Source organism: Lithobates pipiens, unplaced genomic scaffold, assembly GCF_037356315.1.
Source record: "Lithobates pipiens isolate NorthernLeopardFrog02 unplaced genomic scaffold, aLitPip1_a1.2 Scaffold_8, whole genome shotgun sequence".
NCBI lineage: Eukaryota > Metazoa > Chordata > Amphibia > Anura > Ranidae > Lithobates > Lithobates pipiens.
The window spans coordinates 637,823,848-637,968,026 of record NW_027507903.1 but is presented as its reverse complement, the minus strand read 5'-3'; the positions used below and the strand labels follow the sequence as shown (position 1 = coordinate 637,968,026).

General features: G+C 44.8%; 1 protein-coding gene across 1 annotated transcript; it reads right to left on the bottom strand.

Moving 5' to 3' along the window:
* Positions 1-54,589: 54,589 nt before the first annotated feature.
* Positions 54,590-137,863, bottom strand: LOC143961578 (uncharacterized). Its single transcript, XM_077470887.1, has 10 exons — positions 137,610-137,863; positions 130,176-130,286; positions 97,838-97,895; positions 97,469-97,636; positions 95,456-95,640; positions 91,407-91,517; positions 82,943-83,000; positions 70,841-71,008; positions 64,198-64,230; positions 54,590-57,767 (listed from the first exon to the last, which is right to left on the bottom strand). Exons 1-10 carry the CDS (start codon positions 137,823-137,825, stop codon positions 56,785-56,787), a joined length of 2,091 nt encoding a protein of 696 aa, XP_077327013.1. The 5' UTR covers positions 137,826-137,863; the 3' UTR covers positions 54,590-56,784.
* Positions 137,864-144,179: the final 6,316 nt, after the last annotated feature.

Genomic DNA, 144,179 nt, shown 5'->3' with positions numbered 1-144,179 from the left:
GGGTGCCTGGAAGGAGGGAGGAGGAGGAGGAGGAGGAGGAGGCACATGTCCAACGAGGCAGGATGCCCTCCGGGGGCCAGCTTAGGGGCAGCACACCGACTGAATCACACCGCAGAGCTCCGCCTGCGCAGAGCGCTTCCTCTGCGCAGAGCGCTTCCTCTGCGCGTTATTCTAAAAGTTCTTTGGTGTGGGCCTTTTTTGAGACGAGTGCATCAGATCGCACCGCTGCTATTTGCAACATATGTCTCAAGCGTATCTCACGTGGCCAAAACATCAGCCGCTTGGGCACCACATGCTTGACCAGACATATGTTGACCTGCCATGCAGCTCGTTGGCAAGCATACCTCAAAGACCCACACCAAAGAACAAAGCGGACCTCTCCTTGCTCCTCATCAGCTGGCATCTCCAACCCCACTAGACCTTCAGTCCTCTCTGAAACCTGCTCTGAGAGGAATGAAGGTGTAGAATTAGGTGTGTCACAGCCAAGTGCTTCCGGGAACTCTGCTAGTGGTACATCCACGTCCGATTATAGCAGACAAATGTCCCTGCCCCAGCTGCTGGACCGGCAGAAGAAATTTACTCCCAGCCATCCACATGCCCAGCGGTTGAATGCTAGCTTGGCTAAATTGCTAGCACTTCAACTGCTGCCTTTTCAGTTGGTAGACTCGGCCCCCTTCCGTGAGTTTGTACAATGTGCGGTTCCTCAGTGGCAGGTCCCCAAACGCCACTTTTTCTCACGGAAGGCGATTCCGGCTCTCTACCGGCATGTGGAAGGCAATGTCCTTGCCTCGCTGGACAGGGCGGTCAGCGGTAAGGTGCATATTACCGCTGACTCATGGTCCAGCAGGCATGGACAGGGACGTTACCTGTCTTTCACGGCCCATTGGGTCACTCTCCTGGCTGCTGGGAAGGATGCAGGACAAGGTGCAGTAGTGTTGGAGGTTGTTCCGCCACCACGCCTCCAAAATGCTACTATTGGTTGTGACACACCTCTCTCCTCCACCCCCTCCTCTTCTTCTTCCTCCATGGCCTCTTCCAGTGCTCTGTCCTCAGAACCAGCGGTGCTCCGTAGGCGTTGCAGGGGCTACGCAAGTACGCAGGCAAAACGATGCCATGCCGTGCTTGCGCTGGTTTGTTTGGGGGACAGGAGCCACACTGGGGCGGATGTTTTGTCAGCTCTGCAGGGGCAGGCCGAGAGGTGGTTGACGCCACGCCAGCTTAAGCCAGGAATGGTGGTTTGCGACAATGGCACCAACCTCCTCTCCGCCCTCCGACAGGGACAACTGACCCATGTGCCCTGTGTAGCTCACGTCCTTAACCTGGTGGTGCAGCGGTTCTTGGGCAGGTACCCCGGCTTACAGGATGTCCTGAAACAGGCCAGGAGAGTCTGTGTGCATTTCCGCCGATCATTTAATGCCTGTGCTCGGCTGGCTGAGCTCCAAAAGGAGTTGAACCTGCCCAAGAACCGCCTTATATGTGACATGCCCACCAGATGGAACTCAACATTGGCCATGCTGCAGCGGCTGCACACGCAGCAGAGGGCCATCAATGAGTACCTGTGCGACTACGGCACCAGGACAGGGTCAGGGGAGCTTGGTTTTTTCTCACCACGCCAGTGGGGCATGATCAGGGATGCATGCACTGTCCTGTCACCGTTTGAGGAGGCCACAAGGATGGTGAGCAGTGACAGTGCATGCATCAGTGACACTATACCTCTTGTCCACCTCTTGGAGCATACGCTGCGTGGAATAATGGACAGGGCACTTGAGGCAGAACAGAGGCAGGAAGAGGAGGACTTCCTTGCCTCTCAAGGCCCCCTTTATCCAGACAGTGTTCCTGCTGTGCCACCCATCACACAGGAAGAGGGTGAGGAGGAGGAAGAGGAGGAGGAGGATGATTGTGTCAGCATGGAGGTGGAGGCTGGCACTCAGCATCAGCAGCAGCAGTCTTATAGGGATGATTTACAGTCCCAAGAAACACGTGGACTTGTACGTGGCTGGGAGGAGGTAGCTGCGGATCATGTTGTCCTTAGTGACCCAGAGGACTCTGGACCGAATGCCTCAGCTAACCTACGCTGCATGGCCTCCCTGATCCTGCAAAGCCTGCGGAAGGATCCTCGTATTCTTCGGATCAAGGAGAGGGACCATTACTGGCTGGCCACTCTCCTTGATCCACGGTACAAGGGTAAGGTTGCCGACCTTATCTTGCCATCGCAGACGGAGCAGAGGATGAGACATCTCCGGGAGGCCTTGCAGAAAGCTCTGTGCAACGCGTTCCCAGAGACTGGGAGGTCACAAACTCCTGGTCCTGGACAACGTGTTGCTGAGGCATCAGTCAGAAGGAGCGGTGGAGAAGGTGGCCGTCTGACTGATGCTTTCAGACAATTTTTTAGTCCGCAGCCCCAAGGTATGATTGGTTCCAGCACCCATCGCCAGCGTCTAATTTACATGGTGCAGGAATACCTAGGGGCAAGGTCAGACTTGGACACCTTTCCCACTGAAAATCCTCTGGCTTACTGGGTCTTGAGGATGGATCACTGGCCAGAGCTTGCACAGTATGCAATTGAGCTACTGGCCTGTCCTGCATCCAGCGTTCTTTCGGAACGCACCTTCAGTGCTGCTGGTGGCTTCGTTACCGATCACAGGGTGCGCCTGTCCACCGAATCAGTTGATCGACTGACCTTCATCAAGATGAATCAGTCTTGGATCACCCACAGCTACCAAGCACCTGAAGCTGATGTAACCGAATAATTTTTTTTGAAATACCACATCCCTTCAAGACTGCCTATGCTGATGCTGAGTGACTGTCCTGTTATGTTGATTGTCTATCCTCTTCCTCCTCCGCTGATATGTTGGAAGAACATTTTTGGTTCTGGGTGATGCCAGCAGCCTAATTTTTCTGCCCCTGTTTAACAGGGGCGTTTAAGTACAATTTTTGATGCAATGCTTTGCAGCAGGGCTAATTCCTGCAATAAAACTAGAGTATATGGCAGAGGTTGCAGTGTGATGGCACCAGTGCCTAAGGCCCAATTTTTCTGCCCCTGTTTAACAGGGGCGTTTAAGTACAATTTTTGATGCAATGCTTTGCAGCAGGGCTAATTCCTGCAATAAAACTAGAGTATATGGCAGAGGTTGCAGTGTGATGGCACCAGTGCCTAAGGCCCAATTTTTCTGCACCTGTTTAACAGGGGCGTTTAAGTACAATTTTTGATGCAATGCTTTGCAGCAGGGCTAATTCCTGCAATAAAACTAGAGTGTATGGCAGAGGTTGCAGTGTGATGGCACCAGTGCCTAAGGCCCAATTTTTCTGCCCCTGTTTAACAGGGGCGTTTAAGTACAATTTTTGATGCAATGCTTTGCAGCAGGGCTAATTCCTGCAATAAAACTAGAGTATATGGCAGAGGTTGCAGTGGGATGGCACCAGTGCCTAAGGCCCAATTTTTCTGCCCCTGTTTAACAGGGGCGTTTAAGTACAATTTTTGATGCAATGCTTTGCAGCAGGGCTAATTCCTGCAATAAAACTAGAGTGTATGGCAGAGGTTGCAGTGTGATGGCACCAGTGCCTAAGGCCCAATTTTTCTGCCCCTGTTTAACAGGGGCGTTTAAGTACAATTTTTGATGCAATGCTTTGCAGCAGGGCTAATTCCTGCAATAAAACTAGAGTGTATGGCAGAGGTTGCAGTGTGATGGCACCAGTGCCTAAGGCCCACTTTTTCTGCCCCTGTTTAACAGGGGCGTTTAAGTACAATTTTTGATGCAATGCTTTGCAGCAGGGCTAATTCCTGCAATAAAACTAGAGTGTATGGCAGAGGTTGCAGTGTGATGGCACCAGTGCCTAAGGCCCAATTTTTCTGCCCCTGTTTAACAGGGACATGTAATTACAATTCTTGATATAATATTTCACAGGAGGGCCCCTTCCTGTGCCCACCCAGAGTAACTGTGAGGACTTATAGTGTTGTGGCACCAGCACCACAACCACCAAAGGTCAATTTTTCTACCACTGTTCAACAATGGCATGTAATTACAATTCTTGATATAATCGTTCACAGCAGGGCGCTCCAGCGCCCACCAAGAGTCACTTTGAGGGCTTACAATGTTGTTGCAAAACCAACACCTTGTTCCGCCATTTCTGCAGAGCATATAGGGCAGGCCCCTACTTTCAAACATCCAATTTACAAACATCTCCTACTTGCAAACGGAAGGAGACAACAGCAAGTGAGATGAAAAAAGATGGACGACAAAACAAATTATACAGGGGTGATAACCCTTCCCTATGTTTTCCAAAAAGCTTAAAAATATTTTTTTTGACTGGAGCTACACTTTAAAAATGTACCAGTTGAAAATGACAAACAGATTCAACTTAACACAACAAACCTACACAGTCCCTGTCTTGTTTGCACCGCCTGTATACTTCTGTTCTGAGTATATAGGGCCTGGGGGCCACACGCATTTCCTTTTTTTAATATATGTACAGGGTTCCCCTTAATATGCGTACAAGACCCAAATAGGCTGATAATGGGCAGGGAGGGCTACCCATGCCATTTTTCTGAATGATTTTCAACCATATTGCAGGAACCGGATATAACATTAAAACCGCAAGCAGTTTTAAATGGTGTTATTTCCGCTTAATGTCATTTTGTGCAGGGACTGTTCTAAACACGGGAAACACGTGGCACTTCACAGGCATACTACAGACACCCACCAGGCACCATATTTAAAGGAATATTTCACTTTTTTTTTTCACTTTAATCGTCATTAAAATCAGTGCTCCCACCAAAACGGTAGTTTTTAAAACTTTTTTTTGCAGTGACCCATGTCCCCTGAGGCAGGAGGCAGGTCGCCAAACCCTTTTTAGGACACTATCTTGCATATTAGCCGTTAAAATTAGCACTTTCCAATTCGAACGTTCGAGTCCCATAGACTTCAATGGGGTTCTAACGTTCGTACCGAACGCGGGGGTCGTTCGCAAGTTCTGGTGCGAACCGAACCGGGGGGTGTTCGGCTCATCCCTACTGGGGAAGCAACTGTCAGCACTGAGAGGCCCCTCCACCCTAAATGAGAACCAGGTACGTACACGGCAGGTGCCCGCAGGGGCCAGCACAGAGGTGGGTGGAGACAAGGAGGTGCAGGCAGTAGCAGAGAGTAGATGGGTGACAGTCAGGAAGGGTAGAGGGGCAAGTGCCAGGGAGGCCGATCCAGGGCTGGAGCATCCCAATAAGTACGCTCCATTGAGTGACATTGGTGATCCCAGTCAGGGACCAGCACTGCTGGAGCTGAGGGATTCTCCTAGCTGCCAGGAGAAGAACTCCTCCAGTGAGAGTGGGGGGGGGAGTGAAGGGAAAGGAAAGACAGATTCTGGTGGTAGGGGACTCAATTCTTAGGAGGACAGAGAGGCCAATCTGTAACAACAACCTGAAGTGCCAAACTGTATGTTGTCTGCCGGGCGCTTGGGTTTGGCACATCACGGATCTGGTGGACAGATTACTGGGAGGGGCTGGGGAAGACCCAGCTGTCATGGTGCACGTTGGCACCAATGACAAAGTCAGAGGCAGATGGAGTGTCCTAAAGAATGATTTTAGGGAATTGGGAGCTAAGTTGAGGAAAAGGACCTCCAAGGTAGTATTCTCAGGAATACTACCAGTACATCGAGCCACACCAGAAAGGAAGAGGGAGATTAGGGAAGTAAACAAGTGGCTCAAAAGCTGGTGTAGTAAGGAGGGGTTTGGGTTCCTGGAGGACTGGAACGACTTCTTAGTCGATAACCGGTACTATAGAAGGGACGGACTGCACCTAAATGAGGAGGGTGCAGATCAGCTGGGATTAAGGATGGCCAAAAAGTTAGAGGGTTTTTTAAACTAGGTGATGGGGGGGTGGGTTCAGAGATAGAGATAGTCAGCGTGGAGCATATTCCAGAGGGTAATATTAGGGGCATTAGTGGTAGGGTAACCGAAGCACATAAACCCAAGGTAAATATAGTAGCGAGTCCTAGGTGTAATCTTGGAACACCCAAGAGGATAGTATGTGACCGGTCAAAATATATTAATACATTAAAATGTTTGTTCGCCAATGCCAGAAGTCTGCCAAGCAAAATAGGCGAGTTGGAAGCTCTGGTGTATCAGGAGAGCTATGATGTAATCGGTATTGCTGAGACTTGGCTTCATTCCTCACATGACTGGGCTATTAATATTCCTGGCTATGTGCTCTTTCGGAAAGACAGAGTTAAAAGGAAAGGTGGAGGGGTCTGTCTGTATGTGAGAAATAATCTCAAAGCGAGTGAGAAAGAGGACCTGGTGGGCGGAGAGTGTGATGAGTCTGTGGCATTATGGGTAGAACTGCATACAGATGCGCGTAGTTCAAAGTTAATCATTGGAGTTTGTTATAGACCACCCAATGTTAATGAGGAGGTGGAGACTCAGCTCCTTGCTCAGATAGAAAGGGCTGCAAGGGCTGGGACAGTGATAATAATGGGGGATTTTAACTACCCAGAAATTGACTGGGGTAATGGCACTGCTAGAACAGTTAAAGGGCAAAAATTTGTAAACCTATTACAGGACAATTTTATGGTACAGTTTATTGAGGCCCCAACTAGGAATGATGCTCTGTTGGACCTGGTAATCTCAAACCATGCAGAACGTATTACTAATGTTCAGATAAAGGAACATCTGGGTAGCAGTGACCATAACATGATTTCATTTGATGTTAGCTGTAAGCAAAAATCACATACGGGAAAGATAAAAACACTTAATTTCAAGAGAGCAAATTTTCCAAGGATGAGGGCCGCTCTCCAGGACTTAGACTGGGAGAGAATATTGGCACCAATGGGCACAGAACAGAAATGGGAATTCTTCAAAAAGCTTGTTTGTGATCTCACGGCAAAGTATATTCCCATGGGCAATAAGTTTAAAAGGTTAAAAATAAAGCCGATGTGGCTCACGGCCAAAGTTAAAAAAGCTATAAACTATAAAAAAAGAGCTTTCAAAAAATATAAAAATGAAGGAACGCTAGTGTCATTTAAATGTTACAAGGAATATAACAGATTATGTAAAAAGGAAATCAAGGATGCAAAAATTCAGAATGAAAGACAGATTGCAAAAGACAGTAGGACAAACCCCAAAAAATTCTTCAAATATATTAATAGTAAAAAGGTTAAGTCTGAGCATGTAGGCCCATTGCAAAATAATCTGGAGTGGGTGACTGGGGACAAAGAGAAGGCTAACTTATTAAATAATTTCTTCAGCTCTGTGTATACAAAGGAGCATGGGGGAGCTCATGTCCATAATGGGGGTGGTAGTGACACAGCCCCAAATCCACAATGGCTCAAAAGTGATATGGTCCAGAAATATTTGGACAGAATAAAGGTGGATAAAGCACCTGGACCTGATGGCATCCACCCACGGATCCTAAAAGAATTGAGCTCTGTAATTTCAAAGCCATTGTATCTAATTTTTAGGGACTCATTAATGACAGGAATAGTACCACTGGATTGGCGCAGGGCCAATGTGGTGCCTATATTTAAAAAGGGAACAAAGTCTTTACCAAGTAATTATAGACCCGTTAGTTTAACTTCTATAGTTGGGAAGATACTGGAGGGATTAATAAAAGACCACATAGACGAGTTCTTGCAGGAAAAAAATATTTTGAGCAACAGACAGCATGGATTCATGAAAGACAGGAGTTGTCAGACAAACCTGATTTCTTTTTATGAGGTGGTAAGTAAAACCTTGGACAGAGGGGTGGCGGTGGACGTGATATATTTGGATTTTGCAAAAGCGTTCGATACAGTTCCGCACACACGGCTCATGTGTAAGGTAAAGTCTACTGGTTTGGAAACATCAGTTTGTAGATGGATAGAAAACTGGCTTAATGACAGAATTCAGAGAGTCGTGGTTAATGATTCTTACTCTGAATGGTCTGAGGTTATCAGTGGTGTACCCCAAGGTTCAGTGCTGGGACCCTTGCTTTTTAATATCTTTATAAATGATATTGGGTCTGGGATCAAGAGTAACATTTCCGTCTTTGCAGATGACACCAAGCTATGCAGTGCAATAACGTCCTTACAGGATGTCGCCAATTTACAAGCCGACCTGGATGCTCTGTCTAATTGGGCGACTATGTGGCAGATGAGGTTTAATGTTGAGAAATGTAAGGTTATGCACTTGGGGGCTAAGAATATGCATGCATCATACACACTAGGGGGAGTACAACTGGGGGAATCCATAGTGGAGAAGGATCTGGGGGTTTTGGTAGATCATAAGCTCAATAATAGCATGCAATGCCAAGCTGCGGTTTCCAAAGCGAGCAAAGTCCTCTCCTGTATTAAGAGAGGTATGTACTCCAGAGAGAGAGACATAATTTTGCCCCTGTTCAAATCATTAGTAAGGCCGCGTACACACGCGCGGACTGTTCGCCCAACTTTGTCCGTCAAACAGTTTCGGCAAACAGTCCGCTCAAAATTAGCATGGACGGACATGGCCACACACGACGGACGAACAGTTTGCTGAAACCGTGCGCGATGACGTGAACGGCACGTACGACGGGACGAAAAATACGACGTCCTATACACTGCATTATAACTTTCGGCGTGTAAATCCTTTCTGAGCATGCGCGGAACTTAGTTTGACAAACAAGCCTACACACGAGCGGACTGTTCGCTGAAACAAGGTTTCAGCGGACAGTTTTTCGGAAATTCCGTAAAACCTTGTTCGTCAAACTGTCCGCTGAAAGCCCACACACGAGCGGACTGTCCGCCCAAACACTGTTCAGCGGACAAAGTTGGACGAACAGTCCGCCCGTGTGTACGCGGCCTAAGACCTCATCTGGAATATGCCGTTCAGTTTTGGGCACCAGTTCTCAAAAAGGATATCGGGGAACTGGAGAAAGTGCAGAGAAGGGCAACCAAACTGATAAGAGGCATGGAGGAACTCAGCTATGAGGAAAGATTGGAGGAACTGAATTTATTCTCTCTTGATAAGAGGAGATTAAGGGGGGATTTGATAAACATGTACAAGTATATAAGGGGTCCATATAGGGAACTTGGTGTCGAGTTGTTCACTTTACAGTCAACAATGAGGACAAGGGGGCACTCTTTACATCTAGAGGAGAAGAGATTTCATCTCCAAATACGGAAAGGTTTCTTCACAGTAAGAGCTGTGAAAATGTGGAATAGACTCCCTGCAGAGGTGGTTATGGCCAGCTCAGTAGATTGCTTTAAGAAAGGCCTGGATTATTTCCTAAGTGTACGTAATATAACTGGGTACTAAAATTTATAGGTAAAGTTGATCCGGGGAAAATCCGATTGCCTCTCGGGGGATCAGGAAGGAATTTTTTCCCCTGCTTTAGCAAATTGGATCATGCTCTGCTGGGGTTTTTTGCCTTCCTCTGGATCAACTGTGGGTATAGAATTGGGTATATGGGCTGGTATATTTATTATATATATATATATATTTTTTTTTTGGTTGAACTGGATGGACTTGTGTCTTTTTTCAACCTGACTAACTATGTAACTATGTAACTATGTATGTAACTATGTTTTTAAGTTGGATGTTTGAAAGTAGGGGCCTGCCCTATATGCTCTGCAGAAATGTGCGCCTAAGGTGTTGGTGTTGCCACAACACTAAGCCTTCAAAGTGACTCTTGGTAGGCGCTGGAGAGCCCTGCTCTGAACAATTATACCAAGAATTGTAATTACATGCCATTGTTGAACAGTGGTAGAAAAATAGGGCCTTTGGTGGTTGTGGTGGGGGTGGTAGTGGTGCTGGTGCCACAACACTGTAAGTCCTCACAGTTACTCTCGGTGGGCGCAGGAACGGGCCCTGCTGTGAAATATTATATCAATAATTGTAATTACATGCCCCTGTTAAACAGGGGCTGAAAAATTGGGCCTTAGGCACTGCTTGCTGGTGCCACAACACTGCAATCTCTCCCAGATACTCTAGTTGGAGTGCAGAAATGAGCCCTGCTGCAAAGCATTGCATCAAAAATTGTAATTACACGCCCCTGTTAAACAGGGGCTGTAAAATTAGGCCTTAGGCACTGGTGCTGGTGCCACGACACTGCAACCTCTACCATATACATTAGTTGGAGTGCAGGAATGAGCCCTGCTGCAAAGCATTGCATCAAAATTTTTAATTACACGCCCCTGTTAAACAGGGGCTGAAAAATTGGACTGGTGGCACTGGAGCTGGTGCTGGTGCCACGACACTGCAACCTCTCCCATATACTCTATTTGTAGTGCAGGAATGAGCCCTGCTGCAAAGCATTGCATCAAAAATTGTAATTACACACCCCTGTTAAACGGGCTGAAAAATTGGGCCTTAGGCACTGGTGCTGGTGCCACAACACTGCAACCTTTCCCATATACTCTAGTTGGGGTGCAGGAATGAGCCCTGCTGCAAAGCATTGCATCAAAAAATGTAATTACATGCCCCTGTTAAACAGGGGCTGAAAAGTTGGGCTGGCTGGTGGCATCACCCAGAACCAAAAATGTTCTTCCAAGATATCAGCGGAGGAGGAAGAGGATAGACAGTGAACATAACAGGACAGTCACTCAGCATCAGCATAGGCAGTCTTGAAGGGATGTGATATTTAAAAAAAAAAAATTATTCAGTTACATCAGCTTCAGGTGCTTGGTAGCTGGTGGTGATCCAAGACTGATTCATCTTTATGAAGGTAAGTCGATCAACCGAGTCGGTGGACAGGCGCACCCTGTGATCAGTTACAAAGCCACCAGCAGCACTGAAGGTGCGTTCCAAAAGAACGCTGGATGCAGGACAGGCCAGTAGCTCAATTGCATACTGTGCAAGCTCTGGCCAGTGATCCATCCTCAAGACCCAGTAAGCCAGAGGATTTTCAGGAGGGAAAGGTTTCCAAGTGTGACCTTGCCCCTAGGTATTCCTGCACCATGTAAATCAGACGCTGGCGATGGATGCTGGAACCGATCATACCTTGGGGCTGCGGACTAAAAAACTGTCTAAACGCATCATTCAGACAGCCACCTTCTCCACCGCTGACCGATGTCTCAGCAACACGTTGTCCAGGACCAGGAGTTTGTAACCTCCTAGTCTCTGGGAACGTGTTGCACAGGCAAGAGATGTCTTGTCCTCTGTTCCCTCTGCGACAGCAAGATAAGGTCGGCAACCTTACCCTTTTACCGTGGATCAAGGAGAGTGGCCAGCCAGTAATGGTCCCTCTCCTTGATCCGAAGAATACGAGGATCCTTCCGCAGGCTTTGCAGGATCGGGGAGGCCATGCAGCGTAGGTTAGCTGAGGCATTCGGTCCAGAGTCCTCTGGGTCACTAAGGACAACATGATCCGCAGCTACCTCCTCCCAGCCACGTACAAGTCCACAGGTTTCTTGGGACTGTAAATCATCCCTACAAGACTGCTGCTGCTGATGCTGAGTGCCAGGCTCCACCTCCATGCTGACACAATCATCCTCCTCCTCCTCATTCTCTTCCTGTGTGATGGGTGGGACAGCAGGAACACTGTCTGCTTAAAGGGGGCCTTGAGAGGCAAGGAAGTCCTCCTCTTCCTGCCTCTGTTCTGCCTCAAGTGCCCTGTCCATTATTCCACACAGCGCATGCACTGTCACTGCTCACCATCCTTGTGACCTCCTCAAATGGTGACAGGACAGTGCATGCATCCCTGATCATGCCCCACTGGCGAGGTGAGAAAAAAACAAGCTCCCCTGACCCTGTCCTGGTGCCGTATTTGCACAGGTACTCATTAATGGCCCTCTTCTGTGTGTGCAGCCGCTACAGCATGGTCAACGTTGAGTTCCACCTGGTGGGCATGTCACATATAAGGCATTTCTTGGGCAGGTTCAACTCCTTTTGGAGCTCAGCCAGCCGAGCACAGGCATTAAATGATTGGTGGAAATGTGCGCAGACTTTCCTGGCCTGCTTCAGGACATCCTGTAAGCCCAGGTACCTGCCCAAGAACCACTGCACCACCAGGTTAAGGACATGAGCCACACAGGGCACATGGGTCAGTTGTCCCTGTCGGAGGGCGGAGAGGAGGTTGGTGCCATTGACGCAAACCACCAATCCTGGCTTAACTAGTTGCTGACCACCGGCTGTCAAATGACGGGCAGGCGGCGCACCTATTGTGGCGGGAGGCTGTCATATAATGGCCTCCTGTTTAAACAGGAATGCGCACGATCGTGCGTGCGCATCCCTGTTTCTTCGGTGGCGGCGTGTCACGGAGACACCGCTCGCCACCAAAGGGGGTGAACAGCCATTGGTTATGGCTGTTTACCACGTGATCGGCCGTGATGAAGTCACAGCTGATCACAGATGGTCACACCCCGACTGTGCACGGTACATACGCGTGATCGTGAGCGCGCTGCACGTGCATGTCGGTGGCAGGGTGTTCCCCTGGGAAAACTGCTCGTCACCGACGCTGGTAAACAGCCATTGGCTGGCTGTTTACCCATGTGATCGGCTGTGATCCTTTCACAGCCGATCACTAAAATGTAAGCAAACCACGGTAACGAGATGTTACCGGGTTCTCCTCCTCACACACCGATCGTGTGTGAGGAGGAGATTGCAGTAACATCTCGTTACCGCCTACAGTACACATAAAGCACACTGATTACCCCCCCCAATAAAGAGGACCTGTCACCACCCCTCATAGTACCCATCGATCACAGTCCATCAGAGTACCCGTCACAGTCCATCAGAGTAATTGAGTACCTGTCACAGCCCATCAGAGTACCCGAGTACCTGTCACAGTTCATCTGAGTACCCGAGTACCTGTCCTAGCCCATCTGAGTACCCGAGTACCTGTCCCAGCCCATCTGAGTACCCGAGTACCCGTCACAGTTCATCTGAGTACCCGAGTACCTGTCCCAGCCCATCAGAATACCCAATTACCTGTCACGGCACATCAGAGTACCCGAGTACCTGTCGCGGCCCATCAGAGTACCCGAGTACCTGTCACGGCCCATCAGAGTACCCGAGCACCTTTCACGGCCCATCTGAGTACCCGAGTACCTGTCACGGCCCATCAGAGTACCTGACTACTTGTCACGGTCCATCAGAGTACCCGAGTACCTATTTGCAGCCCATATCTCATAGAATATACGTTGGGGTGTTTGCTTTCCAAAATGGGGTCATTTTGTGGGTAATTTCACTGTCCTGGTGGTCCAGGACCTTCAAAAGTGTGATAGGTAGGAATGAAATGAGATGTGTCATTTATGCTCCTAGAATGCCTGAACGTACTACTTCAATGTTCGGCCTCTCTATGTGGCCAGGCTGTGTAAAAGTCCTACACATGTGGTATTGGCATACTCGGGAAGAGTAGCAGAATGTATTTTGGGGTGTAATTTTTTCTATACACATGCTATGTGTTAGAAATATCTTATAAATTGACAATTTTGTGTAAAAAAAATGCGTTTTAATTTTTTCCCACATATTCCAAAAACTTCTGGAAAAAAATTAACAATTCAAAAGACTCATTATGCCTCACAAATTATACGTTGGGGTGTTTGCTTTCCAAAATGGGGTAATTTTATGGGAAATTCCATTGTCCTTGTACTCCAGGGTCTTCAAAAGTGTAATAGGTGGTTGAGAAATGAGATGCGTCATTTTTGCCCGTAGAACGTCTGAAGGTACTACATCAATGTTGGTGCTCTGTATGTGGCCAAGCTACGTAAAAGTCTCACACATGTGGTATCGGCGTACTCGGGAAGAGTAGCAGAATGTATTTTGGGGTGTAATTTGTTGTATGCATATGCTGTGTGTGAGAAATAACCTGATAATAAGACCATTTTGTAAAAAAAAAATCTTCATTTTGCAAAGAATCGTGGGAAAAAATGACAACTTAAAAAAACTTGCCATGCTACTTACTTAATACCTTGGAAAGTCTACTTTGTAAAAAGGGGTCATTTGGGGGATATTTGTACTTTCCTGACTTGTTAGTGTCTCAAGAAATGAGGTACACCTGATGTACTGAAGGCCTGATCAGAAGTGATCCATTTTCAGTGATTGGCACCATAGTTTGTAGACTCTATAACTTTCACAAAGACCAAATAATATATACAAATGTGGGTTATTTTTACCAAAGATAGGTAGCAGTATAATTTTTTGCCAAAATTTATGAATAAAAATTACTAATTAGCAAAAATTTATGACAGAAACAAAGAAAAAGGCATTTTTTTCACAAAATTTACATTTTATTTTATTTATAGCACAAAAATAAAAAACCCACTAATGATTAAATACCACTAAAATAAAGCTCTATTTGTGTGAAAAAAAGGGCGTAAGTTTCATATGGATACAGTGTTGGATGACTGAGTAATTGTCATTCAAACTGTGAGAGCGCTGAAATCTTAAAATTGGTCTGGTCAGGAAGGGGGTGTAAGTGCACTGTATTAAGGTGTTTAAGCTGGTGTGGCATCAACCACCTCTTGGCCTGCCCCTGCAGAGCTGACAAAATATCTGCCCCAGTGGGGCTTTTGTCCCCCCAAAAAAACAGCGCAAGCGCGGCATGGCATTGTTTTGCCTGCGTACCAACTGAAAAGGCAGCAGTTGAAGTGCTAGCAATTTAGCCAAGCTAGCATTCAACCGCTGGGCATGTGGATGGCTGGGAGTGAACTTCTTTCTATGGTCCAGCAGCTGGGACAGGGAAATTTGCCTGCTACAATCGGACATGGGTGTACTGCTAGCAGAGTGCCCACAAGCACTTGGCTGTGACACACCTAATTCTACACCTTCATTCCTCTCAGCACAGGTTTCAGAGAGGGCTGAAGGTCTAGTGGGGTGGAGATCCCAGCTGATGAGGAGCAAAGAGAGGTCCACTTTGTTCTTTGGTGTGGGTCTTCGAGGTACGCTTGACAACGAGCTGCATGGCAGGTCAACATATGTCTGGTCAAGCATGTGGTGCCCAAGCGGCTGATGTTTTGGCCATGCAAGATACGCTTGAGACATATGTTGCAAATAGCAGCGGTGCGATCTGATGCATTCATCTCAAGAAAGACCCACACCAAAGAACTTTTAGAATAACCCACAGAGGCAGCGCCCTGCACAGGCGACCTCTGCGGTGTGATTCAGTGTGCTGCCCCTAAGCTGGCCCCCAGCCGGCATCCTGCCTCGTTGGAGATGTGCCTCCTCCTCCTCCTCTCTCCTACCAGGCACCCACGTGGAGTCAGTGCCCTCATCATCCCCTACCTCTTCATCACTGGAGCAAACCTGGCAGTATGCTGCAGCTTGCGGAACATGACTGCTAGATAGCTGTCCTTCTTGAGCATCCCCTCTCTCTGCGCTCACGCTACTGCCTCCTCTAGCTGGGTATCATCATCAGAGCCTTCAAAACACTGGGCATCCTCCTGGAGCATGTACCCAACACTGTGCTCAAACAGTTCGGAGTACTCCTCAGGAGGACGTGGTGGGTCTAGGGAAGGAGGAGTGACTGTTGATGACATTGAGACAAGGGAAGAGGATGCGTTGGCAGCTGCTTTGCTAGTACCCTGAGCCTGGGTGAGAGAGGATGAGGAGGATGAAGAGGGCTTGGTCATCCACTCTACCAAGTCTTCGGCATGATGCGGCTCAACACGTCCAGCTGCCGAAAATAAGGACAAGCGCGTTGCAGATGGCAGATGGCTCAATTAGAGAACTGCAACAAAGGGTAGATACAGGTGTATTCTGCGGTGCAGGCACACAGACAGCACCCAGTCGCCCACTAACTCTTGCAGATGGTAGATGGCTCAATTAAAGAACAGCAACAATGGGTAGATACACAGCCAGAGCTATAATTGGCCACAGGCATCCTGCCTGTAGCCAATCATGGCTCTCCTCGCTGCCGGAGCTGTGATTGGCAAAGCATGTGGGGTCACAATGCATGCTTGGCCACTCATGAGCCAGCAATGCACTGCGCCGTGAGCGCCACGCGAATTTGGCACAAACGCCCCACAGAGTTCTGGCTTCATTGAACGGGCAAACAGCCGGTGTTCGAGTCGAACATGCGTTCGACTCAAACACCAAGCTCATCCCTACTTTCCATAGATTATAGCCAGGGCTCCTGGGGCACTAAAATACTTTATTTATTGATTGACCACTTGCCTACTGTGCACTGTAGTTTTAATGCTGTAGTGCAGGCCAGCTGCGCAGAATTGTGCATGCTCACCCCCTAGTCTGGCTCTTCTGTCACTGGCTTCAGCACTTGCCGATCAGTGGTTCCTTACAAATGATTTATGGTCGGGGCCCGCCAATCAGCAGAGCAGATGACAAGAAACAGATCTGTGTTGGTAAACAACACAGATCTCTACTGACAGCGGAATGTGTGGGTTTTGGCCTCCCTGCAAAGCAGGAAAGAAAAACCGTCACACCCCTTAGTAAAAGCACCACATAATAAACATTTTACACATTAGCTAGGCACACAGTTAACACTTTGATTGCCCCTGATGTCAACCCTTCCCTACACAGTGTCTTTAATATAGTGACAGTGCATATTATTAGCAATAATCGTTGCATTAGTATCACCGGAGATGTCAGTGGCAGTTAGTCAGCTCCCATCCAGTGTCAGTTAGTGTTATGCTGAATAAACACGATCAGACTATCCGGCGGACATAGTCTGGTGGACAAACCGCCATACTGTCCACCAGACTGTCCGAACGAGCGTACCTGCCCACACATGGTACTTTTGTGGCAGACTAGGTCCGGTGCACCTAGTCCGCCGGACTATCCGCCGTACTTTTGAAATGAATGGACTTGCCAACACACACGGAGGAAAGTCCGTTCATTTTGAGCGTGGCTCCAGGTAGCTCCCAGCATCCTCTGGGACTGTGACATCATAATGGGCGGGGACATTGCCCGGCGATGTCCCTATATAAGTCACTGCACGCCGCGTCCCTGTCATTTTGGCCAGAGACAGCGACGAGTCAACAGCTCAAGAAGAGAAGAAGAGAAGAACAGAAGGCGGCAAAGACAGCAAAGACAGCGGCGACAGCGGCCATAGATTACCAGGCCACCACTTGTAAAAGAGCTCGAAGAAGGCCCAGAGGCCCGGCATGAAGAACCGAAGAGAGGGACAAGACCCTCAAGTCGGAAGAAGACCCTGGGTGGCGACAAAGAAGAAAGCCGGGCTCCTCTGCTAGTAAAAAAGCTAGTAAAAGAGCAGAAGATAGCGGAGGAGTCTGGCGAGAAGACCCCACAAGATGGAAGAAGACCCCCGGAGATGTGCAATAAATTATTTTTAACCCTTGTGAGTTTTGTTTTTTTTTACATTTTTTTTCACAGGTGGATGGGTAGGGGTACATTGTACCCCATACTCATTCACATAGGGTGGGGGGCCGGGATCCGGGGGCCCCCTTATTAAAGGGGGCTCATGGATTCCAATAAGACCCTGACAACCAACGGCCAGGGTTGTCGGAAAGAGGCCCTTGTATTCATCAACATGGGGACAAGGTGCTTTGGAGTGGCCTGGTACGGCTCAGGGGGGGCACTTGCTCGTCCCCACCCCCTTTCCTGACCGGCCGGGTAGCGTGCTCGGATAAGGGTCTGATATGGACCTGGGGGGACCCCCACGCCGTTTTTTCGTTTAACTCCATACCAGGTGACGGGGCCAACGACGTTTCCTACCAGGGAGCCGCGCTCAAAATGAACAGACTTTTCTCCATGCGGGAAAAGTCTGTTCATTTCAAAAGTATGGCGGACTAGCACACACACGGCCGTATTGTCCACCGGAATGCGAGTCTGGCGGACATATTTTGGTGCAAAACGACTTTCTAAGTCAGCCGGATTTTTGGGTAAAAAAAGTCAGCCCACACACGGGCGGACTTTTCCACCGGATTGTTTGATCGAGTGTACGTGGCATTAGATTGCCCACCGCATTATCACAGTCCCACTATAGGTTGCCAATCGCCGCCATACGTTGTAGACTCTATAACTGTCACGCAAACCAATCAATCTACATTTATTGGGATCTTTTTTTTTACCAAAGAGAAGTAGCAGAATACATTTTGGATGAAAATTTATGAAGACTTTTTTTTATTCTTACTGGATATGTTTCATAGCAGAAAGTACAAAATATTGTTCTTTTTTTCAAAATTTCCAGTCTATTATTATTTTTTAGCAGAAAAAATAAAAAATCTAGTGGTGATCAAATACCACCAAAAGAAAGCTCTATTTTTTGAAAAATTATAGAAATTTTATTTGTGTACAGTGTTGCATGGCTGCACAGTTTACAGTTAAATAACACAATGCCAAATAGCAAAAAATGGCCTGGTCATGATGGGGGGTGAAAACTTCTGGAGGTCAACTGGTTATTGAGAGCACATTTTGCTATACAAATGTTCTCAGTATTACAAAAAAGTCTTGATGTGCATAATGGGTCTTTAAGGGTGCCTGTAGTAAAAACAAAACAAAACAAAACAAAAAAAAAGTAAAATATACTTTATTGTAATATGTACCATTCATTAAAATCTGTCATCTTAAAATCATTGGGTAATAATTACTCATTATTTAGATCATATTATTATTATTATTATTCTTGGTTTATTTGTAATTAACAAATGTGATACTAGCTGCTGATTTATAGCCCCGGTGTACTGTTAGCCCTTGTACACACGGTCGGAGATTCAGACAACCAAATCCGTCGGCTTTTGTCCGATGGATTTTGTCCGAAACTTTTGCATACAAACGGTCGGACGAAGTTGTCGGAAAATCTGAACGTTCATAACGTGATGACGTTATTTCGTTACGATGGGACTACGTTCAGGCTAGTAGCCAATAGCTTTGGTGTAGGAATTTGATCTGAGCATGCGTGGCACTTTGTCCAATCGGAATTCTCTACACATGATCGGAGTATGTCCGATCGGAGCATTTTGTCTGAAAATATTTCCGGCAAGTTGGAAAATTGGTCCAAAGGATATTCCGATGGAAACAGTCCGATGCAGACCACACACAGTCGGAATATTTGACAAAACGCTCCGATCGGACACATTCCGTCTGAATCTCCGATCGTGTGTACAAGGGCTTAGTGCGGATAGTTTCTACATTTTAAATAATCACAACACATCAGATACAGGCACCTTTTGCAGTACGGCCTGTAACACTGAACATGCCAATTCAATACAGATTGCCCATAACAGTAAATAATTGTTTGTAGATGTTGGTAAGTAGTTGATTCAACACGTTTCACAATTAGCTTAATCAGGGAGATGTACTACTTAATATAGATCTATATATAGAGAATATATTAGAGAAAGAAAACTTTACCATTATTTTCATTGATTAGCAGCTCCTGTTTCCAGTATACACCAAATATATTTTAAGAATTCTTACAAATTTTATTTGGAACAAGAATATTGTTTGGTTGTCTCTTGATGTGACATAAATATATATACATCAATAACATGTGAACTAGGTCTTATCAATTCAATATTTTCTTATACACAATTCCTTACTAAATGATAGACAGGCATAATTCATTTAGAGTGTAATGTATATTTTGGCTCTAGTAGACTCTAATAGGCTTCAAAAAAGGTGGACTCGTGGCGCAGAGCATTGTGCTATTAGCCCATCAAGGAGTATATTCATATAGGAATATTCATTTGCTTTTCTAACACTGAACCGCCTCTCAGCCAATCAGGAGGTGCATATCTAACACCCATCACCTGATTGCCTGAAGGCACCAGAGCTGTGATTGGATGCCTAGCAGAAGGAAGACGAGACAAATGGAGGACACAGGAGCTGCCACCGTCACCGGCTCATCCCACAGCTCGCATTAAGGGCCGGGCAGTCAGCGGGTGAATGGGCCAGCGGGCCAGTGGGCAGAGGGGACATTTGATGGGCACAGTGGCTGCATTTGATGGGTTTGATGTTTTTTTTTCATTGTTTTTCTGAATTTTGCACCCCCCCCCCAAAAAAAAATTTTGAGCACCAGTCGCCACTGCTGAGGATTATATATCATGGTTTGAAAAACCTAAAAAAAGATTGTTGTGGGTGGTAAATACAAATTATAATAGAAATATTGGAATAAGAAGTAGAGAAAAGTTAACCGTTCATGATATTCCTTTTTTTAACAAAGTGTAACACCAGATATAAGTCAACTGATGATTTAAAAAAAAACATTTTTGGTATTTTTGATAACTGACTCCAAACAGAAAGAAATATTATCCCCTAAAACAGCCATTATCTTTAGAAAATCAAGATGTGTACAAAATCGCCCGGCCTCTAGTTTCATAAAATGAACAAGCGAGACACTAAATTACCTTTATCTGCGCTAGACAGACCTAACCCCTAATATCCCACAGCTGTGTTTACTAAAAGACTATAAATGTCAAAACGTAAAGAATCAAAATGTGTGACTACGCTCTAATTAGGACCAATATGTGCAAAACCTAGTCATCAATAAGTCACCATGCATAAAAAATAAATAAAAAGCAGAAATCATGTGTACAGTATGCAAATTCACCCAAACACTATCAATAACATTCACAGAGCCTGATTTTCACCACACAGAGTGCTGGGAGGAGGAGTTTCAGGGGGCGGAGTCAGTAGAGGACTCACTGCATGCAGATAGCAAGGTACCATGGGATATGTAGTCTTTAGAAATGGAAAGTAAACAGCAGTTTACTTTCAATCCAGGAAGTTGTGAAAACAGATGGCCAGCAGACTATTAGAATTTACCACATTAAAAGAGATTTTCAACTCAACTTAAATTGTCAAAAATAACTATTGTTTGTATTGCTATTACATTAGTGATGTTATGAGATGACAGTTTGTGCTGTGACCATAGATTTCCTTTAAATAATTTAAAAAAACGATTGCTGAATAAACAGGCCCATGGTGTAAATGAAAAAAATAATGCTCTGGTCTACAAGGTACGGGAGTTGAAACGGTTAATAAACACTTATTCTGTGTAAACTATTTTTATACTGTAAGATACCGAGATAAAATAAAATCTGATAATAGCGTGCTTTCATACATCATATGACTGTTATAGTCGCTTCTAGTTGTTATCCTGATAAACCAAAAATATGATTTCTGTTGCCTCATACTAAATAATTCTTTGTGCTCAGACATCTTTGTGGAACCATCTTCCCCTCACATTCTGTATCTTGCTAAGAACATTCTCCTTGTCCACAGACCAAACTACCATACCACCAGACATATAACAGGGGAATCCTCCTTATATGAATATCAGATAATTAAAAGCACATTAGTTGTGACTGTTTAAAGCAGCGCTAAACTTAAACAAGAAAAATAGTCACATTTTTGTAGGCACCGCTTTGTATATTTGTTCCACCAAAAAGATTTTTCCCATCTTACTAAGGATTTTTTAAGGTGTATGCACCATGCAGTGTACCTTTAAGGGACCCCATCACCCCTGGGGACAGGGACCACATCTCCAGACTATGCTGGCTGGCAGGGCTGTCGTCAGCTACCCTTGGGTGCCAGGATGGGGGAGGGGGCAGTAAAATCCGAATCCACAGCCACATGCTCCCTCACGTTGAACTGGCTTTGTATTGGTGAAGCACCTTAACGTGAGGTAATCCTGTACTGTTATTACTATGTTAGGATTATTATTATCTTCATTTATTAGCAGGTGAATGGGGCCCTCCATGCATTCACATACATTGAATCTGGCCTTTAAGTGGAAAATGTGTAAATGCAGTCCAAAAAATTACCGTGACAGTCTGAGTGTTAAGATGAGTAATATATCCTTCCTCCTTGAATATAAAAAATGGCCGATGTCAGGGTGATCCTCTGCTAATAACACCTGAATGTGTGCAAGCACCTCACCTTACTGCTGTAAAGTTACAGCATAAATAGTTCAGATGCAGCAATCTTCAGGGGGTCCCTCTTTGGTATTTACCAAAATGGATCGTGCATTCTCCTCTAGTAAACTCAGTATAGGCTCAGTAATAGGCCTGTATTACAGAAACAGAACACCAGCAATAAGGGGTATCTTCAGGTGTATACTGTGCATGAGTCACACAACACCCACTCTAACTTCTGCACTGCAGATGCCTGTATTACAGAAACAGAACACCAGCAATAAGGGGTATCTTCAGGTGTATACTGTGCTGGAGGCACACAACACCCACTTTAACTGCTGCAGATGCCTGTATTACAGAAACAGAACACTGGAAATAAAGGGTAGTTTTAGGTGTATACTGTCCCGGAGGCACACAACACCCACTTTAACTGCTGCAGATGCCTGTATTACAGAAACAGAACACCAGCAATAAAGGGTAGCTTCAGGTGTATACTGTGCTGGAGGCACACAACACCCACTTTAACTGCTGCAGATGCCTGTATTACAGAACACCAGTAATAAAGAGTAGCTTTAGGTGTATACAGTTCTTCAGACACACAAAACTCACTTTAACTGCTGTAGATGCCTGTATTACAGAACACCAGTTATAAAGAGTAGCTTCAGGTGTATACTGTGCAGGAGGCACACAACACCCACTTTAACTGCTGCAGATGCCTGTATTACAGAAACAGAACACCAGCAATAAAGGGTAGCTTCAGGTGTATACTGTGCTGGAGGCACACAACACCCACTTTAACTGCTGCAGATGCCTGTATTACAGAAACAGAACACCAGCAATAAGGGGTATCTTCAGGTGTATACTGTGCTGGAGGCACACAGCACCCACTTTAACTGCTGCAGATGCCTGTATTACAGAAATAGAACACCAGCAATAAGGAGTATCTTCAGGTGTATACTGTGCTGGAGGCACACAACGCCCACTTTAACTGCTGCAGGTGCCTGTATTACAGAAACAGAACACCAGCAATAAGGGGTATCTTCAGGTGTATACTGTGCTGGAGGCACACAACGCCCACTTTAACTACTACAGATGCCTGTATTACAGAAACAGAATACCAGCAATAAAGGGTAGTTTCAGGTGTATATTGTGCTGGAGGCGCACAACACCCACTTTAACTGCTGCAGATGCCTGTATTACAGAAACAGAGCACCAGCAATAAAGGGTAGCTTCAGGTGTATACTGTGCAGGAGGCACACAAAACCCACTTTAACTGCTGTAGATGCCTGTATTACAGAACATCAGTTATAAAGGGTAGCTTCAGGTGTATACTGTGCTGGAGGTACACAACACCCACTTTAACTGCTGTAGATGCCTGTATTACAGAACACCAGTAATAAAGAGTAGCTTCGGGTGTATACTGTGCTGGAGGCACACAAAACCCATTTTAACTACTACAGATGCCTGTATTACAGAAACAGAACACCAGCAATAAAGGGTAGCTTCAGGTGTATACTGTGCAGGAGGCACACAACACCCACTTTAACTGCTGCAGGTGCCTGCATTACAGAAACAGAACACCAGTAATAAAGGGCAGCTTCAGGTGTATACTGTACTGGAGGCACACAACACCCACTTTAACTGCTGCAGATGCCTGTACTACAGAACACCAGTTATAAAGGGTAGCTTCAGGTGTATACTGTGAACGAGGCACACAACACCCACTTTAACTGCTGCAGATCCCTGTATTACAGAACACCAGTTATAAAGGGTAGCTTCAGCTGTATACTGTGCAGGAGGCACACAACACCCACTTTAACTGCTGCAGATGCCTGTATTACAGAAACAGAACACCAGCAATAAGGGGTATATTCAGGTGTATACTGTGCTCGAGGCACACAACGCCCACTTTAACTGCTGCAGATGCCTGTATTACAGAAACAGAACACCAGCAATAAAGGGTAGCTTCAGGTGTATACTGTGCTGGAGGCACACAACACTCACTGAACAAGTGCTAGGTTCCCAAGCAGTAAAGACACTGTCCCTGCCTATCCTGCTCTTTCCCCGACCGCCACAAAACCGAGCTCATCCCTACTTACAAGCAATTGTAAAAATAATATATAGAAAGGAAAAACAGTGCATGTAAGGTTTTAAAATACATGATTTGTTTCATGCTTTAACTTGCAACTTTTTAAAATGGTAACTATCTCTCTATCTAATAAAAATGTATTAAAGTGACACTGACACTTCTGTAAAAACAAGCAAACAGATTTACCCTCTAATAGAACAGGATGCATGCTTACACCCTGGTGGGTGAAAAGTAAATTCTTCATAGCACTGTTACTATATAGATGTGTTGGGTACTGTGTCTTCTACTGGGCACCATGGATTCTCCTGGGTTCTCCTGTCATTTCTTTAGTAACATAGTATCCAGAGTGAGGAACCATGGCACCCTGTGGGGGGCAGCGGGGCGCATGGTATTGAAAACACCCGGAAGTGTCAGATAGCAGTAGTTCTCCTAGACCTGAAACAAAGCAAAGAATGGACTCCCTGCCTGCCAGAGAGGCATGAATGCACCATCTCCTAGTTCAGGGTTATGCTTCTAGCATTTCTTTTGGTAACCAAAAATGCCATTTTATGCATGCAGCATTTTTGGTTTATTTTTCAAATTTTTCATATTTAAAGGAAACATAGGCAGCATCAATAGGATCTGGGGCACCAGATCATTCTTGGACAAAAAAGTCAATTGAGAGAGTGGCTGCCATTGAATTTCTAAAATTCTGGTTTCCCGGTCATTGTGCTAATCCTTTTTTTTTTAATTATACTTTCTGCTCAAAAGTATGTGGACCCTCCCTCTTGCAAATGATCAAGTTTAAGGCTGTGTTCACATTTGCTGAGACCATGGTTCACAGCATGGGGTCTGGTGAATCCCTGTTCACCGGTTCAGGTGCAAATCAGGTTCAAATTTTTTGCCTGAATTTGCACCTGAATAAGAACCAAAGATGCACAGCCCCGGAGCTGTGTGAACCAGTCACACTCTTCTGTCATGCAAATTTACATATGTGTAAACTCGGCCTAACTGCTTTCCGTGACAAGTACTCTTAATGCTACAGCAGACAGGTTGTACTTCCAACCTTGTGGTAACAGATTAAGGAAGGACCTTCTATATGCCCCTGTGTACAAAACCACATCCATAAAGATACAGTTTGACCAGTTTGGTGAGCATAGCTCCCAACTGTCCCTGATTTTGAGGGACTGTCCCTGATTTGGAGCAATGTCCCTCTTTCCCCGTTGTGTGTCCCTCATTTTGTTCTGATCTATATAGATGTATATAAAATGCACTTTTTATCTTTCAAAATTTGTTTCCCAGTGCTAAACCTTTCATCCAATTTCTAACTTACTGCATTTGTATATTTTAAAAACCAATATAAAGGAATAGTAGTGGTAAAAGTCCTTGTGGATTTAATTAACTTTTTTTTGGTTAATTCTCCTTTAAGGGGGTATGTCAGGGGGCATGTCCTATGCCTACATACATTTGTTAGTAGGTGTCCCTCATTCCCATCTCAAAATGTTGGGAGGTATGTGTGTGGAGGAACTCAAGTGTCCTGCACAGAGCCCTGAACTCAAACCCTACTGAACATGGTCGGGATAAATTGTGAGCCAGGTATTCTCATCCAAAGTCAGTAGCTGAAATTCTGTAAAACGCACTCCAATATTTTATGGCAAGTCCTTCCAGGAGTGGAACCTGTTCTAGTTGCAAAGTGGGACCAAGACCATAATATTGACCATGTTTTTTGAATAGGATGGCCGGATGGCTGATAAAGGGGTAATGGTCAGGTGTCTTCAAATATTTAACTATTTTGTGTACCTACCTATAGCTAATGACTAGGAACAACCTTATAAAAATGCAACAAACAGAGCCAAGGCACTCTACCATAGAATTGGATAGCAGTGTAGCACTAATCCCCGAAGGAGCTGCTGGTTATTTTTGGCTTATCGTTACCTTTCGTTCTCCTTGTTTCACGTCAAGGGGATGTCCCGTGGAAGATGGCCCAGTAACTTGAGACTGACAATTGATCTACTTGAATGGATTTTATTTGCAAAAACTCAAACCATTGAACAGTCTTTCAACTTGGGATCAGAGGGTTGGAAAGGAAAGTTCAGATACTCTCAATGTCAAAGTCCAAAAATGTTAAAGAACTTGCTTACTTTGACTGCATACAGAGAATAGCCATTCGCAGCTGGATGAACACTCAGATTGGACAGTCCCTCTCTCACAAGGCCTAACAGCCAAGCAGGTGTTTACTCAGGGACAAAGTCTTTATCACCGACAACGTTGCAGAACACGTAGGGAAACAAAGCTGTTGAACACTTGTAGGATACCTAGATCTTTCCGCCTGCTTGGCGATATCCACAAGACCGGATTCTCTCGGTTACTTCAGCCCTTCCAGGCTCTTGTTAAGAAAACCAACCCATACGTGGTGTTCTTCTTAAGAGTCCTCCACTGGAATTCTTGAAGTACACTGGGTCTCTCCCGAACCAGATACAGCCCCCAATGACCTTGGAATCCTTCCTTAGTTTCCTTGCCTTGGGCTAGCCAGCCCACGAGGCATTAAAGTCGGGTGGATCCAAACCCCAAGCCATAGACTTCCTGGGGGCTGGTCAGGAGCACCAGGACCATGTAATCAGCACATCATACTGGACCAGAACCCCGAACCACGTGACGTCCGCATCTTAAATACCCTCTCCCAGAGGGCACAGCGAGAGGGCCATTCCCACTGACCTGACTCAGAGAGAGAGTAAATTAAACGCCGAACCAGACAATAGTTCCATGCCTGCCACCAGAGGCAGCGCCCCCCTGTGGCCAGGCTGAACATCTCACAGCCCAGTCAGACTGACAGAGAAGTCAAATTTAGGCAAATAGACCCAAACCAAACTGTAGTTTGGTTAAAGTTAAATTTTGAAAAACAAATCCTCTTCAGGAGCCGCCGCTACAGCAGTTATACAGTATGTGGCAGTAACATGCATCCTATTGACCCAGTCACTTGCCGCATGCAATCCACTGGAGGAATGGAGACATACAGAAACTGAAACACAAAGGCTATATGCTGCGCACTGATAAAGTCAGGGTAGAAAAAAGTAAATTCAACGTGTTTCAAAAGTCCTGGCTTCTTTGTCAGGAGTAAGGATGAGCTGAACACCCCCCAGTTAGGTTCACACTAGAACCTGCGAACAGACCTAAACTTCGTGTGAACTTTAGAACCCTATTAAAGTCTATGGGACTCGAACGTTCAAAATCTAAAGTGCTAATTTTAAAGGCTAATATGCAAGTTATTGTCCTAAAAAGTGTTTGGGGACCTGGGTCCTGCCCCAGGGGACATATATTAATGCAAAAAAAGTTTTAAAAACTTCTGTTTTTTCGGGAGCACTGATTTTAATAATGCTTAAAGTGAAACAATAAAAGTGTAATATTCCTTTAAATTTCATACCTGGGGGTGTGTATAGTATGCCTGTAAAGGGGCTCAGGTTTCCTGTACTTAGAATTGTCCCTGCACAAAGTGTAATTTCTGCAGGAAAAAAAGTCATTTAAAATCACTGGCGGCTATAATGAATTGTCAGCTCCCCATAATACAGAGAAGTAATTGAAAGTCATTGATAAAAAAAACAAAGCGTGGGGTTCCCCCAAATTCAATTACCAGGCCCTTCAGGTCTGATATAGATTTTAAGGGGAACTCCATGCCAAATAAAAAAAAAGGCATGGAGTTCCCCCTAAAAATCCATAACAGACCCTTTATCTGAGCACGCAACCTGGCAGGCCGCAGGAAAAGAGGGGGGATGAGAGAGCGCCCCCCCTGAACCATACCAGGCCACATGCCCTCAACATTGGGAGGATACTTTGGGGGTCTGTAACCCCTCAAAGCACCTTGTCACCATGTTGATGAGGACAAGGGTCTCATCCCCACAACCCTGGCCGGTGGTGGTGGGGGTCTGCAGGCGGGGGGCTTATCAGAATCTGGAAGCCCCCTTTAACAAGGGGACCCCCAGATTCCCGCCCCCCCATTTGAAATGGTAAGGGGGTACAAAAATACCCCTGCCATTTTAACAAATAAAGTGTAAAAGAATGTTAAAAAAGACAAACACACTTTTGAAAAAGTCCTTTATTTAAAATAAAAAAAATGTAAAAAAGCGGTGGTAATCCACTCTTGCTATCCAGCGACGGATGATCATCTCTCCTGGGTCCAGCGATGGCTGATCTGATCCAGTGATGGGTGATCTCTCCCTCAAGTCCAGTGCAGCGCAGTCCATCCATCTGTCTCCACTGGTGGAGACACTGCAGGAATCCGGCAGTCTTACATTTCTTATATGAGGAGGGCGGGGCCACCCGTCACCTGACCCCACCCCCTCTGATACGGGGGGAAATTCGGGCTTCCCCAATGACATGAGGGTGACCCAGCCCCCCTCTGATGTAACGAAAACCTTTTACAATCACAGACCCCCAAAGCATCCTCCCAATGTTGATGGCATGTGGCCTGGTACGGTTCAGGAGGCGGGGCACTCTCTCGTCCCCCCTCTTTTCCTGCAGCCTGCCAGGTTGTGTGCTTGGATAAAGGGTCTGGTATTGATTTGTAGGGAGAACTCTACGCCATTTTTTTTTTTAACTTTGCCGTGGAGTTCCCCTTAAACTCCATACCAGACCCTTCAGTCTCGACTCACCGATGGAAACGGTGAGTCGGTAGAAGCACCGGAGGGCGGCGGGAGGGGGGGCGTCCCCTCCCGCTGCCCGTAAGAACGATCAAGCGGCGGAACAGCCGCTATGATCGTTTTTATGGTGTAGGGAATCGCCGGCTGAAAACGGCAATATCTGAATGATGTCTGTGGACTCAGGCATCATTTAGATATAACCACCGGAACCCCATGACGTCAATAGACGTAATACGGGTCTCGAGTGGTTAAAACTTTTTTTGCATTGATACATGTCCCCTGGGGCAGGACCCAGGTCCCCAAAGACTTTTTGGGACAATAACTTGCATATTAGCCTTTAAAATTAGCACTTTAGATTTCTCCCATAGACTTGTACAGGGTGTTCTGCGGCTTTTCGAATTTGCAGCGAACACCCCAAATTGTTCACTGTTCGCCGAACAGGCAAACAGGCAATGTTAACTCGAAGCTCATCCCTAGTCAGGAGCTTTGAAATGTGTTATCTGACTGGAGAGGGAGCCCACCTGGTCCCTCCCCTTCCTCTGACATGGGCCACCAAGGTGGCCACATCATCTCCCTTGGCCCATCACGTCATTGTCTCCATCCTGCAAGCAGCCATCTTTCTGGTGGGCTCCAGCCTGACTATACACTACGCTGAAAGTGGTTGTAAACCCTTTACAACCACTTTTTAGTACAGGCAAGCCTATAATTAGGCTTACCTGTAGCTGCACTGGATATCTACTAAACCTGCATGGTTTAGGAGATATCCCTGTATTTGCATGTGCCAACATCATTGGCACAGGCGCAGTTAAGAAAACTGAAGCAATGGCTCAGGCACAGGAGTGACATAATCGCAGCTCCTGCCAATCGCAGCGCCGGAGCTGTGATACCCGGAAGTCATCCCCGGGAGAGATGTTGGCCGCCGAATCGGTGAACGAGGCTTTGATCTCAGGTAAGTAATTCATAATGAGCTAGTATGCTATGCATACTAGCTCATTATGCCTTTGACTTAAAGTTTTTTTAAATTTAAAAAATGTTTTTGTGGGTTTACAACCACTTGAAGTGTGCCTTTCCCACAGGACACCAACAGCTGCTCCCAGTGAGCCTTTATGTGCCTTTCCAGCTGGTATGTGAACCTTGAGCCCTTTTTCCATCACAAGTGCTGGGCCCTCCATTTAGTGTTTGAGGCTGCAGGATATTGCCTTTGTGTTTCTGTTTAGGAACAACCTTATGCAGCCTAATGCTGTTAAAATGAAACTGTTCACCTTGCAAAATTATATTTGCAAACAGCCAAGTGTCATTGCGTAATAGAGTGTAACAATGTATTACTCGTTGAGACTATCTACTATTTAACCACATCAATATAGAGCATTTTCACCCCCTTCCTGCCCAGGCAAATTTTCAGCTTTCAGCACTGTAACATTTTGAATGATAATTGCGCAGTCATGCAACACTGTACCCAAATTACATTTTTATAATTTTTTTCCCCACAAATAAAGCTTTCTTTTGGTGGTAGTTGATCACCTCTGCAGTTTTTATTTTTTGTGCTATAAACAAAAAACAGCAACAATTTTGAAAAAAAATTATTTTATTTTATTATTTTATTTTATTTTATTTAATTATATTTTACTTTTTGCTATAATAAATATCCAATTTTTTTTAAAAAAAAGGGAAACATTTTTTGCTCAGTTTAGGCTGATTTTTCTACATATTTGTGGTAAAAAAAAACAAAAAAACATGCAATAAGCGTATATTGAGTGGTTTGTGCAAAAGTTATAGCGCATACAATATAGGTTATTGATTTATGGCATTTTTATCATTATATTTTCTTACTAGTAATGGTGACAATCTGTGATTTTTATCGTGGCTGTGATAGCGAACAGATGAGACAGACACTTCTGACACTATTTTGGGAACATTTATACAGCGATCTGTGCTGTAAAAATGCACTGATTACTGTATAAATGTCACTGGCAGGGAAGGAGGTAACACTAGGGGGCGATCAAGGGGTCAATGTGTTACCTAGGGAGTAGGGATGAGTAAAACACCCTCCTGTTCGGTTCGCAGCAGAACATGCGAACAGGCAAAAAATTAGTTTGAACACGTGAACATCGTTAAAGTCTATGGGACACGAACATGAATAATCAAAAGTGCTCATTTTAAAGGCTTATACGCATGGTATTGTCATAAAAAGTGTTTGGGAACAGTGATTTTAATAATGCTTAAAGTGAAACAATAAAAGTGAAATATTCCTTTAACCACTTCAGCCTCGGAAGGATTTACCCCCTTCCTGACCAGAGCACTTTTTGCGATTCGGCACTGCGTCGCTTTAACTGACAATTGCATGGTCATGCGACGTGGCTCCCAAAAAAGATAGACGTCCTTTTTTTCCCACAAATAGAGCTTTCTTTTGGTGGTATTTGATCATCCCTGTGGTTTTTAATTTTGCGGTATAAACAAAAAAAGCGTCAATTTTGAAAGAAACACATTATTTTTTACATTTTGCTATAATAAATATCCCCCAAAAATATATAAAAAAACTATTTTTTTCCACAGTTTAGGCTGATACCTATTCCTCTACATATTCTTGGTAAAAAAAAAGGCAATAAGCGAGTATTGATTGGTTTGCGTAAAAGTTATAGCATTTACAAAATAGGGGATAGTTTTATAAAAAAAATGTTTTACTTGTAATGGCGGCAATCAGCGATTTTTATTGTGACTGCGACATTATGGCAGACACATCAGACATTTTTTACACATTTTGTGACCGTTGTCATTTATCCAGCAATCAGTGCTATACAAATGCACTGATTCCTGTGTAAATTGAACTGGCAGTGAAGGGGTTAACCACTAGGGGGCAATGTAGGGGTTAAGTGTGTCCTCTGGAGTGTTTCTAACTGTGGGGGGGTGTGGCTATGTGTAACACGATCATATGGAGCAGAGATCAGTGACACTGTCACTAGGCAGAATTCTTCCTCTCCGTGAGACAATCGCGGGTACCCCTGCAGCGATCAAGTCCACCGGACCCGCGACCCGACTCATGGAGCTCTTAAAGGGCCACGTACAGGTATGTTAGGTTGCCTGTATGAGCCCTTCTGCCGACGTATATCGGTGTAAGGCAGTCGGCAAGCGGTTACATTTCATACCTGGGGGGTGTCTATAGTGTGCCTGTAAAGTGGCACATGTTTCCTGTCTTTAGAACAGTCTGACAGCAAAATGGCATTTCTAAAGGAAAAAAAGTCATTTAAAACTTCTACGGCTATAATGAATTGTCAGTCCCGGCAATACAGATAAAAGAAGTCATTGAAAAAAACAGCATGGGATCCAAAAAATTGCATGTGGGTCCCTCCAAATTCCATACCAGGCCCTTCAGATCTGGTATTGATTTTAAGGGGAAACATACACCAAAATGTAAAAAAAAAATGGTGTGGGGTCCCCTCAAAAATCCATACCAGACCCTTATCCGAGCATGCAACCTGGCGGGCCGCAGGAAAAGAGGGGGGGAGAGAGAGCGCCCCCTCCTGAACCGTAACAGGCCACATGCCCTCAACATGGAGACAAGGGCCTCATCCCCACAACCCTTGCCCAGTGGTTATGGGGTCTGCGGGTGGGGGGCTTATCAGAATTTGGAAGTCCCCTTTAACAAGGGGACCCTCAAATCCCAGCCTCCCCCGTGGGAAATGGTAACGGGGTACAAATGTACCCCTACCATTTCACAAAAAAGTGTCAAAATGGTAAAAATCACATAACACCCAGTTACATAAACGGGTGACCCGCTCCCCTCTGATGCCCCCCAAGAAAGCCATAGGGAAGTCGCTGTGCGTCAGAGGGGGGCTACCCCAAAGCACCCTCCCAATGTTGAGGGCATGTGGCCTGGTATGGTTCAGGAGGGGGAGCTGCTCTCTTGTCTCCGCCTCTTTTCCTGCAGCCTGCCAGGTTGCGTGATCGCATAAGGGTCTGGTATGGAATTTGGGGCGACCCCCACGCAATTTAAAAAATAATTGGGTTTAGGGCATCCCTTAATTTTTCACACCAGACCCAATGGGCCTGGTAATGGACTGGGGGGATCCCATGCCATTTTTTTCAATGATTCTTTTATCGGGACCGACAATTCATTATCGAGTACTTATGAATTACTTTTTTCCTTTAGAAATGTCATTTTGTGCAGGGACTGCTCTAAACACGGGAAACATGCACCACTTTACAGGCATACTATACACACCCCCAGGTACGATATTTAAAGGAATATTTCCCTTTTATTGTTTCACTTTAAGCATTATTAAAATTTTTAAAACTTTTTTTGCATTGATACATGTCCCCTGGGGCAGAACCCGGGTCCCCAAACACTTTGTATGACAACACCATGCATATAAGCCTTTAAAATTAGCAATTTTTATTTCTCCCATAGATTTTTAAAGAATTTCAAATTTGCCATGAACACCCCAAATTTGTTTGCTATTTGCCAAACAAGCAGACACTCAATGTTCGAATTGAAATTACATCAAGCTCATCCTTACTAGGGAGTGATTCTACCTGTTGGGGTGGGACGGACTAGGGGAGGAGACCAATCGGTGTTCCTATATACTAGGAACACACGATCAGTCTCCTCTCCCCTGACAGGAAGTGTATCTGTGTGTTTACACACACAGATCCACGTTCCTGCTCTGTCATAAGCAATTGCAGGTGCCTGGCAGACATTGCCGCCACCTGGCGCGTGCATTGGCTTTTCAGTGATGTGGCACACACGCGTGTGCTCCCTATACCGGCGGGAAGCCAAGGATGTCATATGACGCTCTCCCAGGATGGGAGATCCCATCTGAAGACGTCATATGACTATGGGTGGGTAGTGAAGTGGTTAAAGGTGTGACCATTGATCTGCATCAGTTAAACAAATTCTTACATTTAAAAAATAAATAAAGTATATTCCTTCTTTAACCCTCATAAACCTTTAGTTAACTTTAATAACCCATCATAACTCCCTACACCCCTTCTCTTATTAGCTATTATTTATCTGCTAAGTTTTTATTTCTATTTTGTATCCATTAACCACTTGACCACTGGGCACTTAAACACCCTTAATAACCAGACCAATTTTCAGCTTTCGGTGCTCTCGCATTTTGAATGACAATTACTCAGTCATGCAACACTGGACCTATATGAAATTTTTGTCCTTTTTTTCACACAAATAGAGCTTTCTTTTGGTGGTATTTAATCACCGCTGGGTTTTTTATTTTTTGTGCTATAAAGGAAAAAATACCGAAAATTCTGTAAAAAAATGAATTTTTCTTTGTTTCTGTTAGAAAATTTAGCAGATTAGTAATTTTTTCTTCATAAATTTTGGCCAAAATTTATACTACTACATATCTTTGGTAAAAATAAGTACAAATTGGTGGATATTATTTGGTCTTTGTGAAAGTTATAGAGTCCACAAGCTGTGGTGCCAATATCTGAAAATTGATCATATCTGAAGTACTGACGGCCTATTTCAATTCTTGAGACCCTAACATGCTAGAAAAGTACAAATACCCCCCAAATGACCCCTTTTTGGAAAGAAGACATTCCAAGGTATTTAGTAAGAGGCATGATGAGTTTTTTGAAGTTGTCATTTTTTCCCACAATTCTTTGCAAAATCAAGATTTTTTTTACTTTTTTTTTTTTTTCACAAAATTGTCATATTATCAGGTTATTTCTCACACACAGCATATGCATACCACAAATTACACCCCAAAACACATTCTGCTATTACTCCCGAGTATGGCGATACCACATGTGTGAGACTTTTACACAGCGTGGCCACATACAGAGGCCCAACATGCAGGGAGCGCCATCAGGTGTTCTGGAGCACCCAGGACAATTCTGACATTTCTCTCCTACATGTAAAAATCATCATTTATTTGCTAGAAAATTACATAGAACTCCAAAACATTATATATGTTTTTTTAGCAAACACCCTGGAGAATACAATGGTGGTCTTTGCAACTTTTTATCTCGCACGGTATTTGCGCAGTAATTTTTCGAATGCTTTTTTTTGGAAAAAAAAACAGTTTTGGGCTTAAAAAAAAAAAAAAAACAGTAAAGTTAGCCCAATTTTTCCATAATGTGAAAGATGAAGTTACGCTGAGTAAATAGATACCTAATATGTCACTCTTCAAAATTGCACACGCTCGTGGAATGGGGCCAAACGTCGCTACTTAAAAATCCCCATAGGCGACGATTAAATTTTTTTTTTACTGGTTATATGTTTTGAGTTACAGAGGAGTTCTAGGGCTAGAATTATTGCTCTCGCTCTAACGTTCGCAGCGATACCTCACATGTGTGGTTTGAACACCGTTTTCATATGTGGGCGGGACTTACGTATGCGTTCGCTTCTGCATGCGAGCACATGGGGACAGGGGCGCTTTAAAAAAAAAACATTTTTTTTATTGTTCATTTTACTTCATTTATTTTAGTTTGACATTTTTTTCCCCAAAAATAATTTTTTTGATCACTTTTATTCCTATTACAAGGAATGTAAACATCCCTTGTAATAGGAATATGGCATGACAGGTCCTCTTTACAGTGAGATGTGGGGTCAATAAGACCCCACATCTCACCTCTAAGCTGGGAAGCCTGAAAAAAAAAAAAAAAAAAAAAAAAAAAAGATTCTGTCTTTGATCGTATTAGCGATTCGGTAGAAGCACCGGAGGGCGGCGGGAGGGGGGGGATGTCTATGGCTGGGTATTGCAGGGTATCACCGACTATGGCTGGGTATCTCAGAGTATGGCGTTGCAGAGTATTGCATTGCAGGGTATTGGCGGGTGTTGCAGAACATTGCAGAGTGTTGCAGGGTATTGGCGGGTGTTGCAGAGCATTGCAGAGTGTTGCAGGGTATTGGCGGGTGTTGCAGAGTGTTGCAGGGTATTGCAAAGCGTTGCAGAGTGTTGCAGAGTATTGCAGAGTGTTGCAGGGTATTGCAGAGTGTTGCAAGGTGTTGCGGAGTGTTGCAGGGCATTGCAGAGTGTTGCAGGGCATTGCAGAGTGTTGCAGGGCATTGCGGAGTGTTGCAGGGCGTTGCGGAGAGTTGCAGGGCGTTGCGGAGTGTTGCAGGGCGTTGCGGAGTGTTGCAGGGTGTTGCGGAGTGTTGCAGGGCGTTGCGGAGTGTTGCAAGGTGTTGCAGGGTATTGCAGAGTGTTGCAAGGTGTTGCGGAGTGTTGCAGGGTATTGCGGAGTGTTGCAAGGTGTTGCGGAGCGTTGCAGGGCATTGCGGAGCGTTGCAGGGCATTGCGGAGCGTTGCAGGGCAATGCAGAGTGCTGCAGGGTATTGCAGAGTAATGGGAGTATTGCAGAGTAATGGGGGTATTGCAGAGTAATGGGGTATTGCAGAGTAATGGGGGTATTGCAGAGTAATGCAGAGTAATGGCAGGGTATTGCAGAGTGTTGGCAGGGAATTGAGGGGTTAATTTTCGGTGAGCAGCGATGTGGGCACTGCAGATGCAGCCCACATCGCTGCTGACACCGATCTCTTCCCCCTCCGCTGTACCGATCGGTACACAGAGGGGGAGGGAGGAACCGGCGTCATAACATGACGCCGGTTTGTTTACAAGTGATCACTCCGTCATTTGACGGAGCGATCACGTGGTAAACGGCCGCGCTGAGCGGCCGTTTACCGTGATTCGTGATGCGCCGGGTCCTGTGGACCCGGCGGTCACGGATGCTCTCGAGTGCGCGCCCCAGGGGGCGCGCGAGAGCAGAATTCTGGGAGGCCGTTAATTAACGGCCTCTCAAAGTTAAACAACCGCCCTGAAGCCGTTAATCGGCAATGGGCGGTTGTTAAGTGGTTAATATTTCATTTACATTCATTTGGCTTGATATTTTTTTATATAATATAAAAATGTACAAAATGAAATAAAATTAAAAAAAAAACTTTATTAATTTGCAAATTACATTGCTGTGCTTTGCACCAGAATCCTTTATTTTAGTATTATTTTATATAGAACACAATTTATATTTTTGTAATTACAGTAAAAAATAATATTCTTAAAACTAACACTATAAAAAAAAGGATGTATTACGTTTATCCTAAATCATACATAGCTTATCAAAATGTACAATTATATATTAATCTCCATATTGTGTTTCAAATATTTCTAGCCTAATCCTAGTAATCTAAATGATCTTGAAGTATGTAAATGTACTTTGTGAAGACCCCCCACACATTTACTTACATGTATTTACTATTCCTTGTGTATAAGTACTGCTGTACCACGCATTTCAAAGAGCCTGCCTTCTGAACGACAGAGGAGCAGAGAGGAGGAGTCTTGGGAGGTGGAGTCAGTACAGAAATCATTGCTTGCAGGTTGTAAGCTACCATGGGATATGTAATCCTTAGAAATTGAAAGTAACAAGGAGAGGGGAAATTGAAAAGCATGCTGGGAGTCCAGGAAGTTGTGAAAAGTGACAGCCAGCAGACAGGCAGAACTAAAAAATAGGATTTTTAAAACAGCTTACCTGTAAAAGACCTTTTCTTTAATGTACATCAGGGGACACAGAGCCACAGTACTTACTACGTGGGTTATATCGGTGTATCGGGTGCTGGACACTGACACGCCCCTTAAGGCGTGAACTTCCCCCATATAACCCCTCCCACTACTGGGAGTCCTCAGTTTTGTAGCCAAGCAATCAAAGTGTATAAGGAGAAGAAGGGAGGGACCTCTGTGTCCCCTGATGTACATCAAAGAAAATGATTTTACAGATAAGCTGTTTTAAAAATCCTATTTTCTTTTCTTACATCAGGGGACACAGAGCCACATTACTTACTATGTGGGATGTCCCATAGCAATGGCAACTGAAGGGGGAGACACAACAAAAAAGGCAGAATCCTCCTGACCCTTAACATCGATTTGATAAAATCTGGTGGATGTATGAACTGAAGACCATGCCGTGGCTTTACAGATCTGAGCCGCGGAGGCCTGATGATGCACCGCCCAGGAGGTACTAATCACCCTGGAGAGTGTGCCTTATTATGAAAAGGAGGAATCTTCCTCTTTAAACCATAAGCCTGTACAGTGACCTGGCGAATCCACTTAGCAATAGGGGATCTAGATGCTGCCTGTCCTCTCCTTGGACCATCCGGCAGAACAAACAAAATATCTGTCTTACGAATATGAGCGGTCGCTCTTAAATACACTCTGACAACCCTAACCACATCAAGGGAATGTAGCAACCTCTCTTCCCTAGATTGAGGCTCTGAGAAGAATGAAGGAAGAACAATATCTTGGTTTAAGTGAAAACCGGTCACTGCCTTTTGTCAGGAATTCAGGATGAGGGCGTAAAACCACCTTATCCTTATGCATAATCAGATATGGCTCCTTACAAGCTAGTTCTGGCAGAAGAAATGACAACCAGAAAGACTATCTTTCTGGTCAACAGAACCAAGGGAATTTCCCATAAAGGTTCAAAAGGCTGCCTTTGTAAAGCTGACAGGACGAAGTTCAAAACCCAAGGATTTAGGGGTATCTAGATCGAGGACAGATCCGTGTTACCCCCTGCACAAAGCTACGCACTAAAGAGTGAGAAGCTAAAGACCGCTCAAAGAACACTGACAAGGCCGAGATCTGTCCCTTGATGGTATTCAAGGTCAGATTTACCGTATATACTCGAGTATAAGCCGAGATTTTCAGCCTCTTTTTTGAGGCTGAAAGTGCCCCCTCGGCTTATACTCGAGTCACCGCTGTCTGACTGCTCAATCAGCGTATCGAGCAGACAGACGGCGGACATTAAAATTTAAAAGCCGCGCCTCCTTCTCCGCCTCCGCCTGTGATAGGCGGAACACTGAATTTCCCAGCAGTCAGTGTTCCACCTATCACGGACATCCGCTCATTCTCATACTACGGACGAGTATGAGAGGATGTCCGTGATAGGCGGAACACAGGCTGCTGGGAAATTGAGTGTTCCGCCTATCACAGGCGGAGGCGGAATTTTGAATTGTAGAATGGCCGCCGAGAAGAGCGGCGATCCATCGGCACGGCACGGGACGGAGGAGGCACGGCACGGGACGGAGGAGGCACGGGAAGGAGGAGGCACGGCACGGGACGGAGGAGGCACGGGACGGAGGAGGCACGGCACGGGTCGGAGGAGGCTCGGGACGACGGCGGCTCGGGACGGAGGCTTGGGACACAGGTAGGCTGGACACACACACAAGGCTGCACGGACACACACACACACACACACACACACACACACACACACACACACACACACACACACACACACACACACACACACACACACGGCTGCACGGACACACACACACACACACACACACACAGGGATGGATGGATGGATGGATACACACACACACACACAGGGATGGATGGATGGATGGATACACACACACACACACACACACACACACAGGGATGGATGGATGGATGGATACACACACACACACACACACACACACACAGGGATGGATGGATGGATGAATACACACACACACACACACACACACAGGGATGGATGGATGGATGGATGGATACACACACAGGGATGGATGGACACACAGGGATGGACGGACACACACACAGGGATGGACAGCCATGTCTCACCCTCGGCTTATACACGAGTCAATACGTTTTCCAGTTTTTTGGGGGTAAATTGGGGGCCTCGGCTTATATTCGGGTCGGCCTATACTCGAGTATATACGGTATCTCTAATCCCATCTGTAGGAATTCAAGGATTCTACCTATAACATATTTCCTGGGGTGCCAACCCCTGGATCCGCACCAGGCAACATATGCCTTCCAGACTCTATCGTAGATGATCCTGGAAGCTGGCTTCCTGGCATTAATCAAGGTAAATATGACTGAAGGACCATCAAATTTAGCATATGTAAGGTAGAATGGAATACCAGACCCTGCGAAAGAAGGTCAGGCCGTAATGGCAGAGTCCAGGGAACGCCTACTGCCATCCTTATGATCTCGGCAAACCAAGGCCTTCTGGGCCACGCTGGGGCCATGAGAATCACCTCCCTTTGTTCCTGCCTGATCCTGCGAAGAAGATGCGGAAGTAGCAGAACTGGAGGAAATGCATAGATCAGAGAAAACTTATCCCATGGGAAGACTAATGCTTCTGTTCTGCAAGCTAGCGGATCCCTTGTCCTTGACACAAGGTTGTCGACCTTGTTGTTGAATCTGCACGCGAACAGGTCCATGTCCGGAGTACTCCATCTCAGACATATCGCAAGAAAGATGTCGGGCTGAAGAGACCACTCTCCTGGAAACAGTTGTTGGCGGCTCAAGTAGTCCTCCTGCCAATTCTCTATCCCGGGAATGACCACTGCCGATAGGCAAGGGACGTTGTGTTCTGCCCAAGACAAAATGTAATTCACCTCTCTCTGGGCTGCATGACTCCTCGTGCCCCCTAGTGATTGATGTAAGCCATAGCCGTGGCGTTGTCGGACTGAATCCTGACAGGAAAGCCCTTCAGTCTGACCGTCCAGAATCTTAAAGCCAGACAGATTGCCCGAATTTCCAAAATATTGATAGGCAAGGTCCTTTCCAACCTGGACCACTTTCCCTGGACAGAATCCTCTTCCAGGACCGCTACCCAGCCTAAAAGACTGGCATCCGTGGTTACTACCTTCCAGGTGGAAGGTAGAAATGTTCTTCCCTTTTGAAGGTTGCTGGATATAAGCCACCAATTCACTCTCTGACGTACTTCGGGAACAAGCTGAATCGGAAAATCTAAGACCTTAACCTTTTTGTTCCAGGCTGATAGGATTGCACTTTGTAGCAATCTTGACTAAAACTGTGTGCAAGGGACGACCTCAAAGGAGGCCACCATCTTCCCCAATAATCTTATGCACAACCGAATGGAAGGCGTTTTCTTTGCCCTGATGTGATGAATTTGTTCTACAACGGAACTGATTCTCTTTGGAGATAGAAATACCTTTCCCTGCCTGGTATCTATGATTAGTCCCAGGCACTGTACTTTCCTTGATGGCCTCAAGGAGGATTTTTCCTAGAGATTCCAGGTAGTTTACCGTTGTCACCAGACCATGGTCTAACCCAAAAACCGAATGATCTACCAAGAGTAGGTCGTCCAAATAGGCTAGGAGCTTTATGCCTGGAGCCCTTAATCTGGCTAAAGCAGGAGCCAGAATCTTTGAGAATACTGGAGGAGCTGTGGCTAGACCGAATGTCAGGGTCACAAACTGAAAGTGACGGTTTTCTACTTCGAAGCGTAGAAACCTCTGGTGAGCGGGAAATATTGGCACATGAAGATAGGCATCCTTGATATCGATTCAAGCCAAAAATTCTCCTCCTTGGAGGATGGCTACTACCGACCGAATTGATTCCATGTGGAAGGATCGGTGCTGTCCCTGGGGTTTCCCCCTTGAACCTGATGGCTGAGGCTGTCAAGACTGCCTAGGGGTTGATGTCCCTCTAGGCAGTCTCGAGAAGAGGCCCGCTTAAATGAGAAATATCAAAATTTCTTCTTTACTGGCAACAGAGAGCTTTTGCCATTGGAAATCTTTTGTAAGTATTTATCCAAATCTTCTTGAATAGCCGTTCACCATGAAAAGGGAAACTGGCTAGGAGCTTCTTACACGGTGCTTCGGCTGACCAACTCTTAAGCCAAAGTGCGAGAATGCACTATTCCCAACATCAGATGTGAAATCTGAATGGAGGCATCTCTCATAGCATCCACTGTGAAACACAGTGTGTCTGCTAAATCAGCGTACTGCTGAACCTGTTCAACAGGTAAAAAATTAAGCATCTGCTCAAACTGTTCCTTAATGGCCTGGGATACACTCATTGCAGACAAAACCAGCTGCACTGCTGAACCTGCTAAAGCCATCTGGTTCTTAGAAAGGTGCTCCAACTTCTTATCCGCTGAGTCCTTCAACATGAGTGCATTATCCACCGGACATGTGAGGTTCTTATATACAGAGGTAATAACAGCATCCACTGCTGGAATCCCCCATTTCTTATAGAAATCCTCTTCCATAGGATACAGTTTGCCAAATCTCCAAGGAGGATAAAACTGCTTATCCGGATGCTCCCACTGTGTACATAAGTCTTAGCCACACATGGATAGGAAAGGCATTCCCAGCCGGAGGAGGTATTAACGATCCCAACTTAGAAATGGGATCATCAGAAGCCTGCTCTGCAGCTAGCAAAAAAGTTAAACGAACCAATTTAGTGAGAGTGTGCACAAGCAAGCTCTCTTGCAGTGATACGCCTTCTGTGTTAGGATCCTCGGAAGAGGACAAGCCAGTATACTCCATATCTCTAGGAAGATCTGCCTGATCCCCAGCATCCTGAACCTCCAGAGGAGGATCTTGAGCACTTGAAGGGGATCTACTGCATTTAACCCCACTCTGAAGGGATAAAATTGCATCAAGCTTTTTCTCTAAGCCAGCGGTGGTAGAGGACAACACTTCACGTGTAACATACTCAGGGGCTAAAGTGTCTTGAGCGACTGCAATAACAGCTTCCCCTGATGGCTCAATCTGACTGGCTGCAACACTCTCAGAGGAGGATGACATTGTTTTTGACAGGGTCTTAATTTGTTGTGACCCCCTGGAACCCTTAGAGGAGTTCCTGGCCCCCTTGCCACTCATAGCTTAGAGTACAAAGCAGAGGCACTACCAGCAAAAGAATGTAACACTTGCTAGACTATAGTACAGTACAACAACTGATATTAGTCCTAGCTATACAGTACAATGTTGTCAACAAAAAGGAGATGCCTGTGTCACTAAACCTGACCAGCAACCACTCTGCTCTGTCCCTCCACTGCCAGACTGCAGCTCTGCCTGTGTAGCCTAAATTACTTCCTCCACATGTGGCTGGCATCTGACGCCATTTAGCCATGTCCCCCCATGTGAAAACGGCCCCCCTTTGTCTTTCAACAGGGAAGTGTGTGAGAGCCGGCATCATGGCGTCCGGAGGCAGGGTGGTAAAACGGCCGCGATTTGCCCAAAAATGTTTTATTTTTTTCAAGTAAAAAGAGGCAGCTGGCTGGCATTCAATGAGTTAAAAACCACCAATCTGGGGGCCCAGGAAGTGATAAGTCCCCCCTTCATACCTAAGGGTCTGAGCTGGCTTGAACGGAGAGGAGAGTGAAGGCTTCTGCTGTTTCCAGCGTCTGAATGATGAGTGCTCAATACAGCCTCCAATGGTAACACAGACATGACATGACATGACAACACAATACATGGAAGGCGAGATTCCTCGCAGAAAATCTCCCCTACCTTTCCTGGCTGCAGGGTTTTATCAAAGATAAAAAACCCAATCTTCTCCCTTCACGGTAGGCTCCGAAACCTTGAAAGGAAATCTTCAGGAACAAGGGTACACTCAGGTAATCCCGCAATCCTGGACCTGCGAGAAGACTCTGCCAATAAACTTTTATTGGCCTCACTACCAAAAAGTACTGGAACCACTTGAAGACCACCCACTGCCTTTTACTGAGGCTGGCATTGGTATTCAGCAGGGTGAGCATTTTGTTACATTACAGCCTTTAGTTTAATGTTTTTTTTAATCTAAATTATATGTGATGGATCAGAACACAATAGTCTAAGACTGGCCATACATGGTCGAATTCTGAACTAATTTTAAAACCAGAAAGTTATTTTTTGTGATCCGATGGCGCCACCATTGATTTTCAAAATTCGGCCGACCAAGCCTTCAATTTCACCTCATGTTGCTACAGAAAATAATTTGTGGCTGAGAATCTTCTTTTCTCTCCGTAAATTTTCTTTTCTTGCACATGCGCATTTTTTTTCTTATTACATTTCTCCCATCATTCGTTTTTAAAAAAATTTCCAACAAGTCAAATTCCTCAAATTTGATTGCCGCACGAAAATGAGCAGCCCACTAATGGTGCGAAATTCCTAAGAAAATTCTTAGATATGATTTTCTAAATAAAATTCTTTCGAAATTCGAACAGTGTATGGCTGGCATAAGTTGGGGAAGTAAAATTAGAAAAATATATACATAAAACAATTTTTCAGAAATAAAAAACTGATAATTGGCATGTGCGTATGTATTCACCCCCTTTCTTATGAAGCCCATAAAAAGCTCTGGTTCAACCAATTACCTTCAGAAGTCACATAATTAGTGAAATGATGTCCACCTGTGTGCAATAATAAGGCCCGTACACACGGTCGGACTTTTTGACAACAAACATGCAAATTAGCTGTTTTGGAGCAACATCCGACCGTGTGTACGCTCCATCGGACAAACTTTTTCTGTTTTCATCGGACTTTTGTTGGCTGTGCGAACGGACAAACTTTCTGGCAACAAAAGTCCGATGGAGCAAAGTCCGATCGTGTGTACAGAAAACCATCGGACTTTTGTACAAGGTACAAATACGCATGCTCAGAACCAATGCAAAAGATCAGACTACAATACAGAAGTTGACCAAAGGTGGCATTGGAGTAATTGAACGTCCTCTTTTGAAGTGTCATCAGTACGTTGTGACGTCACTACGTTCGTGTTTGTTGTCAAAAAGTCCGATCGTGTATATGCGATACAAACTTGTGGACTACACCCTTTGTACAAAAGTCCACGGGAAAGTTTGTACAAAGTCCGATCGTGTGTATGAGGCTTAAGTGTCAAATGAGCCGTCATTACGTATACACACCTTTTTGAAAGGCCCCAGAGGCTGTAACACCTAAGCAAGAGGCACCACTAACCAAACACTGCCATGAAGACCAAGGAACTCTCCATACAAGTAAGGGACAATGTTGTTGAGAAGTACAAGTCAGGGTTAGGTTATAAAAAAATAAATATCTAAAGCTTTGATGTTCCCTAGGAGCACCATCAAATCTACCACAACCAAATGGAAAGAACATGGCACAACAGCAAATCTGCCAAAAAATGGCTGCACACCAAAACTCGTGGATCGGGCAAGGAGGGCATTAATCAGAAAGGCAGCACAGAGACCTAAGGTAACCCTGGAAGAGCTGCAGAGTTCCACAGCAGAGACTGGAGTATCTGTACATAAGACAACAATAAGCTGTACGCTCCATGGAATTGGGCTTTTGGGCAGAGTGGCCAGAAGAAAGCCATTACTTTCAGCAAAAAAACAAAATGGCACATTTTGAGTTTGTGAAAAGGCTCCCAAAATGTACGGAGGAAGGTGCTCTCATCTGATGAGACTAAAATGTAACTGTTTGGCCATCAAAGAAAACACTATGTATGGCACAAACCCAACACATCACATCAAAGAACACCATCCCCACAGTGAAACATGGAGGTGGCAACATCATGCTGTGGGAATGTTTTTCATCAGTCGGGACTGGGAAACTGGTCAGAGTTGAGGGAAAGATGGATGGTACTAAATACAGGGATATTCTTGAGTAAAACTTGTACCACTCTGTGTGTGATTTGAGGCTAAGAAGGAGGTTCACCTTCCAGCAGGACAATGACATAGAGACTTAGCCAAAGCAACTTAGAGCTGTGATAGCTGAAAATGGTGGCTCTACAAAGTATTGACTTTAGGGGGGTGAATAGTTATGCACATTGAAGTTTTCTGTTATTTTGTCCTATTTGTTGTTTGCTTCACGATGAAAAAAAAAAAAAAACATCTTCAAAGTTGTGGACATGTTCTGTAAATTAAATGATGCAAATCCTCAAATGGAGGATGCTGGGACTGTGACATTAAAAGGGGCGTGGTCACCAATGTGACATTACTCGGTGACCCCGTCCCTTATACCTATATAAGTCGCCGCACAACGCATCCCTACCATTGAGGCCGGAGAGAGCGTTGTGTCAACATCGGAAGGAAGAAGAAGAAGAAAAAGAGAAGAAGGAGAAGAAGAAGAAGGCGGCAGCGACAAGACCGGGCCAACACTAATAGTAAGAGCTCTAAGAAGATAGTGGAGGCCCGGCAAGAAGAACCGAAGAGTGAGACAAGACCCCAAAGTCGAAAGAAGACCCCTGAAGTCCAAGAAGAAAGCCGGGCTCCTCCGCTAAAAAAGGAGCTAGCAAAAGAGTAGAAGATAACGGAGGAGCCTGGCGAGAAGACCCCCGAAGATGTAAGAAGACCCTTGGAGCTGTCTAATAAAGTACTTTAAAAACCTGTGTTGTGTTTTTTTTTATTTACACTTTTTTCCCCAGGTGAATGGGTAAGGGTGCATCGTACCCAATACTCATTCACATAGGGTGTGGGGCCAGAATCTGGGGGCCCCCTTATTAAAAGGGACTCCCGGATTCCGATAAGCCCCGATAAGCCCCCCGCCCGCAGACCTGACAACCAATGGCCAGGGCTGTCTGGAAGAGGCCCTTGTCCTCATCAACATGGGGACAAGGTGCTTTGGGGTGGGGGGGCCGCAGGGCCCCTTTCCTCAAAGCACCTCCCATGTTGAGGGCATGCGGCCTGGTATGGCTCAGGGGGCGCTCATCCCACCCCCTTTCCTGACCAGCCGGGCTGCGTGCTCAGATAATGGTCTGGTATGGACTTTGGGGGGAACCCCAAACTCTGTTTCTTCGGCGTAGGGGTTCCCCTTTAAATCCATACCAGGTGACGGGGCTAGCGAGGTGTCAATCTCATTGATGGAGGCAGCGACATTGACTTCCTTCGCTGGTTCCGTCTACCTGGAGCCAAGTTCAAAATGAAGTGCTTTACTCCGTGTGTGGGCAAGTCCATTCATTTCAAAAGTCAGGCGGACCCCCGTCATAGTCCGGTGGATTGTAGAAAAGTCCAGTCGTGTGCGGGCATGTATGGGCAGGTCCGCTCATTCGGAAAGTCTGGTGGACCTCCGCTGCAAAGTCCGGTGGGTTGTCCAGTTGGACTAAGTCCGCCGCATAGTCTGATCGTGTGGCATTAGTGATTCACAGTACAGAGCTCTATGTTTACTAACAACACAGGGGTCTGTACAGAGAGCAGCGATGTGGCCGTGTTTTCTCCCTAAAAGGTCAGGGAGATAATTAAATTACTAATGGCCACATCCATTAGTAAAAGCAGCACAGATTACATGTTGTTGGGCACACAGTTAACCCTTTGATTGCCCCTAGATTTTAACCCCTTCCCAGCCATTATCATTAGCAGCGTGGCAGCGTATAATACTATCACTGATCACTGTATTAGTGTCACTGGTGATGTCAGTTACTCAGTTCCCACTGAATGTCATTTAGTGACAGTTTGCCCACGGCACTATCACAGTCCCACTATAAGTCACTGATCACTTCCATTAGTAGTATATAAAAAAGAAATTACAGTATATATATCGTAGTTGAGTTTTTTTTTTTTTTTTTATGATAGACATATAGCAGAATATATTTTGGCCTAAATTTATAAAGAAACTTGATTTTTTTTTATTATTATTATTATTGGATATGTTTTATAGCAGAAAGTAAAAAATATAATTTTTTCAAAATGTATGGTCTTTGTTTATATAATAATAATAATAATAATAATAATAATAATAATGATGATGAAAAATTTTATATACATTTTCCATTTTCTTGACAGACTCCATGGCAGCCTACGTATGGGAAATAACTAGGCATACACACCCGGGTGGGCAAAATTGCTGGTTCAACAAAAAAGGAAGGTTTAATTAGCACCGTTCAAACAGATAGAACATTTAAACCGAAATTAACAGAAGAAAGAGCTGCTGGCTCAATACAATAGTGCTTCATGAAAGTATTTATCGATGACCATAGAGCTGCCTTGCAGATTATTTCTGCTGACACGTGTCCCATGACGTCAATACACTTCTGGTGGAATGAGCAGTCACGGCCTCCGGAGGAGCCAGCCCCTTAGCCTTATACGCCCTTTGGATAGTCTGTACGATCCAGCCCGCAATGGTTCTGGAGGAAGCACGCAATCCCCTGTTTTTCCCGTAAAAATAGACAAACAAATTATCTGACTTCCTGAAAGATGCTGTAGCTTCCAGATAGCACTTCAAAATTTCCCCAACATCCAGAGGATGGGTAATTGAAGAATCAACTGACTGAAAGGTTGGAAGAACAATCTCTTGATTCTCGTGGAAAACCAATGTCACTTTAGGATTTGATCCTAACTTTGGGATCAGAACCACTCGATCCGGGAAGAAGGTAAGGAAGGCTCCTTAGAACCCACGGCACCAATCTCGGAAACTCACTTAGCTGATGTTATAGCCACTAAAAATGCTGTTTTAAGAGAAATGTCCTTCATAGACAGCTGATCCATTTGTTGAAATGATTCCTCTGAGAGGAAATCCAAAATAAGGGGACGATCCCATTTGGAAAACCTTGGCTTTCTCTGAGGTCTAAGTCTAGATGCTCCTCTAAAGAATTGCCTGGTAAGAGGATGTCTTGCCCAAGAGATACCAGTAAAGGCAGAGATTGCGGACACTTGGCCCATAGAGAACTTACAGACAATGGCAGATCCAAACCCGATTGGAGGAAACCTAAAACAACCTTAATTTTTGGGTTGTTACAAGAACCACCAGAAGATGAGACATAGTCCATAAATTTAGACCAGATTCTCTGGTAAATCTTATTCGTACCCTGTCTTCTGGCATTTAACAAGGTAGCCAATGCTGAACTTGGGCATCCTAATGCCTCCAACTTCTTCCTCTCAACCACCAGACCATCAGATGGAAATGATATGGCCATGGATGAAGGTATGTTCCATGTAGAAGAAGATCCGGCCTGGAAGGGAGTGGAACTGGGTCCCGGTAACTCAGTTGTAACAGGAGAGGAAACCATGGCCTGTTGGGTCAGTATGGGATAATTGCCACTATTTTGGCTACTTCCTGTCTGAGCCTTGAAAGAAACTGAAGAATGACCGTAACTGGAGGAGAGGCATACGCCTTGTGGAATCTCCACTGATCCGTGAAAGCGTCTACTCCGATGGCTTGGGGACAATGACCCCTCTTATAATACTTCTTCATTTTGGCATTGCAGGGGGATACGAACAAATCCACCTCCAGAGTCATTGCCAATGACAGAATCCAGTTGAAAACTTTTGTGTGGAGAGACCACTCGTTGTTGTCTAAGGCGGTTCTTGAAAGGAAATTCGCCTGAACATTTTGGACTCCCGGAAGATACACTGTCGTCAGATCCGTCAAGTTCGCCTGGGCCCAGGACATGATTGGACTCACCTCCTTCAGAAGGGAGAGACTGTGAGTGCCCCCCTGTCTTTTGATATACGATACCACTGTCGTATTGTCCAACCTCATGAGGACTGAGGCCCCTGATGTCAGATGGAGGAAAGCCCGAAGGGTCTGGAAGGCAGCTCGAAGCTCCAATATATTCAAAATCACCCCCTGAGGTGGAAAATCCCACCTGCGCTGGGCCACCTCCGACCGATAGAGAGCGCCCCAGCCCCTGTTGCTGGCATCTGTAGTTACCGTTATCCAAGACACTGGATCTATCGAATGGCAGTTGAGAAGATTCTTCCGCTGCAACTACCAGGGGAGACTTTCCCGCATAGAAGGAGTTATTCGAATCAGGTAATCTTGCAACTCTGGATTCCACTGTTGCAGGAAACCCTTCTGAAAAAGGTTGCATCCTCCATTGCGCCCACTTAACCATAGGGGCTGTGGCCACCATGGAGCCTATTATCCTGAGGCACTGAGAAGCCCTGAGAATGGGAGCTGAAATTGCCAGATGAATTCTGTCCTGGACTACTGAGATCTTTTCCAGAGGGAGGGAGATCATGCTCTTTGCCATGTTGAACTGTGCCCTGAGAAACACTAGAGACTGTGTTGGCTCCAGGTGACTTTTCTCCCTGTTTAATAGCCAACCAAACCCTATCAGGGTAGAGATGACTTGATCTCGGTGTGACAGCAACTGCTCCCTGTCCTGTGACAGCAGAAGTAGGTCATCCAGATAATGATGTAACCTGATACCCTTGACCCTGATCAAGGCGACCACTGCCAGTAAGAGCTTTGAAAACACCTGCAGCGATGTTGTAAGCCCGAACGGGAGACACACAAACTGGAGATGTCTTTGGTTCACTGAGAATCTGAGATATTTTTGGAAGTCCTTCGCGATTGGGACGTGAAAGTATGCGTCTTTCAGATCTATCGAAACTAACCAATCGCCTGGTTGTATTGTCTGTCGTATAGTTAGTAAAGTTTCCATCTTGAATTTTTCCTTTTTTATAAAGGAATTTAGGTAAGTCAAGTCGATGACTGGTCTCCAAGATCCGCTCTTTTTGAGGACCATAAAAAGAGGGGAATAAATCCCTTGAAATTTTTCCCCTGTTGGGACCAAAATGGCCGCACCTTGGCGATAAGGGAATCAGTGTAAGCTAGAAGAACTTTTTTTCTTTTCTTCTGACTGAGGAAGACTCATGGGAACAAAGGGATGTATGGGTGGACTGTTGAACGCCCAAGCATGCCCTTGGGAAACTGTTTTGATGACCCAAAAGTCCTGTATTGAGGCTGCCCAGACATGGCAGAAATGGAGTAGATGGGCCCCTACCTGCTCCGCCTGGACAGGCTCTATATCAAAAAGACTTAACAGCTTCTCGATTCCCGGAAGAAGTTGTTTTCGAAAAACTTCTGACCAGAAGGCTGGTTTCTCCTTCAGCTCTTCCTAAACTCACGACCCGGCCTGTAACGGTGTGCATCCCAAACACATTCCGGATTTTGTCTGCTTGGGCCCTCTTCTGACCTAAAAGCTAGCGATCCTGGGGTAAGAACCCAGACTTACCCGTGGTAGCACGTGTGATGGCTGAATCCAACTTATTCCCAAAAAGGGAGGTGCCCTCAAAGGGAATTTTGCACCAGGCCTGTTTAGAGGCGGGATCCGCCACCCAAGGGTGTAACCATAAGGCCCGTTTAGCTGTAACAGAAGACAGCATGACACGTGCTACTAGGCGAATAATGTCCAGAGATGCCTCACCCAGAAATGCTGATGCCATCTTCATCTCAGATATTGGAGAATTCTTAAATGCATCTTCAAAAATGCTTCTCAAAATCGCACCCATATCATCAGTCCAGTACTCCATAGCTTTAGATAATGCTGCCAATGCCAATGCTGGCCTAAAGGCCATCCCGGCCGTAATATAGATACGCTTCAAATCTATATCAATTTTCCTTTCAAGATCATCCTTAAAAGAGACGGTGTCTTCCAGAGGGAGCGTGACATGTCTTACCAGTCTCATCAAAGCCGCATCAATAAGAGGAGCAGACTCCAAATGCTTCACCTCCTCAGCCTTAAATGGGTACATTCTTGCCACTTTGGAGATCAAAGAATTCTTCCTCTCGACTTTACTCCATTCATCCAAGATGATTTCACCTAGTTCCCTCAAAAAGGAAAAATTTGAGTGTTCTTTTTTAAGATGCTTAAAGTACTTCCTCTGTTTAGTGGGTGCTTCCACCGACTCTTCCCATCTTAGTGCGTCTTTGACTGCTCTGACCAGATGAGGAACCAGGGAGAAGTCAAACCCTGCATTAGAATCATCCACTTCAGCCTCACCTTCAGAGGAACCACTGAAGGAACAACTGTCCCGGGAGCGACCCAGCACCTCAAGGTCTTCCATCTCAACAACTGAAGTTGGCACAGAGGGAGGAACGGCCGCATGCGTGGAATCTGATCTACTCAGAGATTCTTGAACCACCTTTCTGACCAAAGCCTCTACTTGCTGGTCTTTAGTATCTCTCTCTTTTGCGGCTCGAGAAAAACATAAATCACATAGGGATTTGTCTTCCGGAATTTTAGCTCTGCAACCCCAACAGGATTTTCCTTCTGAGCGACCAGAATGGTCGTGGGAATAGTGCAGAGACCCGGACCTTGCTTTGTCAGAACGGTGTCTGGAAGAGGACTCATGACGTCCCGAATTTGATCTTGAATGGCCACGATGTGACCCATACTGAGCATTATCTTCACGTGCTGATGAATGAAGATCCGGTACTGAAGGGCTAAAATAGATGACAGGGAAAGAACAAAAGAATATGCACAGTTGCCGCCACATCGACTGTACTGCGCAAGAGCAAACCAAGCCTCAATCTCAACCGAGGCCTGCAGTTGCGCAATACAGGAACAGAGCGGCGAACTGGAACGCATATGCGCTCCTGCCGCCATCCCCCACCAAACAATCGGCACAGGACACAGAGAAAATACAAACACACACATACACAGGCTGCCATACGATACCATTCCAGCGCTCCCTTCCACAGGCATGATCTTGGGGGATAATTTAAAGGGAAAGGCCTCCCGCTAGTAGCTAGGATGAATGGCCATACTGCCGCTTGCCAGCCAGTGGCTGGATAGTAAGCTCTTCATGGCATACATCCCCATGTCCTCCCTGCTAGTAGCTGGGATACTGGACTCCAGACACCAGAAAAATTCCATCATGCGTGCGAACTGCGAACAGGAACCAGAACCGGATTTACGACTCCTTCAGGTAAGAACTACCCTTTTGGTCCTTAAGGAGGAGGACAAAAAAAGGAACACGGTCTCTGATTAGGAGCAAAGATTTATGGGAGTGGGGTCCTATGAGGTATGAGAGGAGGAATTAACCCATACGTAGGCTGCCATGGAGTCTCTTAGGAAAAGAAAGTTCTATTTGTGTGAAAAAAATGATATACAGTACATTTTATTTGGGTATTACGGTGATGCATAACAATGCAATTTCTAGTTAACCACTTCAGCCCCAGAAGGATTTACCCCCTTCCTGACCAAGCCCTTCTTAAAGCACTGCATTGCTTTAACTGACAAAATTTACATCCTTTTTTTCCACATAAAAGAGCTTGCTTTTGGTGTTATTTGATCATCTCTGCGGTTTTTATTTTTTGGGCTATAAACAAAAAAAGAGCGAACATTTGGAAAAAAATGCATTATTGTTTACTTTTTGCTTTAATAAATATCCCCAAAAAATATATATATATATAAAAAACTATTTTCTTCCCCAGTTTAGGCCAATAAGCATTCTTCTACATATTTTTGGTAAAAAAATAAATAAAAAAAATCACAATAAGTGTATATTGATTGGTTTGTGCAAAAGTTATTGAGTCTACAAAATAGGAGATAGAATTATGGCATTTTTTATTATTATTTTATTTTTTTATTTTTTAGTAGTAATGGTGGCGATCTGCTATTTTCATCTTTCATTGTGGTGGACAGATCGGACACTTTTGCCAGTATTTTGGGACCAATGGTATTTATACAGTGATCGGTGTTATAAAAATGCACTGATTACTGTGTACAGTGCCTTTCAAAAGTATTCACCCTCCTTGGCATTTTTTTGTGCTTTGTTGCCTCACAACCTGGAATTAACATGGATTGTTTGAGGATTTGCATAATTTCATTTACAGAACATGCCCACAACTTTGAAGATTTTTTTTATTGTGAAGAAAACAACAAATAGGATAAAATGGCAGAAAAAATAAATGTGCATAACTATTCACCCCCCTAAAGTCAATACTTTGTAGAGCCACCTTTTTCGGCTATCACAGCTCCAAGTCGCTTTGGATAAGTCTCTATGGATCTACGGATCTTACCACTGGGATTTTTGACCATTCCTCTTTGAAAAACTGCTCCAGCTCCTTCAAGTTGGATGGTTTGCACTTGTGAACAGCAATCTTGAAGTTTGACCACAGGTTTTATATTGGATTGAGGTCTGGGCTTTGACTTGGCCAATCCAACACATTTACATGTTTCCCCTTAAACCACTCAAGTGTTGCATTAGCAGTGTGTTTGGGCTCATTGTCTCGCTGGGAGGTGAACCTCCGTCCTAGCCTCAAATCACACACCGAGTGGTACAGGTTTTGCTCAAGAATATCCCTGTATTTAGCACCATCCATCTTTCCCTCAACTCTGACCAGTTTCCCCAGTCCCGATGGCTGAAAAACATCCCCACAGCATGATGTGCCACCACCATGTTTCACCGTGGGGATGGTGTTCTTTTGGTGATGCGATGTGTTGAGTTTGTGCCAGACATAACGTTTTCTTTGACGGCCAAAAAGTTAAATTTTAGTCTCATCAGACCAGAGCACCTTCCTCCATACATTTTGGGAGTCTCCCACATGCCTTTTCACAAACTCAAAACGTGCCATTTTGTTTTTTTTGCTGAAAGTAATGGCTTTCTTCTGGCCACTCTGCCATAAAGCCCAAGTCTATGGAGCGTACGGCTTATTGTTGTCCTATGTAAAGATACTACAGTCTCCGCTATATATGAATGAATTTCCATTTTTGCAGTGTAGCACTTTATTCTCAATACATGATTTTGATTATTTGAGAATATGTTTGTTTGAGTACAGCTGTTTATTAATCATTCATAACTGATTTTAGATCACGAGACTTAGCGCAGATTATTTTCTTTGTTTAGTATTATTTTACATAGACATCACAAATAATTCCTTTAATTTACATATCAAAAAATTGGAGGTAATATAAAATCTGCTATTAAATGGTCAACATCCCTCTATTCAATGAGAATACAGATTTCCCCTCAGGGTGGGACTTTAAAGGAACAGATTGTGAAACAATGATTTCAATTTAAAGTTTAATAGTATCAAAAATCCATGGTCAAAAATACAAAAATATGTATAAAAACATTGAAATACTGAACCAGCATGAAATACACAACATCAATACAGTTTAAAATCATAAAACACAATTGATGTAAGCAATAGGTACTGACTGCATTCGCTATTCCTACATGTTTCGGAGTGACTTTTATGCCGCGTATACACGACCGGACTTTCTGGCAGAAAAGGTCTAACGGTCTCCCCGACGGAGTTCCGACTGAACGGACTTGCCCACACACAATCACACCAAAGTCTGTTAGGCCGCGTACACACGCGGGGACTGTTCGCTGAAACTGTCCGCTGAAACCAAGTTTCAGCGGACAGTCCGCTCGTGTGTGGGCTTTCAGCGGACAGTTTCAGCGAACAGTCCGCTGAACAAGGTTTTTCGGAAATTCCGAAAAACTGTCCGCTGAAACCTTGTTTCAGCGGACAGTCCCCGCGTGTGTAGGCTTGTTCGTCAAACAAAGTTCCGCGCATGCTCAGAAAGGATTTTCACGCCGAAAGTTATAATGCAGTGTATAGGAACGTCGTATTTTTCGTCCCGTCGTACGTGCCGTTCACGTCATCGCGCACGGTTTCAGCAAACTGTTCATACGTCGTGTGTGGCCATGTCTGTCCATGCTAATTTTGAGCGGACTGTTTGCCGAAACTGTTTGACGGACAAAGTTGGGCGAACAGTCCCCGCGTGTGTACGCGGCCTTACTTTTGAACGTGATGACGTACTACGGGACTAGAAAGGGAATTTCAATAGCCAGTAGCCAACAGCTGCCCTTGCGTTGCATTTGGTCAGTCGGACCAGCATACAGACGAACGGTTTTCCTGATATAAATTGATTATGTCAGAAAGATTTAAAACATGTTCTATTTCTAGGTCCGTCTTAACAAAAAAAGTCCGATGAAGCCCACACATGATCGGAATATTCAAAGGAATGATTCCGTCTGACCTTTTCTGCCGGAAAGTCTGGTCGTGTGTACGGGGGATTACTCCTTCTTCAGGGTAGTCCGATATGCAATTTAGTAAAACTTATAATGTTCCCATGAAGCAATGAATGGTGGCCAGAGAGCATAGCAAAGATGGCCAACGGGTGCCAAAGGGTAAAGTATGGAAAACCCAAAGAGAAAGCAACCAAAAAAAAATCTGATCAGTATGAGTCAAGTGCGGAACCACAGACATGCATACAGGGATCAGGTGGCATCACTTTAGGCTTGCTGTATTTTTACACCGTATACTTGGTAATGGAAGGGGAAGAGAGCATATGGTTATTTGTAGTTCAATGTGTCTACCCTTCTAACCCTAAGATATATTGTGGGGACTCGGAGCCTGTAGGGCTTTAGAGTGCATGTATGATTGCTGAAAAGCACAAAAAGTTATTGGAGCCAGAACCTCAAAGGAAACTTATCATTGCACAGCAGCAAAGTAATTGGCCATCTAAATATAAATTACATAAAATGTTTATTTCCTATGATCTTCAGCTCCATCTAGTGACCATAATGATCTTCAGCTCCATCTAATGGTCATAATGTATTTTCCTGAAACACCTCAATTAGGATCATAGGAAATAAACACAGACATAGACATATTATGGGGATTATTCATAATGGCTGTGCAAATGATTGACACACCACCACAGATATTTTTATAAATTGGCTCTTAGAGATAAATAACTTTTTTTTGGTGAAACAATGAGAAAAAAGCAAGGAAGTTTCTATTTTACGCATTTCCAGGCATAGCTGCAGGATTTCTCATGCTGTAAAGCATCCAATAGTGTGCTTTGCAGCATGTTGGTCGGTGATTTAGGTGATCATGAATTGACCCTCAGGGGAAATGCAGTGCACACATACATCAGGGAAGATGCACAACACAATCCGTTTTCACAAGATACAATTTGTTTTCCAATTGCCTTTCATACCTTGGCACTGCCTTCCAACCCTTCAAGTAGTGTGCCATCATGCCGCCCACTTCAATGAGCTGGAGGGTATTCATGGAATATTTCAAGCACCCATCTTTTCCAGGTGGAACAGTGGCATCACCTCCAGGAAGGTTCGGGAGATGGGGCTCAAGAAAATATATTTTTTTATACAAGCTTTATTTTTAAGGGTAGTAAAGTGGACCTTTAGCCATTACAGGTCCTAATGACATGTATGGTATTTCAACAGTTTTTACTGCGAGATAAAATAATGAGCGGTGTTAAAAGAAACTCATCCACTCTCATTGGGTTGAATAAGGCATGCTATAGATTATGTGTGTTTCTGGAAAGAGGTGGAAGGAAAGAAAATTGCTTGAGTCCCCCATCAACATAGTCATTGTTGATGGTGGAGTCCCTCGCACAGCGCTATTGTTCTACCAGTGCAATGGCTTCTCTGCTGGCAGAACACAATGATTAATATTATCATTTGGGAAAAACTTGACAGGCTGCTTGTACACAAGTTGATCAATAGATTGACTTGTGTACAACCAGGGTGCCCATACATGGATCAAAATTTGGCCAGTTCCATGTACGACCAGCTTAAAGAAAAAGCCCAGCCTGAGCTCGTTTGGCTGGGCTTCTCCTATGGGTCACAGGAGTGCAATTCGTTTTGCACTCCTGTGACCCGTTTTCAGCAGAGGTCTGAAGTCCCATCTCTGCTGACGTCACACAGATCAGTCCAGGCACAGTGTCATCCTGACTCTGGAAGTCTGGATCTGCCAGGTGCCTGGATTGATGGCTGTCTCGACCTCTCAGCGAGCGGCTCCCCGGCCCTCCACAGCTTAGCATTCAAATTAGCATTGAGGAGCAGAGCAGGAGAGCTGCTGATTTACACTAAGTGGAGCCAAGAGAACCGAGCCATCGGCTGGTGTTCGATCACTCGGTTCTCAGTGCAGAGATGCCAGGGGTATAATGGGGGAAAAAAACAAAAACTCATAGTTCTCCTTTAAGTCTCTTCTGTTTCTCTCTTTGGTTGCTCCTCTTTGTGTTCGAGGATACATTTTTGTTTTACTGGAGGGCGATGATCTTTTTTCCAGTGCAGCAAGCTGTAGACGTATTTCTGACACTGGGTGGATGCAAAATAATAGATAAAAGGATCCAGACAACAGTTGATGCTGCTGATACTGACACAGAGAGTGTAGGCAATATAAAGAGAGCGATCATAATTCTTATACAACTTCACATAATGAATTAAATAGATGACATTGGTGGGGCCAAAACAAAGGACAAACATGCTCAGAACAATCATGGTAAGACGGATAGCCCGCGATCTCTTATGTGTGCGGTCAAATTTTGATCTGCTGAGACTGCGGATGGTTCCAAAGTAACAGAAGGTTGTAATGAATAATGGTAAGAAAAAGAAAAATGAGATAACAGTGGTGAAATAGTAAAAATAGAAATCAAGATCAATACCAAAGTACTGAATATCATGACACATTGTGATATCTAGTTTAGAAATTTTCCAGGTTTGATCTATTGTGAGAAGAGGCACAATGCTGGCCAATGAGATGACCCAGATGACACCACACACCAGCCAGGCTCGATTCACTGTGCGCCAGGGGAGAGAAAGCACCGGGTAGACTACAGCCATGAAACGGTCCACACTGATACCTGTCATGAGCAGGATGGAGCAAAACATGTTGCAGTAAAATCCTGCTGTGACAAATCGGCACATTCCTTCTCCAATGACCCAGTTGGATCCCAAAAATCTGTAGACTATGTAAAAAGGCAGTGTGCTAGCAAAAAAGACATCTGCTATGGCGAGGTTCAGCATGTAGACCACTGCCGGCTTCTTGACCTTCACCTTCACCAGGAACATGACGATCGCCATGATATTGAGAGGAAGAGCCACAAGAAACACAACAGCATAGATCGATGGGACAAGTCTGGTCACACTCCAATGTATGCTTGCAATTCTTAAGATCTTATCTGAGATACAGAAAATAAAACAATATTAGCACAAATGAATGAACCAGGTACATTAATTGGTTAATGCAAAGAATGTATTAAAGGGATTGTAAAGGTATTTTTTTTCTCTTTAAATAACAAACATGTTATACTTACCTCCACTGTGAAGCTCATTTTGCACAGAGTGGCCTCGAACCTGCTCTTCTGGGGTCCCTCGACGGCTGTCTCTGCTTCATCCTGCAGGTGCTTCTCACATTCATGCGAGCTCCCTCGCATGGTGAGAAGCACCTGCGGGCGCGCTCCCATGATACAGCTGGCGGCTATAGCCCCTCGCTGTATCACACGGCCCCGCCCCCCGGTGCACTGCATCATTGGATGTGATTGACAGCAGCGCGAGCCAATGGCTGTGCTGCCTTCAATCCATCCACTCCAACCAATTAGTGGCCAAGCTGAGTGGTGAAGAGGAAGTCGGGAGCGAGTGCGGGACTTTCGAGGGGTGAGGTAAGTGAAATGGGGGGGCTGGGGGCTCCGGCACTGTGACATGTTTTTTCACCTTAATGCATAGAATGCATTAAGGTGAAAAAACATTTACCTTTACAACCCCTTTAAGGTAAAAATAAAAACGTTTATCTTAGTGTAGCACCCTTTAGTGTACTACTGGCATGAGGGCAGGTAAACAATAGTTGATTCAGGGTTACTCTGAGTCATGAACTCTGGGTAAGGGTTTACTAAGATTCAGGGCTTGATGACTCATCCAGGCAGCTCTCTGGGGCTGCCCCCTGGTTTTAGAATGTTGGAGAATGTTCTAGAAATTAGGGGATGGAGGCCAGGGGGAGGTTATCCTGCATATTTAGGGGAACTTAGGCTGTCCCCAGTCAGCAGGCCTAGCAGGGGACTAGGTGAGTTCTTAACCTCTTGAGATCCGCGCTATAGCCGAATGACGGCTACAGCACGGACCTCCTTTGCCGGGACTACGTCTATTGACGTCGTCCCGTGCACGAGCGGCCTGCGCACCCCCTGAGGGGCACGTGTGGCGCGCTCTGTGATCGGCTAGTCAATGAGACTCGCCTGATCACCGATCCGAGCAAGGGGTCGATCCCGACCCCTTACCACGTGATCAGCTGTCAGCCAATGACAGCTGATCATGTGACAAAACAGAAAAAAAAGCCGATCACCGGCGGCCATGATCGGGACATCAGTCCCGATCACGGCCAGTATATCAGGACCCACCTGCCCCCTGCCAGTAACCCCTAGAGCCTTAATAAAGTGCAACCCAGCAGTGCCATCCATCAATGCCCATAATGCCACCCAGCAGTGCCATACATCAGTGCCCACAGTGCCATACATCGGTGCCCACAGTGCCATACATCAGTACCCACAGTGCCATACATCAGTACCCACAGTGCCACCTATCAGTGCCCACAATCTGCCTCAACAACATTGCTGCACCTCAGTGCCACATATCCGTGCCCATCAGTGTCATCTACCAGTGCCCATCAGTGCCGCCCATGAGTGCCCAGCAGAGCCATCTATCAGTGCCCATCAGTCCCATCGATCAGTGGTATCTATCAGTGCCCCTTAGTGCCACCCATCCATGCCACCCATCCGTGCCACCCATCCGTGCCACTTATCAGTGCCCATCAGTGCCGCCTTATCTGTGCCCATCAGTACTGCCTTATCTGTGCCTATCGGTGCCACCTTATCTGTGCCTATTAGTGTTGCCTTAACTGTGCCTATTAGTGCCCACCAGTGCCGCCCATCAGTGCCCACCAGTGCCGCCCATCAGTGCCCACCAGTGCCGCCTCATCAGCGCATTTCAATGAAGGAGAAAAATGACCTGTTTGCAAAATTTTATAACAAACTATTAAACATGATTTTTTTATTTTTTTTTATTTTGCATCTTTTTTTGTTTGTTTAGCAAAAAATAAAACTCCGAGCTGTAATTAAATACCACCAAAAGAAAGCTCTATTTGTGGGAAAAAAATGATAAAAATTTCATTTGGGTACAGTGTTGTATGACCGCGCAATTGTCATTCAAAGTGCATCAGTGCTGAAAGCTAAAAATTGGTCTGGGCAGGAGGGGGGTTTAAGTGCCCAGTAAGCAAGCGGTTAAATATGCTTGAGTCATGCCAGCATGGGAGTCGGGTGGAAAATGGAGATGGAGTACTGAGGGAGACCTGCATTTTCCCTTGAGGGACCCTTGATGGGGAAGGGCTCTATCTCAAGCTGGGGCTCAGGTGGGTGGCCTAAAAGGATCCTCTCACAGGAGAAGTTGGAGGAGGCTTCCTGAGAGGCAGTGTGAGTACTGCATAATGGGACAAGGAAAGAGACCGCTGGAGGTAGCAGGTCTCTCTGGAAGATGTGCTAAAATCTTTCCTCCTTGCACTGGGAAATCTCCAGAGAGTCAGCTGGCAGACTGGCAAAGAGAGCCAGTCGGGTTTAGATTGGTAAAGAGAAGCAGCCAGGTGGGCTGGCGAAGAAGCAGCCATGTGTGCTAGCATGTCCTGCTGTGGTAGAACTGGGATCAGTGTCTACATGGGAGCTGGAGGTATTTCAGGAGGCAGTCCACAACATTTCCTATGATACTTCTACAAGGAACAGGAAATTCTTAGCCTGTAGCCTGTTTTGCATATTTTTAGAGACCGTCAGTACTGAAGAGAAGGATCAATTGGAGCTGTAGTTGTACAGGATAAAAGAGTGAAGAATCAGAGTTGAAGCTGTAAATAGGGAAAAAGTTGTCCCTGTTTTTTCTGCTATCAAGATGGGCATCTCATAATTCTCATCCCTATCCAAGTTATTACCTTCCAATAAAAACATAAAAACAAAGCTCAAGGACTGAGAAAGCTGTAGTTGTGTGCTTGGCTGTGCAGCAGTGGGGAATACTGTCATCTGCAAACAGGGGTAGTGCTACATTTAAAATCATTTTAAGGCCGTAATCTGTCTATAAAATTGTAACACACTGTGTATGCATAAAATTCAGCTTTTGTCAACTTGGCCACTTTCTGCACACCTGAAATAGATCTAGAATTGAATGAAGAGACTGGACCCTGCTTTGGTGCAAAGGAATAATCGCCACTCTGATGCTGAGTGGTATGCAGGTCTTTGTCAGAGCGAATGTTTGTCTGCTGTTTTGAGTTGACTACCTTTTGCCTTATCTGTTTCATATCTATATGTGAGGGTAATCCCCTGTGGGGCATCCATGGATTAGAGTGGGAGCTATGGTGAGCATGTCTAGTGGGGGAATGCCGTAACTTAAGAGAAGACCTTCCTGCAATGAATACTCATGGAGAAAGGCTGGGATGAAGTGCCTGAGTACCTTATAAGGGCTCTAGGTGGAATTGAAATGTGCGACCAGTGATGTGATGTAACACCTGGTCAGACACCTGACACTGAGCTCCAAGTGGTTGAATTTTAATGCCAAGGGTAAGAAGTTTGCACTATAGATTGAATACATTCAAAACACAGCATTTTTAACATAATAATGGTCAATTATACAGGGTGACTCTGTCCTACCTGTTCAGGATGCTGGCTTGTTCATAAAGTCCAGCCTTTTCCCATCATAACCTTGACAAGGTCTTCAGGTACTGGATTCCATAGTGATGGACCACAGCCCTGGACTTATATACAGTATCATCCCATAGGCAAGTGTCCATAAAGATCTTCTTATTCAAATCTTGTCCATAATAACATTACACATCCTTTTATCCCAATCCTGTCCATAATTAGAGATGGCCTTGCGGTTCGCCCAGCGGTCGGTTCGCGGCGAACTTTGCTCGTTCGCTATTCGCCAAACCGGCGGACTTCTGGCGCTGTTCGCGGCAGCCATATTTGTTTACATTGTGAAGAACTTTGACCCATGACACATTCATCATGGGGTACAGGACAGCCAATTGAGACATTTCAGCACATGGACAATTGGACATACCCCCTACCTTATAAATAGACCTGATCTGGCGGCCATTTTACATTCTGTCTTTTGTCAGTGTAGGGACAGGACGCTGTGTGGAGCAGGGACAGTCAGTTTAATCACTAGCTATTACTATTAGGTCCACAAAAGTCCTTTTAAGGACTGGTATAGGTGTGCAGTATATAGGGTTCTGGTGCACTGCTGCTGACTGCTGTGCTGCTGATTGCTGAGTGCACTACTGACCAATTCTGCAGCTGTCTTTTGTCAGTGTAGGGACAGGACGCTGTGTGGAGCAGGGACAGTCAGTTTAATCACTAGCTAGCTATTACTATTAAGTCCACAAAGGTCCTTTTAAGGACTGGTATAGGTGTACAGTATATAGGGTTGTAATACACTTAGAATATACTTTCTTTCAAGTATATTATGGTGCACTGCTGACTGCTGTGCTGCTGAGTGCTTGCTGACCGATTCTGCAGCTGTCTTTTATCAGTGTAGGGAGGGACAGTTTGCAAATAACTAGCTACTAGGTCCACAAAGGTACTTTTAAGGACTGGTATAGGTGTACAGTATATAGAGTTGTACACGTATAATATACTTTCTTTCAAATATAGAAAGTATATTATACTTGACTGCTGAGCTGAGTGCTGACCGATTCTGCACCTGTCTTTTATCAGTGTAGGGACTGAGGGACAGTTTGGTGTTTGGAGCAGGGACAGTCTGCAAATCACTAGCTACTAGGTCCACAAAGGTCTTTTTAAGGACTGCTATAATAGGTTTACAGTATATAGGGTTGTATATGTATAATGTGCATTCTTTCAAATATAGAAAGCATATTATACTTGACTGCTGTGCTGCTGAGCTGATTGCTGCCTGATTCTGCAGCTGTCTTTTATCAGTGTGGGGACTGAGGGACAGTTTGGTGTTTGGAGCAGGGACAGTCTGCAAATCACTAGCTACTAGGTCCACAAAGGTCCTTTTAAGGACTGGTATAGGTGTACAGTATATAGGGTTGTACACGTATAATATACTTTCTTTCAAATATAGAAAGCATATTATAGTGCACTGCATGCAGTGCTGCTGACCGATTCTGCACCTGTTGTTTCTCAGTGTAGGGAGGGACAGTTTGGTTTTTGGAGCCGGGACAGTCTGCAATTCACTAGCTACTAGCTAGCTACTATTAGGTCCACAAAGGTCCTTTTAAGGACTGGTATAGGTGTACTATTTGGTGTGCAGTATATAGGGGTGTAATACACGTATAAAATACTTGTACATATAGAAAGCATAGTATAGTGCATTTCCACTGTGCCACATTGTGACTGCTGAGCGGTTCTGCAGCGATACTACAAAGAGTGACAAACGCAATTAAAAAAAGTATTGTAACTGGTGTGATAGACCAGTGGCCCCCAAAAATGACAGATTGAAGCGGGGTGTTGTATACCTTCTTCCACATACATATGGCACTTCTCTAGAGACTTTTGTCACAGGGTCATTAAAAAATGACAGACAGAGGAAGAGGCAGGCCCTTCTGCAGGGGTGGTAGGGGTAGGGCAGGAGCAGCAGACTTGAGCCAAAGTGGCAAACTGCAGAAGGTGCATGCGATTACGTCAAGGGACGCACCAGACTTGATTTGACAGTTGGTAAAGTGGTGTGTAACAACGGTGGCAATCTGCTTAGTGCATTGAAACCGGGCAAAATTACACACGTGCCATGCATGGCACATGTCTTAACCTTGGTTGTGCAGCGATTTGTTGTCAAATACCCTGGGGTCCAGGACATCTTGTGGCAAGCAAGGAAAATCTCGGCCCATTTCAGAAGATCTTACATGGCCATGGCTCGCCTTGCTGACATTCATCGGCGACACAATCTGTCGGTCAGATGTATTATTTGCGATTGCCCGTCACAATGGAACCCAACCTTCTATATGCTCTGTCTTGGCTGAGGCACTTGACACCCTAATGGGAACCTCCAGCATAGTGCATCCCAAGAAACCCATATCAGATAAAAAAAGAATGCTTTTTGTTGTCGATCCCAGATTCACTTAATACTTTTGTATTAATAATGTATTGTATTAATAGTTTTGGCCGCGTTCACGGTTTGCGTTCGCGAAACGTCCCGTTGGAAGTTCGTCCATCACTATCCATAATAACATTACAGGTCCTTTTATCCCAATCGTGTCCATAATAACATTACAGGTCCTCTTACCCCAATCCTGCCCATAATATCATTACAGGTCCTCCTATCCCAATCCTGCCCATAATAACATTACAGGTCCTCCTATCCCAATACTGTCAATAATAACATTACAGATCCTCCTATCCCAATCCTGTCCATAATAAAATTACAGGACCTCTTATCACAATATTGTACACTATAACATTAGGTTATATGCATATAGTTGGAACTAAAGTGGCCCCATCTCTGGGAAAATAGTAATACACTTAAAGCACACAGGATAATGTTAAAAAAAAAAAACATGTAGACATATTTGAGGACAAAACAGTAATGTGTTCAAAAAGTATTAGAGTTGTAAAAAAAGTTCCTTACCATAGATGATAAATGTAGAATCATCACCTGCATCTGCAAAAGTACGGAAATAAATGTCAGCGGAGAATACAATCAGAACATACTATTCAGCTCTTCATATAAACAATTTTTTTTTATTAAAAAAAAAAGTTAACTTTCTCCTATTCATGGTAATTATTCATTTTTAAAAAACCTTGAGAGCAGTGAGCAGTAAATAGGGATGGATTTTGGGTGCATAGCAATGATGGGTTTTAAGACAATGCTGGACGGGCAAAATTTGAAGTCAAGAAAAATCTATGAACAGATGTGCCAGGCACATTTAAACTGCACAACCTTTTGAACTATGGCCAACAGGCCCAGAAGGGCCAATAAAGGGCCCATGAGATAAGCCAGACCCCTCATTTTAAAGTTGGAGGGGCACATAATAGCCAGTGTCTGTGTATTGGAAACTTTTGTAAGAAAGGATAAAAAAAGCTGCCAAATCTGTACTTTAATTATTTGGACAAAAAATACCCTTTTCTGCCTTTTTCATTGTTCTTATTATTGGAGGCTTTTTTGTCTTTAATTTTATTTTGTGGTTGTGACAAGAGTCACTTTGGATGGGAGGCCCGTGGAACAGAGTTTACTTTAGAGAGTTCGGGAAACTCTTGTATCAGTTTCCCCCGGCCCCTCTTATGTGTAAGCAAACCTACAGTACGTCTATTAGGGGCACAGAGCGACTGAGAAAATCAGGGACAACTACTTAATGGACACTGAGAATGTGGTTTGGATTAATTCAAATGAGACACCAATATTTATCAACAATATCTCTCAAGAAATAAATGAAGACTATGCCTGGTTTGTTTGATTCAGAATTATACATGTTTATTGAAAGGTCACATTGATCTCTGTTTCATGTACTCCAATGTAGGAGCCAGACAGTCTGCTACTGGGGGTCTCCTGCTATTGTCTAAAGCAAGGGTAGGCAACCTTGGCACTCCAGCTGTGGTGAAACTACAAATCCCATCATGCCTCTGCCTTTAGGAATCATGCTTGGGATTGTCAGGGTCTTGCAATGTCTCATGGGACTTGTAGTTTCACCACAGCTGGAGGGCCGAGATTGCCTACCCCTGGTCTAACGGTATTCTGTGTTTAAATTTATGATAATGTGTAATGTACTTTGTTTAAGCCTTGTTGCCGGGTAGTCGGGTCACCCAGGCTGCTTTAACTGCTGAGTTAAGTAACATGTTAATTATATAATTGTCAGCTAGAAGTTGCTGGAGGGGGATTAGCCATGAGTCAGTCCTACCTTGTTATCTAAACCATTGTGTGATGTTTTGGGTAAGCATTTGGGTTATTGTTTATGTGGTGATTGGCCTAATGTTCAAGTGTATAAAAAGCCTGTATTCTTGTTTAATAAAGCGTTCCAGTTTCATACAAGCTATTTGTCAGCTAGTCTTGTACAGTAGGGTCAAAGATCATATCTGGTATCTATGTCCAGACTGGAGGAAGCGGCATACTGACGGAAGCACCAAAGCTGGGCACTGAGACGGTTCCATCACAGTGGTTGATTTGAGGTAAGTTGAGGTTAGTTTTAGTTACTGATGAGTCCAACTTTTTTTTATTTGTCTTTTTGTTTCACAGTGGTATTTTGGGGTTTTCATTTATTTTTAGGGTACATTAACTTGTATAGTGCATTGAAGAGGCTTTTATATTAGGTTAATGTGGATGTAAACCCGATTCATGAAATTTGACCTAGGCACATATCCAGGGCTGGACTGGGACAGAAATTTGGCCCTGGACTTCATCCAGACCGGCCCACTTACATTTTGAGTGGCCCATCAGCACCCCCTTACATCAGAGTGTCCCATCACCAGCCCCCTTACATCAGAGTGTCCCATTACCAGCCCCCTTACATCAGAGTGTCCCATCACCAGCCCCCTTACATCAGAGTGTCCCATCACCAGCCCCCTTACATCAGAGTGTCCCATCACCAGCCCCCTTACATCAGAGTGTCCCATCATCACCCCCCTTACATCAGAGTGTCCCATCATCACCCCCCTTACATCAGAGTGTCCCATCACCAGCCCCCTTACATCAGTGTCCCATCATCACCCCCCTTACATCAGAGTGTCCCATCACCAGCCACCTTACATCAGAGTGTCCCATCACCAGCCCCATTACATCAGAGTGGCCCACTGAGCCATCGGCCCACCGGGAAACTCCCGGTAGTCCCAATGGCCAGTACATGCCTGCACATATCTCTGTACTTATCTCTCAAAGCACTAATTCCCATGATTTTCTGCTGTTTCGTTCCTCATGATAACTTCTGACAAGTTCTCCATCAACCGAGATAAAACCAGCCTCAAATTTGTGTCGGGGGTTGGTGCTATAAATAGATTTGCAGAGAGCTTGTCTTGTCACAGCCCAACTCTGCAAGTATCTTGTTTCTTCTGCCTATGTGGAGGGGGGTGTGCCTTTCCTTCAATCAGCCACACAGTGTATGCCAGGAATCCACTCCCAGTGCTGAATGAGGAAGTAAAAATTCTAACACACTGGTAGAATTCTAAAGAATAAAGCAAGCCGAAGACAGCAGATATCCATGTAAAACATATGTAGGGAGATTTGTTTCATCTCTGTGTATCATCTGAGGTTGTTGACTTTACTGGGTATATGTGAGGGTTTACATTCACTTTAAACTTCATTTTTTAGCTGTAAGGCTTTACTTAATAAAATGTTTGCTTTTGTTCCAGGCATGGGATTTTGATGTTTTCATTTCTTTTATGGATATTTTCACAAGGTTTAGAAGTGTGTCTGTAGGAATGCTTGACCATTCCTCCAGAAGTGCATTTGTGTGGTCGGGCACTGATGTTGGACGAGAAGGCATGGATTGCAGTCTCCGCTCTAATTCCTCCCAAAGGTGTTCTATTGGGTTATCAGGACTTCTTCCACATAGTATCAGTGTCCCGTGTCTCTCTCCATAGAGTACCAGTGTCTCTCCTTCAACAGAGTACCAGTGTCCCTCCTCTTCATCAACATAGTACCAGTGCATAAGAATCCAGGTATACATTGTTCTCTGGAACAATGTATATTAAGGATTTCTATCAACTGAATTATAGTCATCGTTCATTGGTTTTGTATGGTTTCCATCATTGAAAGGATTTCGTCAGTTTGCGTCACTGACTATTTGAATGTATACATGTCTGTGATTGGTACTTTCTACTGTATTGTATTGTCCTTATATGGGCATTCACATCCTGTGTTGCTGCTGTGAGGTCACAAGCTTTGTAGGAGGTGTTCAGCTGTTGGAGGCAAACCCTTCAGGGCGTGGTTTCCACTGGAAAGGTAAATAAAAGATTGGTCGAGGTCAGAGAGGACACACATGCTGACCGTTTGGAGAATGTAAGAATGCTGGTGATGTCTCTTTAATGGGGAACCAGGGGGGCCTGGCTGAGGAGCAGTCAGGCTGAAATGAGGATGTAGGAATGCGGGTGATGTCTGAATACTTGGATGAGTGGGTTTGATGGTAAGCTAAAGTATTATATCATCAAGATAGAAATGGGTGCTTATATGAGCACAGCAGATATGTCTGTGTGTATAGCATACAGCCAAATTGCTACGTCAGTATTAGGGATGAGCCGAACACCCCCCTGTTCGGTTCGCACCAGAACCTGCGAACAGACATAAACTTCGTGTGAACTTTAGAACCCTATTAAAGTCTATGGGACTCGAACGTTCACAATATAAAGTGCTCATTTTAAAGGGTAATATGCAAGTTACTGTCCTAAAAAGTGTTTGGGGACCTGGGTCCTGCCCCAGGGGACATGGATCAATGCAAAGAAAAGTTTTAAAAATGGCCGTTTTTTCAGGAGCAGTGATTTTAATAATGATTAAAGTGAAACAATAAAAGTGTAATATTCCTTTAAATTTCGTAGCTGGGGGGTATCTATAGTATGCCTGTGAAGGGGCGCATATTTCTGGTGCTTAGAACTGTCCCTGCACAAAGTGTCATTTGTGCAGGAAAAAAAGTCTTTTAAAATCACTTGCCGCTAAATTGTCGGCTCCCCGTAATACAGAGAACACTCAATGAGTGTTCTCTGCATTAGCCGACAATTCATTCATTCATTGATAAAAAAAAAAAAAGCGTGGGGGTTCCCCTTAAATTCAATTACCAGGCCCTTCAGGTCTGACATGGATATTAAGGGGAACCCCGTGTCAAATTTTTGAAAAAAATTTACGTGGGGGTCCCCCTAAATATCCATACCAGACCCTTCAGGTCTGATATGGATATTAAGGGGAACCCTGCGTCAAATAAAAAAAAAAATTGACGTGGGGTCCCCCTAAAAATCCATACCAGACCCTTTATCCGAGCACGCAACCTGGCAGGCCGCAGGAAAAGAGGGGGGGACGAGAGAGCGGCCCCCCTCCCTCCTGAACCGTACCAGGCCACATACCCCCAACATTGGGAGGAGGCTTTGGGGGTCTGTGACCCCTCAAAGCACCTTGTCCCCATGTTGATGAGGACAAGGGCCTCATCCTCACAACCCTGGCCGGTGGTTGTGAGGGTCTGTGGGCGGGGGGCTTATCAGAATCTGGAAGCCCCCTTTAACAAGGGGACCCCCAGATCCCGCCCCCCCCCCTGTTTGAAATGGTAAGGGGGTACAAAAGTACCCCTACCATTTCACAAAGAAAGTGTAAAAATGGTTAAATAAGACAAACACACTTTTGAAAAATTCCTTTATTAAAAATAAAAAAAATAAAAAAAAAGATTCCAGCGGTGCTAATCCACTCTTGCTATCCAGCGACGGATCTCCGGGGTCCAGCGATGGATGATCATATCCAGCGACGGGGGATCTCTCAGTCCAGCCCTTGTCCTCATCAACGTGGGGACAGGGTGCTTTGAGGGGTCACAGACCCCCAAAGCATCCTCCCAATGTTGAGGGTATGTGGCCTGGTACGGTTCAGGAGGGAAGGGGGGCCGCTCTCTCGTCCCCCCCTCTTTTCCTGCGGCCTGCCAGGTTGCGTGCTCGGATAAAGGGTCTGGTATGGATTTTTAGGGGGACCCCCACGTCAATTTTTTTTTTTTAATTTGACACGGGGTTCCCCTTAATATCCATGTCAGACCTGAAGGGCCTGGTAATTGAATTTAGGGGAACCCCCACGCTTTTTTTTTTAAAATCAATGAATGAATGAATTGTCGGCTAATACAGAGAACACTCATTGAGTGTTCTCTGTATTACGGGGAGCCGACAATTTAGCCGCAAGTGATTTTAAAAGACTTTTTTTCCTGCACAAATGACACTTTGTGCAGGGACAGTTCTAAGCAGCAGAAACATGCGCCCCTTCACAGGCATACTATAGATACCCCCCAGCTACTTTTATTGTTTCACTTTAATCATTATTAAAATCACTGCTCCTGAAAAAACGTCCGTTTTTAAAACTTTTTTTTGCATTGATCCATGTTCCCTGGGGCAGGACCCGGGTCCCCAAACACTTTTTAGGACAGTAACTTGCATATTACCCTTTAAAATGAGCACTTTAGATTTCTCCCATAGACTTGTATAGGGTGTTCCGGCTTTTCGAATTTGCTGCGAACAGCCCAAATTGTTCACTGTTAGCTGAACAGGCGAACAGGCAATGTTCGAGTAGAACATGAGTTTGACTCGAACTCGAAGCTCATCCCTAGTCAGTATATGTAATGACAGATCATGTTACACTTATATTGCACACAGGTGGACATCATTTCACTAATTCTGAAGGTAATTGGTTGCACCAGAGATTTTTTATGGGCTTCATAACAAAGTGGGTGAATACATACGCATCATCAGTTTTTTATTTCTGAAAAATAGGTTTATGTATTTATTTTTCTAATTTTACTGCACCAACTAAGACTATTGTGTTCTGATCCATCACATATAATTCAGATTAAAAAATCATTGAATTAAAGGCTGTAATGTAACAAAATAGGTAAAAAGCCAAGGAGGGTGAATACTTTTGCAAGGTACTGTATATATCTATCTACCCATGTAATTTTTTTGCCATCTGTGTCCTATCCCTTAGCCTATACAGGAAGTGAGAGGAAATCCCTCCAAAGTGAGAACAATCCTGGTTGTCACCACAAAGAGTGTCTCCATTGGAAAATTTCCCCTCATTATTCTGGTGGCAATTCAAAATTTGGAATTTATTTTTTTACTCTCACTTTCAGTGATTATGGTAAACAGGATAAAAATAGAGGGTACATTTATCTAATGGGGGGCCACAAACAATAAAATATGACTGGTGTTTTAATCCTTCTCCACTCTATCCAACATTAAAAAAAAAAAAAAGTTTATTTTTTAGTTATACTTTAATGCAAAGCAAACTTAAATATTAAATGTAAAGTCTGTGTTAAAAGGACAAATGTAACAAACTACTGAGATGATTCTGCAGAGTTTGGTGATCTTGTCCGCAATGGTGGGATCAGATCACCACATGCTAAAGATGCAGGTAAAATGTTATATAATGAGTGTCAATATTGTCATCTTGTTCTTCAGATTTACCAAAACCATGTAGTGCAAGGGCCTGCCTGATTGCATACCAATTGAAACTCCTAAGGTTTGACCTCATATTATATAGTTTTGGTAAATCTGATGGAAGAAATCAGCAGAAAATCTGATAGTGTGTGAGGGGCTTTAGTGTGACTTACCTCTTCCAAAATTGCCCTTTTCCAGTTCAAAGGCCTGAACCTTGACATCTATGAGCAGAATGCTCACTTCAGGACTAACTGTAAATTTCACTTCTTTATGGGTAAATGAATGCCCAAGTGGGGTACGCAAGGCTTTTTGAAACAAATATTTGCCTATGATGTCCTCCACTGTAAAGCAAAAAGAGACAGATAGTTTACATCTGAGCATGACTACCAGGTGTAGGAAGATAAATGATGTATTGTCGGGGGTTGGTATACTTACTGTAAGAAAAAAGAAAAAGACATGGCTAGAGCTGGTATACGAAGAGAACAATGCTTTACTTACCTAGACTAATATACAAGACAGCCCAACTCAGTATCAAGAGGGGTATTACCCCCCAAAAAAACTAAAAAAAAAAAAACACAGTCGGCAAGTGGTTAAAGTGCAAAAATAAAAATGAACATTTCCTTTAAATATAGTGGCGGGGGGAGTCCTCTTAATGTGCCTGCAATGTGGCGCATCTGTAGCATGCATAAAACATGCTGCAGCAAAAATTACATTTCTAAAGAAAAAAAAATAAACAAGTCGAATCCCATTTAAAATGACTCATGGCTACAATTGCCAACACCCATATTAAAAAATAAAGAAAAGAACAGTGTGGGAGTCCCCCTCAGTCCATACCAGGCCCTTACCCAACCATGCAGCCTGGCAGGTCAGGAAAGGGGGGGGGGGGGCGCGAGCAAGCCATACCATACCAGGTCACATGCCCCACACCTCCAAGCACCTTGTCCACCTTTTGATGGGGACAAGGGCCTCTTCCCAACAACCCTGGGCTGTGGTTATTGGGGTCTGCTGGTGGGGGGGGCTTATCAGAATCTAGAATCCCCTTTTAACAAGGGGGCCCTCAGGTTCCAGCCCCCTCTCATGTGAATGGGCATCAGGTATATAGTACCCCTACTCATTCACCCAAAAAGGTACAAAAGTAATAACAACAAGAGACAGTTTTTGACAAAATCCTTTTTTTTTTAATTAAAAAAATAAGAAAATATTGTCCCTCAATGTAAATCCACCATCAATCACGCTGTCTGCCAACCCAAAAAATAGAAAAAATGTAAAACACGCTTGACTCCTGGGAGGACTCCTGCCATATACCTGCTCCGTGCTTTGACATTTCTTATATAAGGGTGGGTCCACCTGGCTACGTCACCCGGTGGCACACCCCCTTCTGACATCATGTGAGGGCATGTGGCCTGGTATGGTTCAGGAGAAGGGGGAAGGGTGCTGCATGCCCAGGTAAGGTTCTGCTATGGATTTTGGGGGGACCCCCGCTGTTTTTTTCTTATTTGTTTTTACTGCCACTTTTTTTTAATCAGCTGTCAACGAGGAAACCCATTGACAGCTGATGACTCATTGGTTTTTAAGGATGCTGCGGGCCACTTATACTGTGCCCTGGTTGGGCAAAGCTTTGCCCAATCAGGGCGTAGAATGCACTGTGCAGCACTCAGTGTATTGCAGGGTGTTCGTCGGGGCGAACACCCTGTAAATTCGGGTGTTGGACGATCGGCCTAACAGGCAAAGGTTCAGCCTGAACCCATGCTCGGGTCGAACTGTTCACCCATCCATAGCAAGGACTAACTGATTATAGTCATGACTAATGAAAGTGGATGAAAAGGATAGGACTGCTACTTAGGAATAGAATATTCAGCAAAAATACAAGCTGTATAGGCTTCCTGTGTCCAGAGTACTGGGTGTAGATGGCCTTAGGCAAAAACCAGGCTGATAGTATACAATGTTGAGCAAGAGATGGACTAAAACACAGGTACCAGTGCTGCTCATGGGTAACAATAATACTTGTACAGACATTCATTGGATTATCTATGGCAAGTAGGTGTCAACAATGGTGAATAGGGATGAGCTGAACACCCCTCGATTCGGTTTGCACCAGAAACTTCGAACGGACCGAAAATTCTTACGAATTTTAGAACACCATTAAAGTCTATGGGACTCAAACGTTCGAAATCAAGTGTTAATTTTAAAGGCTAATATGCAAGATATTGTCCTAAAAAGGGTTTGGGGACCCGGCTCCTGCCCCAGGGGACATGGATCAATGCCAAATTTTTTTTTTAAAACGGCCGTTTTTTCGGGAGCACTGATTTTAATGACGATTAAAGTGAAAAAATGCCTATGAAGTGGCACGTGTTTCCCGTGTTTAGAATGGACTGTTCTAAACACGGGAAACACGTGCCACTTCACAGGCATTTTTTCACTTTAATCGTCATTAAAATTAGTGCTCCCAAAAAAACTGTCGTTTTAAAAAAATTCACAAAATGACATTTAACGAAAAAAAAAGTTATTTAAAACTGCTTGCGGTTTTAATGTAATGTCTGGTTCCGGCAATATGGATGAAAATCATTGAGAAAAATGGCATGGATAGCCCCCCTGCCCATTACCAGCCCCTTTGGGTCTTGTACGGATATTAAGGGGAACCCCATACCCAAATTAAAAAAAGGAAAGGCGTGTGGGGTCCCAGGCCCTATATACCCAGAACAGCAGTATACAGGGGGTGCAAACAAGATAGGGACTGTGTAGGTTTGTTGTGTTAAGTAGAATCTGTTTGTAATTTTGAACTGGAACATTTTAAAAGTGTAGCTCCAGTCAAAAAAATCTATTTTTAAGCTTTTTGGAAAACATAGGGAAGGGTTATCACCCCTGTATAATTTTTTTGGCCGTCCGTCTTTTTGTCCGTCACTTCCTGTTGTCTCCTTCCGTTTGCAAATAGGAGACGTTTGTAAGTTGGATGTTTGAAAGTGGCGGCCTGCCCTATATGCTCTGCAGAAATTTGGGCCTAAGGTGTTGGTGTTGCCACTGTAAGCCCTCAAAGTGACTCTTGTTGGGCACTGCTGTGAACTATTATATCAATAATTGTAATTACATGCCATTGTTGAACAGTGGTAGAAAAATTGGGCCTTTGGTAGTTGTGGTGGTGCTGGTGCCACAAAACTGTAAGTCCTCACAGTTACTGGGTTCGGTGGGCGCTGGAATGGGCCCTGCTGTGAAATATTATATCAAGAATTGTAATTACATGCACCTGTTAAACAGGGGCTGAAAAATTGGGGGCCTTAGGCACTGGTGCCATGACACTGCAACCTCTCCCAGATACTCTAGTTGGAGTGCAGAAATGAGCCCTGCTGCAAACCATTGCATCAAAAATTGTAATTACATGACCCTGTTAAACAGGGGCTGAAAAATTGGGCCTTAGGCATTGCTGCTGGTGCCACGACACTGCAACCTCTCCCAGATACTCTAGTTGGAGTGCAGAAATGAGCCCTGCTGCAAACCATTGCATCAAAAATTGTAATTACATGACCCTGTTAAACAGGGGCTGAAAAATTGGGCCTTAGGCATTGTTGCTGGTGCCACGACACTGCAACCTCTCCCAGATACTCTAGTTGGAGTACAGGAATGAGCCCTGCTGCAAAGCATTGCATCAAAAATTGTAATTACACGCCCTTGTTAAACAGGGGCTGAAAAATTGGGCCTTAGCCACTGGTGTTGGCACCCAGAACCAAAAATGTTCTTCCAAGCTATCAGCAGGATCATTGAGGAGGAAGAGGATAGTCAGTCAACATAACAGGACAGTCACTCAGCATCACCATAGGCAGTCTTGAAGGGATGTAACATTTCAAAAAAAATTATTCAGTTACATCAGCTTTAGGTGCTTGGTAGCTGGTGGTGATCCAAGAATAATTCAACTTTATGAAGGTCAGTCGATCAACCGAGTCGGTGGACAGGCACACCCTGTGATCGTTACAAAGCCTCCAGCAGCACTGAAGGTGCGTTATGAAAGAACGCTGGATGCAGGACAGGCCAGTAGCTCAATTGCATACTGTGCAAGCTCTGGCCAGTGATTCATCCTCAAGACCCAGTAAACCAGAGGATTTTCGGTGGGAAAGGTGTCCAAGTCTGACCTTGCCCCTAGGTATTCCTGCACCATGTAAATCAGACGCTGGCGATGGTTGCTGGAACCGATCATACCTTGGGGCTGTGGACTAAAAAATTGTCTGAATGCATCGGTCAGATGACCTCCTTCTCCACCACTCCTTCTGTGACAGACTGAAGCCTCAGCAACACGTTGTCCAGGACCAGGAGTTTGTAACCTCCCAGTCTCTGGGAACGCGTTGCACAGACCTTTCTGCAAGGCCTCTCGGAGATGTCTCATCCTCTGCTCCCTCTACGAAGGCAAGATAAGGTCTGCAACCTTACCCTTGTACCATGGATCAAGGAGAGTGGTCAGCCAGTAATGGTCCCTCTCCTTAATCCGAAGAATATGAGGATCCTTCCGCGGGGCTTTGCAGGATCAGGGAGGCCATGCAGCATAGGTTAGCTGAGGCATTCGGTTCGGAGTCCTCTGGGTCACTAAGGATGACATGATCTGCAGCCACCTCCTCCCAGTCACGTACAAGACCACGGGTTTCTTGGGACTGTAAATCATCCCTAAAAGACTGCTGCTGCTGATGCTGAGTGCGAGGCTTCACCTCTATGCTGACACAATCCTCCTCCATCTCCTCCTCCTCCTCTTCCTGTGTGATGGCTGGGATAGCAGGAACGCTGTCTGGATAAAGGGGGCCTTGAGAGGCAAGGAAGTCCTCCTCTTCCAGCCTTTGTTCTGCCTCAAGTGCCCTGTCCATTATTTCATGCAGCGTATATGCTCCAACAGGTGGACAAGTGGTACAGTGTCACTGATGCATGCACTATCACTGCTCACCATCCTCGTGGCCTCCTCAAATGGTGATAGGACAGTGCATGCATCCCTGATCATGCCCTACTGGCGTGGTGAAAAAAAAACAAGCTCCCCTGACCCTGTCCTGGTGCCATAGTCACACAGGTACTCATTTATGGCCCTCTTCTGCATGTGCAGCCGCTGCAGCAAGGCCAACGTTGAGTTCCACCTGGTGGGCATGTCACATATAAGGTGGTTCTTGGGAAGGTTCAACTCCTTTTGGAGCTCAGCCAGCCGAGCACTGGCATTATATGATCGGCGGAAATGCACACAGACTTTCCTGACCTGCCTCTGCAGACACACCAGCGCAAGAACGGCATGGCATCTTTTTGCCTGCGTACTTGCATAGCCCCTTGAATGCCTAAGGAGCACCGCTGGTTCAGAGGACAAAGCACAGAAAGAGGCCATGGAGGAAGAAGAAGAGGAGGGGGTGGAGGAGAGAGGTGTGTCACAACCAGTAGTAGCATTTTGGAGGTGTGGTGGCGGAACAACCTCCAACACTACTGTATCTTGTCCTGGATCCTTCCCAGCTGCCAGAAGAGTGACCCAATGGGCCGTGAAAGATAGGTATTGTCCCTGTCAATGCCTGCTGGACCATGAGTCAGCGGCAATATGCACCTTACCACTAACCGCCATGTCCAGCGAGGCATGGACATTGCCTTCCACATGCCGGTAGAGAGCCAGAATCGCCTTTCATGAGAAAAAATAGCGTTTGGGAACCTGCCACTGAGGAACCGCACATTGCACAAACTCATGGAATGGGGCCGAGTCTACAAACTGAAAAGGCAGCAGTTGAAGTGCTAGCAATTTAGCCAAGCTAGCATTCAACCGCTGGGCATGTGGATGGCTGGGAACTTCTTTTGACGTTCCAGCAGATGGGGCAGGAAAATTTGCCTGCTACAATTGGAAGTCGGTGTACTGCTAGAAGAGAGCCTGCAAGTACTTGGCTGTGACACACCTAATTCTACACCTTCATTCCTCTCAGTGCAGGTTTCAGAGAGGACTGAAGGTATAGTGGAGTTGGAGATCCCAACTGATGAGGAGCAAGGAGAGGTCTGCTTTGTTCTTTGGTGTGGGTCTTTAAGGTACGCTTGCCAACGAGCTGCATGGCAGGTCAACATATGTCTGGTCAAGCATGTGGTGCCCAAGCGGCTGATGTTTTGGCTACACGAGAGACGCTTGAGACATATGTTGCAAATAGCAGCGGTGCGATCTGATGCACTCGTCTCAAAAAAGGTGTGATTCAGTTGGTTTGCTGCCCTTAATCTGGCCCCCAGAGGGCATCCTGCCTCGTTGGAAATGTGCCTCCTAATTCTTCTCCTCCTCCTCCTCTCTCCTATCAGGCACCCATGTGGAGTCAGTGACCTCATCATCCCCTCCCTCTTCATCACTGGAGCAAACCTGGCAGTATGCTGCAGCTTGTGGAACATGACTGCCAGATTGCTTTCCTTCTTGAGCATCCCCTCTCTCTGCGCTCACACTACTGCCTTCCTCTAGCTGGGTATCATTTTTAGAGCCTTCAAAACGCTGGGCATCCTCCTGGAGCATGTACCCAACACTGTTCTCAAACAGTTCGGGGGACTCCTCAGGAAGACATGTTGGGTCTAGGGAAGGAGTGACTGATGACAGGGATGAGGGAAGAGGACGTGTTGGCAGCTGCTTTGCCAGTACCCTTAGCCTGGGTGAGAGAGGATGAGGAGGATGAGGAGGGCTTGAACACTAGACTTTAGACACAGAGCCTGCTTGCCCTCTTTTGTTGGCTCGTGACTGTCTGCCTCTCATTGTTGGCCTTCCAGACATACTAATGGCCTGCAGGGAGATGGGAAAACCAGCAATTGGGGTAGCTTTAGGTGCACACTGAGCAGATAACACAGTACACAGACTGTAATTACTGCAGCTGCCTGCCTGTGGTATAGGACCTGAAGAACACCAGCAATTGGGGTAGCTTCAGGTGTATACTGTGCAGGTTGCACAATACACCAACTGTAACTGCTGCAGCTGCCTGTGGTATAGAAACAGAACAACACCAGCAATTTGGGGTAGTGTCATAAACCGGATGTGACCAGAACTGTGTGACTGCAACAGAGTAAACCAAACATAAGTAGGTGAAAGTAAGTGATTTTATTAAGATAAATGCATACAAAGTGAATACACCACCAATACCAAACAGAGTGAGAAAACCGAATAACAGTGACAACCATCAAGTATATATACAAAGGGGATTCCAGAATCGTAGTCAAGCCAGGCCAGGGTCATAAACAGGAGGTCAGCAGATGGGAGGACAAGGAGATACTGTAGGGATCAGGTAGCATGACATGGATCCAGGGATGCAGGAATGGACAGGATCAGGTACAACAGGTTCAGGATGCAGGAATCAAGGTTCAGGATCATGGTAACAGTTAACAGGATGCAAGTCAGGGCTGGACAAAACCAAGGCAAACATGTGTATGCTTGCCAGCTATTTATAGGCCTGTGATTGGCCTCAAGTGACACCTGATTGCAGGAGGTGCTGTCTGCTCCACACTGCCATGATCCGTCCGCTGGTGCACGCCAGTACTGCAGCCCAAAGATGACTTAAAGCGGGGTTCCACCCTAAAGTGGAACTTCCGCTGATCGGAACCCTCCCCCCCTCCGGTGTCACAATTGGCACCTTTCAGGGGGGAGGGGGGTGGTCAAAGACAGGTATTTACACCCACTTCCGGGCATAGACTCCCGTGGGAGTCTATGTCATTTCCTGTCCTGCCGCGCTGTCTGCTGGGACACACACGGGTCCCAGAGACAGCGTGGACAATTCCTATTGCACTGCGCGACTCGCGCATGCTCAGTAGGGAACCGGGAAGTGAAGCCGTTTCGCTTCACTTCCTGATTCCCTCACCTAGAATGGTGGTGGCAGCAGCCGAGAGCCGAGCTATCGATTGGCCTCGGCTGCCGGCATCGCTGGACCCCGGGACAGTTGAGTGTCCATTTATTAAAAGTCAGCAGCTGTAGTATTTATAGCTGCTAGCTTTTAATATTTTTTTTGTAGGTGGAATCCCTCTTTAACATCAGCAGGGAAAAGCTCTCCTGACAGTTCCAAACTGCCAGGAGACACCTGCTGGTGGACCTCAGTACTGCATGCCAAAAGACTGATATGATCAGCGGATGGAACATTTCCTGACAGGTAGCTTCAGGTGTATACTGTGCAGGAGGCACACTACACCCACTGTAACTGCTGCAGATGCCTGTTACAGAAACAGAACAACACCCACAATAAGGGGTATCTTCAGGTGTATACCATGCAGGAGGCACACTACACCCACTGTAACTGCTCTAGGCTAACAAGCGAAGATGACACTATCCCTGCCTATCCTGCTCTCTCCCTGCATGTCAACACACTACACAAGGCCGCCGCACTGGTGGCCTTATATAGTGCGGGGTGTGTAGTAAACCTCCCTGAGCTATAATTGGCCACAGGCATCCTGCCTGTGGCCAATTATGGCTCACCTATCTGCCGGCGCTGTAATTGGCCAAGCATGCATGGTCACAGTGCATGCTTGGCCAATCATGTGCAAGCAATGCACTGCGATGCGCAGTGCATTCTGGGCCATGAGCACCACACGAATATAGTGTGAACGGCCCACAAAGTTTTGGATTCACCGAACAGGCAAACAGCCGGTGTTTGAGTCGAACATGCATTCGAATTGAACACCGAGCTCATCCCTAATGGTGAACATGACTATGGGGTGTTATAAGAATATCCACTTAAGCCCCGGACCAATTTGCAGCCAAAGGACCAGGCCCCTTTTTGCGATTCGGCACTGCGTCGTTTTAACTGACAATTGTGCTGTCGTGCGACATGGCTCCCAAACAAAATTGGCGTCCTTTTTTTCCCCACAAATAGATCTTTCTTTTGGTAGTATTTGATCACCTCTGTGATTTTTTTTTTTTTGCGCTATAAACAAAAATAGAGCGACAATTTTGAAAAAATGCAATATTTTTTACTTTTGCTATAATAAATATCCCCAAAAAATATATAATTTTTTTTTTCCTCAGTTTAGGCCGATACATATTCTCCTACATATTTTTGGTAATTGGTAATTAGAGATTATTGATTGGTTTCCGCAAAAGTTATAGCGTTTACACAATAGGGGATAGTTTTATAGCATTTTTATTAATATTTATTTTTTACTAAATGCACTGATTCCTGTGTAAATGACACTGGCAGTGAAGGAGTTAACCACTAGGGGGCAGTGTAGGTGTTATGTATGACGTTATGTGTTTTTTTATTGTGGGGGGCGTGGCCTGGCATGTGACGTCACTGATCGTCCTTCCCTATAAAAGGGAACAGATGACCATTAACAGCCACACAGGGAAGCACGGGGAGAGGTTTGTTTACACAGACCTCACCTCGTTCTTCAGCTCTGTGACCCGATCATGGGACACCAGCGGCGATCGTGTCCGCTGGTCCCACGGCCACGGTCAGGGAGCTCAGGACTGGGTCGGGAGCGCGCTGCTCCCGGAAGCGCTTTCCCGACCCATGGCTGGGCACTTAAAGAATCACGTACCGGTACTTGATTGTGCCCAACCGTGCCATTCTGCCGACTTATATTGGCGTGAGGCGGTCCTTAAGCAGATATCCTACACTGACCACAACTCGAATAAATACAGAGGGATAGCCTCAAAAAGTCAGTAGACCCAAAATAATATAGGTGGAGCCTGGCTTATAATATGTCTTGGCTCTTTCATTAGTGAGATCTCTTTGCCTTGATTGCTGTCTCTGTTCTGGGCCACAGGAGAGTTTAGATCTCACCTTTGTGTGTTCTAGCTCCTCCAGTTACACTCTCCACAATATAGAATACATTTTTCATCCAGAAAAGATGGTGATACCACCTCATAATGGGCACAGGAGGTGTAAAGACCAAGGAACTCAGCAAAGGGATGGCAGAACTCCTCATAATGGGCAAAGCAGGTGTGCAGACTAGGGATAAGCTTGATGTTCGGGTCAAAAATAAGTTTGACTTGAACATTGTGTGTTCACCCGTTCGCCAAAGAACGAACATTATGGGGCACAATGGCACAGTATTAATCAGTGGCGGCCCGTCCATAGGGGGCGCCCGGGCGCCGCCCCCCCCCCTTCTGTGTGGTCACAAAAAAAAAAAAAAAGTTTTAAAACTGTCCCTTTAAAAAAAAAAAAAGTTCTTTAAGGAAGTGCACTGTGCTCGAGCGCCGGACACAGTGCACTATGGGAAACGCCACATCAATGCAATCATGAGATTGCAGACGTGGCACTTCATTTGCGGGCGTTTAGCCCGCCTCAGGGCGCTTTCTGAAGCGCTGAGTAGTTTCCGCCCGGCGCTGTAGTATGTTTTACTACGGCCGGGCAGTTTGATTGACATCTGAGTTAACTCAGATGTCACTTCCTGTCTTCTCTCTCCCATTTCACCCGAGAGAGGAAACAGGAAGTAAGAGGAGTAGAGCGGTGTGCAGGAGAGGAGCGGAGAACACCGGAGAGGAGCACAGCCACACAGTCAGGTAAGTGGGCTTCGGGTGTGTGTGCGGGTCCTGGGCATACATGGGGAGTGCCAAAATTTAATGAAATGCAAGAAAATCAGCAAGACTGTCTCAAGCACTAAGACCCAGACTAAATCAACGAGGGGGACGGGTCTGCTCCTGGCTATTTGCTTCAAAACTGCCTCAGATTTTTAATCTGGTACCTAAATGTGGGAGCTGAGAACTGCTGATTTGTATTTGCATCAGTGCCTGTCTCTAATCTTGTAAGCAGACAACAAAATCATGGCTATAAAAGGAATTTCTTTGTTTCCTTATAGCAGTCAGATAAAATAGTACAACAACTATAACAGTTGGAGACCGAAAAGACATCTGCTAGCATTGACCATTTTGCAGATGTCTTCCAAACTACCTCATATATTGTTTACCCTTCATGCTCATTGCTAGAGACGTCCGTGACATTAGCATTGCCTAAATGCACTTAATATATCTGCAGTGTATGCTAAACAAGGTTACGGCTTCTTAATAATTACATTTTCTTTGCTTTACCTAAATAGCTACAAATACATTATCTATTAGTGTACATTGGCAATATATAGATATAACTCATCTACTGTCCTATATCTGTTTCTGCTATTGTTTAAATACACATCTAATATGTGTGTGTGTGTGTGTGTGTGTGTGTGTGTGTGTGATTAGTATATATCGTCTCCTATCACTGTCTGCGTGTGTTTTGAAGACTTATAATGTCATACCTGTGGCCCATGATCATAGTATGATCTCATACTACTACACAGAATGTGCAGCCTGGTATATGATGTGCAGAGCCCTGTGTATATGATGTGCAGAGCCCTGTGTATATGATGTGCAGAGCCCTGTGTATATGTTGTGCAGCCTGTTATATGATGTGCAGAGCCTGGTGTATAATGTCCAGCCTGTTATGTGATGTGCAGAGCCGGTGTATAATGTCCAGCCTGTTATGTGATGTGCAGAGCCCGGTGTATAATGTCCAGCCTGTTATGTGATGTGCAGAGCCCGGTGTATAATGTCCAGCCTGTTATGTGATGTGCAGAGCCCGGTGTATATAATGTGCAGCCTGGTATATGATATGGATTCTATAAGGGGTGTGGCTTATGAGAAGTGGGAGGGGCCAACCGTGGAGGGGCGAGGTCTTGCGCCCCCCATCCTAAAACTTCACCAGCCGCCACTGGTATTAATGTATATATACATACAAGCCTCCTGCATGTATCCCTACCTTGTAAATGTACCCCCCTTCAGCAGTAGGAGCCCCACAAAACTCTGGAATCAGTGGGAGGGTCTCTTTACCGGAGCTTGGTGGGAGGAGCTGTGATGTCACAAGTCTCCCTGCCCACCTCTACGCCCTCCTACTCTTTAGTCAATCTGATCAGGCCCCATGATGAGTAACATCAGAAAACACCCAGGAAAGGTGTCACAATACTTCAGCATTCCCAATCATGCTGAGGTGGGGAGCAGCCAACCCTGGAAGAACTGGAGAAGAAAGCAGGGGGGATGTGAAGCTGAAATCGTAACACACACTCTGCTCTCTGCTCATTCATGAGATAAAGAAATTAGATGTCAGTCACAGCAGTGGGTGTTCTTTTGTATCTTACTAAAAAAAGGCAAGAGGATTGTTCAGAGCTTGTGGCAAGACTGGACACAGATGACTTTACATCCTCTGCTGTACCAGGTAGAAGTCTTCATTAAAAAAAAAAAAAAAAATCAAGTTTACATCCACTTTAAGCTTGGGCTAGGACATATACATTTGAACACAATGCTAATGAGTTTAATTTGTTGTTAAAATATACTTACAGTTTCAATTTTTTTTATGTATTACCTTTTCCCTTGATGAAAATATCGATGTCCCTTAGATAAAACAAATTGACATTCTTGTCCTGAAAAAAAGAATAGCACAAAAATATTTTGTAAATACTTTTTTTTTCAGGATACAAAATTCGGAAAATGTCCATCTCACATTTGATATCTGGAAATAAAATAACCCTCTCATTATAAACAGCTTCCCATAATACTGAACTGTTAGCATGGAGGATATGCTTTAGGTTCAACACTACCAGGGGTTTGCAGTGAATCCTGCATGTTTGAGGTTCACCAGCCCGAAAAATAAATGAAATTCTTTGAAACCATAATGCACCTTTGACCTTAGATCAACTGGCTTAAAATTGCCAATATTAGGGGCTTTGTAATGTGCCAGCCCCTCTTGATAAATCGGTGGGTTCCCAGCAGTCATTTATTACTGTGAGTTGGAGTAGTTTAGGGAGGGCTGATGGTTTGGGTATGGAGAGTTGTTTCTATACTCTACTATATTTCGCTAAATTACTGTCAATTGCAGTGTGGTGGGCTACATATTCTTGCCTACCACCCCACCCATGTTCACAGTTCAGAGGCCCAACAGTCCTATTTAAGACTACCATTTTGTATTTTTACTCAGATAAAGCTGTAGTCACTGAATGGCTGGTGGTCTTAACTGTGTATCTTGAAGTCAATTGTATCTAAACCCAAAAATGAATGTAAATCATGGCAGCTCACGAATCCTTAGATGTGGTGTTTGCATTAGTCTTCAGTTTTAGGCCCTAAAAAATGAAAATAATACAGTCACCACATCTAAGAATAGGTAACCCGCAATATATTACATTTTTGCTTTTTGGTTGATATACGCATAACTTTGATTAACTTATGTAGGACATGATGTAGGACAGCCCTAAAAAATCCCACTCGCCTGCTCGCATTTTTCAAGTGGAATTTGTGCAGGGCGAGTGAGGAGCAGGGGCAGACCAGGCTGACAGTTTCCTGGCTGATCGCTTCTGGCACTCTTGTGTATCATGGATATGCCCACTGTGTGTCATGGAGCTGCATCTGTATTCAGTGGCACTGTAACAAGGTCCCACCCCCCTAGACCAGCTTCTGTGATATTAGATGGAACACTGGTTAAATAAGTGTTCTGCCTATCACACGAGCCAGTGTAGGGGGGTGGGACCTTGTTACAGTGCCTCCGAACACAGACTCAGTTCTGTGACACACAGCGGGAGATGCCCGCTGTGTGTGTGTGATCCATGATCCATGTTGAGTCTGTATTAATGATGGGCAAGGGAGGCTGCATTTATGGGCACAGTGAGCTGCATTCATGAGCAGTAAAGCTGCATTCATGGGCAGTGAGGTTGCATTCACGAGCAGTGAGGCTGCATTGATGGACACAGTGAGGCTGCATTCATGGGCAGTGAGGCTGCATTTATGGGCACTGTAAATCTGCACTGATGGGCACAGTGGGCCTGCATTCATAGGCACAGTGAGGCTGCATTCATGGGCACTGTAAAGCTGCATTTGATGGGCACAGTGAGGCTGCAATGATTGGAACAGTGAGGCTGCAATGATTGGAACAGTGAGGCTGCATTGTCGGGCACAGTGAGGCTGCATTGTCGGGCACAGTGAGGCTGCATTGTCGGGCACAGTGAGGCTGCATTGTCGGGCACAGTGAGGCTGCATTGTCAGGCACAGTGAGGCTGCATTGTCAGGCACAGTGAGGCTGCGTTGATGGGCACAGTGAGAGTGCGTTGATGGGCACAGTGAGAGTGCGTTAATGGGTACCGTAAAGCTGCATTTGATAGGCACAGTGAGGCTGCAATGATGGGCTCTGTAAAAGCTGCATTTGAGGGAAACAGTGAGGCTGAATTCATAGGTACCGTAAAACTGCATTTGATGGGCACAGTAAGGCTGCAATTATGGACACAGTAAGGCTGCAATGATGGACACAGTGAGGCTGGACTGATGGGCACAGTGAGAGTGCATTGATGGGCACAGAGTGGCTGCATTTGATGGGCACAATGAGGCTGCAATGATGGGCACCGTAAAGCTGCATTTGATGGACACAGTAAGGCTGCACTGATGGGTACGGAAATGCTTTATGTTAATATTGTTTTTGGAGCTTCATTCTGCATAAAACATTTAACAGTGAAATTTCATGAGATAATTTACGAAGGCATGTTTAGGGGCAGATTTAGGGAAGGGCAGATTTAGGGGTGGGCAGGGGAGGGGTTGGGTGAGGCAACTGGTGGCGAGTAAATCTTAAGGCCTGGCTAGTGGCTCAGGACTTGAAATGGATTGCACAGGTAGGACATGATCATCCTATTGCATATTGCCACTCTACTCTATTAGGTTCTGCATGGCAATACAAGGAAGATGGGTGTTGCATTTTGATGGATTGCACAGCTTTGTCAGGTAGACAGCGGTAATCTGTGGTATCATATCATCAACAATTACTATTCTATATAAAAAACACAAGTTGCACAGCATACATCTTATAGTATAGAGCCATATAGGCTAGCAGTAGAGTATATAGCTGTCCACATGGATGGAGAGATTAACCACTTGAACTCGGGAAGATTTACCCCCTTCATGATCAGGCCATTTTTTGCGATACAGCACTGCATTACTTTAACTGACATTTGCGCGGTCGTGCGACACTGTACCCAAATACAATTTTTGTCCTTTTTAACCACATAAAGAACTTTTTTTGGTGGTATTTGATCACCTCTGCGGTTGAAATTTTTTTCACTATAAACAAAAAAAAAGATTGACAATTTTGAAAACAAACAAACAATATTTTTTACTTTCAGCTATAAAAACATAGCTAATAAAAAATAAAAAATTAACAAATTTCTTAATCAATTTAGGCCAATATGCATTTTGCTACATATTTTTTAGCAACAGAATTCCCAATAAGAGTACATTGATTGGTTTGCGCAAAAGTTATAGCGTCTAAAAACTATCGGATATTTTTATTCATTTATCTTTTCTGTTCAATGTTTTTATTGAAGATAAGAATTTAACTTTAACCACTTCAATACAGGGCACTTAAACACCTTCCTGCCCAGACCAATTTTGAGCTTTCAGCGCTGTCGCACTTTGAATGACAATTACGCGGTCATGCTACACTGTACCCAAATGTAATTTTTATCATTTTTTCCCACAAATAGAGCTTTATTTTGGTGGTATTTGATCACCTCTACGGTTTTTATTTTTTGCGCTACAAATAAAAAAATACCGAAAATGTTGAAAAAAAAAAATTTTTTTTTGTTTCAGTTTCAAAACTTTGTAAATAAGTACGTTTTCTCCTTCACTGATGGGCACTGATGGGGCTACACTGATGGGCACTGATAAAGGTGGCACTGATGGGCACCAATGATGTGGCACCAATGATGTGGCACTGATGAGGTGGCATTGATGGACACTGATATGTGGCACTGATAGGCGGCACTGATGGGCGACAGGATGGGCGACACGGATGGACGCTGATAGGTGGCACAAATTGGCACTGATAGCTGGCACGGATTGGCATGGATGGGCGGCACAGATGGGCATGGATAGGCGGCACAGATGGGCATGGATTGGCGGCACAGATGGGCATGGATAGGCGGCACAGATGGGCATGGGTGGGCACTGATAGGCGGCACAGGTGGGCACTCATAGGCGGCACATGTGGGCACTCATAGGCGGCAGAGGTGGGCACTCATAGGTGGCATTGGTGTTATACTGTACTAATGGATGCCAATCAGTGCCAAACAATAATGCATGCCAATCAGTGATGCCCATTGTGGGCACTGATTGACATCCATTATGGGCACTGATTGGCATCCATTGTGCTGACTGGCATCCCTGGTGGTCTTGGGAGGATTACCTTTTCCCTGGTGGTCTGGTGGCGTCCCTGGTGGTCCAGTGTGGGCATCCTCGGGGGGGCTGTGCTGATAATCGATCAGCACAGACCCCCCCTGTCAGAGGAGCAGCCGATCGGCTCTCCTCTATTCGCGTCTGACAGACGCGAGTGAGGAAAAGCCGATCACCGGCTCTTCCCATTTACACTGTGATCAGCCGTGATTGGACACGGCTGATCACGTGGTAAAGAGTCTCCGTCGGAGACTTTTACCGAGATCGTAGTTGCCGGGTATCAGACTGACACCCCGCAACAACGATCGCTGCGATGCGCGCCCCCGGGGGCTCGCAGCGGCTCATAATCCTGATCACGTCATATGACGTCCGATCAGGATTATGAAACCACTTGTACACACGATCGGACATTCTGACAACAAAATCCATCAGATTTTTTCAGACGGATGTTGGCTTAAACTTGTATTGCATATACACGGTTGCACTAAGTTGTCAGAAATTCCAATCATCAAGAACGTGCTGACATACAACACATACAGTGGGACTATAAAGATGAAGTTCAATAGCCAGTAGTCAATAGCTTCCATCTCGTAATTTATTCTGAGCATGCGTGGCACTTTGTCCGTCGGATTTGTCTACACATGATCGGAATTTACGCAATCGGATTTTGTTGTCTGAAAATTTTAGATCCAGAACTCAAACTTTGTGTATCGGAAATTCCAATGGAAAAAGTCCAATGGAGCCCACACATGGTTGGAATTTCTGACAACACGCTCCGAGCGCACATTTTCCATCGGAAAGTCCACCCGTGTGTACAGGGCATAAGAGGTATAAACTTGGACAATGAAGACTCAGGCCGCGTACACACGCGCGGACTGTTTGCCCAACCTTGTTCGTCAAACAGTTTCGGCAAACAGTCCGCTCAAAATTTGCATGAGCGGACTTGCCCACACACGAGCGGACTGTTTGACGAACAAGGTTGGGCAAACAGTTCGCTCAACTTTTGAAATGAACGGACTCGCCCACGTAAGGAGGAGGCAAATCCGCCCATTTCGAGCACGTGTACAGGTAGGCGGGGCCCGCGAAGGAGACGTCGCGGGCTCCGCCGCCTGGAATGGGCTTAAAGGGGAACCCCAACGCCGAAAAAAATCGGCGTGGGGGTCCCCCCAAAGTCCACACCAGACCCTTGTCCGAGCACGCTACCCGGCCGGCCAGGAAAGGGGGGCGAGCGAGCGCGCCCCCCCTCCTGAGCCGTACCAGGCCGCGTGCCCTCAACATGGGGGGGTGCCTTGGGGAAGGGGGGGGCGCGCGGCCCCCCCACCCCAAAGCACCTTGTCCCCATGTTGATGAGGACAAGGGCCTCTTCCCGACAACCCTGGCCGTTGGTTGTCGGGGTCTGCGGGCGGGGGGCTTATCGGAATCCGGGAGCCCCCTTTAAGAAGGGGGCCCCCGGATACCGGCCCCCCACCCTATGTGAATGAGTATGGGGTACAATGTACCCCTACCCATTCACCTGTGAAATAAAGTACAAAAAAAAACACAACACAGGGAAAAAATATTTTATTGCACAGCTCCGGGGGTCTTCCGTCTTCGGGGGTCTTCTCGCCGGACTCCTCCGCTATCTGTGTGTAGCTCTTTTACTAGCGGAGGAGTCCGGCTTTCTTCCTCCCCGCCGCCGGCCTCTTCTCCCGACTTCGGGGGTCTTGTCCCCCTCTTCGGTTCTTCTGCCGGGCCACCGCGCCTTCTTGTAGCTCTTTTACAGGCGGTGGCCCAGTCTTCTGTCGCCGCTGCCTTCCGTTCTTCTGTCGCCGCCTTCGGTTCTTCTGCCGGGCCACCGCGCCTTCTTGTAGCTCTTTTACAGGCGGTGGCCCGGTCTTCTGTCGCCGCTGTCGCTGTCGCCGCCTTCCGTTCTTGTTCTTCTTCTTGTTCTTCTTCTTCTTCTCCTGGAGATGTTGACTCGACGAGCTCTCCGGCCGGAATGCCAGGGACACGCTCCGCTGCCACTTATATAGTGACAATGGGGCGGTGTCACATGGTATATGTCACATGGGTTGGTCACATGGGTTGATGTCACATGGGGACTATGACATCGTAAGGGGGCGGGGTCACCATGTGACCAACCCATGTGACATATACCATGTGACACCGCCCCATTGTCACTATATAAGTGACCGCACAGCGCGGCTCTGGCATTCCGGCCGGAGAGCTCGTCGAGTCAACATCTCCAGGAGAAGAAGAAGAAGAACAAGAAGAAGAACAAGAACGGAAGGCGGCGACAGCGACAGCGGCGACAGAAGACCGGGCCACCGCCTGTAAAAGAGCTACAAGAAGGCGCGGTGGCCCGGCAGAAGAACCGAAGGCGGCGACAGAAGAACGGAAGGCAGCGGCGACAGAAGACCGGGCCACCGCCTGTAAAAGAGCTACAAGTAGGCGCGGTGGCCCGGCAGAAGAACCGAAGGCGGCGACAGAAGAACGGAAGGCAGCGGCGACAGAAGACCGGGCCACCGCCTGTAAAAGAGCTACAAGAAGGCGCGGTGGCCCGGCAGAAGAACCGAAGAGGGGGACAAGACCCCCGAAGTCGGGAGAAGAGGCCGGCGGCGGGGAGGAAGAAAGCCGGACTCCTCCGCTAGTAAAAGAGCTACACACAGATAGCGGAGGAGTCCGGCGAGAAGACCCCCGAAGACGGAAGACCCCCCGGAGCTGTGCAATAAAATATTTTTTCCCTGTGTTGTGTTTTTTTTTGTACTTTATTTCACAGGTGAATGGGTAGGGGTACATTGTACCCCATACTCATTCACATAGGGTGGGGGGCCGGTATCCGGGGGCCCCCTTCTTAAAGGGGGCTCCCGGATTCCGATAAGCCCCCCGCCCGCAGACCCCGACAACCAACGGCCAGGGTTGTCGGGAAGAGGCCCTTGTCCTCATCAACATGGGGACAAGGTGCTTTGGGGTGGGGGGGCCGCGCGGCCCCCCCTTCCCCAAGGCACCCCCCCATGTTGAGGGCACGCGGCCTGGTACGGCTCAGGAGGGGGGGCGCGCTCGCTCGCCCCCCTTTCCTGGCCGGCCGGGTAGCGTGCTCGGACAAGGGTCTGGTGTGGACTTTGGGGGGACCCCCACGCCGATTTTTTTCGGCGTTGGGGTTCCCCTTTAAGCCCATTCCAGGCGGCGGAGCCCGCGACGTCTCCTTCGCGGGCCCCGCCTACCTGTACACGCGCTCGAAATGGGCGGACTTTCCGAGCGGGAACAGTCCGCTCATTTCGAAAGTACAGCGGACAGGCCCACACACGGGCGGACTGTTCGCTCAAACACAGTTTCAGCGGACAGTTTTTCGGAATTTCCAAAAGACTTTGTCCGTCCAACTGTCCGCTGAAACTGTCCGCTGAAAGCCCACACACGAGCGGACTGTCCGCCCAAACACTGTTCAGCGGACAAGGTTGGGCGAACAGTCCGCCCGTGTGTACGCGGCCTCAGGCTTCTTAAGCAGTTGGTGGAGAATCAGGCAAAAGGGTCTTCGGGTATATTCTGGCTGTTTACAGACCTTTCTACCTCAGTCTTAGGACGGGACTCCATCATGCCTTATCAGTCTCTACCGCTGGCTTTTATTTGGGCTTTTGTTGACAACTGTTACAAACGTGTTTACATTAACAACAGACTGTTGCAACTGTAGTATTCAATTAGAGAGGTATTCTCAAATTCTACCTCAAGATGGTACGCTTGTATCATACATGCCATAGGTTATAAAAAAGCCAAGCTATTTGCCTAGGTTGCAGACCTGTTTACATCTGTTAACTGAAATAGTTAATTGTTCCCATTGTATCCAATGGCATTTGTTTCAGAAGTCCACTCAAACTCTCTAAAGTAACCTGATTTCTGTTTCTATCTAAACATATTGTCCTATGTACTGTTATGTCTGATTAGTTAAAAAATCATTATTAATATCAAATGCAACACATTCATGCAGCAGCTTTTCTCCAGCAGAAGGAGCCCTGAACCATAAGCAGCCCCTACTGTATACCAGTAAAACGTGGACCCAGGGTTAGAGGCTTCATTCCTCCCAAGTCTCTAGAAAAGTCTCAGATCCCAACTCATGAGTTACCATTCCTGAAGAAAACTGTAAAATCCAGACACCCCAGAGCCCCTAACCTGAATAAGTGAACTTGGGGTACACAAGAAATAGGAAGCCCCCAAAATGCATTTCACAGTTATTAAGGACAATATAGCACAGTCTAGCATTGTATAGCAAATACAACTGACAAACACACTGATTGTGAGCTCTTCCTTCTCATTGCTTTAAACCCACCTTTTTTTATAGTGAGGAGACTGTCACATTACAAAGCCCCCATTATAGACTCTTCTAAGATAGCTGATCAAAGTTCAAAAGACCAGGCAGTGCATTATACTGACAAAAAAAAAAATCAGTCTTCTAAAGTTTTACATTAGCTTGATGGGTCTGTAGACCTCAAACACAAGGTTGCCCCAAACCCACCGTAATACCAAACCTGAATGCCATCCTTAGTCATCATCTCTTTACCTGCTGAATAGCCTGTGATTATTAAACATATTAAACCGTGCATGTCCCATCTTCAGATTTCACCCAACCCCCCAGCCTGTACCCTCCATACCTCTATGAATGTCAGGCTAAGATCTCCTTCTGGAAAGTTTAACGTCAGTTGAGCTTTACCGTCATCACAATACCCAGTGACCTCAGTGATTGGAGGTGATGGGATGGTGCCCTGAAGAATGCAACAAGCAACAATGATCAGAAAAAGACAGACCAGGGTTATGGCTTGAATTTTGTTTTTATTGCATACTGCCTGACATTTGTAGAGCGGGGATTTATTTTAAACCAACAAAAGTAATTCACAGAGCTACAAAACTCTCTATTCAATATCCCATGTTCATTGCATCTCCCTCCAAACGTTGCTTGCTCTGCTGATGCTTTTTACTCCTTTTCAGGACTTTGTTATAAAGTAAAGGAGTTGGAGAAAGATGAAGACATTTATGTGTACAACATTTCCACATTCACAGTCTTAAAGGTACAACATAATCATGATAACATTGTTCTTTCTTCAGTCTTAAAAAAAGCCCATAATGATCACCCATCTTCCTCCAACTCCTCCATTATCATACCTCCCCTTTAAAAGAAACCCTCCAATAAAAACGATGATCTTTAATAGTACATTAATTAAAAAAAAAAAAAAAAACATGTTTAATTAATCACTGAAGAGTTTTCTGTTGTATACTTCTTTGTAACTGGCCTGAATATCACTCCCGTTGAGGTGAGACCACCATTGCCTTTGTTATTTTATATATGTTAAGTCCAATCCTACCTGTTAAAGCAGAGCTCCACCCTAAAGTGGAGCTTCCACTCATTGGAACCCTCCCCCCCTCCGGCGCCATAATTGCCACCTTTCAGGGGGGAGTGGGTGCAGATACCTGTATAGTACAGGTATTTGCACCCACTTCCGGCATAGATATCCGCAGAATCTGCGGATATTTACGCCACTTCCTGCGGGTCCCCCGCTGTCTGCTGGGAAACACACGGATCCCAGAGACAGCGGGGACCATCCTTATTGCGCAGCGCGACTCGCTAGGGAACCAAACAAAACTGATGTCCTTTTTTTCCCCACAAATAGAGCTTTCTTTTGGTGGTATTTTATGACCTCTGCATTTTTTCATTTTTTTGCGCTATAAATAAAAAAAAGAGCAACAATTTTGAAAAAAAAGCAATATTTTTTACCTTTTGCTATAATAAATATCCCCAAAAAATATATAAATAAACAATTTTTTCCTATGTTTAGGCTGATAGGTATTCTTCTACATATTATTGGTAAAAAAATATCTCAATAATCATATATTGATTGGTTTGCACACACGTTATAGCGTCTACAAAATAGGGGATAGATTGAAGGCATTTTTATTAGTATTTTTTTTTTACTAGTAATGGCGGTGATCTTCGATTTTTATCGTGACTGCGATTTGTGGCGGACACATCGGATGCTTTTGACACTATTTTGCGACCATTGTCACTTATACTGCAATTAGTGCTATAAAAATGCACTGATTACTGTGTAAATGGCACTGGCAGGTAAGGGGTTAGACACTAGGGGGCGATCAAAGGGTTAAGTGTGTCTTAGGGAGTGCTACCACTGACATGAAAGAGAATACTGCTCCTGATGACAGGGAGCAGTAGATCCTTGTCATGTCACTAGGTAGAACAGGGAAATGCCTTGTTTACATAGACATCTCCCCGTTCTGCCTCTCCGTGTCACGATTGCGGGGCCTGCAGGCATGATCACGGAGAGCGCAGCGGGCGCATGGCAAATTAAAGGGGACATACCTGTACGCCCATTTACCCACCGCTGCCATTGTGCCAACGTATATCGGAATGCAGCGGTCGGCAAGTGGTTAAATGTGAATTATATATAAATGTATTTGCGAGCTGCTAATCAATAAAATAATCTAACACAATTTGATGGCACAAACACACCATCACATTTTCCGACCAAAAGCTCTCATCGGTCTTTTGCTGGCTGAATTTCCGATCGTGTATTAGGCTGGGTTCACACAGCTGCGGCAGCGAGAACCGGATGTGATTCGCACCGCACTGCAGTGCAAATCACATCCGATCTCTGTGTGATGCGAGTTCAACCATACAGATAGTATGGCTGAATTCGCATCGCACCCGCCGCAAACTCGCACGGGACCCTTTTTTTGGTCCGCAGCAGAATCGGATCGCATGGGTGTTCACACCATGAGATCTGATTCCTGTCCGAGTTTGCAGATCGCACTGCGATATGCGAACTGATCTGGGGGGGTGTCATTAACATTTCACTGACACTCCCAGCAGTCCGCATAGGGCAGTGTGAACTGCTGGCGGGAGGTATGCGATGCGGGAAAACGCAGCGGATTCGCAGCGTTCCCGCATCGCTCCAGTGTGAACCCAGCCTTAGGCTCTCAGGGAACAGACAATGATCTACAACAGGTGTAGTTTCCTTCCACTATGCTGCTTCAAACTTAACTCTACATTAGCTGCTAGTAGTTCCACCATAACATAAAAGAAACCAAAAGTGCCTCCAATAGTGCAGTATACAGGGGATTAAAAACAGAACCTCACCACCCCAGCTAATATTCAACTCACATTTATTTAAAAAGTTAAAAGCATTGATACAACATCCATATTACAGATCTCACTTGTTTGCTAAAGGTTCCACCACAAGGCTCCACCTCTACAAGTTACGCCACCTACCTCATGGCTTCATCTAGGAGGAATGAATGAGGAATCTGGTTTCCTCCAGATGAAGCCACCTTCTGGGCCCTAGCCCCATACTTACTATATGCCACTGTGATCTGCTGTATGTAATTACCCAGGACTGACAATTTTTCCTCCCAGACTGAACACTTTTCAGGAGATCTCCAGGATGTGTTGATCTGAATTCGCTGTCCTTTAACTTGCTCCTGTGCCTCCAGGATAGCATTCATCCATGTGCTGTAGAGGGTCCCTCCAGCACTTGATCATCAGGCCAGAGGTTACCCCCCCAGACTAGGGGGCACCCCTCAAGGGCCACAGACAGCCTCTTCAGCACTCCATCTTCCATTCAAATGCCCCTTAGGTGCCTACCCCCTTCCAGGCCCCCTTTTGCTAGGGCTTGGTCGAGGACCTCATAAATGTGCAAAGTAGCTCCTCCTAGTCTCCACCCACTACTTCTGGAAGCTTCTCCAAGGTTCCAGAAAGCAGGGAAAGGCACCAGATATGCTGCTTGCTGAGTCACTCAGCTCTGACCCAGATTCAACCCAGGTCTGGCTCTCAGCCAAGCCAAGTTTTCCTGCACTACAGCATACTATGGAAACCATCTACATCTAGCACACTAGAGGGTGCTACAGATCATACCTATGAAAGACATATGTGGATTGGTGTCTCTATTCGGCTAGTTGAAAAAAAATAGTTTTTCAGCAGATTATCTTGTAATTTGAGCCATTGGAGTATCCATAATTACCATTTTCCCCTGAATGATTGACATCCTACAATATGCATTAAAGGGTTATCACTTTCGTGAATGGGAATGAGTGCATTGGTGTATGACCTTTAGGACATCCATGCCTCACATCATGCATACAGGTATGCAGCCAAAGTTTACTTTCACCCCACTATTTTGAATAATTTTTTTCTTTCATCAAGGAGTTAAAATTGTTATTTTTTCTTATTCTGTGTTCATTTTTTTTAATTTCTGTTCTATTTTTTTTGGTTCCTGTGTTCACTTAATGAATTTTAGCAATTATAATGTATTTCCTTCGGTAAGTCGAGACCTATCTAGTTTCTGAATGAATAAATTAATCCATGTCTAATTACTGGATGGTTGAATAAATCCAATCATGGATGAATATTTTCAAATTTAATTTGACCCTTCCCATAGACAAAGCAATGATAACAGATGGGGAATTTCTGATGTTACAACCAATTTCATTATCACACTGTTGTAAGATTTATGGTGAGGGGCCTTTGCTGGCAGCCCTCTGTATAACCTCAGAACAGGATGTCATATACCTGTTGTCATTGATTTAATGGTTCAATCTAAAGCAATTGTAACTTACACAACTGGATTTGATTATGTTCATTGGCATTGGCTCTCAAGCCTTTACACCATCTAGATTATACTTAGAATTAACTTACCCTTGTGATCTTGGTGGTGTTCAGCAATACTTTAAAGATTGCCTTTATTTTTAGACAGACTCCTGATACACCAGTCAGGATGTATTCTATGGGGGAGGGCTTGGGAGAACGATCCCACTGTGGAGTGGTTTTATTCTGCATAGAAACCAGTCTTGGTATGACAGCTTGAGTGCCACCAAGGTACTCTGCAATAAAAAGATTTCACTTTTCACTATCTTTGTTCACAGGGGATTCAATAAGCACTGTACTATGGAACTTCAAAATGGCTATTCCGTGTATCAGAAATATCTTGTTAATTGACATCTTTGTGCACATTTCTATTTTTATTTTGCATTTTCCAAAAACTTATGTCAAAAAAGAAGTCTCCAAAACACCGACCACATCTATTGGAGTGTTTCCACTGTTCCAGAGATTCTAAAAGTGTAATACTCAGTCAGGAAATTAGATTCATAATTTATGCCCCTAAAAAGCCTGAAGGTGTTTCTTGGATTGTAAGCCTCTCTATGTGGCTAGATTGTAAAACAAGTCTCATACTTAGGAGGAGTAGCAAAATGTGTTTTGGAGTGTAATCCTCAGTATGCCTTTGAAGTGTATTAGAAATATCTAATTAATTGACAACTTTGTGTACAAAATATTATACATATATATATATATATATATATATATATATATATATATATATATATATATATATATAGATATAGATATAGATATAGATATAGATATATATATACACACACACACATCTTTCCTGCATTTTCCAATAACCTGTGGAAAAAAATAAGTCTTCAAAAGACTCACCATGCCTCTTGGAAGATACCTGGGGGGGGGGGGGGTTGCTCTCCAAAATGTGGTCATTTTGTAGGCATTTATATTGTCCTGGTGTTCCGGAGCTTCCAAAAATGTGATAGGTAGTCAGGAAATTTAATGCATAATTTATGCCCTTAGAAAACCTGAAGTTGCTCCTTCGATGTTTGGCCTCTTTATGTGGCTAGCCTGTAAAAAAGTCTCACACATGTGGCATTGTCATCTTTGGGAAGAATAGCAGAATGTTGTATGGAGTATAATTCCAGGTATGCTTATGTGGTGTGTTAGAACTATCTTATTAATTGACAACTTTGTGTAAAAAAAATAATAATTTTCTTTCCACATTTTCCAAAAACTTGTGGCAAAAAATGCCATTTTCAAAAAACTCACTGTGCCATTCAAAAAAATAACTTGGGGTGTTTGTTTTCCAAAATATGGTCATTATGGGTGTTTCTCCTGCCCTGGCACTTCAGGGACTCAGGAAATGTGATAGGTAGTCAGGAAATAAGATGAGTAATGTTCCTTGAAATCCCAAAGGTGCTCTTTGGATTTTAAGCCTCTTTATTCATCTGGGTTCTGAAAAAAGCTCATACATGTTGTATCCCCATATTAAGGAGGATTAGAAGAATGTGTTTTGGGTTTTATTGTAAGTATGCCTGTGCTGCATGAGAGATAACTTGTGGTAAAGGCAACTTCTAGAAAATTGTGACACAAAATAACACATTGAAAAACGAACTATGCATCTTACTATATACATTGGGCTGTCTACTTTCAAAGTAGGTCATTTTTATTTGCACTGTCCCATCGTTTTAAGGTCTCAATGATTGAGATAAACAGTCAAAACATCAGGAATTATTATTTTTCAGATTTACAGTATATACCATAGTTTGCAGACTTTCTAACATCCATGCAGACTAAATAATATACATTGATTTGGGTTATTTTTGCCAAAGAAATGTAGCAGAATACATTTGGATCAATATTTATTTGCACAACATTGTAGTCTACAAATGGTTAACAAATGAAAAGGTAGCAAACATCTTTATGAAATGATTCTGCAGAGTTTGGCGATCCTGTCTACAATAGTGAGATCAGATCATAATGAGCTAAAGTTCATAATGAGTAAAATTAGTAAAATAATGAGTAATCATAATGAGTAAAATGTTACATAACAAGTGTCAATATAGTCATCCTAGTGTAGCTTACCTTGTCCAAAATTGCCCCAATCCAGTGTAAAGGCCTGGATAATGACATCCATGAGCAGGAGGCTCACATTGGGAGCAATCCTCAATATCACTTCTTCACAGGTAAATGAACTTCCAAGTGGGGTAATCAAGGTTTTTAGAGATGCAGATTCACTTAATATGGAGTAATCTGTAACCCAAAAAGAGACAGATAACTTTCGTCTGAGCATGGCTCCCATGTGCCTACCAGCCCCCAACCATGCATGACTGCACATTTTGTTACCTGCAAAATCATGTGGATTTATTTATTTATTTTTACTAAATTTGAACTTAGCCTTAAACTTTGTTGCTAAAATATCCTGGCAGTATGAAGTTGTATTTGTTATATTACCTTCTTCCCCTATGAAAATATCAATGTCCTCCAGGTAAAACAAACTGTCCGTCTTGTTCTACAAAAAGAATAGTACAAATTATTCCATCAATACATTTGTTACTAGTTGTTCACACATATTATATGTATTGCTGCTGTTGCAATGCATTGTATCATGTTATTACTATAGTGCCTTGCTTCCCAACCTTTTTCCACTTTCATTCCCCTTTTCAGCCCGTTTCCATAAATTGTACCCTCACCCCCCAGGACAGAAGGTGAAATAGGGGATGGAGACAATAGCAGAGTAATAAGAAGAATCATTCTAAAAGCTTTTCCTTAAAAAGCAGCAAAGTCCTTCTGATCTTAGGACATCTGGGCGGTAGTGATGGAGAAAGATGGAAGATCTGTAAGAGCTGCCTTACAGTTTTCTCAGCCCTCTAGTAACTATGAAGCTATTGTACACTGTAGACTTTGCAGAGATAGCGAGTAATAAAAGTGCTGGGTCAGAGCAAGCCAATCTTATCACTCTGATAGCATTGCTTACTTTGCAAGCTCACCAGCTGATGACAAGTCTGCTGTAGGTCTCTCACTAATAGGAAAACAATCCGGGAGAGGTGAGAGGACATATGAGAAGGCTATCCTCCCTCCACTGACCATGTGTGAACCAGTTAGTATGTGTACTGCTCTTGTGCCTGTACCTACTGGGTACACAGTGCTCTGCTCTCTGCAGGGGAGTGGACAGTGCAGCCAGCAGAGAGAATGGAGGAGCTGGCTGGGATGGGGAGAAAAGTGGGTGGGCATTGTAACCGACAGCAAGAGGAGGAGCCAGGAGGTCCTAAAATTGACAATGTGTCTTGCCCTGGATCAGCATCATGTATGTCTATGGAGATAGCCACCAGCACAATAACAGCTAGTCACTAGCTAGCTCCCTGCTTTCTCACCCTGTTAGTTTCACTATCATTGAAGGGATAGGGATTAGAAATTCATTGTTTCTTTGCCCTGGAAAACACCCTCTGTACTGCTCTTATATGAAGTAAAACTATAATAATACAAACAATATCACACACATTTTAATATTAAACCATACACATAAAAGTAAAAATTCTTATATCAGTATTGCCACTTAATAATTGTGAAGAAGGAAATGATGTGCTACAAATAAAACAAGCATAATATAAAATCGTAGACCTAATAAACAATCATCAAATATAGTTATAATAAATGTGATCCAGCTGCAAATAATTGGTGTTCAAACCAGTGCGCGTCCAACAAACGTATGTCAAAAAGGCTTAGTAATGCCACATACACACGTAGCGGACTATCCGGCGGACTTCCCGCCGGACTGTCCGCCGGACTTTCCGAATGAGCTACTTGCCCACACACGGCACTTTTGCAGCGGACTAATACGGCGTACTAAGTCCGCAGGACTATCCGCCGTACTTTTGAAATGAACGGACTCACCCACATACGCGGAGCAAAGTCCGCTCATTTTGAGCGCGTCTCCAGGTAGCTGGGGCCAGTGAAGGAGGCGTCGCTGGCCCTGTCACCTGGTATGGACTTAAAGGGGAACCCCAATGCTGAAAAAATCAGCGTTGGGGTCCCCCCAGGTCCACATCAGACCCTTGTCCGAGCACGCTACCCGGCCGGCCAGGAAAGGGGGGGTGAACGAGCGCCCCCCCCCCCTCCTGAGCCGTACCAGGCCGCTTGCCCTCAACATAGGGGGGTGCCTTGGGGAAGGGGGGGCCGCGTGGCCCCCCACCCCAAAGCACCTTGTCCCCATGTTGATGAGAACAAGGGCCTCTTCCCGACAACCCTGGCCGTTGGTTGTCGGGGTCTGCGGGCGGGGGGCTTATCGGAATCCGGGAGCCCCCGGAGCCCCTGGATACCGGCCCCCCACCCTATGCCAATGTACCCCTACCCATTCACCTGTGGAAAAAAGTAAAAAAAAACACAAAACGCAAGGGTTAAAATAGTTTATTGCACAGCTCCGGGGGTCTTCCGTCTTCGGGGGTCTTCTCGCCGGACTCCACCACTATCTTCTGCTAGCTCTTTTGCTAGCGGAGGAGCCCGGCTTTTTTCTTCGCCACCGCCCTCTTCTTCCGACTTTGGGGGTCTTGTCCCCCTCTTCGGTTCTTCTTGCCGGGCCACCGCGCCTTCTTCTAGCTCTTTTACAGGCGGTGGCCCGGTCTTCTGTCGCCGCTGTCGCCGTCTTCTGTTCTTCTTTTCTTCTCTTCAGATGTTGCCTCGTCGCTCTCTCTGCTCACAATGACGGTGCTGCGGCGCGTGGCGACTTATATAGTGACATCACCGGATGATGTCCCCGCCCAGTATGATGTCACAGTCCCAGCATCCTCTGGGCGGGGAACAGAACAAACTTGGGGATGTCAAGTCCCACTGCACGTGAAAAGCTGACAATATCCCCCCCACTGGGGTGAGATTGTCACTTACTTTTAGAGGACTGATCTGGGGGAGATCTGAAGAGAACTCCACCCCTACCTCTACCCCTCTGGGAGCCCCACTGGCCCTTACGGTTCTGGTCCTTACTTTTGTGGGACCATTGAAGAGTACGAAAATTTTTCTTGACAGTTTGTTTTTTCCTTAGCCGGAAATGCCTTTTTCTTGTCGGCTGTCCTGTCAAGAACTGACTCCAGGTCAGACCCAAAGAGAAGATCTCCTGAAAAAGGCAAGCTGCACAGCTTAACCTTAGAAGCTGTGTCCCCTGACCAGGTTTTCAACCAGATCGCCTGCCTGGCTGAATTTACCAGAGCCCATGATCTTGCAGCTAATTTAACGGACTCATCAGCCATATACTTGACCACATTCAAAATTAGGGGAAAAGATTCTAAGAGATGTTTACAGGATTGTGCCTGCTTCTACATGGCTTTTCAGTTTTTCCACCCAGCACTCCAGGTTCCTGGCCACTACCATGGCAGCCATAGCAGGCTAAAGCCTAATTGACCCTACATCCCAATCTTTTTTGAGGATGGAGTTGGCTTTTTTGTCCATCGGATCCTTCAAAACTCCCATATACTCAAAGGCCAAATTCGTGCGTCTAGAGACCTATGAGAATGTCTCATCTACTTGTGGTTTCTTGTTCCACACCTCAGAGTCCTTGTTCTCAAAGGGGAATCTCCTCCTGAGGGACTTGGAAAATAAAGGGGCCCTTTCTGGATCCTTCTATTCGCTGGCTGGAACCTGGATCTGAGAACGGGGACATGCTGCTGACCAGCAGTGACCTCTGCCTGCTACCACCAGAACCCTCTCTGAGCAAAAAACTGCAGACTCCAGACACAAGGACACTGTCCCCCTGAAGGTCCTCACTCCCCTGAGATGGCAGGACCGGAGACACCAGACCACCCCCCACCCCTAGGAGGGCTGCTGGCTGGCCAAAAGACTGCAACACAACACCGGTAAGCCTGCTCCACAACCCCGGAGAGCATGTAGCTTCCTTAGTTCTAGGCACATGCTTCCACCATGGAGGAAACACAATAACTGAAGCCATGGTGGAAGAGGAGGAGTTTTTAAAAGATGGCATGTGTTTCCTGAGAAGAAGGTGGAGCTACACTCTCTCCAGGTTGCCCTGAAAGGCGATTTGAGAAAATTCATATAAACACAAGAACTGTGTCTTAACCTATCCATAAATCTGTAAAAGACTTTTAGAAAATCAACAGTATCCAAAAAATATTAATCATAAATCCTTTGGTTTCTTCCACAATTGTTGAAACAAACTTGAATATTTGTGTTCCTGTGAGTCCCATCACCAACCTAATGAGGAGTGAGGAGTTGTCCAGGGAGAGAGTAGACCAGCTCTGATTCTTATATAGCACTGATGGACACACAGCCTGGCTCAATGTGTAGCTTCTTGAGTATTACATCTCATAGTGTGATCCTTAATGCAAGAGTGCATTGTAGACAGAGTTTAAGATGCCCAAGTGGAGTGAGCTCTCGCTAGTGCGCTCATTGGTGGGCAGAGGCTGCGATCATGTGAAATAAGCTTTAATGTAGATCTCTAAATTAAAAGCGAGACTCCTATGAGAGAACACTGATAACTTCTTGGTAATCCATGACCAAACTTCTGTACTCTTCACTCATTTGAACTAAGGACACAACTTGTGTTCTATTTTAGTCCCCTCTAGGTGTACAGCATTTCTGAGCTGGTACCGCAGAGCTTGTGCCGGTCAACCCAGAAATCCCATCACTTCATTTCCAGTGATATAGATTAATATGTTTGCTATTGGATACCAGAAGCACACCTCTCCAGAAACACATGCTTGTTCTTCTGAGGCCTTACTACACTTGTGACTCCCAGGCTAGTTTCCTAGGTGCCACTAGAATGGTCCCAGTATGAGGGGGATGGGTCGCTAGAGAAGGTGTCAAGTAAAACATTCCTTCCCTACCAGTCTCCATCACCCTTGCCTTGTCAACCACTTCCTGACTGGTTGGTTGCTTAAGCACTTGACACAAATACGTTCGTAATTAGCAATGGCAATATAGCCTTGTTAGGATACAGTCTTTGTTCCTTAGACCATTGTACTGTATATTCTCTAACTTCTCTCATCCCCTGTTGTAAGCCCTGATCTTTGATATGCCATGTATGATCCCCTTTAGTGACTTCTGGCCAGGCAGATTAGATACAAAACAGAGTTATTTTACTAAAGTAATTTAATAAGACAAATGAACAGTTCTTAACAGGTCATCTTTAACACACATTATTGTACAAGGTCCTCTAAGTGCCCTTTTATGAATCAAAAAGTTTACCAAGGCTCCATTACAGGATAATACTGTGGGGTTCTTAAAGGTACAGCAGTGCCATGTCTTACATATCAATTTTGGATCAAAAATCACATGGACCTTGTAGGTGCCAATTATAAAAATGACAAAAAAAAACACATAATACAAAAAGGAATTTTCATTAAAAGGTTATTTTGCAAAATAAATACATGCAAAAGTTTTTGCTACTATCTCTCTAAAACAGCATATTTAGTTGAGCCTCTGGAGCTTCCTTTTGCCTCATGAGGTGGTCATGTCTTTAAAAGGTGGGAAAATCCATTACGTCAATAAGTTTCTTTCAAAAAGTCCATGATTGGAAGTAAATCCATAACTAGCATCATAATCCAAAATTGGTAGTTACAAGTCTATGTAAGTCTATGTAATCCATATCTATGAAATCCATATCCCTTGGAACCCCAACTATGTTCCCACAAGGGGGCAAAGAACAGCGTATGCCTGCAAGACCTTTTTGTTGAAAGGTCATTTATTTCAGGTAAGAGTATTATATGATTGATGGCAGGACTCACATGAGCACAAATATTTGTTGCATATTAGTTTTTTCAGCACTTGTGGAAGACACCAAAGAATTTATGATTCATGTTTTTTGATACTATAGTACCAATGTTTGGCCCCAGATAAAATTATTTATGTATTTGGCACCACATCCCAGGATGTATGTGGCCAATTATAACTCAGGGTGTTTAGTACACGCCCCACACTATATAAGGCCGCCTGCACGGCAGCCTTGTGTAGTGTGTTGCGGCACTCATAGAGAGCAGAATAGGCAGGGACAGGGTCTTCATTTCTTGTGATTGAACCAAGCACAGTTACAGTTGGTGTATTGTGTTTCCTGCACAGTATACACCTGAAGCTACCCCCAATTGCTGGTGGTGTTCTGTTCCTATACCACAGGCAGCTGCAGCAGTTACAGTGGGTGTATTGTGCCTCCTGCACAGTATACACCTGCATACACCTGAAACTACCCCCAATTGCGGGTGTTGTTCTGTTCCTATACCACAGGCAGCTGCAGCAGTTACAGTCGGTTTATTGTGTCTCCTGCACAGTATACACCTGCAGCTACCCCCAATTGCTGGTGTTGTTCTGTTATACTATACCACAGTTACAGTTGGTGTATTGTGCCGCTGTATCTCTTGTCCACCTGTTGGAGCACACGCTGCATGGAATAATAGACAGGGCACTTGAAGTAGAACAGAGGCAGGAAGAGGAGGACTTCCTTGCCTCCCAAAGCCCCCTTTATCCAGACAGTGTTCCTGCTAAGACAGGAAGAGGAGGAGGAGGATGATGATGAGGAGGAAGAGGAGGAGGATTGTGTCAGTATGGAGGTGGAGCCTGGCACTCAGCATCAGCAGCAGCAGTCTTTTAGGGATGATTTACAATCACAAGAAACCCGTGGACTTGTACGTGGCTGGGAGGAGGTGGCTGCAGATCATGCCATTCTTAGTGACCCAGAGGACTCCGGACCGAATGCCTCAGCTAACCTATGCTGCATGGCCTCCCTGATCCTGCAAAGCCTGCAGAAGGATCCTCGTATTCAGCGGATCAAGGAGAGGGATCATTACTGCCTGGCAACTCTCCTTGATCCACGGTACAAGGGTACGTTTGCGGACCTTATCTTGCCGTCGCAAAGGGGGCAGATAATGAGACATCTCCGGGAGGTCTTGCAGAAAGGAATGTGCAACGAGTTCCCAGAGACTGGAAGGTTACAAATTCCTGGTCCTGGACAACGTGTTGCTGAGGCTTTAGTCAGTCACAGAAGGAGTGGTGGAGAAGGAGGCCATCTGACCGATGCGTTCAGATGATTTTTTAGTCCGCTGCCCCAAGGTATGACCGGTTCCAGCAACTGTCATCAGCGTCTGATTTACATGGTGCAGGAATACCTAAGGACAAGGTCAGACTTGGACACCTTTCCCACCAAAAATCTTCTGGGTTACTGGGTCTTAAGGATGGATCAATGGCCAGAGCTTGCACAGTATGCAATTTAGCTTCTGGCCTGTCCTGCATCCAGCATTCTTCCGTAACGCACATTCAGTGCTGCTGAAGGCTTTATAACTGATCAAAGGGTGCGCCTATCCACCGACTCGGTTGATTGACCGACCTTCATAAAGATGAATCAGTCTTGGATCACCACCAACTACCAAGCACCTGAAGCTGATGTAACTGAATTTCTTTTTTTTTAAATGTCAAAAATCCCGTCAAGACTGCCTATGCTGATGCTGAGTGACTATCTTGTTTTGTTGACTGACTATCCTCTTCCTCCTCAATGATCCTGCTGATAGCTTGGAAGAACATTGTTGGTTCTTGGGGCCACCACCAGTGGCTAAGGCCCAATTGTTCAGCCCCTGTTTAACAGAAGCATGAAATTACAATTTTTGATGCAATACTTTGCAGCAGGGCTCATTCCTGCACTCCAACTAGAGTATCTGGGAGAGGTTGCAGTGTTGTGGCACCAGCACCAGTGCCTAAGGCCCAATTTTTCAGTCCCTGTTTAACAGGGGCATGTAATTACAATTTTTGATGCAATGCTTTACAGCAGGGCTCATTCCTGCACTCCAACTGGAGTATCTGGGAGAGGTTGCAGTGTCGTGGCACCAGCACCAGTGCCTAAGGCCCAATTTTTCTGCCCCTGTTTAACAGGGGCGTGTAATTACAATTTTTGATGCAACACTTTGCAGCAGGGCTCATTCCTGCTCTCCAACCAGAGATTCCGTGAGGTGTTGCAGTGTTGTGGCACCAGTGCCTAAGGCCCAATTTTTCAGCCCCTGTTTAACAGGTGCATGTAATTACAATTCTTGATATAATATTTCACAGAAGGACCCATTCCAGCGCCCACCAAGAGTAACTGTGAGGACTTACAGTGTTGTGGCACCAGCACCACCAAAGGCCCAATTTTTCTACCACTGTTCAGCAATGGCATGTAATTACAATTCTTTTTTCACATTAATTTTTATTGAAAGTTTCGGAAAACATAGAACATAAATCTGTACAGAGATCTGAAAGTTCCGCATCAAAAAATACAGCATACAAGTAGTCGAATCACAGAGAAATCAGTATTTTCTTAATGAAGTTCACTATCTCAGAATATTATACAATTGTATTCTCAATGGTTTCATTAACAGCTCAATGTGAATTCTCCAAGTCGAAGTACAAGAATAAAGTAAAAGGAAGTATGCCTAACAGCGTACCTAGGCAAATGTACATAAAAAGAAAAAAGAAAAATAGGGATTGAGCATGGGATAGGGGAAAGAATAGGGTTACTAACAGGGCACTAAAGGGATTGATCTTTGGATGGACCTTTAAGTTATTGTGCAGTTAAGCAAAGATATATATAGCTGATTCGCTTATCTTGAAAAAGGAAAAGGATCTATCAGTTACATTTAAGTAGTCTTCATTAAACCTGTATGGGGAACTGCTCTGTCCAACTTTTCCACATTCGTTCGGCTCTCCCTCTGAATCGCATTCTTCCAGCCAATAAGGTTTTGTATATACATTTGGTGCCACATTGCTCCTTCATTTTCTGGTTATAAGCAATCTGGCAGCCAAGAGCACATGAGTAACTACTGTACGGAAATCCAGAGGGAAAACCTAAATTCCTAAGTTCAAAAGAGCTAGGCTTACATTCGGGAGGGTAATCATCCCAGTAACAGAAGAGATCAAACAAAACACTGTATTCCAGAAACGACTCAAGTTTTTTCATATATAAAAAATACACAAAACCTGTAACTCAAAATAAAATGAAAGTCCACTTTTTATATATAGCAGCACATGCACATTTTTCACAAAACATGCGTTTAAGTAGAGGTTCAGTTCAGTGTCCAGAGAGCAGGGTGCTTTGTTCTATCCACTCGCTTTGTGATTGAAATACAGCTTCCACCATATAGATCACCACTTGTGGAACAAAAGACGACCCCCTATGGGGATGCACTCACCGAACACATGAAACAAACAAGCCTTCAAAATGCCACTTAAATGTCCAATTAAATGTCCATTTAATTGAATGTAGTCATATGGGTAACAATTGTTCTGTTTTTAATTTTAATTTGATTGATTTTTTGTCCCTAATTTATATTTACATTTACGATATAAGTAGTTTAGATTATGCAGGCATAGATAATTGTATTTTAAAATGATTGTGGAATATTTTCTTATTGTGCATAAGATGAACAATTACATTGGCCGATCGGGTTGCATTTGTATGTGGACAACCATATATGAAGACTAATTGTACTTTAGCATGAGCATGAGACAACTATATATGATGACTAATTGTCCTTTAGTATGAGCAATTTACAGATCGGTGTTTATTTATGCAGCGTATATTAATAATAATAGTGTGTAACATGGTGCATATTGTTTTAATATTGTGCAGATTGAGTCCATAGATTGCTGCATTCAGTGGTCGGTCTGCACCGATCGCAGCTGCTCACAGTACGATTAAGTCCGGTGGGTGGCTTGTGATTGGTGTAGCGCCCCGTATATCATGTGGCATTAGGACTTGATTGGTTTGTGATGTAAATAAAAGAACACTTCCGGTAGCTTAGGTTACGCCCTCAGATCGACGAAACGCGTCAGGGCGTAACCATACCGGAAGTGACGAGTGCGCCTCAATCCCTGCGTTCCAGCGATCCAAGGAAAGGCGGAAGTGCATACCTATAGGTGCACGTTGAAACGGTCGTTTCTCCTCGGGCACAATTGACCCAGCGGAATAAGGCACAGTATTTTTAATGCTTAAACAGTTTTCTACTTGGTACGCATATACAGATTTTGCTTTTACATAATAAATATTGTCATACAGTATTTTGCTATGTCTGGGCATTTTTGTTTCCTATATGTGAAAGCCGATTTCCAATAAGGGAGATAACTAGCGGCAAAAGGAGGAAGCTGCATTGGCATTTTGAAGGCTTGTTTGTTTCATGTGTTCGGTGAGTGCATCCCCATAGGGGGTCATCTTTTGTTCCACAAGTGGTGATCTATATGGTGGAAGCTGTATTTCAATCACAAAGCGAGTGGATAGAACAAAGCACCCTGCTCTCTGGACACTGAACTGAACTTCTACTTAAACGCATGTTTTGTGAAAAATGTGCATGGGCTGCTATACATAAAAAGTGGACTTTCATTTTATTTTGAGTTACAGGTTTTGTGTATTTTTTATATATGTTTATGTTTTTAAAAAAAGCAGAAGCTGAAAAGTAGGTTTCTTACATAGGTGGGATACCGCGTAAATATTGCATTTAAACACCCAAGAGCGCAGAGCAGTGTGCTATATGGGCTGGTGTGGATTATTATTTTAGTACATTTTTTTAAATTTTTTAATATCATTTCCTCTGCTGCTATGGATGTTTTGCAATTTTTAAGGAATAGGAACATTGACATACAGTCTTTGTTCACTAATACAGAGCCAATAAGTACGGAAACCAATTATAATGGAGCAATGTCTGCACTGGGTAATATATTGGAAAAACAGGTACGAACCTGGTGGGATATTTGTATCCTGGAACAATATGCTAAAGAAAATATCATTTTAAGAAGTTTAAGGTGGGATGTAGCCCCACAAGACGGTCTAATGGATATAGACTCCACTCAGGAGTGATTAGACTTTTTTAATGGTGTGGGTTTTAAACTGCAACAGTTGGTTTTACAGCGTAAAAAGCGTAAAATTATAAATATTGAAAGTAAAATTAGGGATTTACATGAACAATTGGATCCTATTAAAGGAAATTAAGGATTTTAATGATAGAGTGCAAAAGAAATTAGAAAAGGTAGATAGGGATACACAAAAAAAGAAATTAAAAAAAATATTATAGGGATCTAAATGATTTTAAGACAAATGCAGTATATTATTATTATTCCATTATTATTCCACTACGCCTTTTAAGCAAACAAAGAAAAAGGCAAAGGGAAAAAGAGGAGAAACTAACCAACGTTATTTTGAAAATCCTCCTGGGGTAGCACCCCCGTTATCTAATTATGGACCATATGGAAATTCTCCATATAGACCTTAAAACGTCCCCGTATACAATAGGTTTCAACCCCTTCAAACATATAATAATCATGGGAATTATCCCCCACAACGCCCTTTTTTAGGGAGAGGGAGAGGAAATCATTGGAGAGGTCGAGGATTTCACCCGCACAGGGGGAAACCACCATACCATCAACACACATACAACCATCAAAATGGTATGGAAAATTTGAGACACCCTTTGCATCACCCCCAGAAAGAGGACCCAATGCTAAACAGCAGGGTTCTACCTTTGCGCAAAGAAGGAAACCCAGGGGTTGCAGGGCTGGTCGCAGGATCCAACAAAAGAAGGAGGGAGTCGGAATAGAAGGCATTTTTAATTTAGCACAAGTAGTCTTATCCCATAAGGAACAGAACATTTTAAATTTAGGTTTGAAGTGTGGTATGAAAAAAACAGTCAATAAATTCAATGTATTTGTGGATGTACACAAATACATACGCAAACTAAACATAAAAAAGCATTTTTTTGGGAGTCAACCACGGCTAGGACCACCGGTTACGTATACGAACAAACCAGTTAACAGTGGTCTAAAAAATAAATCCCTTTTTAATCCACCTAATTTGCCTAATCACCATATAGAGGTTTTTAAAGGTTTAGTTTTAAAGGATCTTGAAATGTTAAAACCTATAAAATTACCACAACATCGGCATATAAATGATGGCATTGAAATGCTGGAAAAACGGAGGGATATTATTATTCGTCCAGCAGACAAAGGTGGTGGTGTGGTCATTCTCACGAAAGAATTTTACCATGATCAGATTACAGAGATGTTATCCGATAATCTAACATATGCAAGGTTGGAATCTGATCCAACAAGAGCATATCAAAATCAGTTTAAAAAATTGGTGAGGTCTGTGGTAGGGAGGAATGTGCTCACAAATAAGGAGTAAAAATATCTTCTTCCCGTGAGTAATAGGATACCTACATTGTATACCCTACCCAAGATACATAAAGACCCAGTAAATCCACCAGCTAGGCCCATCGTAAATAGCATTGGTTCAGTGTCATCAAGACTGGGTCAATATTTGGATACCTTTTTACAAAGAAGTGTGGTGAGCACGAGATCATATTTGAGGGACACAAAAAGTTTTTTAAATTTTTTACATAAAGTAGATTTAAAAGATAGAGGTGAAGTCTTAATGGTGACAGCAGATGTAGCATCACTTTATTCGGTAATTCAGCATGACGATGCTCTTCTAGCACTAAATTGGGCACTGAGTAAAAGGGACGATCTTCCCCATAGCCAAAAAATATTTTTAAGGGACGTATTGGACTTTTGTCTAGGCCATAACTATTTTTGGTACGATGGGGTGTTTTATTTGCAGAAAAGGGGTGTGGCAATGGGAGCAAAATTTGCACCCAGCATTGCCAATCTTTTCATGGCAGAATGGGAGGACAAAGTGATTTTTAGTGATCCTCCTTCGGAATTAATTAATTTTTTACAAACGATTTATCGATGATTTGTTCTTGATTTGGGAGGGTAATGTCGAACAATTAAACTTATTTATTAACAAGTTGAATAACAATGATCATAATATTAGTGGAATAAGGACGAGATAAATTTCCTAGACGTAACAGTCTATAGAAAAGGGGATAAATTGGAAACTAAAGTATTTTTTAAAAATACAGATCGTAACAGTTATCTGCCTATTTCTAGTGGCCACCACCCCCAGTGGCTACGGAATATACCGAAAAAGGGCAAATGACTCGTGTACGAAGGAATTGTTCAGAATTTGAGAATTATATTAAGCAAGCCAATGTCTTAGCAGAAAGGTTTTCCTCAAAGGGATATGATCATCAGGAATTACAGAAAGTGATTCATGAGGTCGGAAATATGCCTAGAGCATTATGTTTGAAAGACAAAAGAGAGGAAGAACTGAGCACAGATTGTGGAACGATTGTTGAAGTGAAATGTGACAAAGAATGGGGTTTCATTTCTAACTTTCATTCACAATATAAAGAGGTAGAAAGTATCTTTAAACGGCATTGGCATGTTTTGTTATTGGATAAAAAATTACATTCCGCATTACCTACCCTACCTCAGTTTTTATATAGAAAAGCTCCAAATTTTGGCAATAAAATTGTAAAAAAAAAGTCATTGACCCCCCAAAGCCTCCTCCTACTTTTTGGGACAGAAACTGTTTTTTTGCTTGTCGTAAATGCAAGGCGTGTCGCGAAGTAGCAAAACCGATTAGATCTCTAGATAATTTCAGTTCACCGTCCAATAATCGTAGTTTCCCGATTAAACAATTTATCACGTGTAATAGCACGCACGTGGTATACGCTTTAACGTGTCCATGTGGTCTAATGTATATTGGCAGAACCAAAAGGAAATTGCGAGTAAGAATAGCAGAGCATATACATAATATAAAAATTGGATATAAAGACCACAATGTTTCACTGCATTTTAAGCAGGAACATAATAGGGATGCTACGGGTCTTCAATTTTGGGGACTGGAACAAGTTAAACCACATTGGAGGGGCATGAATTTAATACGTGAATTATCTAAACGAGAAACTCATTGGATATATTCCGCAGATGTTCTCAGTCCTAAAGGCCTAAATATAGAACTTGATATAAATTGTTTTATAAGTGATACTTAGGACTGTGCATTAAAGTCGCCATTTATTTCAAAAACCTATAAAAACCTATATTAATAAGTTTATGTACGGTTGGTGCCAATTTAATTGGTGTTCCCTCAAAAGAGTTTTATAAAATAATTTTTATTTTTATTTTTGGATTTACATTTTCCATGTAGACAAGTCTTTGACAGTATAAAAGGTTATAATATATATTTGCTTACAAAAAGGTCTAAAATTTAGAATATTACTAACACTGTTGGAAAATCATGAGTCATAAGTATATCCACCTGGGTGGTGTAATGAAATCATATACGGATATATATGTAGAAAGATTTCTTTGTATATATATATATATATATATATATATATATGTATATATATATATATATATATATGTATATATATTTTTAATATTTTAATAATATTTTTAAACAAATTTTTTTGGGGATTTTTTGCACTATTTACCATAACCTTCATATTTCCTGTGATTGGATATTAGCAAGAAGAGGTACAGTTTGTACTTTTAAAAAGAGTTTTTTAAAAAGAGTTTTTAAAAAAAAGTTTTTTAAAATTTTAAAGGGTATTACTGCAGGATTTGTACGTGCAATTTGTTCATGTATGGTTCCGTGAAAATATCGGTCCATTTAATTGAATGTAGTCATATGGGTAACAATTATTCTGTTTTTAATTTTAATTTGATTGATTTTTTGTCCCTAATTTATATTTACATTTACGATATAAGTAGTTTAGATTATGCAGGTATAGAGCATTGTATTTTAAAATGATATTGGAATATTTTCTTATTGTGCATAAGATGAACAATTACATTGGCCGATCGGGTTGCATTTGTATGTGGACAACCATATATGAAGACTAATTGTACTTTAGCATGAGCATGAGACAACTATATATGATGACTAATTGTCCTTTAGTATGAGCAATTTACAGATCGGTGTTTATTTATGCAGCGTATATTAATAATAATAGTGTGTAACATGGTGCATATTGTTTTAATATTGTGCAGATTGAGTCCATAGATTGCTGCATTCAGTGGTCGGTCTGCACCGATCGCAGCTGCTCACAGTACGATTAAGTCCGGTGGGTGGCTTGTGATTGGTGTAGCGCCCCGTATATCATGTGGCATTAGGACTTGATTGGTTTGTGATGTAAATAAAAGAACACTTCCGGTAGCTTAGGTTACGCCCTCAGATCGACGAAACGCATCAGGCGTAACCATACCGGAAGTGACGAGTGCGCCTCAATCCCTGCGTTCCAGCGATCCGAGGAAAGGCGGAAGTGCATACCTATAGGTGCACGTTGAAACGGTCGTTTCTCCTCGGGCGCATTTGACCCAGCGGAATAAGGCACAGTATTTTTAATGCTTAAACAGTTTTCTACTTGGTACGCATATACAGATTTTGCTTTTACATAATAAATATTGTCATACAGTATTATGCTATGTCTGGGCATTTTTGTTTCCTATATGTGAAAGCCGATTTCCAATAAGGGAGATAACTAGCGGCAAAAGGAGGAAGCTGCATTGGCATTTTGAAGGCTTGTTTGTTTCATGTGTTCGGTGAGTGCATCCCCATAGGGGGTCGTCTTTTGTTCCACAAGTGGTGATCTATAGTGATGGACGAACTTCCGACGGGACGTTTCGTGAACGAGGACCGCGAACGGGGCCGACCGTTCGCGAAACCGAACGTTCGCGGCGGGCCCCATTGACTTCAATGGGAGGCGAACGTTTTAAACCTTTAGGTCGAATTTGCTGCCACAGGATAATTATTAGGTGGGCAAACATAGTCCCACCACATGGCCAATGACATAACACATGTATGGGGTGAATTTGGGATCGATAACTACAAGCATTCTTTTTTTATATGGAAAATTGTTCTGACAATTCAGGACTGTGGCGCGCATGAAGGCAATGGAGGAGAGGGAAGGTCAGGGACCAGGGTAGGCAGAGAAGAGGGTGCAGGAGATGATCACCAGCAGCGTGACATACAGCAATGACACATGCACCGTGATAGAGGCCTCTGACAACAGCACCGTGATAGAGGGCACTGACATCAGCAGCGTGACATAAAGCATTAACACCAGTACCGTGACATACAGCATTGACAGCAACACCGTGATAGAGAGCACTGACATCAGAAGCGTGACATACAGCACTGACATCAGCACCGTGATATACAGCACTGACATCAGCACCGTGACATACAGCACTGACATCAGAAGCGTGACATACAGCACTGACATCAGCACCGTGATATACAGCACTGACAGCAGCACCGTGACAGAGAGCACTGACATCAGAAGCGTGACATTAAGCACTCACACCAGCACCGTGATATTCAGCACTGACAGCAGCACCGTAAGCAGCCCCAGGAGGAAGTCAGCACAGCACAGGGATGGTGGGAGCCCCTCATAATAAGAACCCCCAGGAGGAAGTCAGCACAGCACAGGGATGGTGTGATCCCCTCATAATAAGAACCCCCAGGAGGAAGTCAGCACAGCACAGGGATGGTGTGATCCCCTCATAAGCAGCCCCAGTAGAAATATGACACCGCTCAACCTCTTCAAAGAGGAGGGTAGGGGCATATAGTACGGTGTGCTTTTTTGGGACAAGGAAGTGAGCCAAATGAAGAAAGAAGGTCTGTGTGCTTGATTAAAAAAAAATAGTTTATAGACATATACATGGTCTACTGGTCACATGTGTTGAATTCCTCCGAAATCCATGCCTCATTCATTTTTAGAAATGTGAGGTAGTTAACACTGTCGTGAGCTAGGCGAGTACGCTTATCGGTCACGATCCCCCCTGCTGCGCTGAACGTCCTTTCGGACAGGACACTGGATGAGGGGCAAGCCAACAGTTCGACTGAAAATTGGGCAAGCTCTGGCCAGAGGTCAAGCCTGCCCACCCAGTAGTCCAGGGGTTCATCACTCCTCAGAGCTTCCACATCGGCCGTTAACCCAATGTAGTCGGACACCTGACGGTCTAGGCGTTCCCTGATGCTGGATCCGGATGACACCCGTCGATGGGTCGGCTGAAAGAATGACCTCATATCCGAAGTCACCAACACATCTTCAAACCGGCCTCTTCTTGCAGGCGCTGTTGGATTGGTACCCGCTACTCCTTCTCTTGGAGTGGGAATTGCTCCTCTGCCAGCGCACGCAAAAGCAGAATGCAGCATTTCTTGAAGCAAGGCCTGGAAGTGCTGCATTCTGACAGCCCTCTGCGACGGCGGTAACATTTCTGCCATTTTGTGTTTGTACCGGGGGTCTAAGTACGTTGCCACCCAGTACTGGTCCTTGACCCTTATGCTTTTTATACGGGGGTCCCTATTAAAACACTGGAGCATGAAGGCCCCCATTTGCACTAAAGTGGAAGCGGTGTGGTGGCCTGGCTCCTGCTCATCATCCAGGATAATGTCGTCCTCTACATTCTCCTCTCCCCATCCACGCACAACAGGGATCCCAGAAAGGTTTAAAGCACGCTCTTCTTGCTCCTCCTCATCCGCCCCGGCACCATCCTCCTATGACTCCTCTTCAGACTCCTGTTGTTGACTTGTCTCAGATAGAGTAGCCCCCCCTGGGAATTCATCCAGCATTGCGACTTCCTCATCTTCCCGCTCCTGCTCCTCCACAGCTTGATCAATGACACGACGCAATGCACGCTCCATAAAGAAGGCATAAGGTACCATGTCACTGATGGCGCCATGGCTGCGACTGACCAGTTTGGTGATCTCCTCAAATGGCCGCAGAAGTCTGCATGCATCGCGCATGAGCAGCCACTGGCGCGGTGAAAAAAAAAACAGCTCCCCAGAACCGTTTCTTTCGCAGAGTTCATACAGGTAGACGTTAACTGCACGTTTCTGCTGGAGCAGCCTATCAAGCATATAGAAGGTTGAGTTCCATCGCGTCGAGCAATCGCAAATAAGACGTCTGAACGGCAGATGGTGTCGCCGCTGAATGTCAGCAAGGCGAGCCATGGCCGTGTAAGATCTTCTGAAATGGGCCGTGATTTTCCTTGCCTGCCGCAAGATGTCCTGGACCCCAGGGTATTTGACAAGGAATCGCTGCACCACCAAGTTTAAGACGTGTGCCATGCATGGCACGTGCGTGATTTTGCCCTGTTTCAATGCGCTAAGCAGATTGGCACCGTTGTCACACACCACTTTACCAACTGTCAAATTGAGCGGTGTTAGCCACTGATCTGCCTGTGAACGCAAAGCTGAAAGGAGTGCCGGGCCAGTGTGGCTCTTGGCTTCCAGGCACAACAGACGCAGCACGGCATGGCAACGTCTCACCTGGCATGTGGAATAGGTTCTGGGGAGCTTGGGCGGTGCAGCGGAAGAGACGCTAGCAGCGGAAAAGGAGGAGCCAGCTGAGGAGAGGGAGGAGGATGGAGTAGGAGGAGGAGGAGAAGAAGAGTCAGGCCTGCATGCAATCCGTGGCGGTAAAACCAAATCTACACGGGTGCCACGGGTTACATGCTTGACGGCCGTCAGAAGGTTCACCCAGTGGGCAGTAAAAGTGATATACCTTCCCTGCCCGTGTTTGCTAGACCACGTGTCTGTGGTCAGATGTATCTTGGCACCGACACTGTGTGCCAGAGATACATTCACTTGCCGCTGAACATGGTCATATAGCTCTGGGATGCCCTTCTCCGAGAAATACTTCCTTCCTGGGACCTTCCATTGTGGTGTTCCAATGGCCACAAATTTGCGAAAGGCCTCCGAGTCCACCAGTTTATATGGCAGTAGTTGGCGGGCTATCAGTTCTGACAAGCCAGCCGTCAACCGTTGGGCAAGAGGGTTATCCGGCGTCATCATTTTTTTACGCTCGAACATTAGGCCCATGGAAGCCTGCCTTTTTGCAGAAAAACGTGAGCTTGGCATGATGGAAGGTGGAGTGGAGTACAATTGTGAGGAGAGAGGAGAAGTAGAAGACGAGGCTGGACGGTGAGAGCCTGCAGTGTGGCTTTGAGTGTTCCGTTGCTCCCACTCGGCTTGGTGATGGCTGCTCATGTGCCTTCTTAAGGCGGTCGTCCCTAGGTGAGTGTTGGGCTTACCGCGACTAATGCGTTGACTGCAAAGATTGCAGATGGCAACGCTATTGTCAGCAGCGGACACGTTAAAAAAAGCCCACACTGCGGAGCCATGTGCCGGTGTCCTGGGAGCGCCAGATATGACCGTACATGGTCGATGACTCGCTCCTGATACATTTGCAGTCTGCTTTGTCCCTCCTGTGCAATGTAAGTTAGTCCTGCTTCTCCTCCCTATCTGCTGGTCCATATCTCCCTCTGAACTCCCCTCCTCTTCCTCTCTTGTGGGCACCCACGTGACATCACTAGACACGTCATCATCAACGTCACCTTCCCCACCACTATAAGTAGAGATCTCGGAGTAGGCAGCAACACCGGGGACCAACCTCCTCCTTGGGCTGATCTGGGTACTGTCGTCAGACTGCTGAGTAGCGGTTGTTGCTACCTCCTCTTCCTGATCCAATACCAAGAGTGGCTGCGCATCAGAAATGTCCTCTTGATATGGATCGGAAAATAATTCCTGTGACTCAAGCGGAAGGTATGTGGTGGTGGTGGTGGTGGTGTTGTTGGTGGTAGTGTCTTTGGGGGTGCACATAGCAGAGAGTGAAGAAGAGGGTGCAGATCGAGAGGATGAGGAGGGTGCAGAAGAGTAAGGCTGAGTGAGCCACTCAACCAAGTCTGGTGCGTCCTTTAAAGTAATTGAACGCACCTTCTGCAACTTCACACTTTGGCTCAAGGCTGTTGCTCCTGCCCTACCCCTACCACCCTTGCGGAAGGGCCTGCCTCTTCCTCTGCCTGTCATTTTTTAAATGACCCTGTGACAAAACTCTTAGTCCCTATACCGATGAAGGACTGCTGCAGTATAGGGCAGCGGTCAGCAGTGGTGCACCTCAACCCTATCTAGTGTGGACCGATACCGGTCCTTACAGAACAGCAGACTGTGCCTCACTCAACCCTATGTACTGTAGCACCCTTCACCAAGTTACCAGTCCTTATAAGGACCTTTGTGGACCAAGTAGGTTGTGTGTGACTGATTAGCAGACTGTACGTCAGTCCCTATACCGCTGAAGGACTGCTGCAGTATAGGGCAGCGGTCAGCAGTGGTGCACCTCAACCCTATGTATTGTGGACCGATAACAGTCCTTATAGAATAGCAGACTGTACCTCACTCAACCCTATGTACTGTAGCACCCTAGACCAAGTTACCAGTCCTTAGAAGAACTTTTGTGGACCAAGCAGGTTGTGTGTTAGTGATTAGCCTACTGTACTTCAGTCCCTATACCAATGAAGGACTGCTGCAGTATAGGGCAGCGGTCAGCAGTGGTGCACCTCAACTCTATCTATTGTGGACCGATAACAGTCCTTATAGAATAGCAGACTGTACCTCACTCAACCCTATGTACTGTAGCACCCTAGACCAAGTTACCAGTCCTTATAAGAACTTTTGTGGACCAAGCAGGTTGTGTGTTAGTGATTAGCAGACTGTACTTCAGTCCCAATACCAATGAAGGACTGCTGCAGTATAGGGCAGCGGTCAGCAGTGGTGCACCTCAACTCTATCTATTGTGGACCGATAGCGGTCCTTACAGAACAGCAGACTGTACCGCACTCAACCCTATGTACTGTAGCACCCTAGACCAAGTTACCAGTCCTTATAAGAACTTTTGTGGACCAAGCAGGTTGTGTGTTAGTGATTAGCAGACTGTACGTCAGTCCCTATACCAATGAAGGACTGCTGCAGTATAGGGCAGCGGTCAGCAGTGGTGCACCTCAACCCTATCTATTGTGGACCGATAGCGGTCCTTACAGAACAGCAGACTGTACCGCACTCAACCCTATGTACTGTAGCACCCTAGACCAAGTTACCAGTCCTTATAAGAACTTTTGTGGACCAAGCAGGTTGTGTGTTAGTGATTAGCAGACTGTACTTCAGTCCCAATACCAATGAAGGACTGCTGCAGTATAGGGCAGCGGTCAGCAGTGGTGCACCTCAACTCTATCTATTGTGGACCGATAGCGGTCCTTACAGAACAGCAGACTGTACCTCACTCAACCCTATGTACTGTAGCACCCTACACAGACCAAGTTACCAGTCCTGATAAAGAGCTTTGTGGAACAAGTGAGTTGTGAATGTTTAGCAGACTGCAGCAGAAGGGCAGCAGTCAAGTATAATATTCTTTCTATATTTGGAAGAAAGAATAGTATACGTGTACAAGCCTATTACCGTACCACTGATACCAGTCCTGAAAAGAACCTTTGTGGAACTAATAGTAACAGCAAGTCTTTAAACTGACCCTCACTGCCTGACAACACTGCTTCCTTCCTGTCCCTATACAAAGTGGCAAAAAAGAGTAGACTGGAACGATTAGTGGTTACTGGAACAGCTCTTTTGTGGACCTGATAGTAACAGCTAATGATGATGATGATGATGATGATGATGATGATGACTAATCTGGCTGTCCCTAAAATAGCAGCACACAGCGCCCTGTCCCTTTCTCTAAACTGACAAAAGACACTCAGGCTGCTGCAAGAATCAGTAGCACAGCAAACCTATATACACCTAACACCTATACCAGTCCTGAAAAGAACTTTTGTGTACCAAATAGCTAGCGTTTTATCTGTCCCTACTCCACACAGCAACCTTTCCCTATAGTGACAGAAGAAAGAATGTAAAATGGCCACCGGATCGGGTGTATTTATAGGTTAGGGGGAATGTCCAAGTGTCCATGTGCTGTCATGTCTCAATTGGCTGTCCTGTACCCCATGATAGACGTGTCATCATAGGTCAAAGTTCTTTTACACATTAAACACGTAAGTCCGCCGGGGCGAACGACGGGAAAAAGGCGAGCGAACGAGCGGACCGCGAACGACCGAAATTCGCCGCGAAACGACCGCCGCTGTATTTCAATCACAAAGCGAGTGGATAGAACAAAGCACCCTGCTCTCTGGACACTGAACTGAACTTCTACTTAAACGCATGTTTTGTGAAAAATGTGCATGCGCTGCTATACATAAAAAGTGGACTTTCATTTTATTTTGAATTACAGGTTTTGTGTATTTTTTATATATGTTTATGTTTTTAAAAAAAAGCAGCAGCTGAAAAGTAGGTTTCTTACATAGGTGGGATACCGCGTAAATATTGCATTTAAACACCCAAGAGCGCAGAGCAGTGTGCTATATGGGCTGGTGTGGATTATTATTTTAGTAAATTTTTTTACATTTCAAGTTTTTACATGACCATAAAATATGCACAAGATTTCCTACTTCTCTATATCATCTCTGACATAGCTGAGAATGAGCATGAGAGAACTTATTCATACGATAAGGTGTCAGGTACCATCTCATTGCTATATTTTGGGATAGCTCCCAATGGTTTATACATTTAGTAGCTTTATATATTGTTGTGAAGGCAGTTTGCCACTGTTGTATTGTATATGTGGTTCCTACGTCCGTTTCCCATTTTAAGTATGGTGTTGTTTTAACAAATGTAGTCTTGTTTTGGAAGAGCAAGTAAAATGTGGATATTCCCTTATTAAGAATTTTCCGTGAAGTAAAATATTTCCATGCGACCTCATGGACAAACAGACGGTGGGTTTTTAGGGACCCCAAAAAAATGAGAAATTTGACCATAGGCATACCTGTCTTTGTCATGAAGCCCGTATTCCTTTTTAAGAGCGTCAAATGATCTAAAGAAGTTGTTGTGAAACAAGTCAGCCACAAGCACAATTCCTTTAGATTGCCAATCTCTAAGTGGAATATTTGGGATTATTTCTGAGAATACTTCTAAGGGCACTGGGATATCAGTCTGAATGTCCATTGGTGACAGAGTTTCACAGAGGTCTCTCCAGACTTACAGGGAGGCCTGAAGAATCAAAGGCAGGGTCTTAAGCGGAAATGGTTTCCACATGTCTATTAAGAGCAGAGAAGGTAAGTCTTTAGTAGGGCCTATCTCTTGTTCTATAGCACGCCATGGAGAACCCTCTGCACTGAGAAACCATGTTCTGAGTTTGACAAGTATTGATGCTTGGTAATAATCTATTATAATCGGGTACCCCATACCTCCTGCTACTCTATGTTTTGCAAGTTGAGCTTTAGAGCACCTAGGTTTTTTGGATTGCCAAATGTATCTAGTCACTATAGAATCTAGGGCTTTAAGGTGCGTGGTCTTAAGGGGTATCGGGAGAGTTCGAAAAATATACGAAATCCATGGAAGAAGGAGCATTTTAAATGATGCCAGTCTCCTAAACCAAGTGAGCTCAATTTTAGCCAGACAGTTGGTTTCTGCTACTAATTGGTCTGATAGTTGCTGGTAATTTACTTCAGCCAATTTAGCTGGGTCTGCGACTAACTGGAGGCCTAAATATGTTATACACCCAGGACTCCACGTATAGGGAAATTAGCTTTTTAAATTATCTTGAAGGTCGGTGGGGACATTAATAGAAAGGATTAGCGATTTAGAAAAATTTATTTTGTAATATGAAATACGGCTAAAGCTATCAAGAACTGCATGGGCACAAGACAGGAATTGTGAGGGGAAGTTTATGAAAAGGATGATATCATCAGCTAATACATTTATTTTATGGGAATTGCCCCGAAAGGAGAAGCCAATAATATTCGATTGTGACCTAATTTTTTCTGCCAAGGGTTCTATGAGTAAGTTGAAAATAGAAGGGGAGAGGGGGCATCCCTGTCTTGTGCCATTTGTAATCAAAAAGGATTGTGAGAGAGTATTCGACGTATACACTTGAGCAGAGGGCGACGAGTACAGGGCCAATATAGCTGATAGTATGGGCCCATCGAAACCACATTTTTTGAGAGCGTGCACCATGTACCCCCAGTGTATCCTGTCAAACGCCTTCTCCGCATCCAAAGAAAGGAGCAGAGAAGGCGTCCGACAGGACCTCGCATGTTGGATTATATTGAAAAATCTGCGAGTGGCGTCCAAAGGCTGTCTACCTGCTGTAAAGCCCGATTGGTCCGGGTTAATCAAGGAGGGCAAGATATTTAGGAGTCTATGGGCTAGTATTTTAGCATATAATTTGATATCAGTGTTTAGAAGGGAGATCGGGCGAAAGTTCGGGGGAACAACAGGAGTCTTACCGGGTTTTGGAATGGTAACTACATATGCTTTAAGCATTTCAGGGGGGAATGAGGAGGTCAGGGCTGCTTTGGAAATAACATCTTGCAACGTGGGGAACAGAGTAGGGGCAAGCATCTTGTAGTAGTCATTTGGAACACCGTCTGGGCCAGGAGATATACCAATGGGCAGGGTGCGAATTATTGTTTGAATTTCATTTACTGATATGGGTGCATTAAGGGTCAATAATTGTGTTTGGGAAAGAGTTGGGAGGTCCAAATTTGATAAGGAGGCCTGTATATCCTCATAAGAGGGTTGGTGCATGGTTGAATCGTTTTTGATATTATATAGGGAGGAATAGTATGTGGCAAAGGTGTCTGCAATACCCCTAGGGTCTACTATTTTAGCATCATCAGTTGTGATTTTGAGGTAGGGGATTCTTGTGTGGGCCCAGCCTTTAAGCCAGTAGTTTACCAGCCCTATTACCGTAGGCATAGTGATTCAGTTTTAAAGCCTTAATATACTTATCATGACTGTCCAAGAGTAGACCTCTAAGATCATAGCGGAGTCTCATCAATTTGTCCGCTAGAGCGACTTCAGGTGTGACCTTATTTTGGACTTCTACAGTCCTAATCTCTTGTAGCAGAGAGTCTAACTTAGCATTTTTTTGTTTGTTGAGTTTTGAGTTGAGTTGTATCAGTATACCCCTCATATACGCCTTGTGGGCGCACCAGAAACTGAATTAGTATTGGAGGTCAAAAAATTCCTTTAATGTATTTGTCAAGGTCACATGACTGGATGCTCGGAACAGACTAGAGTTGGCCCTCCAAACAAAGTCCCTATTAAGGGCGCCCCTCTCCACCACCATGACCGAGACAGGAGCATGGTCTAACCATGAAATGTCGTGGATGGCGGAGGAGGACGTCGCCCGCAACAGACCCCTGTTTACAACAATCATATCTATACAGGAATATGAATTGTCTCTTTCTCCTGGATGTTGACACCTCCAAACATCATAAAGTTCCTCAGAGTGGAAAATGGTCTGAAGTGTGGGCAAAGATCTCTTGGATTTGGTGGTGGTGTCAATAGAATAATCCGCTGTGAGATTGAAGTCCCCACACAACATCAGGGCACCTTGTTTAATTCCAACAATTTTCTTCAACAATCTTTTGAGAAATCTTAGCTGATGAGAATTGGGGCATAGAGACTGACCACCGTGTAGAACTTGTTCTTAATCTCTCCAATGACGTATCTCCCTTCTGGGTCAGCCATGGTCGTTTTAAGTGAGAAGGTCACCATATCTCTAATGGCAATAGCAACTCCTTTTGTTTATGAGCAGCAGATGCATGAAATATATGTCGGTATTTCTTATTTTTGAGTCAGTTCTGGTCTTGCACTGTAAGGTGGGATTCCTGTATACATAAAACATCGGCCTGAAATTTATGGGCATCTTTCCATAGTTCAACTCTTTTGGCCGGGTGGTTGAGACCGTGGGTGTTAAAGGAGATTATGTTTATCATTTTTACAGATAACAGATGAGATAGAACAATGGCCATACCTGGGATCAATAGCATACGCAGGCTCCGTTTCCTCTGGTAAGTGTGATCTTGAGGGGCAGCATATAGTCCATAAGCAAATCAGCATGGTCCATCCTGGAGAGAAGGGAAAGAAGCAAAACTGAAAAAGCAAAAAAAACAAAAACAAACGAAACCAAAAGAAAAGTCCAGAACCACAACTTGTAGAATAAAAAAGAGGATTCTATTTGGAATCCCGTGGCAGATGTACTGCGCATTTTCCAGGGGGTGTATAGTCACTTAGTGGCCTAAGTGCCTGGGGAATCATGTATGTGCGTTGGTTTAAAGTTGCATAGTAAGGTGTTCAAGTATTACGTTTGGAGGTGGCATTTTTATGTTTCTGAGAGACAACCTGCCAGGTGTCTTGAGTGTCTAGTTTGGTCGTTGGAGATGGGTTAGCCGCAGACTGTTCCGGTAGGATGTCCCATGTTCGGAGCAGTGCTAGACCCTCTTCTAATGAGTTCACCACTGTTGTGTGCTCATCCTTGGTTATATTCAGCTTGGCTGGGTATCCCCAACAATAAAAAAATAGCAAGATTACGCAAAGCCTTGGTAATGGGTAGCATTGGATGCGTTTTTGCATTGTGTACTGTGAGAGGTCCGCAAATAGTTGGATAAGCAGACATAAAGCGTTCCTTTAATGTGGTAGAAGTGGACCCTCATGAGGATATCCCTGGGGATATTGTCAGGTAAGTGAGAGGGTTTGGGGATATGATGTATCCTGTCTATCACCATGTCAGCTTCAATTAAATCCGGTAGAAAGGATTTCATCAGGTCTTGGGCGTATTGTTGTAATTGCCCCGCTGAAATTGCTTCAGGGACACCACAAATTTTTAAATTGTTTCATCCAGGTCCGCAACCTTTGACCCAAGCCAGGTTACCACTCCCCCATTTTGTGCTCCACGTGTTCCACTCTCTCTCCCAGCTCCCCCATGTCAGATCTAAAGCTTCGCATACAATCCATCAAGTCTGCATGGATTGAGCTGCGGAGGGACACAAGCATGACCTTCAGCGTGGTGTCCGATACCAGCTGGTTTGTTGTGGGGAAGGAGTTGAGCATCTCAGCCAGCTCCCTAGTGTCATCTAGCCCGTCCTGATCCCTGCTCACCTTGTCTCCGTCGGTATCTGTCGCCAACCATGGCTTTGACTTCGCCAGGGCTGCGGGATAGCGGCGTGGGGCTCTCCGGAGGCTGCCAATGCGAGGCCTTTTGGGAGCTTGGGCTAGGCGTTGATGTGCCGGATCCGCTGGATGTGGCTGGTGAGGCGCCGCCGGCGCCATCTTTGTTTAGGCCGTGATCTTTCTGCGGAAAGAAATGTGGGAGTTTTTGGAGTTGGGAGGCTCCTTTTCTCTTTCAAGCCATGGCAATGGAGCGAGGGGCTTCTCTCGATGAGGCGGTGAGAAGATGGGCTCGGATGAACACCCTTAATCGCCGTAGTTCCTGTCGTTGACACGGAGCTATCTGCCTACACGTCCATGCAGTAGCTCGGCAGCCATGCCCCCCCTACAATTCTTGATATAATAGTTCACAGCAGGGCACTCCAGCACCCAACACAAGTCACTTTGAGGTCTTACAGTGTTAACTTGTAGCAACACCAACATCTTAGGGCAAAATTTCTGCAGAGCATATAGGGCAGGCCCCTACTTTCAAACATCCAACATGCAAATGTCTTCTACTTGCAAACAGAAGGAGACAACGAACGGGCAAAAAAATTATACAGGGGTGATAACCTTTCCCGATGTTTTCCAAAAAGCTTAAAAATAGATTTTTTGACTGGAGCTACACTTTAAAAATGTACCAGTTCAAAATTACAAACAGATTCTACTTAACATAACAAACCTACACAGTCCCTGTCTTGTTTGCCCCACCTGGATACTGCTGTTCTGAGTATATAGGGCCTGGGGGCCCCACGCCTTTCCTTTTTTTAATTTGGGTACGGGGTTACCCTTAATATCCGTACAGGACCCAAAGGGGCTGGTAATGGGCAGGGGGGCTACCCATGCAATTTTTCTCAATGATTTTCATTCTCTCCCAGCCTTACCATCTTTCCCTCTGACGCACCCTGTCGATTAGTCTGTCCCGCCATGTTTTCAGAGCACTACACTGCACAGCCATTTTGCCTTTGATGCGAGGGTCACACATGGCAGCCAGCATCAGTTATGGGCAAGAGGTGGTCAACTCCTGCGTGTGCCTGCCCAACTCCATCAGAAATGTGTTTAGCAGAACCAGCACATCAGGTTGAGGGCCACCACAAGGCAAAGGTTCCTCAGCCGACTCGAACAGCTCCAATTTGCTCTGAAGGTGGTTGAAGAGTGGGAGCATATTACCAATGCTGGCATCCTCGCGGCTTAGGTGTTCTGTGACAGAGAGGAAAGCTTTGAGGACTGCCACAATCTGCCCAATTATGGCCCAGTCCTCCCAGGCTAAAGGTCTCTCTATGCCAATGTTATGATCACAGGCCATGGCATGTAGAGCCTTCTGCTGCTCAAGGATGCAGCATTGCTAGGGTTGAATTCCACCTAGTCCCCACATCCTGTTTTAGGCAGTGTTCTGGAAGGCCTGCCTTCCTCTGTACCACCCTGAGGAGGTGGCTGTCCCTCACACTCCGATGGAAGTGGCCAGCGATCTTCCAACAAGAGTCCACCACTTTGGACAGCCTTCCATCGCCGCCAGAAATTCAGTCAGTTTCCACCTGGTGGAGAAGGTGGGCTGAGCAGCGCACACCCACAAAGCTGCCATCCCTTACAGCCTTGACCATGTTGCTGCCTCCATCAGTGACAACATAGCCAATCCAGTAGTTGTTGTCTGCCTGTCCAAACCACTGCAACAACATTTTCTGCAGGGCTTGCAGGATGTTTTGTGCTGTGTGCTTTCATCAAGCACCTCAGTGTGCAGGAGGAAGGAATGGTGCCCCTGTTTGTCAACTGCTGACGAGGATCCAGATATTTGAACTACATCATGGGACACTTTGGCCTGCCACCAATGTGCCGTCAGGCACAGGAAGGTGTGCTGGACACTACACGCACTCCACAGGTCAGTTGTCAAGTGCACTGCCTGTCCACCTGCCCTTCCAATCTCCTCCTTGAGCATCCCAACACAAGACCTGTATAAAGCTGGCACCACAGTTTGGCTGAAGGTCTTACGTGATGGCACACGGTACTGTGGTGCAACAGCCTGCCTCAATTGCTTGAAGGGCTCATCTTCCACCATGTTGAAAGGTGCTCCTCCAACTGCAATGAGCTGGCCAATCAGGCGTGTTATTTTACGTACCTGCACCCGAGACATACCCTTACTCTGAAAGCCACCAAAATCTTCCAGGGTGGCCTGGTTGGTATGGATTGGATGCGGGATGGTAACAGCATTATTTTCTGCCTTATACTGGCTGGTGGTGCTGGCACTCATGGTGGCTGTGGCAGTGCCACTATTGGTTCCCCTTCTGGTGTTTGGAGGAGTGGCCATAATACTTTTCTCCCCTAACAGCACTGTGTGGTGGTGCACACGCATGTGCTGGTTCATGCCACTATTACTGAGATGGCCTATGTCTCCGCCCCGGCTGACCTCCCTGCCACAGTGATTGCATTTGGCCTTCTGACCAGCACCAATTCTTTTAAAATGCTGGCAAATGCTGGAATGGCAGCCACTACTAATGACACTGCCTGATGGAATCCCTTCCACTGCAGTGGCCACACTCTTCCTGAGGTTCAGCAGGAGCAGGAGGAAGAGACCTGAACATCCCTGGTATTTTGGGTGCTGTGATGGATTGAGGCCTAATGTTTGCATTAGCTCACTCTGATGCTGGAGGCTTAGAAAGCACTTGAGCAGGGGTCTTTTCAGAAGAGAAAAGTAGTGGGGACTGAGGGGAGATAGTTTCCGGGCTGTCGGTGGTGCCAACATGGGTAGAGGGCTGGAAATTAAATTTGTCTACAACAATGTCAGGATCATTAGAAGCAGTAAACTCTGTCTCCTTGCTGACCACTGCCAAGCTCCCTGTAGTGCTGATGGTGATGGCGCTGGTAGCAATGGTGGTGTTGACATCATCATGAGCCTCAGCCTCCTGACATGTTTCCTGCTGCATGGCCCGGATCTCCAGCTTTGGCTGCACAAATGTATGTGCACTGGGAACCCCTTTGGCCTGCCCTCTTCCATAAGAGGTACCAATGGGAAGCATGTTACCAGTAGCAGTGGCAGAGGTGGAAGCGCCACTTTTGCTATGAATTGTGCTGCTGGTTCTAGGAGGTAAATCCTGGAACAGCTGGCAACGTGCAAATGTCTGCTGTTTGCCAGGCTCTTTACCACAAGCAGTCTTCACTCCCATTCGCCTCAGCTTTATGGGAGGTGAGCTGAGCTCAGAGGGGGCAGAGACAGAACGTCCCACCTGCTGCTCATGTACACAGCTCATAGCTCTCCCAGCAGCACTTTTTGGCCTTGTTTGCTGCTCATTTTTCCTTTAAAAGTTAGAAAAATGTAGACAAAAAAAATATGATTTTGATCGCAGCAAACTAACACCAAAATCACCAAATGTACAAAAAAAAAATATTATACCAACAGAAAATAACACAATATTAACTAAATGAAAAAAAAAAAAAATATCTCTCAAAACCAACCAAAAAACAAATAAAACCAGAAACTAAACACTAACAGATGATACACTCGCAAACTACAACAGATATAAACTAAAATGAACAATGAAAAGCTAAGGATTGCAAAGATATTCGCTCAGATGCACAGACAAATAATCGTGTGATCTGCTCCATGATGTGTCTCTCTCCAAGAGGGATGAATATTGAACTCGATCTAGGGTTGCTTCATTAGCAATTTTTGATCGGGCTGGATGTTATTTTTGCAGCACGGTTTTCTCTTGCTGTTATTTTTTTATATACAATGAATTGTCATTGTGTATAAGTTTATATATGTTATCATTATGTGTATACATGTGTTGTACGCGCACTGTAAACAGTGTGATTACACATATATGTATATATGTATTTTTATATATATTTTATATTTATTTAATTTTAGTTTAAATAGGACCAGTGACTTAATTAGTGATATATACATGTGGGTGAATGCAGGTGTATTTCCCTGTATGTGGTCATGATCCATGTAAATGGGTCAGTGGAAATTTGGGGGATAGGGGAAAGGCTGCACTATGGAGATAGGGTGCTACCCATGCCAATGCAGATGTGTTGAGAGCGACTCCCTCTGTGGAAATTCTCCGCTTCTATTCACTGCCAGTATCTGTGTAGATATTGCTTCTGCTTTTGTTTTGTGCAGTTGAGCTTCAGATTGTTGGAGCGATATTTACATATAATTATCTAACGTTTGTTAGATTGTATCATGGATTGACTCTGTATTAATGAGCAGTGTGAACTGAAGCATTGATGGAATGGGGACAAAGGTGATGCACATGTGTGGTGATTACACACCGCCCATTGAAAGCAGTTTGGGGAAAATAAAAGTCAGTTTGTCTTGCCTAGTGACCAGTTCCATGATTAAGTCAATTTTATGACGAAATATGTTGGATTTTGGCTACTAGGTAAATGAGAGGGGTACATATAGGATGCTGAACATCTTAGCCCTTTTACGTAGCCCGTTGGAATGTGTCCTATCGGACCGTGTTGTCGGATAATCCGACTGTGTGTGGTATGCATCGGACTGATTCCGTCAGATTATCCGTCGGACCAAATTTTCCAACATGTTGGAAATATTTTCCGACCAACTGGTTTGATCGGACATACTCCAATCATGTGTAGAGAATTTTGATCGGACCAAGTGCCACGCATGCTCAGATCAAATTCCTAGACCAAAGCTATTGGCTACTAGCCTGAACGTAGTCCTGTCGTAACTAAATAATGTCATCACGTTCTGAATGATCGGATTTTCCAACAACTTGGTCCGACTGTGTGTATGCAACAGTTTTGGACACAATGCGTCGGACACAATCCGTCGGACAAAATGGAAGCAAATCTTTTCTTTGTTGCATGAGAGTATCTATGAGAACAGCCGTGGCATCTATGGGAACAGCCGTGGCATCTATGGGAACAGCCGTGGCATCTATGAGAACAGCTGTGGCACCAGCCCTGTATTCTGAATTGGAAATTTGGATATCCCATTTAAACCCTGTAAAGGGGAAAAGCACATCCAGCCAAACACGAAAGTGTGAGGCATATACAGCGGGTGAGTGTAACCACATAAGAGGAGAGGAGTCACATCTAGAGCGGTGTGGTGGAGGAGTGTAGATGCAATCTGCTGTTTATTCAAGAGACACTGGTTAAATGTTTTTTTCACTGTTTCTTCACTATTTCATTATTTAGATTATGATCTGAAGATTAAACGTATGGACTATGATTTCAATGGGATACATTACATTATGTTCTCAGGAACTTTCACAGTGGTGATTGTAACAATTTTTTTAGGAAGTGGACATTGTCTGATAGAACTTCAAACAATTCACTTGATTCTCGTTCTCTGTTTATTTATTTTTAGTGTTGAACAATATTTAGCCACAGGGTGATTTGTTTCAACAGATTGTATGTATATGCCATCACTATTCATCTGGTGACATGCACTATACAATAATTTGTGTTAATTGATTTCGATACAAGTTATTATTTATTATTTTTTCTTTTTCTCTATTTTTGTATGCACAGGGCAAGGTTTGCACAGTGTAGTAACATTTAGTAATTCATGTTCACTGGAGTGGATCTATAGTATTCAGTATTTTTGAATTCACTGGTGTGGATTTATATTATATTCAGCGCTACTTATTCTATTGTTTAGATAAGGATTATTGTACACATTTTGTTTTTATAAAGTGGCGGCTTAGTTTAAAGTTTTTGTTCAGCGCAGGGGTGATACACAGTAGATGGGGAAAGAGTGAGCGTATCTTTGTTTTACCATCAGCATCGACTGTCATGTTGAGATATATATATTTTTGCCTTTAAATTCATCGTAAGGAATGTTCGTATTTGTTAGGACAAGTTAACGAACCTAATGACAATACGTATTTCGTACAAATCGAAATTGAATTTCGGACACGAATTACGAAGTACAAATTAATTCTAATGCGAACCATAATGGAATGAAACAAAACAAATTTATTGACGGCACCCATGTCTAGTCTGTGTCCTCCATGCCCCATCTATCAATTATACCCTTCCCCCAGTCTGTGCCCTCCATGTCCCATCTACCCATCACAACCCTCCCCCAGTCTGTGTCCTCCATGTCCCATCTACTCATTACACCCCTTCACCAGACTGTGCCTTCCATACCTCTCTGAATGTCAGGTTAAGAAGTCCTTCTTCAAAGAGCAACATCAGATTTGCTTCTTCGTCAGCACAAAACCCATAGGTCCCTGTGACTGGAGGTGAAGGGATTTTGACCTGAATAATACAATGGAACAAAATATTACAGCGCACACATGCAACAAATACATTTACCTCCTGCAAGGCTTATTTAAAACACCGAAACATTTTCAAAAAACACTATAAAAAAATATGGGGATTTGGTCACACCATATTGCTATATAGTGCTTAAGCCCACTTAGGCCGCGTACACACGGGCGGATTGTCTGTCCAACTTAGTCCGCTGAACCGTGTTTCAGCGGACAATCCGCTCGTGTGTGGGCTTCAGCTGACTTTTTCAGCGGACAATCTGACGAACAAAGTCTTACGGAATTTCCGTAAGACAGTCCGTTCAAACTTGGTTTTGTCCGTCCAAACTTGGTTTCAGCGGACAGTCCGCTCGTGTGTAGGCAAGTTGGACGGACTAAGTATGGCGCATGCTCAGAAAGGATTTACACGGCCGAAGGTTGCATTGCAGTGTATAGGACGTAGTTTTTCTAGTCCCGTCGTACGTGCTGTACACGTCATCACGCATGCTTTCAGCAGACTGTCAGCTCATCGTGTGTGGTCAAGTCCGTTCATGCTAATCTTGAACGGACTGTCTGTCGGATTGTCTGCCGAACTTAGTTGGGCAGACAATCCGCTCGTGTGTACGCGGCCTTACTGCGACAAAGTACCCCATGATTAGTGAGTCCTACACTATCAATATATCAGGAGATCCTGCTTCTCTGAACCATGGGAGCAATACACGCCTCTATATGGGAGAACATGAGGTCTCCACCCATGACACAGTTTGACCCTAATGAGAGGCACTAATGAGGGAGTGGGGTGCTCCGTGCCCAAAAGGCATCTTTTAGGGTGTGCCCCCAAATATCTTGTTTTTCTGAATAATGCCATGAACACAAAGTGTACAATCAGAGTGATAAGCATAAAATGTTTTTACTGCCTACATTTGTAGTGTGGGGATTCATTATAAATCAGCATAATTAATTCACAGAGCTGATAATATTTCAATAAACCATGCTCATTTCACACCCCCCTCTCAAACAAAGAGGAAAAACAGTTGGGGGGGGGGGGGGGATTTATATGCATTTTACTCATCAGCATAGCAGCTAATGCTGCGTACACACAACCGGTTTTCCTGTCGGAATAAACACTGAAGGTTTCCGCTGAAACTGTCTTGCCTACAAATGATCAAACCAAAGTCCGACCGTCTAGAACGTGGTGACGTACAACACGTCCGACGGGACTAGAAAAGGGAAGTTCAATAGCCAGTAGGGATGAGTTTGGTGTTCAAGTCAAATGCATGTTCGACTCGAACACTGGCTGTTCGCCCGTTTGGCGAAGCCAGAACTCTGTGGGCCGTTTGCGCCAAATTCACGTGGCGCTCACGGCCCACAATGCACTGTGCCTTCGCAGTGCATTGCTGGCTCATGATTGGCCAAGCATGCACTGTGACCCCGCATGCTTGGCCAATCACAGCGCTGGCAGCGAGGAGAGCCATAATTGGCCGCAAGCAGGATGCCTGTGGCCAATTATAGCTCAGGGGGTTTAGTACACGCCCCACACTATATAAGGCCGCAAGCGCGGCGGCCTTGTGTAGTCTGTTCCGGCGTGCAGGGAAAGAGCTAGATAGGCAGGGACAGTGTGTTCTTTTCTCAGGCATCTGCAGGAGTTAGTGGGTGTTGTGTGCCTTCAGCGCAGTATACACCTGTATCTACTCTTTAATGCTGTTGTTCTCTAATACAGCCATCTGCAGAAGTTAGTGGGTGTTGTGTGCCTCCAGCACAGTATACACCAGTATCTACCCTTTATTGCTGGTGTTCTATAATAAAGGCATCTACAGGAGTTAGTGGGTGTTGTGCGCCTCCAGCACAGCACAGTATACACCTGTATCTACCCTTTATTGCTGGTGTTCTCTCATACAGCCATCTGCAGTAGTTAGTGGGTGTTGTGTGCCTCCAGCACAGCACAATATACAGCTGTATCTACCCTTTATTGCTGGTGTTCTCTCATACAGTCATACAGGCATCTGCAGTAGTTAGTGGGTGTTGTGTGCCTACAGCACAGCACAGTATACACCTGTTTCTACCCTTTAATGCTGGTGTTCTCTCATACAGGCATCTGCAGGAATTAGTGGGTGTTGTGTGCCTCCAACGCAGTACACACCTGTATCTACCCTTTATTGCTGGTGTTCTATAATAAAGGCATCTGCAGGAGTTAGTGGGTGTTTTGCACCTCCAGCACAATATACACTACCCAATTGCTGGTTTTCCCATCTCCCTGCAGGCCATTACTATGTCTGGAAGGCCAAAAAGTAGAGGCAGACAGTCACGAGCCAATAAAAGAGGGCAGGCATGCTCTGTGTCTAGAGACAACAGTGCATTGTCCTCAGCATGTGGCCATGGGACACGCTTGTCCTTATTTTCGGCAGCTGGACATGTTGAGCCACATCATGCCAAAGATTTGGTAGAGTGGATGACCAAGCCCTCTTCATCCTCCTCATCCTCTCACCCAGGCTCAGGGTACTAGCAAAGCAGCTGCCAATGCATCCTCTTCCCTCATCTCAATGTCATCATCAGTCACTCCTTCCCTAGACCCACCATGTCCTCCTGAAGAGTCCCCCGAACTGTTTGAGCACAGTGTTGGGTACACGCTCCAGGAGGATTCCCAGTGTTTTGTAGGCTCTGATGATGATACCCAGCTAGAGGAAGGCAGTAGCGTGAGCACAGAGAGAGGGGTTGCTCAAGAAGGACAGCAATCTGGCAGCCATGTTCCACCAGCTGCAGCATACTGCCAGGTTTGCTCCAGTTATGAAGAGGGAGGGGATGAGGAGGTCACTGACTCCACATGGGTGCCTGATAGGAGAGAGGAGGAGGAGGAGGCACATATCCAATGAGGCAGGATGCCCTCCAGGGGCCAGCTTAGGGTCAGCCCACAGAAGGTGTAGAATTAGGTGTGTCACAGCCAAGTACTTGCGGGCACTCTGCTAGCAGTACACCCACATCCGATTGTAGCAGGCAAATTTCCCTGCCCCAGCTGCTGGTCCTTCGAAAGAAGTTCACTCCCAGCCATCCACATGCCCAGCGGTTGAATGCTAGCACTTCAACTGCTGCCTTTTCAGTTGGTAGACTCTGCCCCCTTCGGTGAGTTTGTGCAATGTGTGGTACCCGGGCTTACAGGTTGTCCTGAGGCAGTCCAGGAAAGTCTGTGTGCATTTCCGCCGATCATTTAATGCCAGTGCTCTGCTGGCTGAGCTCCAAAAGGAGTTGAACCTGCCCAAGAACCGCTTTATGTGTGACATGCCAATCAGGAGGAACTTATTGTTGGCCATGCTGCAGCGGCTGCACATGCAACAGAGGACCATCAATGAGTACCTGTGCGACTACGGCACCAGGACAGGGTCAGGGGAACTCTGTTTTTTCTCACCACGCCAGTGGGACATGATCAGGAATGCATGCACTGTCCTGTCACCATTTGAGGAGGCCAAAGGATGGTGAGCAGTGACAGTGCATGCATCAGTGACATTGTACCTCTTGTCCACCTGTTGGAGCATACGCTGCGTGGAATAAGGGACAGGGCACTTGAGGCAGAACAGAGGCAGGAAGAGGAGGACTTGCCTTTCAAGGCCCCCTTTATCCAGACAGTGTTCCTGCTGTCCCACCCATAACACAGGAAGAGGATGAGGAGGAGGAGGAGGATTGTGTCAGCATGGAGGTGGAGCCTGGCACTCAGCAGCAGCAGTCTTTTAGGGACGATTTACAGTCCTAAGAAACCCGTGGACTTCTACTTGGCTGGGAGGAGGTGGCTGTGGATAATGTTGTCCTTAGTGACCCAGAGGACTCCGGACAAATGCCTCAGCTAACCTATGCTGCATGGCCTCCCTGATCCTGCAAATCCTGCGGAAGGATCCTCGTATTCTTAGGATCAAGGAGAGGGACCATTACTGGCTGGCCACTCTCCTTGATCCACGGTACAAGGGTAAGGTTGCGGACCTTATCTTGCTTTCACAGAGGGAGCAGAGGATTAGACATCTCCGGGAGGCCTTGCAGAAAGGTCTGTGCAATGCGTTCCCAGAGACTGGGAGGTTACAAATTTCTGGTCCTGGACAATGTGTTGCTGAGGCTTTGATCAGTCACAGCCCCAAGGTATGATCGGTTCCAACAACCATCGCCAGCGTCTGATTTACATGGTGTAGGAATACCTAGGGGCAAGGTCAGACTTGGACACCTTTCCCACCAGAAAATCCTCTGGCTTACTGGGTCTTGAGGATGGATCACTGACCAGAGCTTGCACAATATGCAACTGAGCTACTGGCCCGTCCTGCATCCAGCGTTCTTTCGGAACGGACCTTCAATGCTGCTGGTGGCTTTGTAACCGATCACAGGGTGCGCCTGTCCACCGACTTGGTTGATCGACTGACCTTCATAAAGGTGAATCAGTCTTGGATCACCACCAGCTACTAAGCACCTGAAGCTGATGTAACTGAATCATTTTTTTTTTTAAATGTCACATCCCTTCAAGACTGCCTATGCTGATGCTGAATGACTGTCCTGTTATGTTGACTGACTATCCTCTTCCTCCTCAATGATCCCATTGATATCTTTGAAGAACAATTTTTCAGCCCCTGTGTCGTAGCACCAGCACCAGTGCCTAAGGCCCAATTTTTCAGGCCCTGTTCAACAAGGGCATGTAATACAATTTTTGATGCAATGCTTTGCCGCAGGGCTCATTCCTGCACTCCAACTAGAGTATCTGGGAGTGGTTGCAGTGTCATGGCACCAGCAAGCAGTGCCTAAGGCCCAATTTTTCAGCCCCTGTTTAACAGGGGCATGTAGTTACAATTATTGATATAATATTTCACAGCAGGGCCCGTTCCAGCGCCCACCGAGAGTAACTGTGAGGACTTATAGTGTTGTGGCACCAGCACCACAACCACCAAATGCCCAATTTTTCTACCACTGTTCAACAATGGCATGTAATTACAATTCTTGATATAATCGTTCACAGCAGGGTGCTCCAGCGCCCACCAAGAGTCACTTTGAGGGCTTACAGTGTTGTGGCAACACCAACACCTTAGGCCCCCATTTCTGCAGAGCATATAGGGCAGGCCCCTACTTTCAAACATCCAACTTACAAACGTCTCCTACTTGCAAATGGAAGAAGACAACAGTGAGATGAAAAAAGATGGACGGCAAAAAAATGATACAGGGGTGATAACCCTTCCCATGTTTTCCAAAAAGCTTAAAAATAGATTTTTTGACTGGAGCTACACTTTCAAAATGTACCAGTTCAAAATTACAAACAGATTCTACTTAACACAACAAACCTACACAGTCCCTGTCTTGTTTGCACCGCCTGTATACTGCTGTTCTGAGTATATAGGGCCTGGGGGCTCCATGCCTTTCTTTTTTTTATTTGGGTATGGGGTTCCCCTTAATATCTGTACAAGACCCAAAGGGGCTGGTAATGGGCAGGGGGGCTACCCATCTCATTTTTCTCAATGATTTTCATCCATTTTGCCGAAACCAGATATTACATTAAAACCGCAAGCAGTTTTAAATGACTTTTTTTCCATTAAATGTCATTTTGTGCAGGGACTTTTCTAAACACAGGAAACACATGGCACTTCACAGGCATACTATAGACACCCCCAGCACTATATTTAAAGGAATATTTCACTTTTTTCACTTTAATCATCATTAAAATCAGTGCTCCTGAAAAAACTGCCATTTTTTAAAAAAAATTTGGCATTGACCCATGTCCCCTGGGGCAGAAGCCAGGTCCCCAAACCCTTTTTAGGCAATATCTTGCATATTAGCCATTAAAATTAGCACTTTTCATTTCAAACGTTTGAGTCCCATAGACTTTAATGGAGTTCTAAAGTTCACACGAATTTTCAGTCCGTTCTAAAGTTCTGGTGCAAACCGAACCAGGGGGTGTTTGGCTCTTCGCTAATAGCAAGTAGCCAATAGCCTCCGTCTCGTACTTGCTTTAGACCATGCGTCATTTTTTGTCTGTCGGAACAGAATACAGACAAGCGGTTTTCCAGACAGGAATTGGTTCCGTCGGAAAAATTTAAAATATGTTCTAATTTTAGGTGTGTCAGAATTTTCGTAAAAAAAGTCTGATGAGGCCCACACACGATCGGAATATACAATGAAAAGATTCCGTCTGACTTTTTCTTTCGGAAAGTCCGACCTCGCGCACTGCCGAAAAATTTGTTTGTTTCATTCGTTTTTCCTTTTTTTTCGAAATTCGGAATTTGAAAATTTGCAAATTCAAATATTTGGAATCGGAAATGAAAAAATTCCTGAAAATTTGAAAATAAGAAAGTAAATTCTGAAAATTAGAATGAAAATTCTAAATAATAACTAACTATTAAATTGTAGGTATTGGGATTTCCTTTCTAATTAGGCTGGTAGTGGACATAACGAATACAAATTTATCTGAAGTTACAAATTATACTAAATAAAGAATGCTGCATCTAAACAAATAGAATGGAGCGAACTAATATTAAATAATAATAATAATACGTTATTATTATTATTATTATTATTATTAATTTGTTACGTTCCATTTGCTTAGATATGGCATTCGTTATTATGGCTAATTCGTAACTTCAGATAAATCTGTATTCGTTATGTTCACTAACAGCCCAGTTTGAAAGGAAATTGCAATACCTATAAGTTATTAGTTAGTAATAGTTATGTTATTACTATTTAGTTATTATTTCCGATTTTCACATTTTCAGGTTTTTGAATTTTCGGATTTTCAAAATTCTGAATTTCCGAAATTTCTAATTTCCAAATTTTCGAAATGCTGAAATTTAGAATTATTGAATTTTCGAATATTCTGAAAAATTCGGAAGACTTTAAAATTTCCAAAATTCGGATTTTTCCAAATTAACACATAATTGTTAAAAAACGAATTTGGAACTAATTGAATTGCACATGTCTACCTAACACAAGATCTAACAACAGGGTGATATCCAGTTACTGGAATGTCTCCAAATGTTATATGAACTTTCCCTTAAAAACATTTGAAGAGCTTAGGAGGGGCCGCTGTACTAACAACCTGATGTCAGTACAGATATCTCCCCTGCTGAACGTTTATGTTCTGACAAGGAAACTGCCCCCCCTCCCCCACAGAACACTCTGGTCAGCACTCTCAGCCATTGGCGATTGGGTGCCAATTGGGAGCCCTTTTTCAGTCATGCCCCTTTGACTGAGGCCATCTGAACAGGTGGCTTCTGTCGGACCAACTTCTGTACACACGGGGCGAATATCATCCGGTATGTACTAGGCTTTACTCTCGAGTCTTTACAACATCAAGAATTATACTCAGTCAGGACTAACTTACCTTTGTGATCTTGGTGGTGTTCACTATTATTATGAAGATTGCCTTCATTCTTAGACAGACTCCTGATCTGCCAACCACAATGTATTCTACGGGTTTGGGTGAAGGAGAAGGACCTTGTGTGGTATGATCGGTGGGTAGCACAGTGGTACGATGTGTGGTGGGGTGTTCGGTCTTTTTTGGACAATTATCACACTGCGGAGTTGTTATATTCTGCATAGTAGTCGGTCTTGGTGTGACAGATTGATTGTCTCCGATGTTCTCTGCAATAAAAGATGAGATGAAGACAGATGAGTGACATCTCAATGACAGATACAGCTGGAATATTTTTGGGTGAATAAATCAACAATCAATAGATCTCTTTTCTAGGCATGTGCACTGCCAAAAAAATTGTTTTCATTTGTTTTTCAAGGACATTCGTTATGATTGCAATTTGTAAATTAAAATAAAATCTGAAATTCAAAAAAATTCTGTAAAAAAGTAAACTTGAAAAAAAATCTAAAATTTGCAAATTCCCCAAAAAATCCAATAAAAAAAATTTGAAATTCGTAATTTTGAAAAAACAAAAACTGATAGTCAGAAATTCGAAAACTCGAAAACCTGAAAATTCTTAAATCTGGAATAATAACTAACTTGAGCCTCATACACATGATTGGTCTTCAAACAAACTTTTCAGTGGATTTCTGTCTAAAGGGCGTTGGCCATGAACTTGAATTGCATACACACGGCAGGACTTTTTCAGCCAACTTTCACCAAATCAAGTGTTTTTTCAGCTCTTTACTGCCACCCTTTGGTCAACTTCTGTATTGTTGTCTGATCTTTTGCATTGGTTCTGAGCATGCATGTTTGTACTTTGGACTAAAGTCCTATGGACTTGTGTACACACGATAGTATTTTGCACCATAGGACTTTTGGTGCCGGAAAGTTTGTCTGTGGGCACAGCGAACATTTGTCCGATGAAAAACGAAAAAGTTTGTCCGATGGAGTGTACACACGGTTGGATTTTTCCTTAAAACAGGTCATTTGCATGTTTGTTGTCAAAAAGTCCATTCGTGTGAATGGGCCTTAATAATAACTTAATTGTTACTATTAAATTATAGGTATTAGGATTTTCTTTCAAATTTGGCTGTTAACCACTTCAATACCGGGCACATAAACGCCTTTCTACCCAGACCAATTTTTAGCTTTCAGCGCTGTCGCACTTTGAATGACAATTGCGTGGTCATGCTACACTGTACCCAAATGAAATTTTTATCATTTTTTTGCCCACAAATAGAGCTTTCTTTTGGTGGTATTTGATCACCTCTATGGTTTTTATTTCTTGCTAAATGAAAATTTTGAAAAAAAAATGTTTTTGTTTCAGTTTCAAAACTTTGTAAATAAATACGTTTTCTCCTTCACTGATGGGCACTGATGGGACTACACTGATGGGCACTGATAAGACAGCACTGATGGGCACTGATGAGGTGGCACCAATGAAGTGGCACTGATGAGGTGGCATTGATGGACACTGATATGTGGCACTTATAGGCGGAACTGATGGGCACTGATAGGCGGCACTGATGGGCGACACGGGTGGGCACTGATAGGTAGCACAAATTGGCACTGATAGCTGGCACAGATTGGCATGGATAGGCGGTACGGATGGACATGGATAGGCGGTACAGATGGGCATGGATAGGTGGCACAGATGGGCATGGATAGGCGGCACAGATTGGCACGGATGGGCACTGATAGGTGGCACGGATGGGCACTGATAGGCGGCAGGGATGGGCACTGATAGGCGGCATTGTATTGTTTTATACAGTACTAATGGATGCCAATCAGTGCCAAACAATAATGCATGCCAGTCAGTGATGCCCATTGTGGGAACTGATTGCCATCCATTGTGGGCACTGACTGGAATCCCTGGTGGTCTAGGGTGGCATACCTTGTGCTGGGTATCCCTGGTGGTCTGGTGGCGTCCCTGGTGGTCCAGTGTGGGCATCCTCGAGAGGAGCTGTGCTGATAATCGATTAGCACACACCCCCCCGTCAGAGGAGCAGCCGATCGGCTCTCTTCTACTTGCATCTGACAGACGCGAGTGAGGAAAAGCCGATCACCGGCTCTTCCTATTCACACTGTGATCAGCCGTGATTGGACACGGCTGATCACGTGGTAAAGAGTCTCCGTAGGAGACTCTTTACCGAAATCGTAGTTGCGGGGTGTCAGACTGACACCCCGCAACAACGATTGCCGCGATGCGTGCCCCCGGGGGCGTGCAGCGGATCAAAATCCTGATCACGTCATATGACATCCGGTTAGGATTTTGAAACCACTTTGCCGCCGTGCTTTTGTTATAGGGTAGGCGGCAAGTGGTTAAGGCTTGTACACACGATCAGACTTTTTGAAAACAAACATGCAAATTACCTGTTTTAAGGAAACATCCGACCGTGTGTACGCTCTATTGGACAAACGTTTTTGGTTTTCATTGGACAAATGTTGGCTGTGCGAACAGACAAACTTTTCGACAACATAAGTCTGATGGAGCAAAGTCCGATCATGTGTACAGAAAACCATCAGACTTTACAAACACGCATGCTCAGAACCAATGCAAAAGATCAGACAACAATATAGAAGTTGACCAAAGGTGGTGGAAAAGAGCAGAAAAACCATGTGATTTGGTGAAATTTGGCTGAAAAAGTCTAATCTTGTGTATGCTTAACAAGTTCATGGGCAACGCTCTTTGTACAGAAATCCATGGGAAAGTTTGTATAAAGTCCCATGGGAAAGTTTGTATAAAGTCCTGTGTATGAGGCTTTAGTGAATGTAAAGCCTCATACACACGATCGGACTTTGTACAAACTTTCCTGTGGATTTTTTTATAAAGGGCGTCGGCCAAGAACTTGTATTGCATACACACGTCAGGACTTTTTCAGCCAATTTTCACCAAATCACGTGGTTTTTCTGCTCTTTACCTCCACCTTTGGTCAACTTCTGTATTGTTGTCTGATCGTTTGCATTGGTTCTGAGCATGCGTGTTTGTACCTTGTACAAAAGTCCTATGGTTTTCTGTACACACGATCAGACTTTGCTCCATCGGACTTTTGTTGTCAGAAAGTTTGTCCGTTCGCACAGCCAACAAAAGTCAGATGAAAAGCGAAAAAGTTTGTCCGATGGAGCGTACACACAGTCTGATGTTGTTCCAAAACAGCTAATTTGTGTATTTGTTGTCAAAAAGTCCATTCGTGTGTACGGGCCTTTTCGATTACGAATTTATCCGAAGTTCCGAATTATCCGAAATAAAGAATGCCACATCTAAACAAATGGAACGGAACAAATTAATACTAATAAAATGTTTTTATTATTATTATGTTAATTTATTATTATTAATTTGTTCCATTTGTTTTGATATGGAATTTGTTATTTCGGATAATTCATAACTTTGGATAAATTTGTATTCGTTACGTTCACTTAAGCCGCGTACACACGTAGCGGTATGTCCGACGTACTTAGTCTGGCGGACTTTCCGAATGGGCTACTTGCCCACACACGGCACTTTTTGAGCGGACTAATACGGCGTACTAAGTCCGCCGTACTATCCGCCCTACTTTTGAAATGAACGGACTCGCCCACACACGCAGAGGAAAGTTCGCTCATTTTGAGCGCGTCTCCAGGTAGGCGGGGCCCGCGAAGGAGACGTCGCTGGCCCCGCCGCCTGGTATGGACTTAAAGGGGAACCCCAACGCCAAAAAAAATCGGCGTGGGGGTCCCCCCCAAGTCCACAAAAGACCCTTGTCCGAGCCTGCTACCCGGCCGGCCAGGAAAGGGGGGGCGAGCCCCCTCCTGAGCCGTACCAGGCGGCGTGCCCTCAACATGGGGGGTGCCTTGGGGAAGGGGGGGCCGTGCGGCTCCCCCACCCCAAAGCACCTTGTCCCCATGTTGATGAGGACAAGGGCCTCTTCCCGACAACCCTGGCCGTTGGTTGTCGGGGTCTGCGGGCGGGGGGCTTATCGGAATCCGGGAGCCCCCTTTAATGACACCGCCCCTTGTCCCTATATAAGTGGCAGCGCAGCGCGTCCCTGGCATTGCGGTCGGAGAGATCGTCGAGTCAACATCTCCTGGAGAAGAAGAAGAAGAACGGAAGGCGGCGGCGACAGAAGACCGGGCCAACGCCTGTAAAAGAGCTATAAGAAGGTGCGGTGGCCCGGCAGAAGAACCGAAGAGGGGGACAAGATCCCCGAAGTCGGAAGAAGAGGCCGGCGGCGAGGAAGAAAGCCGGACTCCTCCGCTAGCAAAAGAGCTAAAAGAAGATAGCGGAGGAGTCCGGCGAGAAGACCCCCGAAGACAGAAGACCCCCGGAGCTGTGCAATAAAGTATTTTATCTCATGTGTTGTGTTTTTTTTGTACTTTTATTTTACAGGTGAATGGGTAGGGGTACATTGTACCCCATACTTATTCACATAGGGTGGGGGGGCCGGTATCCGGGGGCCCCCTTATTAAAGGGGGCTCCCGGATTCAGATAAGCCCCCCGCCCGCAGACCCCGACAACCAACGGCCAGGGTTTCGGGAAGAGGCCCTTGTCCTCATCAACGTGGGGACAAGGTGCTTTGAGGTGGGGGGGCTGCACGGCCCCCCCTTCCCCAAGCCACCCCCCATGTTGAGGGCACGCGGCCTGGTACGGCTCAGGAGGGGGGCGCTCACTCGCCCCCCTTTCCTGGCCGGCCGGGTAGCGTACTCGACAAGGGTCTGTTGTGGACTTGGGGGGGACCCCACGTCGATTTTTTTCGGCGTTGGGGTTCCCCTTTAAGTCCATACCGGGCGGCGGGGCCAGCGACATCTCCTTTGCGGGCCCCGCCTACCTGGAGACCCGCTCAAAATGAGTGGACTTTTCTCCGGGCGGGAAAAGTCTGCTCATTTCAAAAGTACGGCGGACTGGCATACACACGGCCGGATTGTTCGCCGAAATGCGAGTCCGGCAGGAAGATTGGAGTGCAACACAGCATTCTAAGTCTGCCGTACTTTCGGGTCAAAAAAGTATGCCGGAGGCTACACACGGGGGGATTGTTTGGCGGACTTGAGTTTGCCGGACTTTTCCACCGGATTGTTTGATCGTGTGTACGCGGCATAACAGCCAAATTTGAAAGGAAAATTCCAAAACCTATAATTTAATAGCTAGTAACTAGTTATTATTTCCGATTTTCGAATTTCAGATTTTTTTCGAATTTCAGATTTTTTTCAAATTTACGAATATTTAGAAAAGTTCTTTAAATGGGTTTTCATTAATTAGGATATTTCCAAATTAACTAATTTGTTGAAATTAGTTGAAAAAACTTTCTTCTTCTCATTCTTTAGATGCACTTTAACCACTTAAGAACCAAGCCTCGTTTTGAGATTTGGTGTTTACAAGTTAAAATATTTTTTTTTTTGCTATAAAATTACTTAGAACCCCCAAACATTATATATTTTTCCAGACACCCTAGAGAATAATTTGACAGCCGTTGCAATACTTAATGTCATACGGTATTTGCACAATTTTTTTTTTAAACAATACACCTTTTTGAATTAAAAAATAAGACAACAGTAAAGTTAGCCCAATTTTTTTTGGTATTGTGAAAGATAATGTTACGCCAAGTAAATTGATACCCAACATGTCATGCTTCAAAGTTGCGCCCGCTCATGGAATGGCGAAAAACTTTGACTCTTAATCTCCATAGAGGACATTTAAAAATTTCTACAGGTTATCAGTTCTGAATTACAGAGGAGGTCTAGGGCTAGAATTATTGCTCTAACGATCGTGGCAAAACCTTACATGTGTGGTTTGAGCACCGTTCTCATATGCGAGCGCGACATACTTATGCGTTCGCTTCTGTGCACAAGCTTGGTGGGATGGCGCTCAAGCTAAGTGCAGCAGCGACAACAGCATCGGCATCAACATAAAATGATAAAACTCGCAATAGTGTAAAACCTTAGCATTTATTACATAAAGCAAGAGACAAATGCGCACTTACATTTAGGATGAAAAACAAACAGCATAAAAAAAATCGAGCCGGCCGGTCTCGGAAAACGCCCGATACTTCCAGGACTACAGCATACAGCGGTGACGTCAGTGCGTCGCTCCTCCTCCCAGGAAGTATTGGGCATTTTTTGAGAATGGCTCGATTTTACATTATTGCGATTTTTATCATTTTATGTTGATGCCAATGCTGTTGTCGCTTGGCTTGAGCATTTGAAGTGACCATTTTCGTGGAGTTTGCGGGAGTCCTGTTTACTTCAGCATATCCTTCCTAATATCACCCAAACTGTCCCCTCCATTCTTCTCAAGACCTCCTACTCTCAAGCTCTCTCGTCTCCTCCTCCCACACTCGTCTCCAGGATTTCTCAAGAGCCTCTCCAATCCTCTGGAACTCGCTACCTCCACCGGTCCGGCTATCCCCTACTCTTGCTACCTTCAGGCGATCCCTGAAAACTCATCTATTCAGGGAAGCCTATCACGTCTCAAACTAATCTCCTACCACTTCCATAAACTCATTCCCGACAGTTATAACCTTCTGTACCACCCGCACCACCCTTTTAGATTGTAAGCTCTTCTGA

Excerpts from the sequence above, each read along its gene's own strand:
- LOC143961578 (XM_077470887.1), bottom strand. The coding sequence starts at position 137,825 with ATGCAGAATATAACAACTCCGCAGTGTGATAATTGTCCAAAAAAGACC. Across the intron at positions 130,287-137,609 it reads ACACCACCAAGATCACAAAG|GTCAAAATCCCTTCACCTCC; the intron begins GTAAGTTAGTCC and ends TGTATTATTCAG. Across the intron at positions 57,768-64,197 it reads TTCTACATTTATCATCTATG|ATAAGATCTTAAGAATTGCA; the intron begins GTAAGGAACTTT and ends TCTGTATCTCAG.